The 116,331-nt window shown below is 36.6% G+C and overlaps 7 protein-coding genes across 18 annotated transcripts; 3 read left to right on the top strand and 4 right to left on the bottom strand.

Moving 5' to 3' along the window:
• The first annotated feature begins 1,176 nt into the window (after positions 1-1,176).
• On the top strand, positions 1,177-13,769 carry LOC129276558 (PCNA-associated factor-like). Its single transcript, XM_054912940.2, has 4 exons — positions 1,177-1,336; positions 10,538-10,609; positions 11,011-11,188; positions 11,880-13,769. The coding sequence occupies exons 1-4, from the start codon at positions 1,300-1,302 to the stop codon at positions 12,052-12,054; spliced, it is 462 nt and encodes a 153-aa protein (XP_054768915.2). The 5' UTR covers positions 1,177-1,299; the 3' UTR covers positions 12,055-13,769.
• A 9,370-nt stretch (positions 13,770-23,139) lies between these two features.
• On the bottom strand, positions 23,140-40,813 carry LOC129276559 (myosin heavy chain, embryonic smooth muscle isoform-like). The gene is made up of 14 exons (XM_064109881.1): positions 40,735-40,813; positions 38,254-38,490; positions 37,482-37,615; positions 36,077-36,196; positions 34,887-35,062; positions 32,969-33,154; positions 32,205-32,286; positions 31,544-31,828; positions 30,736-30,829; positions 29,658-29,744; positions 27,877-27,954; positions 27,320-27,485; positions 26,800-26,933; positions 23,140-25,548 (listed from the first exon to the last, which is right to left on the bottom strand). Exons 2-14 carry the CDS (start codon positions 38,401-38,403, stop codon positions 25,168-25,170), a joined length of 2,073 nt encoding a protein of 690 aa, XP_063965951.1. The 5' UTR covers positions 38,404-38,490; positions 40,735-40,813; the 3' UTR covers positions 23,140-25,167.
• Positions 40,814-45,896: 5,083 nt separating this feature from the next.
• Positions 45,897-51,220, bottom strand: LOC135156574 (uncharacterized membrane protein DDB_G0293934-like). The gene is made up of 3 exons (XM_064109044.1): positions 50,942-51,220; positions 48,565-48,932; positions 45,897-46,335 (listed from the first exon to the last, which is right to left on the bottom strand). The coding sequence occupies exons 2-3, from the start codon at positions 48,930-48,932 to the stop codon at positions 46,074-46,076; spliced, it is 630 nt and encodes a 209-aa protein (XP_063965114.1). The 5' UTR covers positions 50,942-51,220; the 3' UTR covers positions 45,897-46,073.
• Positions 51,221-51,333: 113 nt separating this feature from the next.
• Positions 51,334-55,533, top strand: LOC129276176 (uncharacterized). Its single transcript, XM_054912601.2, has 2 exons — positions 51,334-51,652; positions 54,007-55,533. Exon 2 carries the CDS (start codon positions 54,076-54,078, stop codon positions 54,709-54,711), a length of 636 nt encoding a protein of 211 aa, XP_054768576.1. The 5' UTR covers positions 51,334-51,652; positions 54,007-54,075; the 3' UTR covers positions 54,712-55,533.
• LOC129276560 (uncharacterized) lies at positions 54,863-66,614 on the bottom strand. Of its 8 annotated transcripts, none has more exons than XR_010295616.1 (7): positions 66,387-66,614; positions 63,023-63,644; positions 62,402-62,502; positions 61,418-61,527; positions 59,933-60,071; positions 57,766-58,790; positions 56,418-57,004 (listed from the first exon to the last, which is right to left on the bottom strand). XR_010295616.1 is itself a non-coding variant. In XM_064109041.1 (6 exons), exons 2-6 carry the CDS (start codon positions 63,489-63,491, stop codon positions 58,479-58,481), a joined length of 1,131 nt encoding a protein of 376 aa, XP_063965111.1. In that variant the 5' UTR covers positions 63,492-63,644; positions 66,505-66,580; the 3' UTR covers positions 54,863-58,478. The 8 variants fall into 8 exon arrangements, 6 of the variants coding, with proteins under 6 accessions (XP_063965111.1, XP_063965113.1, XP_063965110.1 ...); XR_010295617.1 differs by having other exon boundaries at positions 57,766-58,787; positions 66,387-66,553; XM_064109041.1 differs by having other exon boundaries at positions 54,863-58,790; positions 66,505-66,580.
• A 1,720-nt stretch (positions 66,615-68,334) lies between these two features.
• Positions 68,335-82,774, bottom strand: LOC129276177 (tumor necrosis factor receptor superfamily member 22-like). Of its 3 annotated transcripts, none has more exons than XM_064109121.1 (9): positions 82,585-82,774; positions 80,729-80,839; positions 78,263-78,310; positions 76,401-76,519; positions 75,480-75,573; positions 74,457-74,520; positions 72,594-72,728; positions 71,508-71,633; positions 68,335-70,170 (listed from the first exon to the last, which is right to left on the bottom strand). In XM_064109121.1, the coding sequence occupies exons 2-9, from the start codon at positions 80,804-80,806 to the stop codon at positions 70,037-70,039; spliced, it is 798 nt and encodes a 265-aa protein (XP_063965191.1). In that variant the 5' UTR covers positions 80,807-80,839; positions 82,585-82,774; the 3' UTR covers positions 68,335-70,036. The 3 variants fall into 3 exon arrangements, with proteins under 3 accessions (XP_063965191.1, XP_063965192.1, XP_063965193.1); XM_064109123.1 differs by having other exon boundaries at positions 68,354-70,170; positions 71,508-71,530; positions 82,585-82,770; XM_064109122.1 differs by lacking the exon at positions 71,508-71,633 and having other exon boundaries at positions 68,342-70,170; positions 82,585-82,770.
• A 279-nt stretch (positions 82,775-83,053) lies between these two features.
• On the top strand, positions 83,054-107,278 carry LOC129275783 (mucin-2-like). 3 transcript variants are annotated; one of them, XM_064109120.1, is made up of 9 exons: positions 83,054-83,086; positions 88,189-88,222; positions 93,818-93,960; positions 94,616-95,007; positions 95,841-95,945; positions 98,534-98,788; positions 100,481-100,663; positions 102,083-102,778; positions 103,743-107,278. In XM_064109120.1, exons 2-9 carry the CDS (start codon positions 88,199-88,201, stop codon positions 104,042-104,044), a joined length of 2,100 nt encoding a protein of 699 aa, XP_063965190.1. In that variant the 5' UTR covers positions 83,054-83,086; positions 88,189-88,198; the 3' UTR covers positions 104,045-107,278. The 3 variants fall into 3 exon arrangements, with proteins under 3 accessions (XP_063965190.1, XP_063965189.1, XP_063965188.1); XM_064109119.1 differs by lacking the exon at positions 83,054-83,086 and adding an exon at positions 83,091-83,557; XM_064109118.1 differs by lacking the exons at positions 83,054-83,086; positions 88,189-88,222 and adding an exon at positions 83,093-83,557.
• Positions 107,279-116,331: the final 9,053 nt, after the last annotated feature.

The following is a 116,331-nucleotide window of genomic DNA, read 5'->3' as shown; positions in this document are numbered from 1 at the left end:
GGGTTCAATTTTTGAACCCCAATTAGGGGTTCGATTTTTGAACCCATAGGGTGCTGATTTTGCATCAACCTTTCGGGGTTCAATTTTGAACCTTTATTTCTTAGTGTGTTTGGCTGCCTATATAATGTTATGCTATGATATTTTTGTGCTATGTACATTGTCATAAGCTAATTCCCTGCTTTTAAAATGGATAAATAAGTAACTAAATAAATGAATAGATATATAAATAAATAAATGAAATAAAATCCATGCCTATCATTTCCGTTTGTTTGTTTAGTTTTGATATCTGCTGCTCTTGGTACATCAATGATCTGTAATAAATCTATTAATTTATCTTATCAATTGAGGCTACGAAGTATGAATGTGTGGCATTGCGTTGGGATAAGCAAGGGGCGCGCATCCCTCATAACTTTAGCCTATAATATCGGGGGCTGAAAAAAGGAAGAAGAAACCTCAAGTTAGGCCATCTATACCCCCCCCCCCCCTCCTCCCCAATTACCGTCCTGAGCTACATAAGTCCCGGATCGAAGTGCTGAAGTGCATGCCTGATCTATAACTTTGTTGTAAACCCTCCGTAAGCAGAGCTAGAGGGAGGGGATGTACCATATGTCACAGGGTTGGTCAGCGTACCACCACTATACCAGCGATATTTTTTATAGGCGGGATCCTTGCACGTACCTTACAGGGCGGATTTTTGTTTTCCAAATAAAAGAAAAAGTGAGATTTTATTCAGCTGATTCTAAATAAAAGAAAATATGAAATTTTGTACAGGACCTCACAAACAAAGCACTGAAAATTTCATCGAATCGGGCGATATCAAGGACCCGGATCAAGGAGTAATTATTAATATGACATTTTAAAGTTTATTGACTATATAGTACGTCGCGTTGGCCCCTCCTTCTTCGGCACGTACACCCTCATCAAAGTTCGCAGGTAGGCATAACAGTTAGATCTATACCGTAAAGCAAAATCCAATAATATTTAGTACCCGCTGTTGCTCCCGATGATATTTCATTGATTTGATGATTTTAATGAATCAAATTTCTTATGCAACAACACATTTATTATCATAGGCCTATTATATTACGCCTTGTGTCAAGCCGAGGGCTCCTTGCCACCCCTATTGTGAAAAATGAATTAGCCGACCGATGACCTTTGACCCAAAACGCGGGAAATTTTCAATACGTACATTCTGTACACACATTTACGTACGTAGCTAGCGCGGGTAATTTTGCTCGAAGACTTGTGTTGTTCGTCTTATTTCCCTATTGCTACTTAGTCTTAGTTGAATTTTTCATCATGGTCAGGACAAAGGCAGACAACTCATGCAGGAAAGGTGAGAATACATATCATTTTCTTAATTATCGAAGCCCAGAGCTGAATACAATTGTTAAAATTGTCATGACGACGATTATGACGTGACTGTCTGTGTCTGTGTCTGTGTGAGTGCAGTGCATGCCAGTGCGAGTCACGTACGTGCATAGCGCCAACTTAATGTGTTCCGCCATCTTGCTTGTTGGTTGCCGATAAAATGCGCATTTTCAGATTTTTTAACGCTCAGTTATTATCCATGACTGAAACATTGACCAATCAAAAACTAAGATTCTACAAGAAATATGAATATTCATATACGAAAGTATAAACATAAATAATTCAGTTTTATGTGAAATTTAAACCCAATACTTCAAAATATGGTTAGTTTTATGTCTCTAAAATGACCCTTAAAACCAGAATTTTATTAGTAAAAAATAAAGGTTTTCCCAAGTTGCCATGGTAACGCGGTCTGAGATATAAAAGCTTAGCAAACACTTCATTTCAGTGATCGAGGATGTATTTGTTTACGGTATACGTCTACATAAATTATAACATTTTTTTCCAGACCATGGATGAACTTTCAAAAAGAGACATTTTAGGCAAGTTTTTACGATTTCCGGCAATTTTCTGACACAGGCACTTTGAAGAGGTAATTTTTACAGAATTAGAAGAAGACATCATGGATTTTCCTAATTATCACGACGGATATGCAACTTACTTGTAAACAAATCAAACAAAGTCTATGATACATTTTCGATAATGCAAAAAGAGACATTCAAGTCTCTGATTGAGAGCCGCAGATTGAACATTCGCACGGCGCAATGGTCGCGTTTTCGCCGAATTCGTCGGGGCGAAAACTCCAAGAGAGCCGTACCACTCACCAGTCCCGAACGCTGCGCTGTATGTTTGATGATTTATCTGGTGCCATTTCGTGCTTATAAATTTGTTTTTTCTACAATGCCACTATCTCATTAAAATTGTTTGTCATGATAACATTGGAAATATTATCGTTTAATGGCCCAAAGGATCGACTGTAATAAAAGATACTTTGAAATATTGTCAGAGAGTGATTAGTTAGGTGATGTTTATGGTCAGAATTTAGTCATGGCTTCGGGTGAACTTACGCGAACGCGGTCACTTGCTCACGGGGCGAGTCGGCCTGGCCCTTTGGTGGAAGGCCGTTAGGCAACGTGCAGTGCAGCTAGAGCAGAGTTGGGGAGTTATAGGTATAAAAATACTTTGAAATAAGTAATCTGCAAATATTTTTGTCTTATCCCTTTGGATTACTTAGATAAGAAATTCAAATTCTCAAAGTTTAAATCAAATTTTAGACAGTGACAACAAAGAGTGGTGCTGTATGGGGGGGGGGGGGGGTGGGGTCTTGCATGCCCCCAATTCACGAACAAGAAAAAAAAGGAAAAGGTAAGAGAATCTTGCGAAATTGTTCAATTGGATTTTTGTAACCAAAAGTCAAAATTATGCTTATGTCGCTTGCTTGCAACTATATATTTTATCAATTTTGCCTGATACGCCATATCGTAGTACCCTCAATTATTTTCACTTGTTACGCCACTGACATGACTGATATAACATCTACTAGTTTATGATAACATTATTTGGTTGCGGGATCAAAGCATCAGCTATATAGCTAAACATTTATACTTTATGCCTGTTCAACTTCCAATACAGGTTTAGGCCTGTATTTATGAGATGTTAAGATCTATGGGTGCCTTTATTATTTTCATTTTCAATTAAAACAATTATTAATTATGTATTAATTTAGTATTAACCTCGATGATACATTTTATTGTATTAAATCGTACAATTTCTGTTGTATTAAGCCCCTTATTAAGCCCTTTTAAAAACATGCTCAGTAGTAGACCCCCCCATATATAAAGACAATAGAAGTGTATATAGAATTAATTGAACCCCCCCCCCCTTATTGAGGACAAAATGAAAAAAAAATACTCAAAATAATCGACCGCCCCCCCCCCCCTTTGACGAGGCAGCTGTCGGTGGCCTGATGTCTTCATTGACTTCTTTTTGCTTGTAAAAATAATATTGAAATAGGGGCTACTCTAAGTCCCCTGTGAAAATTGATTTGGATCTGCAAGTGCATGAGGCTGCGCCCCCTCCAACGTCATAGCTACCCCATATCTTTAGGTTCTAGCTCTCATATTTTTCAGCTCCCTGGTTTTTTGGAAGAAAAAAAAACGAGGCGAAAGAAAAGAGTGAAATAAATGAAATACGATTAATCAAAATTTGAGTTGTTTGAAAGAATTATACTTATCAGAGAAACTAAATTAAATTCTACAACCATGAAGAATAACAGCAATCTTGATAAATTCTGTTTTTTTTTCAAAATCAGAACCAATCAACCTTTTTCTGATTATTCTGTCACTTTCCATATTTTGGAGAAAAAATAAAAGTGTTCATCGACGCCCTGGGGGGCGTTTCATGAAAGGACTTGTCGGACGTTTTATCCGACAAGTCCCATTTTATCCGACAGTTAATTACCATAGGAACAGTGCCTCTCAGCCAATCAAAATCATGGAAAGATGTCAGATCTGACAACTTGTCGGATGAAAATATTGATGAAACGCTCCCCTGTACTGCATGATGAAACTGTATCCCCACTCGGCCCTCGTAACCCCCCCCCTCTCTCCCTCCCCCCCCCACCACAATGCCCCTTGCTCATTTCTCTTATCTCACCTTGACCTTAATTAATTAATCTTAACTATTTGGCGGTACAGTCAAACGTGACTGGTCGCCATCATAGTTTCATCCCCAACAAACAAGGAACAAACAATAACAATTCTGTTTTTCGACCCAACATCATTCCTTTCAATACGCGTAAGGCTATACGTGGGCATGCACAAACAACGTGGGTTAACAAAAACTGACCCGCGTTTGGACTAAAATTGTGATTAAAATAAAAATGTTATAAATATGAAAAAAATATGTGTATAATGACGGATATCTGATAAACGGAAAAACATCAATCGCTAATTCATAAAAATGCTGGAAAAGATTTGACAGAGGTTTTTAACAACGGTAATCAAGGGGAATTAGTGTATGGGTGAATGGCGTTCGAGCTTTAGCCGAGCGTTAGCCGGAGAGGGCGCGGGCCAAATCTGCCTGAATCTGGCAATATGGCGTCGTCCATTAAGCTGACGTTAGCCAGCGGCGACTGCACGTACGTGGAGTGCAGTCTAGACTCTAGTCAGGAGTAGTCGAAGTAGCGATGCGAGCCCGGCCCGGGCCCCCGCCGCCTCCCGAGTCGTACGTCGTTTGCTTAGCTTAGGCTTAGATAGCTGGCATCCGTCTGTTTCGAGGAGTTTTTTAACATTTTAATTTTTTTTAATTTCTCCCTGTACACAGACGTCGCGCTATCGTGCAGCCACCAGGCATATTTAGGGGGTTAATGCCAGGCAATATGGCATGCAAAATGAAAATCCCCCCGACGCGACAGCTGGGGCTCATTCATTGATTTTCATCTTTATTTAATAACAATGGCAAAAAGAAGCTGCTGAAAACTGCTTATCTAATAAAAGAGAGCCAATGGAGTAAATTAGAAAGTCAAAAAGGGGCCTAAGCTTTCGATCCTAGCAGAATCTTCGTCGGAGGCAAAATGACAAACATATAGAGTGGAACAACCATAATTATAGACCACAAACAAGCTACAGCAACACTAGAAACAAGGAGACAAAAGGGGCATTAGTGAGTAGAGAAGACCAATCAGGTTAGTGAAGGGGATGAAAGAAAGGAGTAGGCAGACACAAAGGGAAGTTAGTGTAAGTAAGGCCAAGAGGGATTAAGATAATGAGGCAGGCAACATCAAACAGGATCTGGAACAAAACAGTGATAGAGGGATGATTGAATAACTAGAGAATTAGTGAGAGGTGGGTCAAACAGGTTACAAAGAAAGGCATAATAAACTGGTGCTATTAATAAAATAGAAAAAGAACTGGACCAAAATATTGTTTTTCTGTTTTGGCTTGAAATGCACCAAAAACGGGGAAAAAATAAATTTAAAAGGTAAAAACAGTGACTTTGGCTGTCGCGTAACTTCCACTTCGAGGTGCACGGCCAATATAGGAGACTCTTCTTCTTCCGGAGACAGTACAGTCCAACGTCTGGTGTATTGACTCTCTCCAATACGGGAGACAATCTCCCATATTGGAAACTTACTTTGCAAAAGAACAAAAGAAACAACACCAACAAAAGCGTAAGTTTTTCCACCCTAATTTGGTCTCACTGAGGTCAGAAGCCCATTCATTTGTTTTGTGTGTGGATGACAACAAAAATCCTTATCAAAACAAAAGTAGACGGTGAATTTTTAAAGTAGATGGTGAAAAGGGGTAATTTCTCATGAGGAATCTGCCTATCACATTTTTATTTGCCGCCAAGGTAATCCTTTTGCAGCAAATGTAAACAAAAGAAATTGGTCTCCCAAACTGGAGACTGTCTCTGAAATTGGATACCCAAATTCTTTACAAAAGTCTCTGATATTGGAGAGAATCTCTCTCATGGGAGACAGTCTCCCATATTAGCCGTGCGCCTCTACTGTTCATACCCTTAGACTTGCAACAACAAAAAATTTGAGAAATGAGGTGTTTGCTTCATAGTATCATTTAGAGCTCATCAAGACCTTTCATTTAATAGTACCTCATTCATTTCAATAGCCCCAGTAACAAAAAAGTAATATGGTAGTTTTAAGTTCGCACAAATCGCCTCTTCAATTCTTATGTATTCCTTTGTCTTTAAAGGAGAATGAAACCCTTGAAACTAGCTGAATCCATATCAAAGAGAAAAATCAAAGAAACATATTGTTGAAAGTTTGAGGAAGATTGAATGAATAATAAGAAAGTTATGAGCATTTGAATATTGAGATCACTAGTGCCATGTAGATCCTCTCATCGGCAATGCGACCAAGATCTGTGATATCACACACGTACAACTCCCTCATTACTTTAGTCAAGGCTCGACATTAGCGGTGGCCCGGTGGCCCGGGGCCACCAGAAATTCATCTCGGGCAACCATTATTGAAAAAATGTTAAGTTTTGGTGGCCCGAATCGGGCAACCAATAATTTTCAAAGTAGCGCAATTTTTCTCCCGATTTTGCACGCATTTATCAACTTTCTACAGTTCAAATTGCAAGTCAATTCGTCATGCGCCCTTTTTGTTAATCTACACACAAATACACACACACACAAAGATTGCATAGTCATGACAGTATGTAGGCCTACCGCTATAGCATACAGTAACTATTATGCAGCCGGCCGTCTGGCGTGAGCTTTGCATGCATGAAACCACTGCATGCAGCTAGCTAGCTGTGCGCTAACAGACTGTTCAGACTCAGGTAGCTGCGATACGAAATGTTGCTGCTAAGAAATCTTCCACAGAACTTTGAAAATATACATCAAAGTCACATTTTACACCAATGAAATGCCCTTCTACACCAATGAAATGCCCTTCTACAGTCCATAATACTAAAATCTGGTGTAACCTGATTATTTGCAAGCATTAAAAAGAGGAATAATGACCTCTCTTTTGACTCAAAAAGACCGATTTCCAAATGCATTAATGCACATAAAACACATAGGTGAGTACATCACAGTCCCACGTGTGCATTTGAATGTATGTTGATACTCTGTTTCTTTCGAAGCTGTGTCTTTTCTAGCCAAAAATAAGCAGACAGTTTCTTTCTTTCTTATTTAAAAATGACTTCTTAAACCACTCTTGAGGAAGTGAATACTTTGGGAAGGCATATCATTGATATGAAATGTGAATTTTTCCAGCATTTGGCAAATAGAGGGAAGGACTTTTCTCACACTGTTTTTTCCAGATATAACTTACGCCATTTTCTTATTTTTTTCTTTCATTTTTTTTTATAGTGGTTAAACCATTTATACCCCTTCCCATTGAATATGCCTGATTAAAAAATGTTTCTACTGAAAAATAATAAATTTTCCACATTTTTTACAAATTTTGTTTTATTCATTTTTCTTTAATTTTCTTTCGTTTTTTTTCCTCTAATTTTTTTCTTTTCTTTTTTTTCCTGTTCTTTGTTTTTTCTCTCTTCATTTTCTTTCTTTTGTTTTATATCACTTATTTATTTTATTATTTTTGTTTTCTTTTTTTAATAAACTATTCTAAAAATTATTGTTTGTTTCCCCCTTTTTATGCATTGTTCTAATTTTGCAGCATATTTCTGTGATTTTCTCCTGCTATAATATGCTGGAAGAGAAAATAAACTAGATGTGGGCCTGAATAATCTAGGTTTTAGGATTCAAAAAGGAAGAAAGGAAAAATCATAAGTCCACACAACCTTTGGAACAATACAATTCTTTTATTCTCTTAAGTTTCAATCATTTCATATTTACAATGATAGAACAATTTATATATTACCACAAATCAATTACTGAATTAGCAAAGTAAAATAACAGCAAACAAGATTTACATACAAGATGTACAAAGTGAAATTAATGTTTTTCTTTATATTTTTCGGGCCACCAGACTTTAATATCGGGCCACCAAAAAAAATTATTTGAAGGTTTTGGTGGCCCGAACGGGCCACTACCAAAAAAAGTTAATGTGGAGCCTTGCTTTAGTACTTATTTCACTTTTATTCTCACTTTTATAGAGTCTATCACAAGGTTAGGTGTTTTCTTTATGAGATGACAAGTACAGAGGTTTCACAACATTATATCATTGATGAATCGTTTGTCATATGATTAGAATGAGCAAAAAGAGATGTTTTGGGGTATATTTTCAGTGTCCGAATGGGAGAGTTGTACGTGTGTGACATCACAGATCTTGGTCGCATTGCCGATGGGAGGATCTACATGGCACTAGTGATCTCAATATTCAAATGCTCATAACTCTTTTATTGCTAGTCCTATTTTACTCAAAGTTTTGTTGATCTTATTCTTTGATTTTTCTGCTTTCACAAAAGCTAACTTGCTCCAAGAGTTTCATTCTCCTTTAAAGGACAAGTCCATCCCAACAAAAAGCTGATTTGAATAGAAAGAGAAAATTCAAACAAGCATAATACTGAAAATTTCATCAAAATCGGATGTAAAATAAGAAAGTTATAATATTTTTTAAGTTTCACAAAACAGTTAATTATATGCACATCCTGGTTGGTATGCAAATGAGGAGACTGATGACGTCATCCACTCCCTATTTCTTTTGTATTTTATTATATGAAATAGGGAATATTATATTTTTCTCCTCATTGTCAATTGAAAGAACGATTAATTCCTCCCTGTAAAAACAATGATGTCATTGGGAATAACCTTTCCTTGCACATGTTAACACAATACAAAGCAATGCCCCCACAGTCAACCTGTGATTATAGGCAGCACACTCAATGCCTCATTCAGAATGCACCTAGAGGGCGCTTTTGCAACATACCTACTAGGTTTATCCTCTTAAGGATCATAGAGTTTCATGAAAAAAGTAGTTTATTTGATTTGACATAATTTTGATATTAACATGATATAAATATTGAGGTAATTTTATTCTATATTATGTACTTTTTTGGGGAAAATATTATAGAGTTTTCATATAAAAAAAAATATATATATATATATTTTCGGGTTAAAACTTTACATAGAGTTTCATGAAAAAAGTAGTTTATTTGATTTGACATAATTTTGATATTAACATGATATAAATATTGAGGTAATTTTATTCTATATTATGTACTTTTTTGGGGAAAATATTATAGAGTTTTCATATAAAAAAAATATATATATATATATTTTTGGGTTAAAACTTTACGTTTTGAAGAAATTGTACAGTTATATTGATTTGAGATAATTTTGATATGAATTTATATGCTCTTATTGTATTTTTTTAATATGAGATACTTAGTTTGTGAATAACTTGTTTTGCGATATTTGGAATTTTGTTGATTTTTCCCTCTGCTTTCACATTGTTATAGAAGAGAAATTTGGCAGTTTAATTTCATTTGTAATCATTTAAAAAATATTTGTAATCTCATTGATATTGATATATTTATTTGTTTGATTGTTTATTGATTGTATACATGCAAAGAATCTTTATTTATATGAATTGTGATTGTAAACTTATTGATTTGAAAGAGGAAGAAAATAAAATATTATTCAAAAAAAAAAAAATATCAGAATTTTATACATAAACATATCGCCATTGAGTCCCTGTAGGCTGTACAGATTGAGTTAGAACTTTGGTATTTGGTGAGTGGAGCCAACCATGCGCAGCCAACGGAGTTCAGCGGAACAACCAATATCACAGGGACGGAAGCTTTTGGTCTACCTTAGCTTAGCTAGTCTACAGACTACACTGTACACATGAACAATATCTCGTGATCGTGAGGCTAGCCAGGAGGCTTCTAGAGAGTAAAATCATTTACTAACGTACCGTACGCTTACTCTCTACGAAGCCAGGGAGTCCATTGCATTGATCTAGGGCTAGGCCTACATGATGTACCGCCAAAAAACCTCAAACTTTCGCCCCCCAGATTTCTACTTCCCTTCTAAAAATAAAAGATCTAGCCCTAAATCATGTAAATGGGATACAACTTCATTTCCTACATTTCTATAAATCGATTTCATTTTTAAACAAGAATTCATTAAAAAAATTAGAAAAATATTATGAAAAGACGGGGGAGACTTGCCCGAATGTTTATGCCGCCATCTTTTTCTCATTGTTCCCGCCGTGGGGAACCCCTGTGGCGACCATTGCAGATTTTCTTGTGATAGATCGAACATGTACGATCTCGGCAGCGATATTTCCGGGTGAAATCACTTCCCCCTTCCAAGATTTTTTAAAAATCCTCAATCTTTTGGAGTCCATAATTAGCGAGGGTTATAAGAATCTTTGGAAGTCAAAACCATGGATTTTACCGCTGGAGTATTTTTTTTGAGCAGCAACCTGGATCTACTGTGTGTGCAGTTCAATAGCAGATATGTTCATGTATCTCATGCATGCAAGTCCCCCGCCAGTGCGGGTCGCTGTAGTTGTGGGGAGGGAGTTGAAGTCATTTTCGTCCGATGTTTGGGGGTCTTACTCTAGATGAGGACAATGAAGTACTGTATTTTGAACCAATTTGCAATAATCACCAATTGTGTTAGGAGGTGCTTTTTCCTGCACCTTTCGAACATGACATGGACATTGTTTCTTCAGTTAAAGTAAACGTGCTTGTAAAATTTCATTCTATTTTCCTTCACGCAGCTGTTGCGGCCAAGGCACCAAGGAAAGCTCTGGCACCCACACGGGCAGGGACTGTAATGTCTCCCTCATCAGGTATGACATATTACTGTTTATGTTGTAATGTTCATGAATAAATGTTTACTGTTTTTGAGAGTTTCTACCTTGGTAATATTTCAGAATTCAGAGGCTTGTTCGTGTTAACTATGACATAATGGCAACTACCATGGTAACAGCCAGGTCTCGGCAGCCAATCAGTCACGGCTTCCATGGTAGCTACAATAATTGAAAAGTTAGCATTGTTTTAAGTCTTTATGATATGGATATGGACCCCAAATCTTCCAAGACAAGTTTCTAGGGCCCTGTATGGTCGTAAAAACAAAGTTTAGCGGAATAATTTTTTGTGATTAATCGCATTTACCAGAGTACAATACAACAATCATGAAGACCAAGCCTACAATCTGTCGCTAAACCTCCTCTCTGTTATTTTAAATCAGGAGGAAAGAAGGATAAGTACGGAGGCGGGAATCCAGTTAACCCACAACCGACTCCAGAATGGCAGAAGTCTATCAATACATTCTTCACAATGACACCGTCGTCGTCCTCCTCGTCGTCGTCAGGAAAGGAGAACACAGACCCCGAAGATGCTCCATGCAGTAGCAAAGATGTAGACAGGTTTGTACCAATTCTTTGAGTTATGAAAAATGCAAAATATATGAGTCACTGGTGGGAAAAAATACGTAGGTAGTTTTTTAATTTTTGTTGCATGTGTACAGGATCATTGACATTTGCTACGCTGTAAAATCCACACACTAATCGAATGACTGACTTTAACCCTGGAATTGACACTATATGCTACCCTAAACCTAACATAAATCTCTATGCAACCCTAAACCTAACCCTGTATCTTAGACGAAATAAGGCCTTGAGCAATGTCCTGTCACCATACAGACATCCAGGTGGGCCTATTCAAATTCAGAATTATTATTTTGTCCATACACAACCTTATAGTGGATTCTTTGTTGTGGGCTTATAAGTGGGTGATGTATCGAAACCGAGTTTTACATACTCTATCTCATTGAAGCAGCTCCGACAGTGCCAATAGATTTTCCAGACTAGATTACCTATCGACTGACAGCAAAATCATCTCTATAGCCTTATATAAAAAGTTATGTCTTTTTCTTCTTTTTTTTTGTCGGACAATAATTGCATTTTTCACCATGTATCTAAAATAAAATGGTCAGTAATGTCATATTGTGCACCTGCTTTCCTTCAATATTTTGTCATTTTGATCAGGCAACAAGCTGCTTCAAATAAAATACATGAAACACAATTCATGATTTTTTCTTGTTCACTTTTTTTTCAGGACGGAAGAGGAAGCTGGAGGAAGTTCATCTTCTCAAGAACAAACCCCAGAGAAGATGGAACAGGAGGAGGAAGAGGATGAAGAGAGCGAAGAAGAGGAGGAGGAGAAACCAGCACCATCAAGGAGTTTCAAGAAGAACAGATGCATTAGCGACAGCGAGGATGACGACGAGTAGAGATCCGCTTGGACGGACAAAATGACTATACTCGAGTCCGAAGACTTTATAAAGTGCCTTATATTATGGAGAGATGCTCAGTCCGACTTATTGAGACAATCTATTGTCACTCTGCATGGCTTCTACAGGCAAGCGGACAATCTCTGTTCCAAAGACCTGATACACTATACCTCAGCAATCCAGTCCATTCACAACAGTCGATCTGGTTTAGGAGAACATTGAAAGTCACTTTGCAAGGCATTTGCGGCAAGCGGACAATCACTGTTTTAGGGACCTGATGCATACCGTAGAGATGGTCAAACAATCCATCTTCCAAGCCGAATGAACAAGACAATCTAAGTTCATGCTGCAAGCCTCCAAGTGCCTCTGACCTTGATACATACCTCAGTGAATATAAATTCATAATTTCTTCATCTGGCTTGCCAGCTAGGATATCTAGCGATGGTCAAGGATATGTGTTAAAAGAAAAGATTTGCCAGATGGGCATGGGCGTTCATATATGTCATTGTTGATTGCAGGATTGATATACAAATAGGAATGTAACTTTACTGACAAAGATATGTTTTGTTTCTTTTTCTTAGGAATTCGGAAACATGTACCCATTCTAGATGAATTTTCTTTTTTCCCCCTATTCTAATCAGAATTCTGGATTTATGAGAAAGTTGCAAAATTTGCAGGGTCATGTCATCCACGATATCTTCATAATTGGAAAAATAAGAAGTTTGATTTTACTGGTCTTGTTGGGTTTTATTTCTTGCACTATTTTAAGGCTCAGCTGTGGTAGCCACTTCAAGTTTTAATTGTCAGACGTCATCTTGAGTTGTGCACAATGTTAGCATGCATTTGGGGTGACATGTTACTTTGTGCACTATTTTTCTACTAAAAAATATACGTTTCACACTATACATGTACTTATGTAAGGAATATCTTTGAACAATTCTTGGATAGGCGGGTTTACAGATTAAGTGAATATAGATGTTGATTTGAATATTTATTGAGATTGAGTTGGCAATCCACATTAAATGAAAAAGTTACCTATTCAGAACTATTCTTAGTATCCAATAGAAAAAGTGACCAATCTTTATGAGGGGGAGGGGTTATTGAAAGCTAGATATGATTGATATGGTATCAGTGAAGGATTATGTTGAATATTTTTTTACCATATCATTGAAAAGTTTCTTTAGAGTAAAATCATAATATTGAATATTTATCAACACCGGATCCCCCATTAAAAAAAGACTTTTTGCATAATAGGAAACAAGAAATCAACAATAACTAATATATATATATTTATTAGTACAATAAATGAAGAAAAAAATGTCCCCAATCTCTTAGCCCCTTTGTAATTGCATATTTTTGTATTACTAAGAATTTTAGATGTCCAGTAATATATGTTTGAATGTAAGAAAAGTGTGAGTTCATAGAAACCTCTTGACTTCTACTCATTTTTCTTCAGTTATCTTAACAGTAAGGCTATAACATTTTCATAATATACTTTCAGGTATGTATTTGTCTAGATTTTGGTATAAGGAGTGTAGAATACCAAGATTCTAAACTAGGCTAGGAATTAGTGTTAGACTAGATAATTAATCATTTTATATTTGAATTTATTGTCATGTAAATAGTTTGTGCTCATGTTTTCAATTTAGAGCGGTTTTGCAAGGAAATGTCTGTGTAAATGTGTCAAATACAATGAGAGTCAACTGAAAATTTCATTTCTTGTTCTTACATTTTTCTTCAATGCAATATCCCTTTGAATAAGGTGATAACAAGTTTCACGTAGGTTTCATAAGAGTATATGAGCAGTTCCTCCCAAATTTATGGACCCCTGGTACATGGCTAAATGGGATTTTATGAATTTTTATTCATGTATAAGTATTTTTTATCAAAACCATCACCACATGCTGAAAAAGCCAATTTACAAACTGTTGGGGTCTATGTAAAATGCATGTTATAGCGTATAATCAGCCAGTCTCCCGTCAGTTAAACATTTGTAAAAACGAAGAACATTTAGTGCAGAGAATCTGATCGTATCAAAGTAAATCATGTGAAAGTTACTCAAACTTGTTAGATGAGAGGGAAAACTCTAAGCTCTCAGAAAGGTTCCATGGCATTTGCTCCGGCGACAATTGCTCCGCTCTAAATTCCACGCACTAATCGAATGACTGAATTCAATACTGGATTTAACACTATACCCTATCCTAAACCTAACATAAAACCCAATTGCAATCCTAACCCTACATCTTAGATGAAATAAAGCCCGGAGCAATTATCGCAGGAGCAACTGTCGTGTCACCCTCAGAAAATAGCCCTCAATTTGGCACATACAAACAATCATTTGTAAAGTTGTTCGTAACTTTATAAACAGCTTTATGAAACTACACCCCCAGGGGGTGTTTCACAAAGATTTACAATATGGGAAGCCTAAAATAATGTTTTCTATTTTTACTTGGTTCTTCCCTCCGTTTTAAACACAATGAAGAGAACTATTTCAGTAATTTTTCACATCTGTTATGGTTGATTCAATTGTCAAATGAGCTAACAAATTCAACTTGTACTGTGAGAGATACCTGTCACAATTCGCTATCCATAGTTAAAATCACAACTTTAGACCAGAGTTAAATTGAGCCAGAGTTTAGAATATAGGCCAAATAAGTCTGTCACATTGAGAACTGTGTTTGTTTAAATCAGAAGTGTACTGGGTTAGGCTTAAAGAGAGCCTATGGCCTGTATTCAGAAGTCGGGTTTTATTTAAATTCTGGTCCAAAGTTTTGGTTTAAATATGGATAGCCAATTGTGACATAAATCTCTAAACAGTAGAAGTTCATAGTTTCAGCTCATTTGACTCTCAAATCGTTCTGAACTGTCTGGGAAGGATAAATAAGATAATTGTCTTCACCATTACAGAATTATAAAAGAGAAGAGCACAGTCAACATATGTGAACAAATTTTGACGTTTGGCTTCCCATAAGTTTAGCAGAGTTCGACCAAGGTCCAAGTTAAACCAGATTTCAGAATACGGGCCTATGAGTTGAAACTTTTAAAGAAGAATTTTAGATCCAGGATGAGAGTAAATAAGAATGAAAGGATAGATGCAGAGTGAAAGAGGGAAAGAAATGGAGGGAAAATAGTGATAATTGGTTCCATGACATTTGCTCCGATAGAATATCTGCGCATTACAATCCTAACTCTAACCCTATGCCCTCTGAGATATCAAAACAGGAGCATATGTCGTGTCACCGGTAAATTAGGGTTTAGATTAACCCATTACCTACTGGCACCAGGTAATCCATGTACAATGCCTATGGAAATCAAAGAAGTCGGTCGTCAATGGGTTAATAGAAGTATGTAATTCCATGGATGTGTTTGCAGACCTGCCAACCTCTGGGAATGAAAAACTGTATTCTGTGATAAAAAAAACCTGTATTTTTCCCCAAAAAAGTGTATTTCATAATAAAATGCTTGGCGCACTCGCTCATCGTGGCGCTCAAGCTGCATGCAAGCTAACATGCGCACTGCTCTTGCAGATGAAAAAAAAAACATTAAAACATGTGTATATCTTCACCCTGGTTTGAACAAAATGATTGAAAAAAAAAACAAGTTACCTGAAATTACATTGATCTAATAACCATATTTGTGCACGTTTTATGAAATAGAGACATATAGAGATTATTTTTCTCAATAAATTACGATTTAGTAAAAAAAATAAAATATATATATATATATATATATATATATATATTTTTTTTTTTTTAAATACAAAAAACGTATTTTTCAAAGAAAAAACGTACTGCCGTATTTTGGTTGCAAAAACGTACTAAATACGGCTAAAACGTACTGGTTGGCAGGTCTGTGTTTGCGCCGACATGATGAAGTTGTAACAATGAAAGGGCCAAGGGAATAGAAAATGAAGATTAGTTGCACACCTGAAAGACTGTTTGCCCCCTGGGTGGTAAGCTGGGTCTGTAGGACACAAATCATATGAACAGATGAATTTGGGATCCTTTAGTTTTTCAAAACAATGGGGGTTCAATAAACACAAGTTTGTTCTACATTTAGATTTTACAATAATGTACTCAAGGGAAAAGGAGATTTGTTAGGATGAAATTGGGGTTGACTAATGCCACAAATTGAAAACAAATATTTGATTGAAATAAAGTGACATGAATAGAAATATAAATATGTCTTCATTAATATCTATGATTTATTTTATACACATAAGACATTCATAAATTCCTTTTTACACAATTTATACAACATCCAGAAAACACAAATACCAACTCTTCACATGAATTATATTCTGTTATATATATTCAAATCCACTGTGAATTAATACAAAATATAATATTTACTCCATGCTTGTTGATCACACACAATTGTTCATCTGTTTAGAAGCTTCAATACAACATGGTTTTCATCCACTTAGTCTTTAATCGCAGATGGACTTCTCAGATTGTCCAACACCATTGGCCCGAGTTCTTGAAAGTTAGCTAGCTAACTTTGACCCATGGGCTAACTACTTAGTAACTATCCCCTGTGGGCTAATTTAGACCATGGGCTAACTTGGCCCACCTTCCAGAATTGCAAAATTTAGCCTCCATGTGCCAATGACACCAAATGACGCGTTTTAGCCCATGGGCCAAGTTAGTCCACCTTCGAGCATTTGGGCTGTTATGGCTAAATCCAGCTGGACCACTATCAATTTGGTTATAACTACTGCCCGGTCCAACCATCACTTGATCTCAACTTCATATAGTCTAATTGCCCAGATGGTCTATGTATTATTCTGCAATTTGTCAAATGAAAATTTTGTTGACTAACAGTTCATCTAATTACATAGACTTAGTGCTGTTAGACCAAGTGGATATTAGACAAAGTGTGTATAGCCTAAATAGTCCGGGTTATAATTGAGCAAGGTGCCACAAGAAAAAGGAGAAATTTTCATATAGTGCTTCTAGACCAGTTTTTTACGCTGAATATGAATATATGAGGTAACCAGGCTGTATCCTGAAAATTAACCCGTGAGGGCGCTTTTTTCAAAATGGCCGCCAAATTTTCAGAACATTTGAATTTTCGTACATAGATTTTGACATAAATATTCCATTGCCACAAAATTAGTGTCATATGAAAGACAAATAAATTTTCTACAATTTGGTACTATTTATAGGGGATAAGTAGGTCATTTGGCTGAGATTTTAAGTAGAAAACTGCATTTTTTGTCATTTTTTCCCAAAAATTGAAAATTTTGCAAATACATGATTTTACATAATTCTGAGAAAAATGAGTGAATTACCTTGAAATGTTCCAGAAAACTTTAGTGATATACTATTATCATGTGGATGAAATTTCAACTCTGTTTCATTCTTCTTAGCAAAGTTATAAGGTATCAAACTTGAATACTTCAATTTCAGAAATGTCGATTTTTGTATGCACTTCCATAGACTAATACGTATAACATTTTTAACAATTATCTCCGCTTTTTAACCACTTGGAGAGTTAAGAGTAGGCTTTTCTCTATCAGCTACATAAAACAAAATGTTGGCACATCGAGGCCTAACACTCTCATGGGGTGGGGGTGTCGAAGCCCCCCCCCCCATCCCCTTTGGCTATATCATGTTGTTGTATATTGCCTATTTATTGGAAAATCACTATTTTTTGAAGCACCCATTGAGGCAAAGGCATTTCTGCTATACAGTACAGCCACTTTAATTACTTTGAAACCACTTGGAGAGGAAAAGAGTAAGCTTTGTCATGTTTGTTCTACCAGCTATATCAAAAGAAGTTGCACGTACATCGAAGCCAACCCCTCTCGGGGGAAGGGGGGGGGGGCGCTGGGGAGGTCACTCCTCCCCCTTTTGCTTATTGCCAATGTATTTGGAAATTCACCATTTTGGACCCAACATTGAGGCAAAAAAGCGTTTGTGCTTTATAGTATTTTATTAATTTGAGAGAGTAGAGTTTGTTCTACCAGCTACATAAATAAGCGCTAGCACATCGAACCCTAGCCCTCTCAGGGGCTGTCTAGGTCACCCCCTCCTCTATATAATGTATATTGCCTATTTATTGGAAATTTCACCATTTTGGATCACCCATTGAGGCATAAGGGCGTTTCTATATCATACAGCCAATTTTATTTTCTTGCAATTACTTTGAGAGAAAAGCGTAGGCTTTGCTCTATCAGCTACAAATTATTAAGAAGCGCTGGCACATCGAAAAATATCCCTCTCAGGGGCTGTCTAAGTCAACCCCTCCCCCTCTATATCATGTATGTTGCCTATTTATTGGAAATTACACCATTTTGAATCACCCATTGAGGCAAAAGTGCGTTTCTACTATATAGCCAATTTCATTTTCTTGCAATGACTTGGAGAGGAAAGAGTAGGCTTTGCTCTATCAGCTGCATATAAACAAGTGCTGGCAAAGAAAAGCCTACCCCTTCCGGGATGCTGTTGAAATCATCCCATCCCTTTTGCATTATAGCATATTTATTGAAAAATTCACCATTTTGGAGCCCCCATTTAGGCAAAAAGGCGTTTCTGATATAGTTCTGCCACTATTACTGCCTTGAAACCACTTAGAGAGTAAAGAATAGGTTTTGCTTTGTCAGCTATATACATAAAAAGATGTGCTGGCAAATAAAAGCCTACTCCCTTTAGGGGACTGTCGAAATTACCCCCCCCCCCCCTTGAAATTCACCATTTTGGAGCCTCCGTTGAGGAAAAAAGGCGTTTCTGATATATAGTTCTGCCACTTTTAATGCCTTGAAACCACTTAGGGAGGAAAAAATAGGTTTTGCTTCATCAGCCACATATAAAGAAGTGCAGGCAAACAGCAGGAGGCTGTCGAAATCACCCATCCCTTTTGCATTATTGCTTATTTATTGGAAAATTCACCATTTTGGAGCCCCCATTGAGGCAAAAAGGCGTTTCTGATATAGTTCTGCCACTATTACTGCCTTGAAACCACTTAGAGAGTAAAGAATAGGTTTTGCTTTGTCAGCTATATACATAAAAAGATGTGCTGGCAAATAAAAGCCTACTCCCTTTAGGGGACTGTCGAAATTACCCCCCCCCCCTTGAAATTCACCATTTTGGAGCCTCCGTTGAGGAAAAAAGGCGTTTCTGATATATAGTTCTGCCACTTTTAATGCCTTGAAACCACTTAGGGAGGAAAAAATAGGTTTTGCTTCATCAGCCACATATAAAGAAGTGCAGGCAAACAGCAGGAGGCTGTCGAAATCACCCATCCCTTTTGCATTATTGCTTATTTATTGGAAAATTCACCATTTTGGAGCCCCCATTGAGGCAAAAAGGCTGTTCTGATATATAGTTCTACCACTATTACCGCCTCGAAACTACTTGGAGAGGAAAGAGTAGGCTTTCCTCTAACAGCTACATATAAAGCAGTGGCTCTACTATATACCAGAAACACTTTTTTGCCTCAATGGGGCTCCAAAATGGCGAGTTTTCCAATGAATTGGCAAAAAATCGTAAAAAAGGTGGGGTGATATCTATATAGTCCCCTGAGGTGGGTCAGGCCTCGATATGGCAGCAATTCGTTATATATAGCTGAAAGATGGGAACCTACTCTTTCCTCTCCAAGTGGTTTCAAGAAAATGAAACTGGGTGTTTTATACAGCAGAAGTGCATATCGCCTCAATGGGGGCTCAAAAATTGTGAATTTTCAAATAATTAGGCAATAATGCAAAAGGGGTGGGGTGATTTGACAGCCGCCAAGATAGGTAAGCTTCAATGTGCCAGCACTTATTTGTAGAGAAAAGCATGTTCTTTCCTCCTTAATTGGTTTCAAGGCAGTAAAAGTGGCAGAACTTTATATCAGAGATGCCTTTTTACCTCAATGGGGGCTCAAAAATGGTGAATTTCCAATAAATAGGCAATAACGCAAAGGGGTGAGGGGGTAATTTCGACAGCCCCCAGAAGGGGGTAGGCTTTTATTTGCAAGCACAAAATTATGTAGCTGATAGAGCAAAGCCTATTCTTTCCTCTCTAAGTGGTTTCAAGGCAATAAAAGTGGCATAACTATATATCAGAGACGCCTTTTTGCTTCAATGGGGGCTCCAAAATGGTGACTTTTTAACAAATAGCCAAATACCGAAAATTAGTGGGGTAACTTCTACAGCCGCCTGAAGGAGATAGGCTTTGATTTGCCAACACTTCTTTATATGTAGCTGATAGAGCAAAGCCTACTCTTTTCTCTCCAAGTCATTGCTAGAAAAAAAATTTGCTTTACTATATAGTAGAAACGCCCTTTGCCTCAATGGGTGATGCAAATTGTGACTGTCCAATAGATAGTCAATTACCGAAAATTGGTGGGGTAAATTCTACAGCCCCCTGAACATTCTGAAGGGGATAGGCTTTGATTTGCCAACACTTCTTGATATGTAGCTGATAGAGCAAATCCTAATCTTTCCTCTCCAAGTCATTGCAAGAAAATAAAATTGGCTGTACTATATAGTAGGAACGCGCTTTTGCCTGAATGGGTGATCCAAAATGGTGAAATATCCAATAAATCGGCAATATACATGATATAGAGGGGGGGGGGTGACTTAGACAGCCCATGAGAGGGATAGGGTTCAATGTGCCAGTGCTTATTTATATGTAGCTGGTAGAACAAACTCTTTCCTCTCTAAGTGGTTTCAAATCAATAAAATGGGGTGTACAACAAAGCACAAACGAGTTTTGGCCTCAATGTTGGGTCCAAAATTGTGAATTTTCAAATAAATTGGCAATATTAAGCAACCCCCCCCCCCCCGAGAGGGGTAGGCTTCGATGTGCCACTTTGGATGTAGCTGGTAGAACAAAGCCTATATACTCTTTCCTCTCCAAGTGGTTTCAAAGCAATCAAAGTGACTGTACTGTATAGCAGAAATGCCTGTTTTTGCTTCAATGGGTGCTCCAAAAAACAGTGATTTTTCCAACAAATAGGCAATATACAACAACATGATATAGCCAAGGGCAAGGGGGGGGGGGTGACTTCGACACCCCCACCCCATGAGAGGGTCAGGCCTTGATGTGCCAACATTTTGTTTTATGTAGCTGATAGAGAAAAGCCTACTCTTAACTCTCCAAGTGGTTAAAAAGCGGAGATAATTGCATTTAAATTTTATTAAACTATACATTATACATATTATACATGTACATGTTATACGTATTAGTCTATGGAAATGCATACAAAAAGCGACATTTCTGAAATTGAAGTATTCAAGTTTGATACCTTATAAATTTGCTAAGAAGAATGATACAGAGTTGGAATTTCATCCACATGATAATAGTATATCACTAAAGTTTTCTGGAACATTTCAAGGTAATTCATTCATTTTTCTCAGAATTATGTAAAATCATGTATTTGCAAAATTTTCAATTTTTGGGAAAAAATGACAAAAAATGCAGATTTCTACTTAAAATCTCAGCCAAATGACCTACTTATCCCCTATAAATAGTACCAAATTGTAGGAAATGTATTTGTCTTTCATATGACACTAATTTTGTGGCAATGGAATATTTATGTCAAAATCTATGTACGAAAATTCAAATGTTCTGAAAATTTGGCGGCCATTTTGAAAAAAGCGCCCTCACGGGTTAATTTTCAGGATACAGCCTGGTTACCTCATATATTCATATTCAGCGTAAAAAACTGGTCTAGAAGCACTATATGAAAATTTCTCCTTTTTCTTGTGGCACCTTGCTCAATTATAACCCGGACTAAAATGGTAATTAGACTAAGAGGTAAATAGGGCAAGAAGCAATTATACGAAATACAACTAGTGAGTAGACGAATTAGTAGATGAACTAGGATTAGACCATGTGGGAAGAGACCAAATGGAAAGTAGACAGAGTAGGTGTGTACCAAGTGGCAATTAACCTACAAAAGAACATCAGTTTACACCAAGTGTAACACCTACTAATCTAATTACCTGATATCACTATATACATGTATATCAAAACAATTCAGAGGATGACAATATCACTTTGGTTACAATAAATTGGGAATGTTGTACTAAGACAAATTATTGGAGGGACATGCAAGGCATGGCTCATCCCTCCAAACCTTTGTCAATATACAAATAATGAATGTTTTTCATTCGTGCAATGGACAGAATACTTCATGAGGTGAAATATGAAATGATCCATTTAACGAGGCGTAGCCGAGTAGAATGGATCATTCTTTCATCGAATGAAGTTTTCTGTCCATTGCACGAATGAAAAACATTCATTATTTGGTTTATGACACCTAGAAATTTTTTTTTTCCATATGAAATTCATGAATTTCGATGCAAAACATGCCCATGCAGTGCGAGTTCGGTCTGTTGATTGTTACGTCATTACACTGCAGTCTCGGTGAGCGAGTGCAATGGACAAAATCGTATGGATCCAAAATTGCACGATGAATGGATCCAAAATTGCACGGTTGATGATGTCATTGCAAAATGGGCTGAATGAACAATATCAAACAACCAATCAAATCACAAGGATCTATTTAGGTGTCATATAAATGAGAATGTCTGGCTTCAATGAATGGTGGGCGGTTTAATACAAAATTGGACGGATTTTGGCACCACTTGTAGCAAACACATTTCAATAAACAACTTGTTTTCTTTGTTGCTTTTTTTTGGGCTAGAATATCAATAAATATTTTGCACCAAAAATTAGCAAATAAAAAACTGAACCACCTCTGTAAATTCAACTGTCAACGATTCTTCAAGTGACTTTCGAGTCAATATCATTTGGTGAATTTATTGTGAAGCACTTTGCATTTTTGGTATCAAGCTTTTTAACAGTTGTATGACATTGCTCCTCTAATTTAAGCATAAATTACAACATCCAATACATGCACACATTCAAAGTTTCTAGCACTGGTACAAGTGACAACGTTTCAATTGATTTTTGGTGAAAATGCTTTGTGGTAATTTACGACCATGAAATCTGTAGCAAAATAACTAGATTTACCCTGTCAAATCCGGGAAAGTATGAATATAAGCATAAAAATGGAGGTTGCCCCTATCAAGAATTAATATCATGACAGCCATGTCTATTGATATCTCTCATGATTTTTAAATTTTTTTTTAAGGAACTGAAGATGAATGGTAACATCTTTCCAACCAATGTAAGGCATACAAGGGACAAATTTATAGCTACTCACGTAATTACTTGTAAAACAATAGCACCTCTTTGATCAATGTAAAATGATAATTTGGTTGATGTGATAACACAAAAAAAATCCACGATAACAAAATTTTACCTGAAAATGGCTCAAAGTTAGTGATTTTTAAAATTTTCTTATGAATGGAAAAGCACCCAGCATGAGGAAGAAATAGGGAGTATATCAGGGGCCGCGGAACCGGGGGGGGGGGGGGGGCTTCAGCCCCCCTACTTTTTTCCAAAACCGTGTACAAAAACGTAAAAATGACCATATGATTGTGATTTTTAGCATGGTCAGCCCCCCCCACTTTTGGCTCAGCCCCCCCACTTTGAAAACCGTTCCGCGGCCCCTGTATTTTACTACACACTTGTCACATTTTTGCTACCTACAATTAAACTACAACAGCTATTTGGCTAGTATGTCAGTACTACATCTGTTGATGTTTAGACAATTTGATCCTTTAGAATTTGTCGCTATGGCAAAATTTCTTGTGTGATGGAAAGATGTTCAAAAACTCATGATTCTTTACCAAAACATGAGTTCTTTATTGAGATAATCCCTGAATCATTTTAATCAAATCAGCTGAAGTACAAATATGCAAATGATGATATCACTATTATAACTGTTACACCAAATGTTTAGTGCAATGTCTGCATTTTCCACAATTTGAATATAACAAAGTGAAAGCTTCATTTCAACCACTGAAAACCTAGCTCAATGCCCAATCTAGATCTTTCTTTCTTTCCAAACACCATGGCTTTCCTATTCCTAACGTCGTTCAGGGCTAAAGAATTTCATGACACCAGGCTACACCAACACCCTACCTCACTTGTCCAGGATTAATCTTAATCTTAAGTTCTTTCTTTCCAAGCACCATGGCTTTGCTACTCCTACCATTGTTCAGGGGTTGAGAATTTTATAGCTTTGGGCTATACCAACATCCTCATTAACAGTCCAGAATTAACCTGAATCTAAAGTTCTTTCTTCCCTAGCACCGTAGCTATCCTACTCCTAACGCTGTAACCAGGCTACACCAACATCCTCACTCGCAGTCAAGGATTAACCTGAATTTAAGTTCATTCTTTCATCATGACTATCCTACTACCATCATTTAGGGTTTAAGAATTTCTTTACACCAGGCTACAACATCTTTAATCACTTGTCCAGGATTAACCTTCAGTTCTTTCTTCCCTAGCACCAAGGATTAACCTTAAGTTCTTTCTTCCCTAGCACCATGGACATCCTACTTCTACTGACGATCCAAGGATTGAGAATTTCATGACATCAGGCTACGCCAACATCGGCACTTGCAGTCAAGGATTAACCTGAAACTAAGTTCTTTCTTTCCAAGCACCATGGCTCACCTATTCCAAATGACGTTCAAGGATTAAGAATTTCAAGGCCCTGGCTACATCAACATCCTAGATGACATGATATTTTACATTTTACCCTGGAACCCTCTTGAGTTTGATGGGAGTAATGGAATGTCTGTGTTTTATAAAATTTAAAGGCAGATTTCTTGTCTGAAATATAGAGAAGAGTTATATGTCAACTTGGTGAGATACACAAGTCGACTTATAAAAAGTTGTATGGCGACATGGAAAGATAAAATATCTTACCAACTCAACTTATAAAAAGTTGTGCGTTGACGTGGCAAGATACACTCTCTTGCCAAGTCGACTAATTAACAGCTGTATGTCAACTTGGCAAGATGTCTATTTTGCCTTGTTGACATAATCACACTATTAAATTGACTTGGTAAGATAAAATATCATTCCATTTCGTCAAGTCAATGGCACTTTAAAGCTTCTCAATTGTTTATTACGACATTGTGATAGACAATATGTCATTGACTCAATATAGTCTATTCATTTATGTTTCAAAGTCACAAAAATTTGATACTGTCATCATATCATGCAGTCCTATCCCAGGCTAGTACACTAATCTCTCACGTCACTGCCCAGGATTAATCTGAATCTTAAGTTCTTTCTTCCCTAGGACCGTAGCTATCCTATTCCTACTGTCATTCAAGCTCCCACTCCCACTCGACCCTACTTGCCTTACCCCCTTACTCCCCCCTGACTGCCCCCCTCCTCCACCACTGCCCCTCCTCACCCCACTAGGGGGATTCCCCATGGGGCTGGTCGGCTGGTGGGGCGAGGAGCCGCTACCGCCCAGGCTGAGTTGGGAGTGTGATCGTCCGCTGCTGGTGCTGTTTGCGATGGACGTCCCCCTTTGATGGACAAGAAGCTGCTCCCTGGCTTTGCTCAGAGCTTCCGTCAACTCCAACCGCTCCTCGCACTCTCTATGGACGGTCTCCTGTAGGAAGGCAACCTGTATAACAAATATGAATAAGATTCCTAGAGCTGCATCAGTCATTGATAATGAAGTGCTGCAATCGACCTTGAGATTAAATATGTTTTAACTAGTTGAAAATGTTTTCCATTGTATGTTGTATTGTCAATATTTGATTGGCCCGTATTCTGAACTCAGGTTTAAATTAAACCCTGATTTAAAGTTGTGGTTTAACTATGGAGAGCCAATTGGGGCACAAAGGTCTATTAGTACATGTTCAGCTTATTAACTGATATGACACTCAAATCATTTACAACTGTCTCAGAATGATAAACGAAATATTTTCTTCATTATGAAAGCGAAGGAAAACAACAGATTAAATATAAGAAATATACAGTATGAGCAGAATTTTTGAGTTTGTGGCTCCCCATAATTTAGCAGAGAGTTAGACCATGGTCTAAGTTAAACCTGACTTCAGAATATGGGACATAGATAATTGGGGAATTGCTATATTATCTCTTTAAAGACAAATGTAGATAGAGATGCAAAACTTATATATGTTAAATCTTGTCTGTTTATTTGATCAAAAGGAAAATAAATGAACATTGGAATAAGAATGAAAAAGGTGGGATTGGAGAAGCTTGGCCCCTGTCCTTGTTCCTTTCTTGGTAAGGTAAGACAAGCCTAAAAAAATAGTCCCTGGGCAAGCTATAAATCGAAGTTGATAACCATAAACCAAGCGCCATACAACCACTCTCTAATAATAATAATAGCTGGATTTATAAAGCGCTTTTTGCCTGAGGATACAAAGCGCTGCTATTATTACCCCGCCTTTAGCTCGAGCTGCCATCACCGCGCTCAGTGCATTCAAGGAAATAATCCTGCCGGGTACCCAGTCACCTCACCTGGGTCGAGTGCAGCATAATGTGGATAAATTTCTTGCTGAAGGAAAACACGCCATGGCTAGGATTCGAACCTACGACCCTGTGTTTGAAAGGCGAGAGTCAGAACCACTAGACCACGTCGCGCCCACAACTATCTATCTATTCTTAATATAAGGAGAGAATGAGGTATTCTGCCCAATGGGGACTGGTGCAGTGGGGTCTTTTCTTTACAAAGGATTAAAACTGTTTGCAAGTCATACTTCGTAATTCCAAATAATTCAAAAACCAAAAGACATAACTATAATGAGACCTGTTGATGTTCATAATGAAAATAAAAAAGCTCTTCTGCCATGTTTGTTTTCTACATCATCCTTCATCCAACAGACAAAGAATATTTGGAACATACCTCTTCTTTGCTCTGATCTAATTTCTTCTGAAGTTCATGTTTATCTCTCTGTGCTGACGCCAGGTCTTGTTCTGCTTCCTGAAGCTCGGCTCTCATTGCCTGAACTTCACCCGTATTACGACTATCTCCTTCAGCTGTAAGAAATATGACATCAATACTTCATGTAGAGCCAAGGCAGTATCTCTAGATGTTCCACAGCTTTATACACTGAGGTTGTCAGTTCATTCATTCATTCATTATTTATTTATTTATATGCATTTTGTTTTGCAACTACTCGATTGATAGATAGAAAGAGAAAAAAAGATGGAAAGAGTAAAGAATGAAAGATTTTTATTCTATATTAGCATGTATTTTTAAAAAGTCAATTACAAGTATTTTTCTTTAATTAGGCTTGATAAAAATACCAAGATGTAATCTGAATATGAGTTTAAGCATATCACCGAACCAAGTAAAATGCCAAGTAAAATATTTACACAATCAATACTTTCAATCAAATTTCCAGCCCTGAAACCTTACTCACCAAGTTGTTTCCTAAGTTCCGTTGTAATCCTCTGTAAACTGTCAATCTCTTCTCTCAGTCCCTTTTCCTGATCATTGGATAACCTCTTAGAATCAGATAGCTCCCTCTCTAGGCTGTCTAGTCTAGCTTTCAACGAGTCTCTTTCACGCTGGATGTTGTTTTTCATCTACAAAGACAGTAACAAATAGACCGTCCACACTTAAAATTCTTGCCAAGCAAAAATGATCTTGAATGGCCAGTGTCATTTATGATTATTCTTTTATTAATCAATTAATTAAAAACACAAATAAAATTTGTTATCTACAGTTCAAATTTCAACATCGCAGAGGAAAAATTAAATCACTTTGATCAATTGATAATATAAACAATGACAAAATTCTAACTACAGCTGAATCTTATTATGTTGTCACTGGCATCAATCTAAGTTTAATCTGGAGTGCACATGCATGCACTTGTCACAGTCATTGTATTCAGGAATGCTTCTTTTCTTTAGTACATCTATTATGCTAATAAAAAGTTCTGCAAATTTGTGTTAAAACAAATAATTATGGTCTTACCTTATTTTCAGCACTACTGAGTTCCTGCTTGTATTTCAAAATCAGTTCATCGTTTCTCTGTTTCTGGATCTCCAAGTCCTGAGGTATAGAAATCATCAAACAATGATAATTTCAATTATAGAAAAACTACACTAAGTAGCAATGAGAATGAACAATAACAGTAATGATGATATACATAATTTTATGTAGACCATAATGTATAACTAAAAAGTTCTTTCATTGCACCTATGCACATTAACAGATTTGCGGCTGTGTCAGTGAAAATAAATTATTTGATTGAAAAACACACTATCTCTCATCTGAATACCTTTGAGTTTTAACCATGTGATCCCAAATCAAATACGTTCATTGCATAAAAGCTGATGTGTTGCATGGTTTTTACATAGGTAAATATGAGAATTTTGTGGATGTACTGACTGATGACCCCCAAAAAAATTACAAGAGGCATTAAAGACATTCTGTCAGCTAGAATAAAGGAAACTGACACCCTTTTCTCACAAGTCAATTTTCCTTAATCCCATACTATAGGTGGGGCTTAATGGAAAGTTAGCTCTACCTATCGTACCAGGTTAAAGTTTGATAGCGCACTTTCTCTTTACACAGTGTTTTTGCAAAGTGAGCTAACCCCATCTACAGTATACAAATAATGCACGTAAGCGCGTGCATGCAGGGCCAAATAATGAACGATGTGTGAGAAGAGCCAATTGATATACCGCACCCCAGGACTGAGTGCGGTATATCCATTTGGCAAGTCGAGCACAGAGTTCATTATTTAGGTCCTCTATGCACAAGAATGCGTGCATTGTTTGTTTTATACAACCCCCCCCCTCCCATGTAACTGAGTTGCCCCGAATGTTATATTTGATCTAAATTCTAGATAATTCTAGACAATTCCAGACCTCGCACTATCCTGCACTCTGACGTCAGAGTGCAGGATAGTACTTTTGGTATGACGTCAGAGTGCAGGATAGTGCATTTTGGATGCAATAGTGCCAATTCGCTGAATATCATGTGATCCGATTTGGACCAATCAGATACAGAACATTCTTGTGAGTTTTATAATACAGGATTACTTGGCCCTGCAAAATAACAGGGTTTACCGTGAAAATCAGGGTAGAGTAGTCATTATGAAAGCAGAAACCCGGCCAAGCCACGGACTGTACTCCAAGAATGCACTCATGGCAACGGAGCCAGCACTGTTGTCCAATCAGAGATAAGCACTAATGAATGATTTTTTAGGTGGGATTTGTCAGAAAATTTGGCCCTTGTGAACAGGAAAATACATAGTATGGGATTAACAAGAGTGTTCAGGTGTTAAGAAACTATCCTCAGATATAATTTAAACAAAAAAGTTTTTAAATGTATGAGGTCATTGGAAGATCCAGTAGTCATTGGATTTCATTTTAAAAATAGTAAGACTGAAAAACAATTAAAACATCTGCATAAAAGACACCTGCTATTTACTTTTCCAGATTGATTCAGAATTCACATACCAAATGTTTCCTTTCTATCTTCTTTCTTTGTTCTTTCCATCCTTTATTTTATATTATACATTGTTGTCATTTGTGTTATTTTATCTTTGTTTACTTGTACTGTAAGGGGTCATTTTTAATAAGCCATCATTTGTGCTGTTTATGATCCCCCACTATACTAATATTGAGATGTATTGTACATTGTATTGATTTGTATATATTGTTGCTTTTTCAAGTGGAAATAAATTGAATTGAATTGAATTGAGCTAACAGCATATTCTTGAATACGTCCATTGGACAATAACTCACCACTTGAAATGATTTTTGGAGTTTTTCTTCTAGACTGGCCATCTCCTGAGCATGTTTCTCCCTTTCCTTTGATAAACTTTCATTTAACTGCAAAAAAGGCAACAACAACAAAATTTTAATAAAGATTTGACAAGACATGAAAAAGTCCAATGGTGCTAGGTTTGATTATGATCACAAAATGAATTTTAACAATCCAATGACCACCCAAGTGTATGTAACACGAACTTTATCATTAATCGCAAATTTGAAAGATAAACTCTAATTGGTTGTATGCAGGTGCATCGCGGTCTAGTGGTCCTGACTCTCATCTTTCAAACAGAGGGCAATGGGTTTGAAACCTTGCCAGGTCATGTTTTTACATTCAGCTAGAAATAATCCACACTGTTGAGTACCCAGGTACCAAGTTGAATGGGTAGCAGGCAGAATTAATTTGTCATGAGCACTGCTGAAAAAAAACAAAGCTTCAGCTAAAGCCAGGGAAATAATAGTTGCATTTTGTATCCACAGGCAAAAAGTGCTATATAAATCCATCTTTTATTATTATCGTTGTCATATTTATCTTTATTATTCTTAATGTTATTATCATCATCATCATCAAGATCATCATCATCATAATTACTATTACAACTACTACTAATAATAATGATAGGTATATATCTAGAAATAATCTATTCCGAGGCACGCTGTTATTATTATAATACCCCAGCTTTAGCTCAAGCAGCCTTCCAGTGCTCAGTACATATAAAGGAATTAATCACCAGGGTTGAGTGCACCACAATGTAGGTAAATTTCTTGTTGGAGCAAAACACGCCATGGCTGGGAATCGAACCCAAGTTCCTCTGATTGAGAGACAAAACCACTAGACCATGATGCCCCCATCATTATCATCATCATCATTATTATTTTGATTATTATCATTATATCAATTGGTTTGTTGGGAAACGTATTCCTACCCTTCAACAATCTTGATCTGGTCAATGCTACGTTACAATTATTAACTATTAATTAATCAATTCAATTATGAAATTATATAGTTGAATCTTAACATCTTAGATGGACAAGGTGGCTGATATCTCACCCTTTCAGGCCATCCATCAGCTTCTTGTATCCTCTGAGCAAAGCTCTGTTTGAGTTGTTCAATCCGATGTTGATGGGACGCCACCATCGATTCTCTGTGTAATGATGTCAAGACGAACAATGAATAAGACAATATCAGATGAACATAACCTTGTTATCACATTCAATCAGTCATCTCAATGTGCTAATAATAGCTGGTCCTTTTGTACTTAGAATAGCTGGCCCCCTGTATTTTACTGAACTTACTACATCACATGTTTATGTATAATTTGATTATCAGTCTTTGTCAGTATCATTTATCTCTTGAACTGTCACATTTAAAATGTATTCATTTATATCTTTTTTATTATGTGAACATGTATTGATTCATGAATAAAATGCAGAAACTCCTGCAAAAAAAAAGTCTCTAAGCACTGAACATTTTAGGTGGGGGGGGGGGGGGGGACTACGGCCTACCTCCAGGCTTAAAAGAACCCCTCCTAAAACAGCAATGATTATTACTATACCTTTCATCTCTCAGCGCAGAGCAGTCCCTCCTGGGGTTATCAATAAAACCTCTTGTAGCTGTCTCATTTTTCTCACAAATGCCTCCAACTTTAATATACCACTTATTTTGGATGGGGTTTTATTACTATTCCTTTCATCTCTAAGTCCTGAGCAATCCCTCCTGACATTATCGAAAGCCTTTTATAGCTGCCTTAATTATCCAACTGATACCCTTACACTCAAACTCCTTTACACCCTGTAGCCAGTCCCCCCCAAAAAAAAACCACAACAACCTCCGAACACAGCAATGGTTATTACTATACCTTTCATCTCTCAATGCAGAGCAATCCCTCCTGGCACTATCCAAAGCCTCTTGTAGCTGTCTCAATTCTCTGGCTGATGCCTCTATCTTCGTGTTTAGACTGCTCTCCATCTTCCTCTTCCGCTCCGCCTCACGCTCCTTCAGCTCCCCGAGCTCCCTCTGGTAATCTTGGGCTTCCTCCGCCCGGCAACGCAGCTCCTCCTGAAGTTTGTTGATGCTGTTGCTAAGGAACTGTTCATGTTTGGCCCTCTGCCGCTGACTGTCCTCCACTTCTTGGGTCTTATTTCTTTGAACAAAAACAAAATGTAATTATTACTGAATATTTAGGAATAAGAAAACCTAAAAACGCTTAATATCTTAACACACTTGTGCAGGAAATAATACTGATCACATTGAGGCAGCTGTTCTCATCCCAAAAAGTTTGATGGCTATTCTCTTTCCTTTTTGTAGATTCTCATTCCTTTCTGTAAATATTTCAATCTTTCAAAGTACATTAACGTCTATCAAGCTTTATACTTATAACTGGCTCCATCAAAGAAGGTTCTTATAACTTTGGATTATCAATGGCATTCATGAGTTGTTGATTTTTCTGTGAAACATGTCACATTGCAGTCAATATTTCATTCCATGAATTTTACATCAAACAAATAAATAATATCTACCTTAAAACCTCTTTGAACTGAACAATATCTGACTTGGCTGATCTCAACTCGGCTGTGGCTCTCTGAAGCTCGTCTTGTGATTCTGTGGGGTTCAACAAGGTCATATTCCAGTTAAAACCAAACAATTGTTCCCATTAAACACAGTCCACAACCTTACAAGGACAACCTGCCATAAATCGTCTCTCCTGCTCTGCAACTCTACTCGCCGACTCAAGCCAGTCTCGCAATTTCTCAAACTACTCAAGCCTCTCAACTTTTCTGGTTTACAGTTCATTTTATAAAAGAATACTATCCCCTCCGACCTCGGATTTCTTGCCTCTCCACTTCACTTTCTATCTCTATCCACTGTTATTAGTCCTTCTAGAACTCACATGGTGTATCATTAACAACTTCTGCGAAGATCAATGTTGTTAGCTAAAACAATATCTTATTTCACCAATTCCCTGAATGTTTTTTTTTTTTGGGGGGGGGGGATAACATAAATATTGTAAATTTAAAGTAATAAATCTTAAGAAATCTCTGAGGATTATATTTTGTCTTTCATTCATATTGAAATGAAATCATGAAGTTGTATGCAAAAGCTATAGCATAACTGTTCCATAGGAATTATTATCAATAGAAAAATACTTTGTTATAAGTTACTGAAATGGTACAATTTGATTGGTCAGGAGTAGATTTGGCATAGAAATTCTAGCATTTATCAAAATATCTAAAGTTTTGAAACAGGACCAAGTTTAGTCAACTCAATCAGAACTAAATCTCACTCTGATCTCTAGCCTCGAGCTCAGCACAGCGATTTGTCATCTGCCTGATTCTGTCTTCAGCTTCTTGTAACCTTTGACCCTGATTGCTGTTTGCTGCCATCTGTTGGCGGGCTTCAGTGAGTTGAGACTGGAGAGAGGAAGAGAGTTTCTCTGCTTCAGTGGCTCTTGATAGGATGCCATCAACCACTGCAAAAGGAAGAAAATATATGCGATTTTCAAGCTAAGTTGGACTTCTGGTATTGAAATCTAATTTTGAGACGAAAGGTTGGAAGTAATCCTAGAGTTTTATCATACACATGAATGCTTTATTGAAAACAACAACAAAATTTAATCATAATAATTCAGGCTTGCTTGAAATTATATTCATTTCATTACCACATATTTTTCTTGGAGTAGCTAACATAGGAAACAACATGTGTGACTACACTATAAACGGGCGAGTATTTTTCAGTATTTATTTTTTCTGTTCTTCATTTGCTCGTTATTCTGTATTTATACATTTTCCTGAAAAATTGTTTGGCACATATTTTTATTCTCAATAATTCTGTGCAGCTTTTGTCAATTTTGTGAACAATTTATTTTCAGTAGTTACAAGTACCAGTGTTTGTCTTAAGCCCATTCATAATGATGGTAGATACTGTCTTTTACCTGAATGTTAGGAAAACATGGAAGCTTGTACGCAAGCAACCAGAGGACTGACAGTTAAAATTTAAATTCCTAGCAAAAAAGGGAAATTTTGTAAATGTCAGTGCTTTTGTACCTCCATTAAGCTTTATTAAAGAACTATCAAGTCTGCATAACCAACAAGTAAATGCAGTTCAGTATTTCTTTATGGCCGATATACACAACGTTCAATAAAAACAAAATACAAGATGTTTTGTGTGTGTGTGTGATGCAATCAATGAAAGAGATACGACTAGTAAAAAGGATATGTATATTTAAGGCCCAGTCCACCTCAGAAAAACATTGTTTTGAATAAGTAGAGAAAAATGAAACAAGCGTAACACAGAAAATTTCATAAAAATCGGGTGTAAAATAAGAAAGATATGACATTTTAAAGTTTCGCTTATTTTTCACTAAACAGTGCTATGCCCACTCAGTGATATGCAAATGAGAGAGTCGATGGTGTCCCTCACTCACTATTTCTTTTGTTTTTTTGTTGTTTGAATTATACTATATTTTGTTTTCTACAGATTTTACAATAAGGACCAACTTGACTGAACCATATAGTATTACACAATGCCAATTCCACATGCTCAAGGAGGGATTTATCATTGTTCACTTGTTAATGAGGAGAAAATTTCATATTTCATATAATAAAATACATAAGAAATCGCGAGTGGATGACATCATCAGTTTCCTCATTTGCATAATGACCAGGATGTGTATATAACTGTTTTAAGAAATTAAGCGAAAATTTAAAATGTCATAACTTTCTTATTTTAAATCCGATTTTGGTGAAATTTTCAGAGTTATGCTTGTTGGATTTTTCTCTTCTTATTCAAATCAACTTTTTGTTGGGGTGGACTTGACATTTAACTCTTCGCATCCTGTATTAATTTTGAGGGGATCATAATGATTATTTTTCTGTAGATATTTTCTAGGAGTCTTGCTTTTCCTTTTACACCACATATAATTTTCATTATTCATTTATCAGATGTGAAATTAAAAGATTATAGCAATATAACTTCTCTTGTACAAAGATGACAAAGAAAAATTATTACAACGATTAAATCTAATTCTACAAATGTGATAATTGTAACGTCTGTGTTCACAAGGTTAAAGAAAAATGAAGAAACAATGCTCAAAAGACTACTATTTCAAGGGTTAGAGAGAGAGAGAGAGAGAGAGAGACAAAGAGAGAAATAATTCTAATTACACCAAAAAATAACAAGCACAATTGAAAACAAAAGCCCACCTTGCTTCTCTTTCTTGCATACTTTCTGTATGACGCCAGTGATTTTCTTATTGATGGTGGCCATCTTGTGTTGATAGTCACTGAATTCAGACTTCACATTCCCTAGAGTCTGCTTCTCTTCTGAGAGTTTAGCTTTGATCATAGGCAGTCTCTGCAGAATGTCCTTTCTCCATGCTCTGAAATAAAACATAAGAATATCAATCATTTTTCACTTATCTCATAGATTTTTTTTTTAAGCTTTATTTTCTCACTACATTCTTGAAAAATCTTTGTTTATTCTTATTTATATTTTCCTACTATTCCATGTATATAGTTAATTTCCAATTATATAATTCATGAAGTACAATATGTTTAAAGGCATGAAAATCTGTTTGCACTGTTATTTAAATCATGCTTAAAGCTTTCAGGAATACAAAAGAGTATGCCCAACATTCAACATACAACATGAATGCCATTGACCCTTATTCTGAAGTCGGTTTAATTTAAACTCTGGTATAAAGTTGTGGTTTAACTATGAATAGCCAACTGTGACATACATCTCTAATGGTAGAGGGTTAAATGTATCAGCTAATTTTACTCTCAAATCATTCTTAACTGTCTTGGAAAGATTAATAGGATTATTATGTTCACCATTAAGGAAGAGCACAGTAAACATGAGAACGATGCAATGTACACAAATTTTGACATTTTTGGCTTCCCAGGATTTTAGCACACTGTTAGACCACATGTGGTCAAAGTTAAACCCGACTTCAGAATATGGGCCATTGACATTGCAACATTCATATAAAAACAAAATAAATTGTCCGGATTCCCTCAAAACTGTCAAGGTTTGAATTCAAATATCATGTAGACGAATGTCCACACTTGACTATGTAGTCGAACCAGAATGCAAGTGTGTATATCATTCATATACACTGTGTTGCAAATATTTAGGATATGAATCAGTTAAGTAGTGAGCCAAAAATTTCGAGGGGACCAGAAATGCCATTTAGGGATATGTCCACCCCCCAAATTTTTTTTTTTTTTCACCTTCTCAAAAGGAAAATCTAATTTGTGACAGAGTTTGACATTAAATTCAGATAATAATAGCATATTTCGTCCTCTTTCCTTTATTTTTGTTTTTTGGTCGTCCAACAAGCACCCCCCCCCCCATCTGTGCACCAGTGACATGAATATTACGAGTATTTTACCTGAGTTTGTTGCTTGCAGCTTTCTCACTTTCTAGTTGTCTCTGAGCTGCCTCAGCTTGTTGTATGGCTTTCCATAGTTCATCTTCCTTGACTTTGATATTGGATTTCAGATGCTCAATGCTGAAATAAAAACATTATAAATAATAAATCTTTTAGGTGTGAAGTTGTTTGTTTTATTTTTTTCCATTCTAATCCTAAAATGAAATGGTGAGCCTATGCGAATGTCTAATATCAAGACCAAATCATCGATTATTAAAGTAAATGAATATTTAGTTTCACTTTATACAGTTTTTAAAAAGCAGATCATATATTCATAAGCTTTAGAATATCTTGGTAAGTTGGTAAAACTATTAACTATGTATCCCCTTGGTTTTATGAATGATAAATCCATGGTCAGAATCAGAGAGAAAAGAGTGAAAACAGGATTTGATTGATTGTTGGGGTTATATTAAGTTCATTTCATTTTTATCATATTTCAACATTAGAACTGCAAAATCAGAAAAAAACAGACATACTGAAGCATTTCAACAGCTATTTACAGTTTTTTTCTGGCGTTCTGTTCATTCATGCAGTTTACTCTAATGAGTGCATGTTGAACCCCAGTTTTTAACATGATAGTGCGCTTCAGCCAATGGCTGTTTTTAAGGAGGTCATCATTTGTAAAATATAATAATCAAAGCTAAGGATGAGTTTTGGTATAGAAATCTAATTTTGATAGGAAATGGCTGGAAGCCATTCTATAAACGGATAGGGATTTTGGAGTTATCTTTCTTGATCTTCATTTGCTCAGTACTCTGTAAAACATTTTTCCGGAAAAATTGTTTGGTGTTATATTGATCAAGAAAACAATAAGACACTTAATTATAAATATAAAAAACCCTCTGAAGAGTGCTCAATGCGCATAGAGAATTTAGAATTAAAAGATCTGCATTGGCTTCCAGTTCGCCAACGAATATTATTTAAGATTTTGTTATTGGTATACAAGGCACTAAGTCGCCAAGCCCCTAGCTATATTTCTGAGCTTTTACCAAGAAAAGTTCACAGACACACTCACAACCTGCGCAGTTCTTGAGATAATTTGCTCCTTCACATCCCCACTCGTAATACAAAGATAACTTTGGGAGATCGTGCTTTCGCCTGCACAGCCCCAAAATTATGGAATGGATTGCGATAGAAACATTCAAACTTAGACTGAAAACCTATCTTTTCAACTAATCCCCTTACTTTCTTTTTTCTCTTTTCTAAATATGTTTTCAAGCATTTCATAAGCTTTTAATCACAGCGTGGTAGAATATATGCACATAGTTTCTGCGCTATACAAATAAGTATATCATTATTATTTATTATTATAGAATTAAGAAGTACCCGGTAAATAAAAAAGGAAACACGATTCAATCTACCGTACCTTGCATCCCTGTCATGTAGGATCTTATCTTTTTCCGACAAACTTGTTTTGAGTTTCTCTACTTCTATCTTTAGCGCCCTTTCCCTCTCTTCACATCCCTTGTATTTCTGCAGCTCTGCTTCCACCCGCTCTAGCTGAAAATAGAAATAAAAATGCAAAGTCAATGGCAAGAGAATAAAATGCAATGCTACCAACGATTGCTTTTGCTTTAATCTAAGAACATAAATGTGACAGTTTACATACATGTATGTGCCATTTAGCATGGAAAAACAATTATTTTTGTAATACCTTGGGTGTAGGCATTTAAAGTTAAAACTTATTTGCCTCATTATTTCAACTTTTCAATGCAATGCCAATCATAGAATTTCAGAGATTATTTTCCTTCAAATATCTGGACCTGAATGAAAAACGGAACAGGACCATCCAACATAATGCACAATTTTGGGATCGAATGAGGAAAGTGATACAATAAATTATTCAGGCACAGAATGTGTTAAGTTTTTGTGTTGAGTACGGTACTCATAACAGAAGACTTAAGTCGGATGGATTATAACTGCGAGCGGTTTATTAGTATTTATCAATTTCGTGATGATAAGGATAAACAATGACACAAGGCCAAAGATGTTAATAGTCTTGTCTTTCAGACCTGATATTGATACAGTTTTCTACTCTCTCTCTCTGCTCACTATTTTGTGCGATTTGCTGGATTCTGAAGAATGGGCAAAACATTGGAATGTGATCACTGTATAATGCTTATGGAAAAAAAACCTACCTCTTTTTCTAGTCTCTTGACTTCATGATGGATAAGGTAACTAACTCCACAGAACTTACAGACCGTATTATCTCGAGTCATCTCCTGAATCTCATCAGGTAGAGGATGCTCGAGTGGAAGACGCTCAATGTTGGACGGAGTCTCTGACATCTTTGATGGACTGGAGGGTCTCACGTCACTTTACTTTTACTCACATCATCAGGAAGCGGAAGACTTAGATCTAATCTACATTGTAGCCTGTAGGAAACAAATCACAGATGAATAGGATGTTAAAATAAATGGAGGCCCCTTGTAGAGGAGAGTTAACACCTTTGCACGTTAAGAACCCACTGCACTATTCGTATAAGAGTAGGGGGAAATCCCAGTGTAGTTCACTTTTCGCCTCACAAGCACAGGTGACGCCAAACAAATAATAATAATAATAATATTATTCTCATTTAGGCCTATAGAAGATTTCACCAACATTCATTTTGCAAAGCAGCACTTTATTCAGTCACATAGTAATTATACTACTGACATCGATCTATCATAACATTTACATTAGACCATGCACTGCCTCAGATTCTGTTTTGACCCATTTTTTAATTTTTATCTGTTACTGTGTTAGACTCTTCTGCATTTTAAGTTAACTCGCCAAGCCATCAAATTTCTATCCAGACCAAAAGCTTCGGTCTCTGTTATATTGGTTGTTCTGATGAACTCTGTTGGCTCCACTGACCAATTACAGAGACCGAAGTTCTAACTCGATCTGTACAGGGACTCAATGGCAAAAATAGACAAGTTTTAAAAAACCTGATAAAACTATTTTCTAAATATTACCCTAACGTACATAACCTAGTATAATGAGTGCCGTAATGATATTTAGACTAATTTCTCACTCTAAATTCCCGCCTTGAAACTGGTTATAATTAATATCTTCACGAGATTCCCATTGTTCATTGGACTATGTAAGCTGCCATCTTGGTTCTGAAAGTGACGACAGACTCCACCCCTTGACCCTTACGTCATTTACAGTGCCCCGGATGTTTCTATGAGTTGAACATTTGTCGCTTGCGTACGATCGACAAGCCATCCAACCCGATATAGAAGCGATGATCTGATTGGCCAAGCAATGGTTTTGACCCGGAAGTTCTTCCAACAGCCATATGTTTGTGTATTATATCAACTTCGGATAGATGAAAGAAGTGGGAGCTACACGACAGCCGAGGTAAGTCACTGCTTTTTTCCTTTTGATTTTTTTCCCGTTATGGTGCATTTAATGCTAAAACGGAATAACAATCTATTTTTGGTCCAGTTCTTTTTATAAATTGTTTAGAAATAAAGACAAAAAAGAACCCCGTCGGGGGGGGGGGGGGGGGGGGATGTATTGTTAACCGGCCTAATGGGAGCTGCATGATTGCAAACCGTCTGTGTATGAGGAGAAATACAAAATTAAAAACTCGAAACAGATGACTGCCCGCTGTCTAATTTCTATCACAATATGCCAGAGGCTTTTTATTGAAAAATATAAGTAAAATTTTACCCAACGTTAGATTTAAATGTTTAGTCAAATTAAACTAGTTCGCCTAAGGGCCGAATATTAAAGGACAAGTCCACCCCAATAGAGAGTTGATTTGAATTAAAAGAGAAAAATCCAACAAGCATAACACTGAAATATTGAACAAAATCGGATGTAAAATAAGAAAGATATGACAGTTTAAAGTTTCACTTAATTTCACAAAACAGTTATATGTATATCCTGGTCGGTATGCAAATGAGGAGACCGATGACATCATCCACTCACTATTTCTTTTGTATATTATTACATGAAATATGAAATATTCTAATTTTATCCTCAGGCTCAGACATTGTCAAGACTCCAGTGAATCAATCAATGATTAATTCCTCCCTGAATTTGTGGAATTAGCATTACTTAATATGGTTCAGTCAATTCGGTCCTTATCAAATCTGTAAGAAATGAAATATTGTATAATTCAAACAATAAAAAACAAAACAATCGACTCTGTCATTTGCATGTCACCGAGTTGTGCACATCTGTCACAGTTTACTGTGAAAAACGCGTCACTAATTTAGTTTAAATGCCACCATAACTTTAAAGTCTTTATTTTGCATCCAATTTCGATGAAATGTTTAGTGTAGTGGTATTTTGACCTTTCTCTATTTATTCAAATCAACATTTTTTCTGGGGTGGACTTGACCTTTAACTTAAGTTAGGTGGAAGAGTTACCGCCCCCCCCCCCCCCTTCCCCATTCATACGCACAATCACTAACATGTTTTTCAATAGGTGGGATTGCCTAGCCGGCGCCGGCCTGGCAAACGGAAATTTATCTTTACATTTTCAAATTCCATGGCAATGACAATTTCCTACAAAGAGTGGAATATTGTATTTGTAGTTCTCATCCACGGCTTTAAATTCAGTTGATTTCAAATATCAGCCTAATTGTTAGAAAACAACAAAGATAAAAAGTAATTTTACTTACAACAGCAAAGCCATGGAAACCGGCATCAACAATTTCACGGTCGCGGCCGGCGCGGCGCGGCCGTGCTGTGGATGTCGCGACGTCCCAACACTTTTGCCCCCCCCCCCGGGGGGGGGGGGCCTAGGGGGGCACGTGCCCCCCCCCCTGAGATTTGGTGTGCCCCCCTCCCCCCAGGTGCCCCCCCCCCCTGAAAAAATTGGCGGAGCAAAAAAAAGAGAAAGAAGAAAAGAAAAAAAAAAAGAAAAAATTAAGAAGGGGAAAGACAGAAGGAAAAAAGAAAAGGAAAATAAGAGCTAGGAGGAAGACGAGTGAATGAAATAATGTTGTGGGAAGACTTGCAAAACAAAAAATCTTTCATGTTACTAAATAAAATTTTTGCTCGCGCTTTGCGCTCGAATTTCCTGTTCGATGAGATTCATATCTTTTGCTCAATATAGCCGGCTGATATGGAGCTTAAAATATCAAGTTTTGAAGTCAATATACAAACCATTTTTTTTTCTCTTTCACCTATAACAGGGGCATTTATTTTCAACAAAATTCACTTCATATACACATCGTTTTCAAACAAAACTCATAGATACATTTCCATATAGCAACATGCAGGCAAATTATACATTTCTTTCTTTCTTCTTATCTTTAGAATCTTATTGATATCTAATCTTAATTTCAATTCTTTGACAAAATTATACCATAATTTATTTTCTCTTTCTTCTTTTCTGTGTAAGTTTCAAAATATCAACATCTTATAAATACTCCAAAGTGCTATATTGTTATAATATCATCAATCTTCTTTTCTTTGTAATTTTTCAACAACATATGAAAACAACGGTCTACGTCATACAAATTTTTAATCATTATGAAAATATTATAAAAGAAATGCCTATTCAAACTATAATACAAAAAAGCATGTATTAAATCTTCTTTGATATTACAAACTTCACATTTATCATCATTGTCCAATATAGCCATAAAAACAATTAACATCCTCTTCGTAGGAATTAAGTTATACAACAATTTTAAATTGAATTGTTTCAATTTGTTTTCCCTTATATTTTTCAAATTTCTCTGAAAGACATTTTTCCAATTTATAGGATTATCGGCAATGTGATCAGCCCATTATGTAGGAGCGTCGTTTGTTTTGTCAAGTGTTAATAAAATGTGGTAAAATAGCTAGCTGGAACAGAACTTAAGTTGTTTTTAGTTTCCCTTCAGTGGTATTTTTGGAATGTCCAACGTAATACCATCTGTTAAATCATTCAACCACATTTTCGGTATCGCCCTTTGTAGTTTAGAATAATCAAACAGGGCTCTTGCTTTTGTTTTCTCGGATTCAAAATATTCTTTCAGTTTCGTAAGAGATACAAATTTTCCTCCGATACAAATATCTTTCAGAAAAATTATTTTGCTAGCGTACCAAGCTCTATAGAAAAATGGTTGATTATGATATACAACATATATTATACCATAGAATCTGTGTGTTCGATTACAAATCATCTTTTTTGTGGCTGTGTGACCATGATTTTATGAAATCTCAACATAAAATTTTTGCAATTTGTTAACAAACAATTTTTCTATCATGTGATTATCCATAGTACAGTTAAGAACTAGTCTGACACCGATACTGATTCCAAATTCAACTTAAAGCAAAATCTTTCCAATAATTTAACCACTTGTATCGTCAACTATTATCGCCAACCATTTCAATCTGAAACTCTGTATTAATTTCTGAATGTCGATCATTCTAATACCACCATCCTCATATTCCTTTACAATTGTCATTCTCTTAACTTTGTCAACTTTCGCGTTCCATAAAAAATGGTAAATTATCTTTTCCAGTTTCTTCACTATCTGGTGAGGAACTGGACAAAACATAATTAAATAAATTATTCGACTTACAAGTAGAGTCTATACAAAACATATTTCATCTCGGACATCAAGCTTTCATTATTTTTTCAATTTACAAATGTAATGCACTCTGTAAAATGTTCGTAAATATGGTCTACATATCAAAATTTTAAGCTCACGCTGCGTGGTCGCATTATTTGATTTGCCAAGTTCCTATTGTCTTCGTGTATCATATAAAATTCTAAAAATATCCTTTTTCAGATGTGACTGTCTAAACGTAGGCCGATAAGTTAGCACTGCGCGCTCGCATTTGATTGGTGAGTACTCTATTAATTCTATAAGCAAACAAAAACCCCAAATAGCCTTTTCATTACATTAATTATTTAAAAATATTCAGCTCGCGATTTGCGCTCGCATTAGTTGTTAAAAATGTATTAAATACTGTAATGCGTATGCATAATTACAAAATGCTTAACATTTCTAGTTTTCAAGCCTTAAAACACAACAACTTCCACGCTGTCATTACGCATATTAGATATAAACAATTAGGAACATAAAATTTTTATGATCGAATTCCTGATAACTAAATCGGGTCTTTTCAGAATGGAATATCGACAACTTGAATAGTAGGAAGATAGTCAACATTTTCATATGATGACAAAATATCGTTAGAATAAATGTCCCGGTTCTTTGTTAAAATAATAACAAAAAATATCAGATCGCGCTTCGCGCTCGCATCATAGTGTGATCCACATCCACTTCACAATTTTCCTACACAGTACTTGAAATAACTAATTTTTTTAAATTGACCCTTTCCAGATCGTAATATCAATGTTTTCAGCTCGATCGCGCTTGCATTATTGATCTTCATGATTATAAAAATGAATTCAGAATGCCAATTAAGACTCTAGGTCTAAATCTAAAATATGTGCACGCATGTTTATTGAGATAGCCTGCATGTTCTTTATTTGAAATATGCTTATCCAGTTTCAGATCAGAATATCAATAATCACAATGTATCTGCTCGCGCTTCACACTCGCATTATCAATTATACCTAAGCCTATTCATAATTTACAAAATATGAATAGAGTGTCCCGCTTTTAGGTCTAAAATCTCAAGTTTCTTCCGCTCGCGCTTCGCGCTTGCATCAATTGTTTATTTACATACCTACCCCATTTATGATTACAAAAAATGCTTAGAACGTCAATTTTTTAGGTCGAAATGTCAAAAAGTTTTAGCTCGCGCTTCGCGCTCCCATTATTGAAATATGTACCGTATTCGTGGGTAGCTGTAAACAGTCCTAAACAGGTCTGTTTCAGATCATGCTAGAACATTTATTAGAAAATGTCTGCTTGCGCTTCGCGTTTGCAGTAATTATCTAGTTACATACGCATCTTGTTCAGGATAACAAACAGTGCCCACAATGTTCAATTTTCAGGACAAAATAAATGAAAGAAAAAATAAAATTCGCTCGCGCTTCGCGCTCGCACTTTTTATATAGGGCTTATGAGATTATTTCATATTCATGTTGTTTTAAAAGCATAAAGCTAAGAAGTGACTGATGGGGGGAAATATAGGTGAAGATAATTTCGGGCCCCACCCCCAGTCGGATCTGCCATTGTGACATAGTATACACACACACAGAGGAAATTAGAATAATTAAACTTATAAGAAAAAGGAAGGGATGGGAAGGAAAAGGAGAAAAGGAAAAGGCGGAATGTGATTAAGGATCGAAACACTAATATGTCGACAAATAATTATAGGGCGCCTATATCGCCTGACTGATAGATTCATTGCTTTAATTTATTTTGTAAAAAATGTAGTACCCCATAGAAGCTAGATATTGAAAAATTGAAATAAAATCGTCCATTCAAGCGAAAAAGTACCAAAACTAACAACAATAATTATATGCAATATATGATCGCCATTCAATGTCAGTCAATATGTTTCACCACCAAATCCTTTCGTGCATGGATGAAAATAAGATCGGTGACATGACAAATATTTGATATTTGATATAAAATATAGGGTTAGGGTTGCAATATGGTTCAGGTTTATAGGGTATAGTACTAAATCCAGGGTTGAATTTGGTCATTCCATGGCAATTGCCGCCTAAACAAAACACATGCACACACAAAAAAAAGAACAGAAACCCGAAATACCCGCCCCGCCCCCACTGTTGTTCGAACTAGATCCACCCCTCAATAAGGGGAATGAAGGAAAAGGGTATAATTAAGAAAATCAACATATAATTTCACTATTCTATCTTAGGGTAATGCTTGAAATAATATGTGACCCCCGAACGGGCGAGGGTCGGGGGGGGGGGGCACTGTCACTACAAGGTGGACACATAAGGGGCTTTCAAAATAGGCTTTGATTAAACAACATCCTTCATGTAGCAGAGCTAGTACCCGAGATAAATATTGTCACTCAGTGCAATTATATATACTTCAAATATTAAGTTGATTTTCTGATATAGGATGGATGAATTTTTGGCATGTTCTATAATGATCGATTTTGTCGATTCTGCACCTTACCCTAAACGCGTGTAGATCACCCGGTCGTGAAAAAAATAGAAACAGCCCATTTTGCTTTTGCATACGAGCAATCGAGCATAATATTCACCTTCAGCAGTGGGCATGCCCCCCCCCCCCCCCTATGTAATTTACCTGATTATAATTATCGGGGATGGAAATAATTTTATGGGCAAAATCCAATATTAGTATTCTGCAGTTTGTAAGATGATGATAATTATGATGATCATCATCCGGGGTAATAAGCAGGGCCCGCTGGGAGAACATTTTTCAGAACTGAAGTGGCTCCCCTGGGTAAATATACCTATATTGTTATTATTATTATTATTATTAAGATCATGATGTTAAGATCGAGCTCGCAGGATCAGGGGCCCGTTTCATAAAACATTTGCCGCAGCGGCAACTCCCATTTTCTGCGGCAAATCTGTGTTTCTGCGGCAAATCTTAAAACAGCGTCAAGTTTCCGTTTCATAAAACTTTGCCGCAGATACTTTCTGCGGCAAATGACAATTTCAGCGGCAATATTTGACGCAGCTCAAGGAGCTGCGGCAAATGACAATTTCTGCGGCAAATTTGACGCAGCTATTTGAGCTGTGTCAAATATTGCCGCAGAAACAGCTTTTTCATCAAAATACCAACAATTTTGAGGGCCTAAGAGCCATATTGGTCAATTTTTTGATGATTTTGATTTGATAAATTGCTTTTTGTCATTCTAAATAGAAAATACATGTATTTTTACTCATTGACAAATAAAAAGTAGATATTTATTGAATCATCATTCATTCTTTTTAAAGTCAAATTTATTTCAATAAATAGATACAGAGGGAACATACATTGTGTTCCTGCAAATTTACACTTTCAAAAAAGCTTTCCTTTATCCTGTAAAAGAATGAACAAATGATGTCTCATTTTGTAAAAGATGTTTCCTCATTGGCTTTTGAGTTTCAATTAAATTCATTTCATAAGTGCTGTTGTTGCTGCTGCTGTTGGTTTTTGTTGATGTGTTTGTTGAAACTCTTGCTGAAGTTGTGGTTGCTGTTAATGTTCCCGGAGTGGTTGTTGGACATCTTGATGTTGTTGAGGTTGCCGGTGTGGTTTTTGCACCTCCTGCAGAAATTGTTTATGCTGCTGTTGTTGTTGCTGTTGGTCAATGCTGTCGTTACATCTCCTGTGTGGTTGCTGCTGTTTTTGCTCCTGCTGCTGTTCATGTGATTGAAGTACCTGAAATAGAAATTAATTTATAATGCATATAAGCAAGATACCAAAGTTATTCCTAATTTCATTTTCATTGTTAACCCTTAATAGACTGGGGGGGGGGTGGAGGCACCTTTCGATACTTTGCAAGATTTCTCTAAATGGACAAGATCCTCAGGCGCCCCCCGGGATGATCTACCAGAATAGCCTCACCTAGTAAGGTTTATTAACAGGATTTTGTACTCATTACATTCAGTTGATTTTGCATCAACTCAATTCATCAAATGAATGTAAAGGGTCTACCAGTAAAAAAAAATTATGTGAGCTACTCGGGTAATCTACCTGAGTCCTATTACTCCTTTACTGACAAATTAATAATTAAAAATATGATGAAGTGAATAACTAGCATCTATGTCTTTGCAGTAATTTGACATGTTGCATCTTAGGTGGTAGTGGTGGGGGTCAATAATTATAGAAATGCAGAATATTCATGTACCACTTTGGCAAGAGAAAGCAAGTCACATTATCTACCAATGATTGATATTGGTTTGTTGTTTTTGCAGCTGCAAAAGAAATATCATATATCAATTTAACACCTTGAACTTAGAGTTTAATTCTAAAATATGGACTGGATTCTTGACGAAGAGCAAATCAAGAAGACAAAAATCATTCAAATTGTTATCATGTGACATACTTCCTATGCCAAAGTGAATCAGAATTATAATCAAGAGTGTTTAACTTACAGGTGAAATCACAGTTCTAGGCTCAGTCGTTGATTTTGGCATGGCTTTCTGATACTATCTTGTGTCTTTATGGAAATGTGGACAAAGCCTCACCTGAAGGAATAAATTAAATTGAAATTTTCAAAAAATGTTTGGCACTTTTTTTTCTCACATGTATACATTGCATGTATATCAAAAGAAAATAAGAGGAAACGTCATTTGACTACTAAGTTTTTATCATGGGGGGGGGGGGGGGTAAAGGGATCAAGATGGGTTAATATGATGAACAAAAATGCAAACATGCAACAATAGATAATATATAAGGAATCTCTGGTTGAGAAACATCACTTCATATGCTATGCAATTGTTCCTCATAATTTATCTTGCACACACATGTACACGTAGTGAGGATGGGTGAGGGAGAGAGAGCGAGCGTTGTCATCGTACATGCAAAAAGTATTAAATCGATCACTGGTGTATAGATGAGGGGGCAATGCCCCCCCCCCCCAATGTTTCATGACCAAGAAAAAAAAGGGAATGGGAAAGGGTGAAATAGTCTATTATTTTCTGATTACGTCAAAATCTTTCTAAAAATTTGATTTCTGTATTTAAAAAAGTTCAACAATTTTGCTCACTCCCTTCGCTCTCTTGCATCTTTGGAGAACTTTTGTTCCATCCGCCATATTTAGCCCTCTCAAAATATTTGGCTCATTACGCCACTGAAATCCATTGTAAGAATTTTATATTTTAATGTAAACCTAATCTAACCCTAATAAGACTACCAGGGTATTTTGGAGGCAGGAAAGATAGGGGGGTGGGGGCCCTCAAGATCTTGACCGTTAATTGCGCAATTGTGAAAAAATGCAACATGCCTGTCACAGATGAAAAAATTGTATATTTGATCGTTCTAAAATTATTTAAATTTATTTGTAATTAATAAATTTTACTTATTCATGCATGAAATTAGAATTTGGCTGGAAATCTATAAACAAAGCCCTTGAAGTGTTTTTTTTTTTGTTCAGACACATAAACGTTAAATGATATCAAATTCCATTCATCTGTATTTTTTTTTTCTGAAGTATTTCTTTGTTTTTTTTTAAATACTTTTTTTTGATATTGTTGACAAAATTTTCTGATCATAAGCAACTTGAAAGTAATTGATTTTAATCAGTAAAAATAAAAATTACCGGTATGATACAATTATGAATTTTGGCTAGAAACAGAATTTGCATTGGATTTGTTCATGAAATCACATTTTAAAGCAATTCTGACATGTACTTACACAACGTTGCGTAATTACAGAACCGGGTACCCATGTGTCACAAAGTTTGTCTGAAAACTCATGAATCTTTAAAAAAAAGGCATATAATGACGCGGCACCATCTTTCACGTTGTGGATTTATCGCGAAAATTTTTGAGCCCCCACCGCCTTTTTAGGGTTAAATCAGATTGCACATCATGATGGGTTTTACTGATATTCATTCTGCAACCCATATTTCAAAGACTATCCATCATATCTGACATTGATTTTTACCTGTGGCTGCATGTTAGTCTCTGCTTTTCTACAACTGTGGCCAAATATTCTGCAACAAGTTCATTAGATGGGCCCTTGGCATTTTTCTTATTGTAGGAGACCGGCAAGCCCTGGCTTTGAAGTTCCTGGTCTATCCTTCTCCAGTTGCAATATCTGGTCAGTTGAGGACTTGGGGGCTTTGTGTCAGGAGTGGTCTTGGTAGTGGCGGTGGCAATGGTGATGGCAGTGGCAGAAGCAGACTTGGTGGTGGTGGCATTAGTAGCACTGATGGTGGTGGCAGCAGTGGTGGTGGTGACTGCAATTGCAGCATTGTTGATGGTGGTATACATGTACGCCTCATCACGACCAACATTTGCTCCTGCTGCCATCTATTGTGTTTTAAGTAGAATAAACATTAAAACATTTGATTATTAACACATCAACTTCAGAACACTAGTATATTGATAATAAAACTTGTAGATATAGCAGTCAAAGCATAAAATGAACTTCCACAGAAGAGTACATGTACCTTCTTCTATTAGAATTTCAGACCACCTAGAGGATGTTATGCTCAAAGCAAGGTTTTTATTTGACAACATTGGTCAAAGAGAAACATGGATTTAAATCTCAGAATACAACTCGTATCATTGGTTGATCAATAGTACTGTACAATACCCCATTCAGATATACGTTGACCAATTATTTCTTGTTGAAACACATATGTCTTTGTTATCAATCTTGTAGGGTATAGAGAGCATGCTGATTCTATAGCTATCAGTGTTGTGTACCGAGGACGGCCTCGGGACCAGAATTTGCGTCCTCGGCCTCGAAGCCTGATGTCTCGGCCTCGGTCGCTCTGTCTTGATGTCTCGGCTCCGAGGCCTGACAAATGCAGTCATTTCCAGCACATAAATTGTGTCCATCATCAACGCAATGTGAATTTCTAATGCACACACTATTATTAGATCTTGATTCCACCCCCCCCCCCCCTCCTCTCTATAGATTATATATACCGGTAATATATATATATTTTGCCTGTTTTTTTAATTTATTCTATTTATTTATTTTCAATTTTTTACATTCATTTATTCATTTATTTTTTTTTCTTGAGGGGGGGGGGGTCAATGGTCAATTGAATTCAACAAAAAACATGCAAATTTTTTTAGCGGTCTCTGTCTCGGCTGACCCAGCCTAGGATACAACACTAATAGTTATGCATTTAGATATGATTCACACATAGAAGTGTTGTATTGTCTAAATTTAAAAAAAAAATGGTCTATTGAGAGACACATTCCTAACGTCGATGCATAAACTGTAAGCTCAAAAAAGCAAAAGTAGCCCCGGTATCGATCTGCCATTTTGTTTTCAATTTTGAAAGCAGGAGAACGAAAGCGACATAACTTTCGCCTTTTTTGAGCTTACACTTTATGCATCGACGATAGTATTGTGTCTCGATAGATCTTCATCCATGCAATAGAGGCAAGTGCATAATTTTCCCCCTTTAATTTGGGGTGATATGGTGACCACAATTCTACCCCATTTGTCTGCCAACTAGCCCAGGAGCTGTCCGTGTAATACACGGACAGCTCCTGGGCTGCAGCCCGTACAGCGGGCCGCAGTTGCCTGGGTTACTCGAAATCTATCACAAAATCAGATTTTGTATAGAGTCTAGATCTATTCTAGAAGTACTTAGATCCTCTAAAAAAGGCCCAAATTTTTGCTAACTGACTCACAGCTTTCAAAAAAAAAAAAATTTTGCCTTTTTTTTGTATTACTGTCTGGCCACCAAACTGTTTATACTCGCAAGCCACCCACCCACCCCCCCCCCCCTGAAAACTATAAGAAAAACAATCCCTCACAGTTACAGAGTACAATATTTGTGACAGTCACCCCCCCCCCCCCCCCAAAAAAAAAAAAAAAAAAAAAAAAAAAAAAACCATGCCAAAGCCGAGGCCAAACATGAGCGTGAACACCAATCAACACCCATCAATGCTCCTCGAGACTTGACTGTATTTTTGTCGCCCACAACAACCCAAGCCACAAAAAAATAAAGGCTCACTCTCACACAGCTGTTCACATATCGCACTGAATTAGGTAATTAAAGACTTAACTCAGAAAGAAAGACAGATGCAACTCAAGTCGCAACGCCGCTCATTCGAGCTCCACCCCACACACGCCAACACTACTGCCGTGTACTACGCCGAAGCTCCGGGATAGCGACCACTCGGCATCTCGATGATGCCTCCACGATATCCCCGGTCAAAATGCATGTTTACCTCGTAGAAAACGATGGAAATATGATATGTATTATCAATGTCATTCTTTCGGAAGTGATTTATTTATTACTTTATCAAATGATGTAATAATTGAATAAATACAATAATTAGAAAGTACTTACATCTCCGATTCAAATTTTACTTCAATTCTGTCACCATCAAAATTTTATCGCAGACGACGTGTGTGAAGAAAAAAACCGGCTGTTAGCTGCAAATCAGGCTCGTTCACGAACTATTTTTCATTTATTTATTTTTATTTACGATAACAATTTGTTATTGCTTTTATGAAACGGATATTTGCAACTATGACAAGTTGCCATTGCAATAACAAGATTTGTCATAGATATGGGAGATGTTACAGTTGCAAGTCAAAAGTTTTATGAAACGGGCCCCTGAATATTGTTTTCACACAAAGGTCATAAGCCCAACCCACTTCTTACTTATCTTTGCTTCTTGTGTGCATCAACGCGTTTGACTCTAGCTCTCTTTCTATTGTTTCGCGTATGCTCCTTTTGTTGACGTCACAATAAGCTAAGCCTGTAAACGTTGTAACCATTATTGATTATAATGCTCTCCGTCGTGACATTATATCAATTATTCAAACAAAATTATTGACAGAACATCAATTTACTACGTGGGCTTGTTGATCCCACGGTAATTTCTATACGTTACACATCACTTCTGTCAGTGAAAATAAAAAACAAAATAATGTGATGCGTGACTTCAGAATCTCGTTCGATCGAAATCAATCTCATATTATATTCCACTTTCGGATCAAGTAATACGATAATATTGCATGCTTCCGGTAGTTAAGCACCGTGAAGAATCTAGAGGTATGTATTTTCATTGTTATTCAGCTTGCTCTACATTGGTATTGTCCCCATCGTCCACGTACAGGTTTTAATTAAGTTTTGTAAAAGAAATCAAAGACAAAATTGGCACCCTTCTTCATATAATAAGACATTTCTGTGTAATTGAAATTTGAAAATATAGTTGACACATGAGACTGTAATATACTTACAAATACAAGGCGTCAGAAATAAGACTCGGATCATAAATGGATTATGATGAAATGTTAACAATAAAATTCAAACTTTATTTTGGTCAATTGAAAGTTGATCAGGGCTGCTTCATAAAAGTTTATGTTATGGTGACTTTGCCATGCAATGGTAACTACCATGGTAACGCTGATTGAGAGCCAATCAGAGTCAAGGATTCAGTGAAAGTTACCACTGGATGGCAAAGTTATCATAGTGGTAACTTTTAATGCAATGGCCGGGACCCTGGGCACATTTCATGAAATGATTTATCGGACTTTTAATCTGACAGCGGCATGTTTAATCCTAGAATTTCGGCAGTACAGGGCCATTAAGGCCATTATGGCGATACCATCAGGAATTTAAATTGGGGGGGGGGGGGTGGGCTATAGTGGGGGCAAAGCTTTTTTGGGGGGCAGAGTTACATTTACCGTTTTTTTTTTCAACATTTCTGGGAGGCAACGGGGGGGGGGGGGTGCCGCCAGTGCAATTACTGTGCTTCTCAATCAACATCGAGGAATAAAGTTGCCAAACCTGACCTGAGTGTCGGACACAAAAAATGTTGATGAAACGTTCCCCAGAAATCCTGAGATCGATCATTAGACACTTTATTCTATGTCAAGTTGAGAAGGACTATTGGAAGAAGCAGGGCAGCGTCGGAAATGAAAAAGGAGGAGGAGGAGGAGGAGGTGGAGAAGAAGAAGAAAAAGGAGAAGGAGGTGGAGAAGAAGAAGAAAACGGAGGAGGTGGAGAAGAAGAAGAAAAGGAGGAGAAGAAGAAGGAGGCAGAGAAGAAGAAATAGAAGAAAAGGAGAAAAAAAAAGAAGACAAAGAAGGAGGACAAGAAGGAAGAGGTGGAGAAGAAGAAAAAGAAGAAGAAAAAGGAGGTGGAGAAGAAGAAAAGGAGGTGGAGGAGAAGGAGGAGGATGCAGAGAAGAAGAAATAGGAGAAGTAAAAGGAGAAGAAAAGGGAGAAGAAGGAAGAGGAAAAGGTGGAGAAGAAGAAAAAGAAAAAAAAAGGAGGAGGTGGAGAAGAAGAAGAAAAAGGAGGTGGAGAAGAAGAAGAAAAAGGAGAAGAAGAAAAAGGAGGAGAAGGAGGAGGAGGCAGAGGAGAAGAAATAGGAGAAGAAAAAGGAAAAGGAAGAGGAATGAAAAGTGGAGATGAAGAAAAGAAGAAAGAAAGAGAGAAAACAATATAAAAAAAGGAAGAAACACAATATCATCATCATACTCTGCACATCAGCATCAGTACCACTTCCTCGTGATCCTTAGTCAAATAATCAGTTTCATTGTCATCACCATCGTCATCATCAGTCAAGACATTCCCATTATCATTAGTCACATAATCATTCTCATCATCTTTATCATCATCACCACCACCATCATCATCATCACCATCATTATCATCATCATCATCACCATCAGTCAAATAATCATCACTATCATCAGTCAAATAATCATTCTCATCATTCTTACCACCACTGGCGGATCCAGGATCCAGGGGGGGGGGGCACAGCCAGCCCGTGCCCCCCCCCCTTTTGAGAGGCAAAATTAAAATTTGTAATGTAAAAATGCTGTCAAAACACAAGTGTGCCCCCCACCCTTTTAAAAGTGAAGACCTTTCTTTTGTTTGCTTGTCAAATTTTTTCATGGACGAAATTCCCTTAATTTATGATTGAAACCCTTTTTTTTTTGCTTGCCAAATTTTTCCTCGGGGAAAATGTGCCCCCCTCCCCTTCGAAAAATCCCGGATCCGCCCCTGCTTACCACCTCCACTATGGGTAACATATCTTTACCACCATCAGCACCATTGTCCTCTTCATATTAATTGCAATCATCACCCACACCTTGTAACCATCATCATATACTAGTACTCAGAATATTGATCATCATTATCATGATAATCATTAACTTTAAAGGCAGGAAAGATCATTACCAAATTAATTAGTAGGCATATATCATGACGTACCCATTTTCCCTTCTTTACTACATCAGCCAAGGACACCTCTGGTTAAAGGTTAGCCCATTAGAGATAACAGGCTAAATAAGGGGGAAAATTTCATGAAATTGTACACCATGTTCATCTAGGGACAGTCATTCAGTATCAAATAGAGATACATTAAGCAACCTTTCATGTATTTTATTCTTGCAGATCAAGGCTTGCATCCCATGCAAGCCTGAGCTCGATTCCCGCAGCAAAACCTCTGGGGATTACCGCACCATGCAGTCTAAACCGAAGCATATGGGCCTCACCCACTGGAAGACACCAGGACAAGACACGGACCAAACCAGCAAGCGGGTATCCAGTGGCAAGCTCCTTGCTGTCCGGCTCGATCCGCTTCCGATCCATCCCCGCATCCCGAAGGGAGACGCGTCAACCCACACTGCCCGGAGTACCCATACGAAATGGAACCAGAGGTCATCAACCGTCGCAGGGTCAGGGTCGCTACCGATACAAGATCGGCATCTTCGGTTCAACGTCACGCAGCGATGCCGCATGAAGGAATTTGGAAACTACAACGCAGAGACTGTCCTGAAGAATCTGACGCTACCGCTGATCTTCCGGAAACCAGTCTACGAAGATCTGCCATCACCAAATGGAAAGAAGAACTCTAAGAAAGGACCCAAGGATCTGTTCTTTCCACTCATCACTCAAGGTGGTAATGATGGGTTGGTGTGTCAGAGGCCCTTGTGGAGGGCATCATTGGACAGAGCGGAGAAGGTGGCCAGTATTCCACCGGTTGAGAGACGTCTGGAGAAGAAACATCATCGGAACAGACCAAACTTAGAGGCCAAGGGGACCAAAGCTCCCACGCAAACTAAGACAAGTGCAAATACAACTGTCAAAACAAAATGAAGGAACAAGGAGTACAAATGCAAAAGAAACTTGGATACTTCCACTCGGTGTAATAACAACTCTTTTTACTCATCAAAAGCCTTAAGATTATTGGACTTCAGCTAAAGAAATAGCTAACGATGACAAGAGTTTTTTTCTTTAATAAAAAGTATTTCATATTTTTATTGATCTTTAAGAAAATATCTATAAAAGTAATAGAAAAATGTGCAATACAACATGTAGATCAACTTGCATGCAATAATTTAGAATTGCAAAAGAGGTTTGTCTCAACCACATAAAGGCCAAGCCAAATAATCAAACTGAATTAAATAGGAAGAAACTTCGAAATAAAATTGATAAGAAAATTAGCCATCTAAATTGGGCATTGAAGCTGTAATATCAAGATGTGCAATTCTGATTACTCTTCTTAATAAAGCATATTTTTCAAAATTCATAAAATCTTATTTAGGAGAGACAGTTTACTGCAAAAATGCAGACTTTAAGAATTTCAAGTTTTTACCCTCATCTCTCATAGCATCTGTGATGCATGTTGATTTTACTCATATTACAATATGCTCTTTGGAAATTATATATTCATCAGATTTTTGTACTTTTCCAAAGATTATGAATAATATTGAGAGAGCAATAATAAGCAAAGTGTGAGACAATATTAAAAGAGGACTATACAATTTTATTGTATCATTGCACTCCTCAGTATACTAGAATTGCATCAAAATCTCAAATGCAACATTGTGCCATAAAGGCATGTTTTGAAGTGCAACTCAAATCATTTCCAAAGATATTTGTTGTATTAAACCATATTTCAATTATTAATTACTATCAGACCATTTAATAGAAATGTTATTGAAATCATTTCTAGAGAAGATATTTGTTGTATAAAACCATATAAAATTATAAATATCAGAGACCTTGAAGTAATACAAATCATATCCAAATAAAATAAATGTACTATGAAATGATATTCCATCAAACAAACATAAAATAAACACTAGTACATAAAATAGAACGATAATTCAAATGATCCCCAACAAGACATTGTATCTACAATTTGTTAAACAGTTTAGCTTGGCTGAAAGTTTTAAAATAAAACAGGAAAGGCTTTGAATAATGGAAAAGTACATTTCCTCCACATCTATTCCATCAAAATGTGCCCAACTTCTTGCCTTTTATAGTATACTGCATAAAACTTTAACACCCTGGTCTAGGCGCATTCAGATATATGGACACTCTGACATTGCAACATTGAGCCGGAAACAAGAAACTCATTGAATTATGATAGTAACCCTTGCTGGAATGTCAACTACCATGACAACAGTGAAAATTCTGTTTCCTGATTAGCTCTTCCCATGAAAGTTGACATTATTATACAAATAGCAAATAGGCATGAGTGCGATGGTGCGAGATTTCGCATGAGGTGAAAGAAAGAAACACTCTATTCAACTCGGCTAATGCCTCGTTGAATAGTGTTTCTTTCTTTCACCGAATGCAAAATCTGGCACCGTTGCATGAATAAGAATATTCGCTATTTGTGTTGTACAACGCCTCTGAGTTTAGCAATACTATTTAAAAAAACAAGAGTTTTCCCCTGCAGTTATCTATGAAAAGGGAGCAAAAATACTGCAAGCAAAAGCAAATCCCACAAGCGCACATGACCTCGGGCAGCATTGCGCATGTAGCTACATGTAGCAAGCTTATGCAAAATAATGATATCTAATGAAGGAAAAGTGATTTTTAATTGGACCTTGAATAAAATATAATGGATAATGTTTGAGAGAAATTATAATTAAAAAAATCATGTGTGGACATAACAGTTGCAAGTACAGTTGTAACAGTTGCAAGTACTTAGCAAGATATGAGTCTGTTTCATAAAGGACTTATGCTTACGATAATTACCATAGTAACATGGCTCAACAGCCAATCAAAATCAAGGAATCCATGGTAGTTACTATAATCATAGATCTTTATGAAACGGGCCCCAGATGACCCACAGGAAGTAGAAGTAAATGTAGAAGTGTTCAACCAGATAATGAAAAAAAAAATAACCAACCAAACATGACAATCGATTAACAAATAAATAAAAATATTCATATTTTGAATGAATTCCGATAACTTTAAATATGAAAGATCTAGTTATAGACATTGCTTAGAAAACCTAGGAAGCCTTCCATTCAACCATCTAAGGATAAAGCTTTAAATCCCAAAGATTTGAATCTAAATTATTTTCAATTTGGAAATATATCTTCAGGATTTAAATCTAAATACAGAGTTTAACAAGTCATTATCCACAGCCAATCTGGGGTGGTATTCTGAAAATTGTCTTAACTTTTCTTGTAAGTCAGCAAGATAACAGCTCGCTGAAATTCTCTTAAATTAGTATTCTGAAAATTGTCTTATCTCAGTAAGGACGTCCTCTATTCTATCTCTGACATGCCCAATATTTCATCATCAACCAATCATTAAGCTTGTTATATGCTTAGGTCAACCAATAGATGCGTCTCTTCTGAAAAATAATGAAGCGCATTGTTGATAGGAGGCGTAATTTCCTTGTGCCCCCAACGCTTATGCTTGTGCCCTTTTCGTAAAGATATATTTTCTCTGAAAAGATTCATCGTCTCGAACACCAATTGTTAATTGCTGAAAAGTCTACCAATCTGTTGTTATAATGTCTTTGGAATGTCTCCTTTTGTAAAACACGATGTTCTTGCGGGATGCAGCAAGAAATAATTATTGCAGATGGACAAATATTGCATGCAACAATAAGTTACAATAGCCCCCTACCTCTTGTAAATTTTCTTGTATTTTGCAAGGAAGTTAACAGAACGCAAAGATAAGGGAATTTTCAGAATACCTTTTATCTCGAGATTTTATCTTGCGCAAAGGGATATTTATGCGCTGTTTTTTATAATTCTAGCTCTGACATCAACACGCTCAGCGAAAGATACAAGAACTTTCGGAATACGAAATTTATTGTAACTCTAAAGATACAAGAATATTTCTCTTAAGACAATTTTCAGAATACGGCCCCTGGATTTATTTCAAACCTTGTACATGTACATGAAAGTTTGATAATGAACTTCAATCCTACTGCCATATACCACAGTCCTGATCTTTCATCTAGATTATGACTTTGCTGAACCCAGACTTTGTGAACAGCAGTTGAAAGACCTGTTATATATCTGTATCCCCAGGGTTCAGCCAAATGAAATGTCAAGGCACAGATATTGCCTGGCCTGCCTCGGGCATTATCAGGCCAGGGTAAGTAAAATAAAAGTAAAATATCCTCGTTTTATAAATCAACAATCAATACAGATGAAAGAGTCATCTCTAAGCACTTTACAAACTACTACTCTGGTCGTTGAACCCTGGCTTGCCTGCCTACAATGCATAGACTTTATCCACTCCCTGGGGAGCATTCTAACAAGAGTTCATGATGTGAAATAACCACATGACGTGATGGCAATCATACAGAGTACTGCATACCGTCTATTGGTCATAATACAAACTGGTCATCAAATCCTGGCATTCCTGTGTATGCACTTTCTCCACTCCTTCGGGAACCATCCAACAAGAGATGATGATGTTATATTACTACATGAGGCAAAGGTTGGAACATACACAGCACTACATACCATCTATTGCTCATACAAACTTGATTCTTTACTAGATAACTGGCAGTACATGTCACATGGTATAAACCCTAATAACTCACCGTAGAGACCAATGTTTGACAGTCTTTGCTATACACAGAGATCAGCCGTTCAATTCTTCTAAAAGTCCAGTAACCCTAGTTTCCTAATGAGCTTGAACTGTTCTGGAATTTCCATGAGAGCGTTTAACGCAAACGCCGCCTCCGGGTTCTCGCGTCCGGCTATGACCCGGAAGAAATCCACAAACTGGAAATTATCAAACTTCCTCCTCGGCAACCTGTCGTCGAATTCCTTCATCATGTCCCACGGTCCGTCCCCAACGCCGACCATGATGATAGAGAGAGGGTAGTTAGATGCTTCCACGATAGCTTCTTTCGTTTGTCTCTCGCTGTTCACCTGGCCGTCTGCTACGATTATAAGAATGTGGTACTGCTAAACAAGGAAACGATAAAGGGATGAGAGAGGAATAGATCTTAAGATATAGAGTCCATATTATATGACTGAAGCCTCTGTAGGCCTCTTGACATCCATGATCTACATAACAAGCCATTAAGGTCATGAACTACAATTTATGGCTGAAAAGTGTTGAGTTACTCACGAGTTACTCACGAGTGATAGATATACTTGCTAAATTGCAATAAGGATATTAATATAAATTCTTCACCTTTATTCATTTGCACTGTTAATAGCTTTGTAATTTCAAATATCAGAATAAATCTACTTAAGGAAGAAACTGCACAATTTTTTCAAATTTCTAGCACCACTTAAAATTAGTTTTCCAAATCAAAAGCAGTGAATTATTTGACAAAACCTCTAATGGGACCTGTTGTCAAATTTGAAAATATGCATTATATCCATGAATCATACTACAAGTTATCCCAAAACTTTAAAAACAAAATTCCCCACCAAACTGAATTTGGATAAGTAATTGAAATAAATGTTGGTTACTGTTCGTGACATTCTTCTGAATATGATTTGCCTCATAACCAAATAACGCCTGATCAACAATTTTCTCACCGTGTTCCCATTTATCAATGACTGATATAGTATGCATGTACAAATAATGAATGTTTGCGAATGTGATAGACAGAATACTGATCATGAGGTACAAGTAAAAGACGAAATGATCCATATGGAACTCGGCTACGCCAATATTGAACGGATCAGTCATGTCATCTTTCACTAAAATGAAGTATTCTCTCCATTGCAGGAACAAAAATGCAATCATTATTTGTTTTATATGACAACTACACTATAATAAGAATAGATCCTTGTCATTTGTCATTTATGAATTTGGGTACAAAAAAACATGCAGTGCAAGCATGGACTATTGATTGTTGCATACATACTGTAACATGCTGCAAACACAAGCATTTTATGTGTAGCGCCAGTGGTCTTGGCGAGCGTGAAATGGACAAAATCGTATGGATCCATGATTGCACAATGCATGGATAAAAAAATTGCACAAATAATGACGTCATTGTAAAATGGGCTGAATGATTGATATCAAACAGTCAATCAAATGACAAGGATTCATCTTGGTGTCATGTAACAAAGAGTAGGATCTGACTTACAGCTTGTGTTTTCTTGACGATGTTAATAGCCTGTCTGATGACGGGTGCAAAGTTGGTTGGTCCGCTCATCTGGATGTTGGCTGCGATCCGGGTGTAACAATCTAGCACGTCTTGGAATCCATGACAGACACCATCTTGCCTGTTACATCATACATTTAATTATTTTTTAGACAATTGAAAATAATGATGATGAATGAAATTTATGAGAAGATCTGGGACCCGTCTTACAAAGAGTTGGGATTGATCCAATCCGTCGCAACTATGGAAAGCCAGCTAAGTCAACATATCATAAATTCATCAATTTCTTGACAGTTTGGTGCGTTTTCCTTTGTTTTCAAAGGACATTTTGCAAATGTCCTTTTGAACTGAATTGACACTGATGGATTTCCACAGATATCAATTGCTAAGATCGATTGTAACTCTTTGTAAGAGTTACAGTGATTTTGCTTACAGAATGACAATATTAATGAGAGTGACAATAGTAATCAGAATCATAACAATATGGATGATTATGATGATAAAAGTGATATTGATCATAATTTCAATTCATGTTTTAAAGGAGACCTTGTTTACTTAAAAAAAGCTTTCATTGTTTATAGGTGACTCTCCCAACCCTAAAAAGGTTCTCAGCTATTTGTATTTTTGGTTTGTTTTTGTAATCTTTTGCAAAATATCTAATGAATTGAAGCTCAATCAACAAATCCTGTTTCTCTTCGTTCTCTTTTTTTCTTCATTATATCAAGGAGCCTGGAGGTATATCAATTTCACAAAATCATATAAAAATCTTTAAAAGCTTATGATCTACTTAAAGGACAAGTCCACCCCAACAAAAAAAAAAATTTGAATAAAAAGAGAAAAATCCAACACGCATAACACAGAAAATTTCATCAAAATCGGATGTAAAATAATAAAGTTATGACATTTTAAAGTTTCGCTTAATTTCACAAAACAGTTATATGCACATCCTGGTCAGTATGCAAATGAGGAGACTGATGACGTCATCCACTCACTATTTCTTTGTATATTATTATATGAAATACATGTATCATAATTTTCTCCTCATTGTCAAGTGAAACAGTGATTAATTCCTCCCTATACATGTGGAATTAGCATTGTTTAATACTATAAGGTTGAGTCAAGTCGGTCCCTAAATCAAATCTGTAAAAAATGAAATATTGTATAATTCAAACAATAAAAAACAAAAGAAATAGTGAGTGATGGACATCATCGACTGACTAATTTGCATGTCACTGAGTTGTGCATATCACAATTTTGTGAAAAATAAGCGAAACTTAACAAAATGCCATAACTTTCTTATTTTACATCCGATTTTGATGAAATTTTCAATGTTGTGCTAGTTTGATTTTTATCTACTTATTCAAAGAAATAATTTAGCTGCCATATTGAGAATTAGTGCCGGGCAATCAAAGTACATTTCTAGTTTAGGATTAGAATGAAACAAGAATAAAACAAGTAACCACTCACCTAAATGGAAATACACTCTTATCTTGGGTTGATATATCTCCAAAACCAAAAACTGGAATAAGACCATCATCGTCAAATGGAGCTAATGTGCGACCCATAATGGATATCACCTGGCAAAAGAAGAGATAGTAAAACGTAATCAGTCAAAATGATGTTCATACCATGTTTCTTAACACTTGTTAAAAAATGAGATACATGTACAATGTAGTAAAAATATTTAGTCAAATGATATGTTATGTTTGCTTACACCAGGTAAAAAAGACGATAGTCAAAACTATTTAGTCAAAATTATATTCATTTATTTATTTCAAATATTTAACAGAAGGGTAGCCCAATCAGCAACAAGCTGGTTTTTGTTGGGGCCCTTCGTAAACAAACACAAATACAAAACATGGTGACACATTCGAATATAAACAAAGAATAGTACATAAATACTTATATTGAAAAATTGAAAAAATTAAATAATGAAATAATCATAATTAACTATGGAAAATAACAAAATAGATAAAATATGATACTGTACAAACGTTACCTAAAAGTAAACGAAAATTATACACATGAAAAAGATAAGATATGTACAAAATGAGGAGAAAGAATAGAATAGATTCCACCATTAGTCCCTATTACATATCAAATGTTTTTTCCCATTTTGCCATTTCCCGTTTAAACTGTTTAATGTCTTCCATGAATCGGAGGTGTTCGAGTAATTCATTCCAATGCAGTGGGCCTGTGACAAAAAATGATTTCTGGTAAAAGGTTGTACGAGCATATGTCACCCTGATTATCATCTTATTTGTGCTCCTAGTTGTTCCTTATAAACACATGGTAAAATAAATTAAACTATATAATTAAAATACATCTTCCTTCACCATGAAATCTTGATGAAAGAGGAATGTAAACATTTATAAGATAAAAGTAAACAAAATATTGACATTTTGGCTTCTCATAATTTAGCGCAGCATTTGTCCGCTGACTCCAACATACCTGTTGATAAGGGTTCATCTCTCCTGGTTGTATTCTGTGTAGACTCCGCCCACCATAGGTCTGCATCCCAGTATGAAGGTTACTCTTGGTGAAATCAATACCTGATGAGAAGGATAAAGAGATAATTATTGGTCATTACTATTTGGCAGTCATTGATAGATTGCTCCTGAAATTGAGAGGGAGCGAGAGAGAGAGACAGCACTCTTTTCCTTAATCCTTGCTCATCCATCTCTTTATTCCGCCCTCTTTATTTCTCCCTCTCTCTCAAATCCATCTCTCCTTGAATATCCATTCTTCTGTTTCTTTCTACGGCCTGCCCCCCTCTCTGCCTTTATCTAGATTCTGAAGAGACCTACATATTGCAAACTAATGTTTGATATCCTTGCTACGAATCATTTGAAAATGTACATGTACAAGAAATTCTACAGGAAACGTCAAATAATCTTTATTTCCAATGAAAAGATGTATTACAATCTAACTATGTGACTGCAAATCATTATTTTTTGTTTTCATTTCATGTCATCTTGCTGTCATCTACATGAGCCTTTATGAACATGTTATTTCTAGCATTATCATAGTTTTCTTAGCCATTGTACAGTACATATTAGTTTGGGGACTTACCAAATAACAGATTACTTGATTCTAGGCCACACTGTCGGATTGCATTACTGACTTCATCAACTGAATAGAACTGATCTGCGATCCGCCTGAAGACCAAGTCCCGCGCCCCATCACCTCCAGCTCCAAACAACCATGAAAACAAACCTCCTCCGCTTCCATTCTTAGCTGCATTCAGTTCCTTGCTCAGATCCGGGTAAATGCTTTCATACGTTGGTGGATCGCTGTTTGGGGGTCCCGAGGCTTGCTGCGAAGAGGAAGTACTTGAAGATTGTTTGGGCGTGGCACTTGATGCACCCCTTGACGAAGAGGGTGCGGTTCTATTGGACTTCTTCCCCTTGGTACACCAGGTGTAGATATTGTGTGTGACGGTGATGACAAAGACAACAAATATAATTTTCATAACAAAGAGTGTGATGTCGTCCATTCCGGTGATGAAATTTTCAAGTTCGCCTCCTTTGCTGCGACCCATGACGTCTCTATTCCTTGACTCAAATCTATGAATATCTGCACTTTTCCAGTTGTTGAAGTTTGCATTAGTGGTCACAGTCTTTGTGTTGATGATTAGTTGAGTATTGCAAGTTAAGTTTCATCAATTGTGTCTAGTACTTCTAAAACAAGCCACCTTTGAAATACAAAAAAGGGGAAACAATAAAGATAAGGGTCTCTGGATGATGATATTTTATGCATGCACATTAGACTGCCAAACAAACAAAAAGAAAGGTCATCTTATCCAAGAGGCTGGCCAAAGATCGATCAGAATTCATTAGATCTAAATCTTCAGATCTCAGACTTCTGTTTTAATTTAAAAAATATTCACAATTTTAGGGAAATGAAATCAGTTTGAGCCTTTGAGGCAAGGTATTATAAACAATATAGTAGAAACTGACTGTGCCACAAACCAAGCTGCCATTCTTATTTTTACATGCTTCTCTGACCTTTTTTTTCTGTAATTCTCATACATGATGAACCTGTCATTTTCATAACATCTTTCATACATCTATTCTTTTATGCAGCTCATCAACTTTGTGACAAACCCACTGAGGTCTGCGTCAAGGACACTAATAGGAGATCATTTGGGAGTGGAAATGCCACTACGAACGAGATCTACAACGAATTGAACTAGAGAAGAAGAAAGAAAAATGAAGAAGTGGCCCTACTATAATAGAATGGATCATAAAGACAAAGAAAATAAATTTACGCCACGGTTGGACCATCTGCAACTGCCTATTCAGCACTCACTCCACAGCTACCTCGGGCGAAGTTCGTGCAGGCTCCACTCCACTTCACTACCGCTACACTACACTCCACCTACCCGAACTTCGGGACGGTAAACTCGATCGAGTGACAAAGGTGGGATCAAAAACTGGTTAATTGTAAAAATCAAAGAAAAAAAATATAACAAGAAAGAAAAATAGCTTAATTTCTTACTCTTCACGCTTATTTCACTCCGTGTCCATCCTCCGGTTATCCTCAAAATTTGTGAATTTGGGCCAATATCAAATTCCTCACATGTACTATTATTCACGGCGATTTCAAAACATTGCATGCAACGAACGTAGAGGGCAGCAACACACATCAGTGTTGCTATTAGGAAGGTCCACTCGATACGCCATACAATGTTTTGAAATCGGCCGTGAATAATACGTGTGAGGAATTTGATACTGGCCCAAAATCACAAATTTTGAGGATAACTGGATGGACACGGAATGAATTAAGGGTGAAGAGTAAGAAATTAAGCTATTTCTCTTTCTCGTTATATTTTTTTTCTTTAATTTTTACAATTAACCAGTTTTTGATCCCACCTTTGTCACTCGATCGAGTTTACCGTCCCGAAGTTCGGGTAGGTGGAGCGTAGTGTAGCGGTAGTGAAGTGGAGTGGAGCCTGCACCATATACTAACCTCGTACTAGTGTGAGTGAGCCTGCACGAACTTCGTCCGAGGTACTCCACAGACCACAGCACTCCCAACTACAGCCAGCCCCACGCCACAGATTCCAAGACAAGAGAGCCCGAAACTTAGCCTAGGCTAGCACCAAACCCAATGGCAATGTCAATGAAACCGATCATTTTGCTCAATTCCCGAATTCATACGTATACCATACGGGAGCAAACCAGTGCCAGTGGGAGCAAGCACGGCCACGCCAGGGCTGGTGTAGCCAGGCGGCTTCTAGAGAGTAAAAATCATTTACTAACGTAAGGTTACTCTCATACGAAGCCAGGCCTTCTATCTCATAGACCCACACAAAGGAAGCCAAAACCTGAAACTTTCACCCCCGAGATTTCTACTTTCCTTCTAAAAGATCTAGCTCTAAATCATGTACATCGGATAAAACTTCATTTCCGACATTTCTACGCTCTCGTTGTTATTTTTAAAACAAGAATTCATCAAAAAAATGAAAAAATATTGTGAAAAGACGGAAGAGACTTGCCCGATGTTTACGCCGCCATCTTGTTTCTTATTGTACTTCCCCAACGTTACGCGACGCTCGCGTATTTTTTTTTGTTGCAATTAATTTAAAAAGATGACTAATATAATTTTTTTTTTTTAAATACACATGCCTGGAACGAAACCAGCAGTACAAGCAGTATCAACGAACGTCACGGTATACCAAAGTCTATACAATGAAAAGATTGGACACTTCACGGACTTCGCGTAATGCCTTGCGTCGATTTGCGTGTAAAATAGTGTAGACTGTCAGACTGTAGGTTCCTAATCTTTCCCTTGTCGTGTCTTTGATATGAATATAAATCGCGCGCCCTCTTTAGGCGAAAATTGATATCTACGCTGACCAAATTTTATCTCCGTGAAATCTTCACTAAAGATCAAGAAAATATACATATTTTTAAGAAAAAACTTCAAGGAGAAGTCACGGAAGGATCTAAATGATTCGGTAAGTGTCATAGCAGAATATGAAATACCAGATTATTGGTGATATTTTATGTGGGCAAGCCAAAGCCCACTATCTTTTTGACTTGTCGTGTGTGTCGCGTGCATATTATGACTGATATTCCTTCGCACGCGAGATGATATGAACCCATGGCATGGGTGGTTAAAACAAATAAAAGGAACAAAAACAGTGACTTACCTCGGCTGTCGCGCAACTTCACTGCCCTGTTTTATCCGAACTTAATACACATAAACATATGGCCATTGAGTCCCCTGTACAGATCGCGCTAGAACTTCGGTCTCTGTATTTGGTGAGTGAAGCCAACGGAGTTCAGCTGAACAACCAACATAACAGAGACCGACGCTTTTGGTCTAGGTTGGTGCGGGCATCATCCCCGGATCCCGGGCTGCAACTTGCAAGCGTCAAGCCGCGGCGACAAGAACCACTTGCCCGTCTCGAAATGTTGATCAAATTTACCAAAATAGCCAACATAAAATGCTGAGCACTGCAGTCAAATCAGTCTTGATGTATCAAGCTTCCAAATTATTCTAACTGAAAAATGTAAACGCTCCGAACTTTTAGAGAGAAAACAAACCTGATGCTGATGCAATTCGGATGACGTCCGTATAAACAAAGGCTACCCCATAGCTGTACAGTCTATTTTTAGAAACATCTACGTCATTTTGAAATAAATCCACGTGTGCTTACAATAGTCTGAATTCCAGACCCAAGTAAATGACCTAAAATGCTTACTTTGTGAACTCAATCAAGGGAGAGCACTGAATATTTTCAATATCATACCATATATAATGAAACTGCATGTCACCAAGCTTCCTAAAATACAATTTAAAATCTACTCAGTTACTCTGCAGAAGGTATTTTCCATTAAAAAAATAATGATAATGATCACATTATTTATTCTTATCACTCAGAATGACAAGAATTTTTGTCATTTTTATAAGTATTTTTTAAAAGCAGAATCTGTTATGTTTATCAGAAATAATTAAGTGAATTTCTTTAGGGGGAACATTTTACGTAGTGAGTCCTCCCCGCGGGGTCGGGACCCTTCCGCCCCCATCGGATCCACGCCTTTTGAAATTCATTCATTTTTTATACATGGACGTATACCCACTGCTCTAAACATTTTTTTCTATCAAAATAATTTAGGCCTACAAATTATGTATCAATCAATGGCAATCAATCAATCAACCAAAAAGGCAATCAATCAATAAATCAATCAACCAATCAATTAAACCAGGGATCCAAGGGCAGCGATCCTGGGGGGGGGGGGTACATGTGCCCCCACTTTTTGAAGCACTGAAAAAGTACCTTTTTTACGCCAGAGAAATGCCCCCTCAAGAACGTGTACAGTGCCCCTTTCATCGTTAGAGGCCGTTTTAGGTGTTTCCAAGTGCCCTTTCTCGTTTAAGTGCCCTTTTTTTTTACTTCAAAACAAAAATGCCCCCTCATGGACGTGTTCTGTGCACGCTCCACCTGAGAAGGATCCGTTTGTGTTAGCATGTGCCATTTTACCATATTATAGGTGCCCTTAATAAGTGCCCCTTTTTACCTAAGAAAAGTGCACCCACGAATTGTTCTCTGCCCCTTTCACCTAAGAAGGTAGACCTGTTTTATGTGTTTACGAGTGCCCCTTTGCCTTCTCATTAATGGTGCCTGTTCTTCATATCAAGTTGTATATACTGAAAACCCCACTCTTTTCGTGCCCGATGAGCGCCCAGTTTCTTTATTTAGCGCCGTTCTCGCTGCTTAATTCTGCAAGTGCATAATGAATGAAAAAACTGGCAAAAATAATCCTACGTGCCTTAAGTTTCATGAGTCATGTGAATGGGGTGGCATTGTTTTAAGATCATGGCCGTACGCAGCAGGGGGGGGGGTGGGGGCAGTTGCCCCCCCCCCCCGAAATTTGATGACTCACATTTTTTTACTGCAGATTTTCAGATAATTCACCAAAAATATGGACAAAATCCAACAATTTCACATAACAAAATGCAAAGCGCCTCCGATAATAAGCTCAGTTGCTTTGCTCCCTCGCTTTCAATTTTTTCAAAAAATTTTACGCGTGCTACCCCCCCCCCCAGCGAAGCATTTCTGCAGAAGGCCATATTTAAGATAGTGCCCTTTTTTCCGTGTCTCCCCACTTTCAATTTCACTCCGCCGCCCCTGAATCAATCAATCATTCATTCATTAAATCAAGTAATCAATCAATCAATCAATTAATCAACCAACCAATCAATCAATCAACCAAATAATCAATCAATCATTCATTCAATCAATCAATTAATCAACCAATCAATTATTCAATCAACTAATCAATCAATTTATTAATCAACCAATCAATCAATCATTCAATCAACCATTCAACCAACCAATCCATCAATCAATTAGTCATTATGCTACATCATGCCCCTTTTCCTCATTCAAATCATGAAAAACAACATTTATTTGCTTAAATTTTAACAAAATATAATCTTTGCAATCTAAATTATACAAAATAATTTGTCATAAAAAATATACACAACAGATTTGTTAACAGGAGGCGTATAAGCGATAGCTTCCAGACGGAATATACGCCCGCATACAGTGCAACTATATATAAGCACAGTATATATACCTTATAAGTTGACATACGAATGGCTCTAAATCTAGCTCGTCACTTATTTTTTTATACACAAAGAAACGTCTTCTCTTCAACAATTAAATATCTTACATAAATTTGTTTTACCCTAATTTTAAAAAATACATGTGTCTATCAATACATACAGGCTATTCCTTCAAAATAAAATCTGCAATAAAAGTAGACAACTAATACTGTTACAATGGGTTGTCCATAATATCTAAATTTTACAAGTCAAAGCACCATTGATTTTTATTGGGTTGTTCGTGAAAAAATATAGCTCTATATGTTCAACAAGTCATTTCATATCCGACACAAGTCAGATAAACGGTTCCACATCAAATTGTAACGTTTCGTTTTTTCAAGATTAAGAGGACATATTAAAATATGTAAATGAAATTGAAAAATAATTTTAAAATGTCCAAACTGATATCTGTAATAACTTACTGCTATGCGCGATTTACAACGTAACGAAACATATCACTAAACCTGAAACAACATTGCATAAACGATTTATTGTCCACTGCATGCTTGTGCATCTTCATGATCTGGTTTGGTAGTACTGTTATTTTTTAATATGTTCATACATAATCGAAATTTCATGTTATAATTTCTTTAAAAGGTTTAAATATTTATAAACATGAATGATAGATGTGCCAGTTGAATCTAGGAATTAGAAAGTATAAGCACCTATATTGACTTCATAATTAACTACACCTCCATAACAGAAACTGCTAGCAATACAAAAGTTCAACGATTTTTTTCTATACTTTGCAAAAACTACGTAGATAAATTTCTTCTCTTCCAATATTTGCAAATACAATTATGTAATTGTTTGCAAATTAACGTTTTGTGTGTAATACTTTAGTGGATGATGTATTTTTTTTTATTTATTAGTTGTAAACACACCTGTCTCGGACTTGTTTTGTTGAACTTAATTGAATTCGAATTTGATCAAATCAGTTCAATCAATTGCTATTTGTCCATGCACCTCCCCAGATTGGGGTGCCCTGGGAAAAATTACAAAGGGCGGTAAACACGGTAAAGAGCTAAATAAAAAGCACAAGGAAAACAGTTTTAAGTTGAATAAAAATGAGTCAATTGACTCATTTTTACTCAACTTCAAACTGTTTTCCTGTATGGGAAGTTGTTATCCATTTCAGCACTTGCCCATGGCCCCAGAATGAGGAGGGCGAATTTTCAGCGCTTGCCTCAGCGATCAAAATCGCGGGGGGGGGGCACAAATTTCAGCATTTTGCCCCGGGCCCGCTGCGGAAGATTGACGCCACTGTCTCCTGGGAAGGGATCGAGGTGCACATAAATGTCAATATTGAGGTGCAACCTTATACGAGCATTTCACGAGGAGTTTTGTCAGTGTTTTCCATGCTAACTTGCTCTTAGCCAATCAAAAACAAGTATTTCCAGTAGCTTGTAACATATTTCTTTTGAAATCACTAACAAAAATCTTCATATAACACTCCCTGTACGCACATTACCCAGCTTGCATTTCATCTTCTTTGTCATGTACGGTATTGTCATCGGACCGTAGGGGTATCTCTTCATTATGGGCGACAGCTTCGTGCGTGTCTTCTTCTTGTCGCAGTCTGCAATTAGCTGTGGATTTAACTTTTCAGGAGTAAAAAGCACAAGGGAAAATCATTTTAGTTTATTTACATCTTTTATTTCCTGAAGTCTTAAAGGGGAAGTTCACAGTGAAAAAGTTTTTTTTTCTTATAATTAAAAGCATAAAAATTGGAGAAAAATATCGGTGAAGGTGATGTGATGAAATCCGTCAAGGAAAAACGGAGTTATGGAGTTTTTAAAAAAAAATTGTGACGTCACGGACGAGCATGAAACTTCTCCTCAATGTCGTCTACATAAATTGCAATTTTCTCGAAAACAAATTAAGGTAATTTTTGTGAGAGTGGATAAGCTTATATCATCATACACGTCATTTCACACCCCGTTCAATAATAAATAATATTTGCATTCATTATGTTGTCCAAGAAGTCTACATGAAAAGGCCGTCAGCTTGTACACAATGAAAATACAGATAGATGAAATAACATCCAGACATAGCCAAAAATGATATTAGTTAAGATAGAATTATGAAGCTTCAAGAAAATATTAAAGAGGTTGGCATTAACTTATCATGGGTGTCGATCACGTGTGTGGGGACATATCCCCCACTTGGGGACGCCTGTCACCCCCAATAATTACTGTGAAATATTACTTATGATGAATCATTATGAAAAGTATGATGACTTGCCAACTGAATTTAGAACTTTTCCATCTCTAGAAACTTTCACACGTAGACTAAAGACCTATCTTTTTCGTTAATTTCAAAACATTTCCTTTTTTTTTTTTAATTTTTCCCCAAACAGATCAGGAGGTCTTACAGCGCAGAATATATGGACATAGGTTTGCTCTATATAAATCAGTATATCATTATTATCATTATTGTTATCATTACTGTTGTTATATCATTATTATTATAATTCTTCTTCTTCTTATTATTATTATTATTATCACTATTCATTATAATCTTCCTGGCAATTTCTTATGTGTATTGTTAATAAATAAATCAATTTCTTTCATATCATTAGAAGCAGATGGTAAGAGAAAGAAAAAGTTAGAATGATGAAAAATTGGGACAAAACTATATATATATATATATATATACACTGTAAAAACTGTGGTGTTAAAACTGACACCAATTGGTGTTAATAGAGGACCACACCCTGAGGTGTTAAAATTACACCTTAGAGATTGAACATAACTTAACACCAAAGAGTGTAAATGTAACAACCAAAGGTGTTGTAATAACACCTATGGGTGTAAAACTAACACCACCAATTTAACACCGGTGTAAACTAATTGGTGTGTTCCTCCATGTACACCGGTTAACACCACAGTTTTTGCTGTGTATATATATATACATATCTATATATATATATATTTACCTTTTCGTCTTCTCATTCGATCCCTGATATATAACACATTCCCGGGTAAGAGAACAAGGACAATCAGAATTAAGACAATATAAGCAGGAACGTGGGCTACATCAAACTGAATTCCACAATTGCACCCTAAAAAGACATGCGCAATCAGACGGGAAACAAAAGGGAGAGAGTGAAGATAGAGAGAGAGAGAGGGGGGGGGGGTAGAGCAAAAACAAGACATGCATGGAGATTATGAAGAAAAATACAAAAAAATCAAGTCCAACAAAAAGTATATCATGCAATATTGAAATTAAGAAATATGTAATCGTTATTGTGGGAAGAAAATCAAGAAGCATAATTTGATAATATATTGACATGCGTGGAATTATGAACAGAAATACAAACAAAACAAGTACAACAAAGTAATACCATGCAATATTATTGAATAGTCGTAATTCTGGGAAGAAATCAAGAAGCATAATTTGAAAAAAAGTTAACAAAATTGTTATCATCTTTGAAATAAGCAGTGAAAGTGTAAATGGAAATGGTGGTGTTTAGTCAACTAGTGTTGATGGCAATTATGCCTATGAGTAATTGCTTATAATCATCATTATCGCTAGTGTCATCATCATCATCATCAAAATCATCATCGAATTCATCATAATCGTTACCACTGTAATAAAAAAAAAATCTCAAATGATTGGGATTTTATTTCAAACAGTTTTAAGCGGTCTAGATCTGCTTCTTCTGGGTCCAAACCAGACAGGTTTTGTAAAATGATTGACATCCTTCGTAATTGATTGGTTGTTTAAACAATAATATGTATTTTATTAGTATGTATGTATTATGTTTTATGTATGCTTATGAATGTTACTTTGGGCCATCCAAACAAGCCTGCATGATGAGCTTTCATTAATTTTGGTCCACCACTATTTTAAAATAGTGTATTTGTATATTGCTTTGTATATATTTCAATTTTGTGGAAATAAATGAAATGAAATGAAATAAACTCCATTGATGATTATGAAAAATATACTATATTCAACAAAAATACAAGAATGAAAGGACATTACTTGGAAATTCGCGATGAATAACAATTAGACCTACCTGATGCAAATTCTGCTCCATCTGGGGTAGTAACATTCTTAAGAGATATTGATTTCATCGGGTCTTGACTTTCAAAAAAATCTGTTTCAGACGAGTTTGATCCAATACGTAGTGAAGGTCTGGTAGATGTACCTTCTGAAAATATATCCCAAGATATGAACCCCAAGTTTAAACAACGTCATACATGCATTGATTGAAATAAATTATTTTTTTACAGTTGAAGCAAGAAAACTAAGTAACATTAAAGATAAAAACTTAGAAATCGACATGCATGTTCATATTTCAGAATTGTTAAATTTCATTTTCAATAGAACAAAATAACATGGTCGTAAATAATTACAGTGCAATTTGCAAATAAAAATCTTATACCAAACAAGTGGAATGCCTCTGGCCGTCTCACCTGCATCACGCGATTCAATATAGCAGCAGTGCTGATTTTGAAAACTACTATAACTCGCACAAGATGTTCAGTGATACTTGGTTACTCTTATTTCCACGTTTTATGAACTAGACCAATACACTTATAGAGATATGATGGCAATTCAACAAATACCCCCAACGTGGCCAAAGTTCTTTGACCTTACATGACCTTTGACCTTGATCATGTGACCTGAAACTCGCACAGGATGTTCAGTGATACTTGATTACTATTATGTCCAAGTTTTATGAACTAGACCAACACACTTTCAAATGTATGGCTGTAATTCAACAAATACCCCAATTTGGCCAAAGTTCATTGACCCTAAATGACCTTTGACCTTGATCATGTGACCTGAAACTTGCACAGGATGTTCAGTAATACTTGATTACTATTATGTCCAAGTTTCATGAATCAGATCCATAAACTTTCAAAGTTATGATGGTAATTCAACAGATACCCCCAATTCGGCCAAAGTTCATTGACCCTAAATTACCTTTGACCTTGGTCATGTGATGTGAAACTCATGCAGGATGTTCAGTGATACTTGATTAACCTTATGTATAAGTTTCATGAACTAGGTCCATATATTTTCTAAGTTATGATGACATTTCAAAAACTTAACCTTAGGTTAAGATTTTGATGTTGATTCCCCCAACATGGTCTAAGTTCATTGACCCTAAATGACCTTTGACCTTGGTCATGTGACATGAAACTCAGGCAGGATGTTCAGTAATACTTGATTAACCTTATGGCCAAGTTTCATGAACTAGGTCCATATACTTTCTAAGTTATGCTGTCATTTCAAAAACTTAACCTCAGGTTAAGATTTGGTGTTGACGCCGCCGTCGCCGTCGCCGCCGCCGCCGCCGTCCGAAAAGCGGCGCCTATAGTCTCACTCTGCTATGCAGGTGAGACAAAAATTGAGGTAGGTACAATTTATGGTATTTTCCATAAGTGAAACAAATTATCATATACACTTTATAAAGATCTGAGAAAATGGAGGGATCCACTAATACAGCAAATGCTTGTAGTGTGTGGACCCCTCCAGGGGCTGAAGCCCCCAGCCCCGCTTCCGTGGCTCCTGTCCTCTAAATAACTATTGCAGGGTTCGCGGAAGCGGGGGGACTCACTCCCCCAACTTTTTCCCAAAACCGTGTACAAAAACGTAAAAATTACCATATATGATTGTTATTTTTTGTATGGTCAGCCCCCCACTTTTTGGCTCAGAGCCCCCCCCCCCCCCCCCACTTTGAAAACCGTTCCGCGGCCCCTGAATGGCACTATATTGAATGTAATGGCATTGTAGAATGGTTATTATACTATAAATATTCGTGTTTTTTTTAAAGAAAATCATTAAATAGCATTTGAAATATATATTTTTCATCAATTTTGTTTATCTGATTTTTTTTTTACAAATCTATCGAGCAAATATTCGGACTTACGTATTTTCTCTGGCGCATTAGGAACAAGTTTACATCGAGTGTCTCGGTCAGCAGAACAATCTTCCTGTGATGATCACAAGAATGATATTCCTTTGATATATGACCCGTATTATAAAGAATTTCAAAAGCTTAAAATCAAACTAAAAAAAAAGATTGAAGGATTGTGAGGGGAGCGAGAGAGGGAGGACGAATGACAAAAAAAAAAAAAAAAAAAAAAATCTTTCTCCATGCATCACAAAATAATTTAATCATCAATCACGATACATTCCATAAATTGGGTAAAATAAAATTTGATTCTTCTATCAGGGTAAAAAAAAGTCATAGTTGTTTTTAACATGCATCATGATTATCCACTCTTCCTTTGATTTATTGGGGAAAATACAAATCATGCAATGAATGATCCATTTTCAATACAATATTCATTGAGTAATGACGGCGATTACCCGGGGGGGCCACTTCCATTCACGAGTGGATACCATGCGCGACCATGGGGTCTCGAAAAGCACCCTAAACACGTAATTTCCATATTCTGAAAATGCACCCCTTAACAAGTATTGGCGTGTGAAACCCTACCCTTAACAAGTATTGGAAACAAAACGATACTCTTTGCAAATATTCCCTGAAATGAACCCCTAAACAAGTACAGGAATGTTTTATTGTTACGGGTCCTTCGGTCGTCGGCTTTACCTTATTTGGTTTAGTACGACCCCACCTCGCGCAAATCGGACTCTAAACACGAAGTGTTGGGGCAAAAAGGACATCCTTTATAAAACATTTTAATTTTGTTTTATCATCCCCGCAAATTCGACCCTAAACACGTAATTTTCCTAGCGAAATAGATACCCTTTTTTCATTATTTTTGTGTTTTTGACACCCTTATCACGTTACGTACGTAACGTGCCCTATCGTGAAAAAGACATCCTTTTTACGTGTTTTTTTGGTCGCGCATGGTATCCACTCGTCAATGTAAATGCCCCCCCCCCGGGGGGCGATTAATATAATGAAGAATCTATTAAGTCTTACTTCTATTCCAAATTCACATGTGGAACATTGAAAGCAAATTGAACAATTATTCCAGCCTGGTGTGAACGACCCCCTTGAACAAGACTTGCACGATCTGAAATAAATCAAAATATGAAAGGAGATTGTTGTCTGAATTTGGTGATGTAAAGTGCTATTGCAATGCTTAATATGAATTTGAAAATGACCTTTACATTTAAATTCAATTTTGAATTAAATGTTGATTGGATTTGAATTCAATTCAATCAAATTTCCATTCTGAATTGGATTTAATAAATAAGAATTTGAATTTGCACTTGAATATTCCTGTAATCTGAAGACCTTTATGAATAAAACATATGTGGGTTGATCTGTTTCCGTCTAAATTCTTGGAATCCCCAAGGCATTTGTACAGCCAAAACCGCTATCAACCAGCAACAGAATAACATTGTTGATATTATGTAAAATGAAAAGGAATATCGATTTCTGAAAATCTTATCACACTAAAATAAAATAAAACATATATTTTAATGATTTTTCAACCAAGTCAATCAACTCAATTTTCATTTAATTTCAGCATCCATCCAACCAATCAATAAATCATTATTCAATCCGATCAGTTATCAAACAATTAATCAATCAATCTATAAATCAGAATCAAATATCAATCAATAAAAAATCAACCAATAAATCGACCAACCAATTATCATATATAACCGTCCCACCAATCAATCAACCAACCAACAAACCACCCTATTAATCAATCAATCAATCAATCAACCTATCAACCAACCTATCAACCAACCTATCAACCAAATCAATCAATCAATCAATCAATCAATCAATCAATCAATCAATCAATCAATCAATCAATCAATCAATCAATTCACCAACCAACCAACCACCAACCAACCCACCAACAAACCTAATCAATGTAATACATACGCTTGAGTAACGGAGCAATTATCCGATTGATACATGCCGGGTTGACATGCATCGATCATCTGTTTGGTGCAAAGACTCCATACTTTGACCCCACCCTCAGATGGCAGGACGCATTGCTCCTGAACAAATAATTAAATGCATGCAAACAATAATAACCAACATAAGCCTCTGCACCAAGTTTTATCTGTTTCTTTTTACTTCCAGTAGGTCTTGGCCCTTGATGTTAGTTTTTTGCACTAAAAAATATTTCCGATTCACACTCTATTGTAAGATACATTTTTTTAATAATAGAAGATAACGAAGTAAGACGATGCAATGGCAGAACCACTAATAAAAAAATTAGGGCACCGTAACACAAAGGTTGGCGATTACTCGCTAAATAAACGTGATAAAACGACCTATCAGGGCTCGGTAGATTGAAGAGGAACCAATCAGAATTGTTCTTTCAAATTAGCGATTAATCGCTAACCTTTGTGTTACAGGGACCTGATCTTACGAATATTATCACGACTATAACCATTATAAAAATCCTTCGCGACAAGACCGAATAATTAAATCTTTCCCTACCTTCAACACCCACCCCCATCTCTCTCTTACTCCCCCTCCCCACTCTCTTCACTCCATTTCCATCTCTTACTCCCCCTATCTCACCATCTCTCTGTTTCTCCCGTAGGAACTCGGCCAGTGGCGTACCGTGGGTCACGGCATGGGGGGGGGGGGGGGCACCAGCAAAAAAATTGAGTCACTTAGAAAGCGAGCTCAGTTGCAAGGTATACTGACCTATAAGAGGCATTTTAAGGACAGTGCTATTAAACGGATATATATCTCACTGATCAAATAATGCAAGCGCGAAGCGCGAGCTGAACATTTTTGATATTCAGACCTAAAAAGGAACATTATAAGCAATTTTTTTTGTAACCATGATACGTACCATGTCTCGCAAACAAACAATACAAACGCGAGTTGAAATTTTTGCATATATTGACCCCAAACAGGGACATTTTAAGGACTATATTTTCAGAATCCATTAAGAGTATACATATCTCACCATAGTCATCCAATTCGAGTGCCAAGCGCTTGCTAATTTTGTTAGAATTACTTTTAAACACATGAAGCACTTGTAGTCATTATGATCATGTAGTATTTTTCACGGTACACCATGTATTCTTTCTTGGGCATATGTTGGTCCTGAAAAGGACCACCCAATCTCTTCTTCGCCATGGAAACCTTCAGAAATTACATTATGATCATGATTAACATACGCATATCAGTAATCAAATATTGCGAGCGCGAAGCGCAAGCTGAAAATTTAGGAAATTCAGACCTGAAGAGGGGCATTCTAAGGCATGTTTGTAGGAATTCACTAAGATCATACGTATTTCACTAGCCACATGATGCGAGCGCGAAGAGCAAGCTGAAGAGTTTTGATATTCAGATAAAAAGGGACTGATTTTAGGAATTCATGAAGAGCAGACATATCTCACCAACCCACTAATGCGAACGTAAGTACGGACAGGAAATGTTTTATATTGAGACCTTAAAATGGGGCAATCACTTTAAGTAGTCATGAAAAAAAAAAGAAGCAAATGTCACTCGAACTCGTCATGACATAACGCAAAGCTGGTATAGCATTGTCAGAGATATAGCTAGGGTTGTCAATTAGGGGGTTCGATTCCTTTTCTTCCTCGCCCAGTGAACAAGATTTGACAAGCAAAAAATAAAAGTCTCCAGTAAAATTCGCAATCTTTCAATCATGAATCCAATGCTCTAAACCACTAAACAACAATCCCCCCTCCCTCTCTCTCTCCCTCCCTCTCTCATCTATCCCCATCTTCCTTTCTCAATAAACTTTCCATACGTACCATTCTTGTCTCCATTGCTGCATTAACAAATCTACAATACAGTAGAATCTGTGAAAGGAAACAAGACAGTCCAAATAAAATATACCAAAATGTCTTTGATCAATATTTTCCATATCCCAATAAATCCTCGATCCGCTTATTGTTTTACTAGTATTTCATATATGATTAAACTTTAAAAACATAAAAGCAAACAAGAGAGCACCGGGTCCTATTGCTATGAATTCCGATGAGTATTGCAGAAATCTATATACTAGCAAAAGATAACGTTGATAACTTTTGCATGAAGTATAATCCCAAGGTTTCAAAGTATACTTTTATTTGTTTAGATTGTAGCTTACTTGTTTATATACAAGAGAATTACTGTTGCCGAGCAAGCGCTATCATCGTCTTTGGATGTATATGCGCTCTACACTATTATTAGTATATTTCCCGGGGGGGGGGGGGCACTTCCAGAGGCGTCGATCCTGGGGGGGGGGGGCAGGGGGGGGGGCAATCGCCCCACCAATGAAAATAATGGGGGGCAAACATATTGTTTTGCCCCCCCCCCCCATAATTCCACATGTGCAACTAAAAAATAAAATAAGATTGTAATGTTAAACTGAAATAAGCAAGCGAGATTGAGATACCAACTCGTTCTTTATTTAAATTCGTGCTCAAAATGTCCGCTTTTCAGATTGGAATATAAAAAATTTCAGCTCGCGCTTCGCGCTCGCATCGTTTCTGTAGCAAAAACTCATACTTTTCATGATTAATTTTTTTTTAAATGATGATCCTTAAATGTCAGGATTTTATATCAATAAACTTTTGAATTTGAATTGATTAAATAGGTGAATAGAATGTCCCGTTTTCAGTTCTAAACCTCAAAAGAACTCCCGCTTCGATTTGCAATAATCTTTTGTTGGATATTTATCTTGTTCTTTATTAAAAAAATCCATTAAACTAATTTTTTTTCAGATCGAAATATCAAAATTTTCAGCTCGCGCTTCGCGCTCGCATCCATTGTTCTTCTAGATACCCATCTTAATCATTGGTACCAAAAATGCTTAGAATATCAAGCTTTCAGGTCAGAATATAAAGAAATTTCATCTCGCTCTCGGCACTCGCATTATTTCTTTGTAGTGAGATACATGTATCTATCCTCCTCATGAGTTACTACAAACAAACCTAAACAGGTACATTTTTCTTGTTTTCATGTCAGTATACTAAAAAAAGTTTCAGCTCGCTCTTCGCGCTCGCATTAATATGTTGGTGAGCCTGAGATATGTTTCTTTCTCATGAGTCATATATATATATATATATATATATATATATATGGATATATATAATATAGGCCTATGTGTGTGTGTGGGTGAGTTTGTTCGTTTTGTGTGATCGAGCGCCTTTGGAACATTATTTCATGATTTTGCCCCCCCCCCCCAATCTGAAAAATGGATCGACGCCCCTGGGCACTTCCATTGACGAGTGGATACCATGCGCGACCTTGGGGTCTCGAAAAGCACCCTAAACACGTAATTTTCATATTCTGAAAATGCACCCCTTAATAAGTATTGGCGTGTGAAACCCTACCCTTAACAAGTATTGGAAACAAAACGATACTCGATGAAGTGGTTTACGGTACACCATGTGGAGTGTTGTAGAAACAGTGGATAGAAGAAGAGAAGAAATGGATATGCGAGAAAGTGGAGATTTGAGAGTAGAGTATTCTTTCTTGAAAGTAGTCCTGAAAAGGACTGTAAACCAGGAAAGATTGAAGAGTTGAGAACAGCTTGAGTAGTAGAGCTAATGAGGAGATGCTGGCTTGAGTCGACACTCCTGAAGACGGACAGTCAACCTGTCCGAAACGTCGAGTCTCTCTACTACTCATCATCTCTACTCGCCGACTCAAGCCAGCATCTCCCCGTTAGCTCTACTACTCAAGCTGTTCTCAACTCTTCAATCTTTCATGGTTTACAGTCCTTTTCAGGACTACTTTCAAGAAAGAATACTCTACTCTCAAATCTCCACTTTCTCGCCTATCCATTTCTTCTCTTCTTCTATCCACTGTTTCTACAACACTCCACATGGTGTACCGTAAACCACTTCATCGATTGTACATGCCACCATGCAAACCTTCAAACAACACAAAACGATACTCTTGGCAAATATTCCCTGAAATGAACCCCTAAACAAGTATAAAACATTTTAATTTTGTTTTATCATCCCCGCAAATTTGACCCTAAACACGTAACTTTCCTAGTGAAATAGATACCCTTTTTTCATTATTTTTGTGTTTTTGACACCCTTATCACGTTACGTACGTAACGTGCCCTATCTTGAAGAAGACGTCCTTTTTACGTGTTTTTTGGTCGCGCATGGTATCCACTCGTCAATGTAAGTGGCCCCCCGGGGGCTAAAGACTCTTTCTCTTCAGCAGTGAAGGTGAATCTTTTTTTTTCAAAGAACAAATATACTTAATATGATACTTACTTGTAAAATGACAGCCAAGTATATTAACTTTGTATGACGAGAATAAAACGTTGCATGAATCATCATGATTATATCCATTATTGTCACAGTTTTCCCACGGGAGGTGAATTCCTGTGCAAATGAATCCACAAAATAATATGCAATACGGGGTAGTTAGTACCTTACACATTATACGCAAATCTAGAGACATAGTTTCGGATTTAAAATGCCAAGATAAGTTTGAGTTCAATCATGATGGTTTACTAAACAGAGTAAAATGAAGTAGAAAAGAGGGAGCGGATCCAGCTTTCGCCAATAAGGGGTGGGGGGGGGGGGGGGTCGACGGAAAAATATTTTCATACATATATAGTCCTTACCAAAGAATAACGGGTTTATTAACATCTTAATTTTATTCTTAAACAAGTGGAGCGCCCATCAGGGAGCGTCTCTGGCAATCTCGCCTGCATTATACGCGATTCAATAGAGCAGCAGCGCTGAGTTTAAAAACGACTATAAGATAATCATTCACACACACAAAAAAAAACACCATTTATAATAAAATACTATGTTCACTGACCCTAAATGAAATTTGATCTTGATCGTGTGACCACAGACTTGTGCAAGACGATCAGTGATACTGGCTTGATGTCCACATTTCATGAACTAGACATAACAAACAGTTACCATGGTTACATGCACATCGTGGTCGGTATGCAAATGAGGAGACTGATGACGCCATCCACTCACTGTTTCTTTTGTATTTCTTTATATGAAGATGCTAATTTTCTCCTCATTGTCAAGCAAAACAACAATTAATTCATAGATGATCATGTGGAATTGGCATTGTTAGAAACTATATGGTTCAGTTAAATAATTTCAAACAATAGAGAACAAAAGAAAAAGTGAGTGAGGAATATCATCGACTGACCATGCTGACTGTCGCATTTGCATGTCACAGTGTGCATATCATGTTATGTGAAAAATAAGCGAAACTTTAAATTATCATAACTTTCTTATTTTACATCCGATTTTGATGAAATATTCAGCCTTATGCTAGTTTGATTTCTCTCTATTTATTCACATCAACATTTTTCTGGGGTGGACTTGACTGTCTTGACCTTTAATGTCTTATGGTCTGACGATCGAGGCCGGGGATTGAACTCCCTACCAACTGAGCCAATTAACACACCGGTGTTATAATTTGAATATACAAGCCATTACCAACGAAACCATTGACATTGTCTTACAAATTAAATGGAAACTCCATTTATATCTCAAATCCGATTGCAACAAGGTTGCAACTCCCGCGTTTGCAGAACAGCATCTGGACAAACATTTAGAATGAATTTCCTTTCATTTGTTTTATTACATGAAAGTAAACAGACTCCATAGTATTTAAATATCTGTTTAAGGTCGGATATCATTAGTGACCCTCTTCGTCTCACATATTTAACTCGTACATCAGCCGGTGATATGATAAAACAGTCCATCAATAAACATTTTCAAAGAGGCATTCGAAACCCATTTCTTTCGTAGTTTGTAATGAAATAGCACGAGTAAGAAAATCTATACCTTGATCTTAAAAATTATGCTTTTTACATTTTACTATGTTTTCTGAGAATGGAATGATGTGCATGGTACACCCCCCCCAAAAAAAAAAAACCCACAGATGGGCATTTATAATTAACAAAGTCATTAACATGATGATTGATTCAACCATTGATTCAGACAAAATACATCCGGTGAAATCATGTGAATAAATCAGTTATATTCTGTACAAATATATAGAAAAGGAATATGGAATATCCACTGATTTTGTATAATACATTCTTAAATGAAATTATTCATCGTACAAACTTAAAAAAATGTATACTTACTTTATGTTCGTATTTTTCTTATATGACGCGTACACCAATCGGAAGAAATTGATAATCATTTACAGTCAGACATTAAAAAAAAATGGATATGAAATAAGTCGGAGAATCTGCAAAAAGCGTTAATGTATTGTGTATGACGGGCATCCTCTGGTTCGAGTGACTCGAGCGAGAACAAATTTCCAAGACGAAATGAAGACCAAAGATCTCGGGTATTCCCCTGTTCTGGATTTGCAATCGTAAATGACGTATTTGTATTAGTCTTAATTTACAAACATTTTTCGTCGATTTCAATCGGCAAGGTTGGATCCAGGGGAGATTTAAATTGTATGATCACTCGAAAGGTCTATCAAATAATTATACTTTCATTTAAGTGTAATATTGTATTAATTTTTATCAACGTTGAAATTGTGTGAAGGTCTTAATTTGGAATATATATATTTTTTTTATTATTGTTTTTACTGAATGCACTCTATGACGTCGCGACAGGGGAATCCCCGATTGTGTAAGTACGTTTCAAAATGGAATTGTGTTAACACCCCACCACCCCACCGGCCACCACCCCTTCCCTTCCCTCCCTCAAAAGAAGAAGAAAAAAATAGTTTTGAAATAATTGATCATCGGTTCTTAAACCAAATATTACTATTAAGAGCGATTTCTATAGTTTCATGACTCTAACTAGGAGCTTCATAATGGAATATCTGGGGTAAAATCTAGCGACAGTTCGCGGTGAATTCAGCGCGGTGGCGATGAGGCGACATCCATATCGCCACGATTTGCGAAGAGGGTTTTATACCAGCGCGCCGCAATAAATACACTACATGACACGCACCCAGATCAGCAAGGGACAGACTGTTCGGACTTCGAATATCTTCTTAGTTAAATTAACAAAATGGTGCATTCGGTGATAATGATTATGAGTTTGGCGTCATTGATGTCATCTGTTGTGGTACACACTGCCTTTGCCACTACCAGAGTAAGCATTTTCTTATTCATTACTATAATTAAGTTAGATGATATCGATCTAGGATTTGGAAAACCCAGTCAAAACGGAAAAGGCTAGAGCCGTGTCGCGCTGGCGCCGCGCCCGCGCTGTGTGGTAAATAAGATTTAAGAATAAATTTTCCAACAAGGTTTGGTATAATTTTTGTATGAGATTATATTCATAAGAATGTGAAATTGAATTGTACCGAATTTGAAAGTGGTATTTATACAACATTTGTATATGCAAAATTGCTATGTCTATCCATCAACATTCAGCACTTCGACACTCCTTAGTTTCAGTGGCTCACTTTATTCATCATCCCAGCTAGACAGCTGGCAGCCGTCTGTTTCGAGGAGTTTTTAAACATTTTTTATTTTTTAAATTTCTCCTCATACACAGACGGCTCGCTATCGTGCAGCCACCATTAGGGGACTTACAATGCAAAATCCCCCCGTCGGGGCTCTTCAATTTTTGTCTTTACTGAATCAAACTTTCGAAAATTAACCCGACCGAAATGCAAATTAATATTCCATCTTGGCATTAATTGCCAAAAAACGGGGATAATCAAGTTAAAAGGAACAAAAACAGTGACTTACCTCGGCTGTCGCGCAACTTCACTGCCCTGTTTTATCCGAACTTAATACACATAAACATATGGCCATTGAGTCCCCTGTACAGATCGCGCTAGAAGTCTAGAACTTCGGTCTCTGTATTTGGTGAGTGAAGCCAACGGAGTTCAGCTGAACAACCAACATAACAGAGACTGAAGCTTTTGGTCTACATCCCAGCTAGCCAGTATAGCTTCTGTATGAGCTGCCAAAGCCAAAGGTACATGACTTTAGACTTGTTGATTATGATGTCCCCAGTGGTGGCACTTCTGTTATCGATGTGTATGCATGATCCTTCCCTTTTTTGATTTTTGAGCTAAGTTGTAAGTAAATTTGCGAACATAAATAAATGTACCGTGTCCGTATGCAATTTTGAAAAAAAGGGTCCATTTTTGTTGATGATGTACTTCTTCTACTTCTACGACGATACTAAGTTGTAAGTAAATTGCGAACATAAATGTTAGACCAAAAGCTTCGGTCTCTGTTATGTTGGTTGTTCAGCTGAACTCCGTTGGCTTCACTCACCAAATACAGAGACCAAAGTTCTAGCGCGATCTGTACAGGGGACTCAATGGCTATATGTTTATGTATATATAAGTGAATTTGCGCGACAGCCGAGGTAAGTCACTGTTTTTGTTCCTTTTAACTTGATTTTTCTCAATTTTTTGGCAATTAATGCCAAGAGCAGAGGGAATATTAATTTGCATTTTGGTCGCGTTAATTTTCAAAATGTTTATTCATTAAAGACAAAAATTGAAGAGCCCCTACGGGGGGATTTTGCATTGCAAGTCCCCTAATGGTGGCTGCACGATAGCGAGCCGTCTGTGTACGAGGAGAAATAAAAACATAAAATGTAAAAAAAAACTCCTCGAAACAGACGGCTGCCAGCTGTCTAACATAAATGTATGCAATTTTGAAAAAAAATGGTTCATTTTTTTCGATGATGTACTTCTTCGACGATACTCGGATCCATAAGTCAGGATGTAGTGCTAAGGAAATATCTTGGGTGCTCATCAGCAGTGCATACTTGTTGGTGCTTATAAATATAAAACATTGTGCTGTTTGTGCAAGTACATGTAAAGTAAAGTTTGTGCAAGTAAAAATATATGGTGGTGTGTGACCTTAATTCGCGTGATACCTAATTTTGCGCACGGTCGAATATCTCAATAACAAATCAATATCTAGACCAAAAGCTTCGGTCTCTGTTATGTTGGTTGTTCAGCTGAACTCCGTTGGTTTCACACAGCCGTCTGTGTATGAGGAGAAATTTAAAAAATAAGAAAATGTTAAAAAACTCCTCGAAACAGACGGCTGCCAGCTGTCTAATCAATATCTTGAAAAAATAATATCACCAACAGAAAAAGCGACCTAAATTTACTCAGTATTTAATACGTGATTATGAATAATTATTATTTATAATCACATATTAAATTTTAGTATTTGTTGAATATATTTAATCTATAAATTGTTCTTCAAAACGGCATTTTGTAACTTCGCTAATCGAAGGTACGTCATAATGAAGCGGTTCAAGGGTCAGACCTATTGAATTTGCTTTGTTGACAAACGGATCGAGGGATCTACACGTGATTGGTCTGGTAAGAAACCTTCAATTTTTTGCCGTTTCATTAACCAATTTTGGAAACCTTCATACGCATTAGGCGTATGAAGGTGTAAAAATAAATAAAATCAGAAACATTTATGTGATTTTTATCTTAAAAGAATAATTTTCTAGGGAAATCCATCTTTGTTTTGATGTGTCTCTTATACATATATTGCAGGCGGTTCAAGGCTCCATGATGAAGAAGTATATGTCAAAATATTTTAAAATATCATCATGGAGTCCTCATGGCTAGATGTGATCAGCATGTGTTTGAGATTTCGCTGACCATGGCATCTCTATTGAAGACCAAGATGCTAAGTAAGATGAAGGGCAGTTCCATGGTTATGGAGTGACATTCAGAAATCAGTTTTAAGCATTCAAACAAAGATATCACTCCTATTTAAATAGTTATTTGCCAAGAAACGCTACCTGACAGTAGTTGCTGAAACCCACTCTTCAAAATAATAACATGTGTTATTTTGATCCACTGAATCAATGAGATATGAATATTTATGATCAGGGGCGGATCCAGCTTTCGCCAATAGGAGGGGCCGAAAAATATTTTCATCAACATTTTTCTCGATTGGCCGCTATATAATCAGATTTTTTGTTGGTTTTTCAGGGGGTAGTCCTAACTAAAGACTCAAGTTTTAAGTATATGTTAGTTTTTATTGTTATAAACAAGTTAAGGTATCTCATGTGGTCTTAATATATAATGCGAGCGCGAAGCGCGAGCTCAAATTCTTTGATATTTTATGTCCTTAGACCTGAAGATTCTGAGGAGATTTTATAATCATGAAAAAAGATAAGTATCCAACTAAACAATGCGAACGCGAAGCGCGAGTCGAAATTTTATTATAGTAACGTGAAAAGAGGATTCAATTAGGACTGTTTTTTAGTGAAAATGAAGAGGATTACAAGTATCACCAATTAAATAATGAGAGTGCGAAGCGCGAGCTCAAAATTTTTGATATTCCGACCTGAAAACTGGACAGTCTAAGCGCGTTTTTATTTTAATAAAGAACAAAGCTGTGTGTCTCAAACAACTAAATGCGAGCGCAAAGCACGAGCTTAATTTTTTGATATACTGACATGATAAAGGAGCATTTTGACAAATTTTGGTAAGAATTTCCAAAGAGGATAGGTAACTCACAAATCAAACAATGCGAGCGCGCAGCGCGAGCTGAAAATTGTGATATATACTAACAATTTGTGTAAATCAAACAAAATAATGAAAGCTTGATGTGCGAGCTAAAATATTGTGTGCAAATTGATTTCAGAACTGGATATATAAGTGCCATTTAATCCTATTGAATGGGATTCATTACACAGGCAATGCGAGCGCGAAGCGCGAGCGAAATTTTTTATATAAAGTCTATTTTCCAATTCTTCCCTCACCTTTTTCTTGTTTCCTTTCGGGGTCGGGCCGGCCGTTACGAGGCTGTAAATTACACATCATGAGTATGCTACCTCTTTCTTACTTTTCTTTCTGTTTTTCATAATTTCTATCAAGTTAAAGAGTACACTTTTTTTTGCAGGTTGTCAAAAAATAGGGGGGCCGGGGCCGGCTCGGCCCCCTCCTGGATCCGCGCCTGATGATCCTGGTTACGGAGTGACATAAAATGGACATGCATATTTGAGGGGAAAACATATAGCTCAAACTCTTTGAACTTTAAATGGCTATCATAATGTTGAGTTATTGATTAGATTCTACATGTAGTTGTTCTAGCTTTAATATGCTGCATAAGATTTAAAAATGTGTTTTTTTTTTCATTAATTACAACTAAAAACATAAACCCATACCCGGTTACGGAGTGACATCTGAAATATTCACACACAGGCAACGTAAAATAAACTTATATTTTAAAATTTTCTTTTGATATGATGTAAAATGATGGCCTTCAGATTATCCAAAGAAAATTTTACAAAACAAGCAATAGTTTTCTGCTAAATTGAACTTACGTAAAAACAATATATGTAGCCCCATGTATAGAATTTTTTGTATGGTTTGGATTCTCCTATAAGGAGATGCGTAAGAAAAAAATTGTGGCTAATTATGTTCCACTTTTGTATTTATGAAATCCCATATGAGTTTTGATAGAAAAATTTGATCCAGATTTAAAATAGAGCCAATATAAATTTTTTGGAAAACTTCCACTTTTGCTTGGAATTTCCCTGAAGAAGAGATGGTACTTGGAGGACGAATGGTAAGATGTCTTTCCTGACTGTCTGAAGAAGGACGAGAACTGTAAATAACAATTAAAAGAAACCAAATGTCAAAATAACAGTCCTACAATAGGCTACATGCACACTCCTACAGGAAATAATTTCAATCTGATTTTAAAAAAAAAGGTATTGGAATCATATTTTATTCCCTATATGAATATTCTCTCTATTCTTGCTATTCTGAATAGTTTCAGGTAGATGCAGGAGATGTACTCCACACAGGTAAAGACAAAAGTTGATTGTTCACACTGCATGTGTCATGTTTTTTTATTTTAGATACAAGTTCAGTGTTTTTAACCATATTGTAGTTTATATGCATGCACACATGTAGTGTACATTCCTCTTTGCACATTTGATGATTTTATATTTTTGTTCTCTCACATTAATTATCTTTTAGTTTGTCTTGGGTTTGGTGGCATTTTGTTGTTGTTTTTTTTTACTCACATCCACTCACACCCCTGAATGATTGAAAATTCGTAATTGAACTCATTAATGATGCTGTTTATAAAGGTGCTTTTATTTTGTTCACTTTGTGTCTTCACATCATGTGGTAATAGTGGTCTTTGTACACTGTTGTTTACATTGCATGAAGTTGGTATGTACTGTCATGGAAGCATGGTTTTTGTCTCACCTGCATAGCAGAGTGAGACTATAGGCGCCGCTTTTCCGACGGCGACGGCGGCGGCGGCGGCGGCGTCAACACCAAATCTTAACCTGAGGTTAAGTTTTTGAAATGACAGCATAACTTAGAAAGTATATGGACCTAGTTCATGAAACTTGGCCATAAGGTTAATCAAGTATTACTGAACATCCTGCCTGAGTTTCATGTCACATGACCAAGGTCAAAGGTCATTTAGGGTCAATGAACTTAGACCATGTTGGGGGAATCAACATCAAAATCTTAACCTAAGGTTAAGTTTTTGAAATGTCATCATAACTTAGAAAATATATGGACCTAGTTCATGAAACTTATACATAAGGTTAATCAAGTATCACTGAACATCCTGCATGAGTTTCACGTCACATGACCAAGGTCAAAGGTCATTTAGGGTCAATGAACTTTGGCCGAATTGGGGGTATCTGTTGAATTACCATCATAACTTTGAAAGTTTATGGATCTGATTCATGAAACTTGGACATAATAGTAATCAAGTATTACTGAACATCCTGTTCAAGTTTCAGGTCACATGATCAAGGTCAAAGGTCATTTAGGGTCAATGAACTTTGGCCAAATTGGGGTATTTGTTGAATTACAGCCATAAATTTGAAAGTGTGTTGGTCTAGTTCATAAAACTTGGACATAATAGTAATCAAGTATCACTGAACATCCTGTGCGAGTTTCAGGTCACATGATCAAGGTCAAAGGTCATGTAAGGTCAAAGAACTTTGGCCACGTTGGGGGTATTTGTTGAATTGCCATCATATCTCTATAAGTGTATTGGTCTAGTTCATAAAACGTGGAAATAAGAGTAACCAAGTATCACTGAACATCTTGTGCGAGTTATAGTAGTTTTCAAAATCAGCACTGCTGCTATATTGAATCGCGTGATGCAGGTGAGACGGCCAGAGGCATTCCACTTGTTACTTTAAGAACTTTTGTCAATCACAACAATGTTTTATATATACAAACATTCTTATTTCAAATAGATTTCTATAAGCTATTCCTGTTCATTTTTATACTTATCATTCCTCAAACAATCACCTTTATGATTCTTTCATTCTGTAGTTTTCATTCAATATTATTTATGGTGCAGTGCAGGAGATATCTTTGATGTATTTGCCTGGTCTTGCAAGTAGATTTTGATAAAGCTGAATAACACTTGCCGAAGTGAATTCCCCCCCCCCCCCCACTAAAAAAATGATAAGTTGTGACACACAGACCATAAAAAGCCACAGTCTGTAGAATATAGGCCTACTGTAAGGATTGAATTTTGCCATGTTTATCTAATTGCTTATAATGTGACACTTTGCTTTCCATACTTCTATTCAATTCCTATTTCTATGCCATTGTCACACACCTGTTTCTCTTTCCTTTTTAGTTTCTATGTCACAGACATTCCATGACCATTCCAATTCAATGCAGCTCTGGAAGGGTGAAAGGTGAACCAATGAGGATGAGATACATGAAGGATGATATGAATGAAGAAGAATGTTCTGAATATAAATGAGAAAAGGACAATGTGGAGCTGCATGAAGTTGGAATGGTAATGGAATGATGTGACGTAGAAACTAAGGAATGAGAGAAATAGGTGTGTGAAGAGAAGTAGTTGTATGGAAAGCAAAGTGTAAAATAAACAACATGGCAAATTAACCCTCACAATACCATTGTCTGCACTTTTTTTGACAGTTTTGAATTTTAAATGTCTTTGACAAGAAAAAAAACACACTGGGTATTCGATCTGTGCATGGGATGGCGATGACCTTTTTCCTAGTGTGGAGAGGTGAGCCTCAACTGAGAATGTTATAGCTCATCAAAAATTATGTTTGACTTTGTTTAGTAAATATGTCTTTGATCGAAAACACTTGACTGTCAGTATCACATGGCCTGCATGCACTTGCATTGCAATATTTTTACATACATGTAGGGTGATTGGCAACACTCCAAGTTCTATAAAGTAGATTAGAGATTGCATGCTCTTGATGCCATTTTAAAAGCATTTTTTTTTTTTTTTTTTATTTAATTGATTTGATTTTTAATGTGCTCATGCTTATCATTTTATGTAAGTCTAAATTTTAGGTGTAGGAGTTCATTTTCACATTCAAATGATGCACACATGATTTTGCACAGCATACTAAAATTTACAACTGACTAGGCCTACATCCCGGGGGGGGGGGGGGCAGTCAAATGTACATGTATTGCTGTACACACGCATGGCCAAATTATTTCCAAACACCCCCTAAACGAGTTTTTCTCTGTGTGCAGAATAACCCCCTAAACAAGTTTTTCGCTGGCTTTACACATTTTGGCCCCTAAACAAGTTGTCGCCAGATAATGACCCTGGGAAAAAGCGTGGGGGAAAAAAAACATACCCTTAACACGTTTGGCTACTCTTAAAAAAAAAGCTTTAAAAAAAAAATACCCTAAATACGTTTGACCCTGCGATTGACCATTGACCAGTCTTTCAAAACTACCCCTTTTTTTTTAAAATCAGTGTTTTTGATACCCTTAACGAGTACACGTGCGGCCCGCGTCCAAAACTGAAAAAACATGTTTTTTTGGTCACGCGTGTGTACAGCAATATATTTGATTGGCCCCCCCCCCCCCAGGCCTACACGTCGACCTACACTGAATTATTTGGTTTAGAAAATTCCCAGACTTGACTTAATCCTGTGTAGACGTACAACTTTGCAGTAATTTTCAACTAAAATCGTCTTTAACCCAATTGATTTGTTTATTTATCTATTGTTGGGAGGACCTGAGGAATATAGAAAAACTGAAGAAGAGACATACATGATGGCTACAAGTGCATGGCTAAAATTTAGATCTGGATGTCACCAATACCATCAGTCCTCTCTCTTTTCACCTTCTCCTGGGCGATTCCATACGTGTCGTACGTGACATTTTGTCAACAATTTCTAGTCTCTTAGCCGATTGCTTGAGCAATGAACAATTATATTTAGTCAATAATAAAGTTATAGTGGGTAGTCATGTGAAAAACTGATTACCAACAAAAAATATTTGATTATGGCTGAATTAAGGGCGAAAATGTTGTGCGTCGTACGGGATAAAAAAATGTCCCGTACGACACGCAACATTTTCACCTCTAATTTACCAATGGACAGCATTTTTTTGTTGGTTGTCATTTTTTCATATGTCTACCCAGTAGTACTCTATTATTACCACAAAACAAATTGAAGTTCTTCGTTTGTTTGGACAATAGGTTGAAAAATGTTGCTAAAATGGCTGATTTTTCAGGCATGGAATCGCCCTTCTATGGACCTAAAATCTAATGAATGGTAATGAACGTTAGTGAAAAGAGAGAAGACTGATGTAGGGTTTTCCAAATAAATAACTACTAACGTCCAGATCGAGACTAGGTTAAATGGGAATCCCCTCTTACCTTTTTACATTGTAACTCAATGAATAGCGGGCATCCATGTAGAATGACTTTGCATTTCTGAGAATTAGTTAAAGGACAGTCCACCCTAGCAAAAAGTTGATCTGAATAGAAAGAGGAAAATCCAACAAGCACAACACTGAAAATTTCATCAAAATCGGATGTAAAATATTAAAGAAAGTTATTACATTTTAAAGCTTTGCTTAATTTTGCAATACAGTTGCACATCCTGGTCGGTATGCAAATGAGGAGATTGATGATGTCATCCACTCACTATTTTTTTTAAATTTCATTATATGAAACATGAAATATTCTAATTCTCTCCTAATTGTCAGGTGAAACAAGAATTGATTCCTCCCTGAACAGTGGAAATAGCGTCTTATCATTATGATTTCAGTGCAGTGCATGTGCGTAGAAAACAGACTTTAACCCACATGATAACTATCGCTTTATTTGAGAATCCTGTTCATAAAGTTAAAAAAGGAGTGTGTTGTGAGTCCTCCTTAAGGCAGGACTCAAATAATGCTGATTATTCTGTTCCTCAACTTTTCATGAATTGAAACATGGATCCTAAAAGATCCATGATTGACACAAAGCTGCATCTTATCCGCATCCATGAATCCATGAAAGCAGTATAACTTGCACCTGGGCTCCGTAACACAAAGATTAGCGATCAATCGCTAAATGGACTGGCCAATCAAGATCAATGTTACACGCGCATTTGGTTTAAGATACTGACCAGGAACCAATCAGTGTGGTTCTTTCATATTTGCAATTCATCGCAAACCTTTGTGTTACGGAGCCCTGGTGACACCTATTGAATTCCTGTTGTGTCCCGGGCCTAAATTCTATTTTGTGATTTTCATTGGTTATTTAAAAGTAATGATCACTTATAACCTTGAAGCACTCTAGTTTCTAGTTTAGTTTTCTAGTTTCAAGTTTATTTCATTTCTCAACTCAATACAACATAAGAAATAATTACACAGATATAAAATGATAACCATACAAATCAATACAAATGAATATACATTGCAAGCAATATGACTATACATGAAAAGTAAAATGTTTATGGAAAACACTAAATAACGTTATAATCATATTAACCAATAACAATATATGCAATGGAAATAGAACAAAATGTATACCATTCTCAATAAAACAATTTGCAAGGCTACATTTATAACTCCCTTTTTTCAATAAATAAAGTTGAGTAAATGGAGGGGTCCATGAAGGGACTGATCAGGAAAATTTTCCTACAAAGTATGTATCTGACAGTTACCATAGTAACAGCTTCTTAGCCAATCAAAATCAAGGAAATTAAAAGACAAAAATGTTAATGAAAAAACTACAGATGAAAAGATGAAATATGTATTGGCTTGTAATTTGCATCATTATAGTGGGGATGGGACTTTGAACTTTCCAAATTTGCTGACTCATAATAGATTTATGTACTGCACTGATACATTTACTATTACACACCCAAGGGGCGAGGGTGGGGGGGGGGGCTCTATAAACAAGCCTGAATTGCCAGACCATGTTAGGGGAATCCCCTTGGAATATATCCAATTTATACTATAGAATTTAACCCATTAACTTTGAAAAAAAAAAACTAAAGGGACAATTTGGGGATCATTATATGCCTCTAATATGGGTGTTTATGGGATGGGCCACTCATTATATTTGTTCATTTTATTAATTTCATTCATTTATCTGGTTTATTATTTTCATTCATACATACTAATTGATTCTCTATTTTCAGCCGCTACGTGATTGTGAGTCAGAAAGCCCTGGAACCTTTAAAACAAACTGTGATTGGGAAGAGTACTTAGATTCACTACCCCTCTGCGGTAAAGGTCACAAGTTGAACATCACCTGTGTGACCCCAAGTCAGAGTTCAAAGGTGTAAGTATATCCCGGCCCCGTCTCACAAAGAGTTGCGATTGATTCGATCAATCGCAACTATGGACAGCCAGCAGCGTCAACATCTTTTATGCATGTTTGTTAAAAAATATTTCTATATATGATGTATTTTCATAAGTTCATTGATTTCTTGACAATTTGGTGTGTTTGCCTTTGTTACAAAGGACATTTTGCAAATTTTGAAAAATTATGAAACTGATGGATTTCCATAGATTTACGATTGATTGGATCAATCGTGACTCTTTGTAAGACAGGGCCCAGGTATTCTGTTTTTCCATTCATGGGAAATGGGCACTTTTCTGTGGTTCAATGTTCAATCAAATCTACCTTTTCGCGGAACCAAAAAATGTAATATACATTATGGTCGGGATTCACAAAGTTGTTTTTTTTTTGCATCTATGGTTTGAAACCATGTCTATGCTTATTTCATACATTAATTACCTTAATAGAAATATTTTGTGAAAGAAATTGGAATAGAGAATAATGGCAGGCATAGCTAAATCAAGATTCGTCAGAGCTTTTTCAGGACATTTCGGTTTAGGATTATGCAATTAATTTTAAATTCAATTATATCATGTTTTAATTCATCTTGAAGCCATTTGTCAAAATATGACTTTTAAAATCCATTTCTATACAGTTGTGTTAGTTGTGAGCCTGGCCACTTCCAGGCGTACGACAACCATTGTGGAAACTGCCACAGTTGTAGTGACTGTGGAAGTTTGAGAACAGTGCAACCTTGCAATGCGGAGCAGGATACGGTATGTGAGGATCCAAAGGATGTTACAGATTCCGACTCCCGACTGTCGACTGGTCTGTCCACTACCGAAGAATCTTCTAGTGTCTCTCCTGGTCTCAATCCTGAAGCCACCACTCCTGGACTTACTCATGGACCCACTCCTGAAGCTGCCATTCCAGAGGCCACTCATGAAGTCTCTTCTGGGGTCTCTAGGTCAACTTCCTCTACAATACCAGAAGTTCTTCCTGCTGTGACAACCATTGGACCTAACAGAGACTTATCTACTCAAAATGGTAACTGATTCAATTTCTAATAATGTTTTATATTGTGAAGAGTAAATCTACATACCCGGTAGCATGCTTGCACTTCCTTTTAATTCTGTCTGTAAATAGGGATGGAAAAACTTGTTGGTGAGCATTTAATTGTATCATTGTAGTTGAACCCCAAAATGTCAACAACAAAAATATTTTTTTTACTCTTAGTGTGCCAAGTGTTTTACTTATTATCGATTTAATTATCATTATTCATTTTCTCTTTAATACTAGCAGTTCAGTCTTTGTGAAAGAATAATACTCATTGCATTGTGTTTGTAGATTATTTTTCAATCATTCATATAAAGTGAGGCTTTTTCATATACCTACCTTCAAGTTTAAAAAAAGAATTGCTCTATTTTTCAATACAAATTAATGTTGATTCATGTTTTAAAAACTGATTTTCCTAAATCAAATTTTCATCAAGTTTAAATTAGAGTACTATATGATTCAATTAACTAGGATGTGAAATTAGCAGTCACCAAACGTGATATTTTACATAAAACACACAAATTCTGGAAATACATTTTTGGCAGATATTATGTGATCCTGATATTGTAATCCCTTATCTGATTTTCATAAATTTTGTTTCAAAAGATTTCCAAATTGGAAAGATAAAATGTCTTGACCAGTGTTGCAGCCTAATTTCTTATTCGAGCAGCCACTGAATTCAAATTCAGCCCCCACCTCCCCCATTGATCAAGGACTTTTAAGTGATAACTCTATTGCTATCGGTATCTCCTTTTGTGGAGTTTTGTTTTTCGAAACCAATAGTTCTCTTTGAGTCATCATGTATGTCTTTCACAAACATGCAGGAAATCACAAGGAAATGATAGCTCTTGTTGTGTTGGTGGTTATACTCACTATCTCTCTTGTGATGGCACTGATTGGGTGTGTGTACTATCGACAAAAATACATTGGTAAGTTATAAAGATTACGATGACTCTGGGGCCTGTTACAGAGTTACAGTCAATCATAACGCCAAAATCAAGCGCAACTTCGTTTTCGGTGACACAACATTTGCTCCAGCGACACTTGCTCCGGTCGTCATATCTCAGAGGGCATAGGATTAGGATTGTAAAAGAGGTTTTAGTTCAGAATAATGCAGAGATGAGGATTAGGGCTTAATTGATCCTGGAGGTTAGGTTTTTATTTGGCTTAACATGCAGATTTGCCATCGGAGCAAATGTCATGGATCTTTATTTTCAACCAATCATAATTGCAAATGTAGGACTTTTTTGGGGGTTGTATTTGATTGGAACCCTTTCTGGAACAGGCCCATAAGCTCTGAGACAAACAACCAATCAGAAGTGTGTATTTTAGACTTGTTTATGATTGTCTGAGTTGTATTAAAACGCAATATATGACAGATGACATAATCATTACACATACACTTCTCAAAGCAACCGGATTGAATTATGTTATAAAATCTTTATCAAATTCATTAAAAAAATTTTGTTACCAATATTCATTGAATCTAGATCAGAGTTTATTTTTTTATGTCTTATATCAATGTTCTTAAATGTTATAAACTATTGTATCAACCATTGTAAATTATTGTATCAACCATTGTAAATTCAGCCTTAAGGCTGCCATGTGGAATGTTTTTTATACTGAAAGAAATAAATAGATAAATAAATAAAACTCTTTCTGTGACGCGCTGCTGCTCTTCCGTATCATGTTTAACATGATTGCTCCTGTTCTATGCTAAAGAGGGATGGGTTTTTGAAAAAAGCTTTTTGAAAATACAAATGTTATCTCAGGGGAGCAATTATTGACTAGATTTATCATGGAAACCTTTGTTTCTTTTTATGGCCAAACCATGCTGCTTAGTCCCTTTGTCTTATAAACTGGGTTCCAAAAGAAACTTATCAAACTTTACAAGGGCACTGCAAAAATTCCACTCAGTCAAAATTAACAATATTTTTACACAGGCTAACTAGGAGATTGCTTCAATCGTCAAGAATCATCATGAGGGCGAGGCTAAAGCCCCTCACATCAATTGGTTTCAGAATCCAAAGTCACAAAATGGCAAAAGAAAGGCCAATGAAAATGAGATGTGATTTAAAACAAACTCCCAAATTTATCACAAATGTTCTTCTCAATGATTGGCTTGATCACAAAAAAGCTACAGGAAGTTGAAATCAAAATTCTAAATGACTGCATGGAACAATTACACAGCATCACACAGATCCCCGGGGGATGTCTTGGTAAACGGGGGGGGGGGGGGGGGGGGGGTAATCTGAACACAGTGTTATGCGTGTTTGTTTTGGGTTGAGTGAGATACACACAAACACACACCGTGTTCAGACTATCCCCCGTTTACCAGGACATCCCCAGGAAGGTTTGTGTGTGGCTGTGTAAGTTGTCCAGTCATTTAAAATTTCAATGTTAATTTCCTGTAGCTTCTTTGTTATTGGGCCAATCGTTAAACATGCCTGTGAAGGACATGTGTAATAAACTGGGAAATTTGTTTAAACCCATCTCATTTTCATTGGTCTTTCTTTTGCCATTTTGTGACTTTGGATTCTGAAACCAATTGATGAGCGGGGCTATAGCCTCTCTGTGTGATTGTACCAATCTCTTAATTATTGACATGTGCTTAGTAAAAATTATTGTGTAAATAAATATATTGTTCATTTTGACTGAGTGGAATTTGTGCAGTGCCCTTGTAAAGTTTGACAAGTTTCTTTTGGAACCCAGTTGATATACATGTATGTCAGAACTGTCCTAGACCCCATTATAAATGGTGTTATATAAATGATGTTAATTATTATTATTATTATTATCATCCACTTTCTTGAAGTGGTTTTCCTTTGCTAGCATTCCAATCATCATCTTCTGATTTTGTTTTGGAAACCACTTCACTTAAAAGTGTCTCGTTGCTATGGGAATGCTCTTATCGGGATCACATGTTTTGCATTAAATTTGAAACAGCAGTGTAGGCATTCTAACCAGCATGAGTACTGAGTAACGTGCCCTACATGCATTGCACACATTCTTTTTATTTCCAGGCAAAGATTGCTTCCCTAAAACGGTTGTGTCTTCATCTACACTTGAACCAGTCTAACGAGGCAAAGCACTCCTGAAAACCACATTGTGAAGTGGATTTCCAAACTGGTTTGGAAGAACACTTGAGATTGCTTTCAAGAGCGTTTCTTGCGTTCCCATTACACTGGTTTCCACTAGACTCATTTCCACTTCACTGGTTTAACAGTTTTTGTGCTAATGATGCAATTTTGCACGACCGTAGAATGAAATTCAACAATCGTAATTAGTTTTCTCCCTTACCGTTCTGCAGAGAAGCTGATGGTTATAGGGACTTATTGGGTACCAAGTGTATAGTAATTGTGCAATGTGAATTCATATATTAAAAAAAAGTATAAAAACAACTGACATTGTTATCCCCATAAGAATTATTCAGCATGCAAAGAGTCAAGAAAGTAGATAAGAATGGGGGTCCCAGTCACATCAAAATCAATGATTTGATTTTCTTCTGTATTCACAGAGATCAAGAGGGGGACCAGACACAATGGTCCAGACAGAGACGTTGAACTCCAGGCCTGCAATGGCGTTGACTTTATTCCAGGTCCTTTGGAAAGAGCTCCACCTCCTGCTACTCCCATTGATAGACCAGATGGTAGATATCATCAATTCAACTACCCAGGTGGAGGCGCTGGTGGAGCCGCAGGTGGAGAACATAATGGCCAGTGCCCTCCATCTCCTCATCAGGAGCCAGTGTATGCTACTGTCAACAAACAGGGTGAGTGATAAGGGTCTCTGTTTGTTTTCTGAAAGTGCATTACCCGGGGGGGGCACTCGACCAAAAAAGTGGTAGGGGTGTGCCGCGGGCGAGGCAAAAAACGGGGGCCTTGGAGCGGGCTTATTGTAAAAAGGAGGGTCCTCGGAACGGGCTTCGGAACTACAAATGTTTGTGAAAACGGGGGTCCTCGGAACGGATCTCCGTATCTCTGTGAGTGCGTATACATCCCTATGGAACGGGCAATCGTGCATGACGCAGCTAGCGCGGCCTCCGCCGGGTGCGCTCGCGCTTAGGCGATGGGCGAAAAGCGCTCTACGGCCGCTTTTCACCAAAATTGCAGCTCCTTATAGCAGATCAATGCGACCGGAACGGCGTAACGAAAAATATGCGAAGCTTTGGAACGGATTCCTTTCTTCTTTTTTCTCGATAAGAAGGAAATGCTATGCCTTGGAGCGGCTTTCTTTGTTCTTATTTTCAAAAAGACAAAAATGCTATGCCTTGGAACGGAAATTTGAGTGTAAAAATGGGGGTCCCCTCCGCGGCACATACCCACTATGCATTATATACTGAGTGCCCCCCCCGGGGTGCATTATCCCTTAGGTTTACTTATCACAGGGGTTTAGAAGTCTTGAGAGTTGGAGAAGAAAATGGAGAAGAGGGAAAAGAAAAATAAAATAAGAAAATAAAGAAGGAGGAGGACACATTTTCCCCTTCTTCCTCTGGAGGCCAAGAAGGAGGATGGGGAGGAGGAGGAGGAGGGGGGGGGGGAGGAAGGGAAGAGGAGGAGAAGAAGAAATAAGAAGCAGAACAAGAATAAAAAAAGGATTGGACAAGGGGGAGGAGAAGTGAGAATTTTGAAGAAAAAAAAACAATAGTAAGTACATGAATTCTTGATTTAGGCTTTCTGAATATCAGCCATAATTTTACTCCAGTTATTATTATTATGTTCACAATCACACAATGAGTCAGATGCCTAAAAAGTAGCAATTGATTTTTGCTTGGCTTTTGAAATAAAAGAATTGAATTGAAAGAATTGCTTGATTCTGTATGCATAAAAATGGCAAGCAAAAGCTTTTGTTGGTAACTCAAATAATTGCTGACTGCCTGCTAGCATTTGCTTGATGATTAAGCTATTGCTAAAAATTGTATCCATAAAGTGAATCTTTTGCTTGCCAGTTTAAGCATTTGCTTGTGTTTTATCAAGCTCCGTCAGAGCAGCTTGAGCGTTCGCTTGATCGCGTTTTATAATCATGTTTATGCACCTAAGAGAGAACCACAAGAAGTACAGTAGCCTACATGCTCTCTTTCTAGTAAGTGCAAACCGAACGCAAAACATTCAAATTGATTAATTAGAAACAAGTTAAAGGAATAGTTTGACACCACACGTCTAAGGAAAAGATGTTACATGAGGGATGTGGTGTTTTGCACTGCCAAACCTTTGCATTCGAGTCCCGCCTTTGTTCTGTGAGTCATGTTCGCACCAGCGTGAGGTTGCTATTGTTCAAACCGCTAGCAATTGCTTTCTGAAGGCAAGAAAAGGGTTCAAGCACAAGCAAAAAGTTATGCATACAAAATAAAAAGCAGTTGCTATTAAGGCATGATCTTTTGCTTTGCTAGCAATTTCTTGTGGTTGAAGCAATTGCTACTTTTTATGCATCTGACCCTATGTCTATTTTCATTTGAATCAAATAGGGAAGTCATCAAAGGCCACAATGACTGATAACCTACAAAGACCTTCTACCTCATCAGGCAACACTGGCAAGAAGAATGTGGTCTGCAAGACTATTAGGAAGGTCTGTAAAGGTAACAGTAAGGGTGCTCGGAAGAAGACTGGACCCGGCTCTGAAGTTGAGAAGGGACAGCTACTTAAATCTAGTAAGTCTTATTCCTTTATTTGTGGTTTGTCCACGACATTAATCTAGCTGCACTTGCCAGTTGGAGTTCAGGGCCGGTATTCAATTTGAATATTAATTACTAAGTATTCTGCTTGAGTGAAATACTTAACCATCTTTGATATTCAATTTCAGTTTTTGGCTAAGTATTTTATTTAAGTATAAGTCAGTCGCATACCAGACTTACGTCTGGCTTGTGTGCAGTTTACAAACGCGATACGCACCTGCAGTCATACATTGTGTGAATGGATTGATACATGCATTGCGCGTTATTTGGATCAAACTTTATGAGAACAAAATGGTTATTAGTATTTTGCTTAAATTTGGCTTGATTAAGTAAAATACTTAGATGTCAGCTGAATATGAGTTTAAGCATTTTGTTTAGCCAAGTAAAATGCGAAGTAAAATACTTTTGAAATCAATATTTTCAATTGAATACCGGCCCTGGTCAGCTCGGCACTTTGGACAACCTGGCCTTGCGGAAAATTAGGTGCCGAGTTAGGTGACTATTTTGTTGACAAATGTTTGCATTATTTTTTCTGGCTTTAACTTCCTTAACAGTTCCCCCCAATTCATGAAACAAAATTTTACCAATATAGTCTACATAGGTCATACATTTATTTCAACTTTTAGTGGATGCAATTATAATTGCTTTAGAATGAATGCTGACTTGCCATGTTGCAGTTGCTTATGAATTCTTACATAGCATATAACAAACACAGCCTTTATGTAGTTTTAAATAATAGGGTTATTTATCTTTGTACAGCGCACACTATGCGATGCGATTGATCTAAGATTGCAACAAAATCGCAGAGCGTGTGCAACCTACAATGCCCTGCAACTGCAATCGAATTTGTTGCATAAAAATCGCAGACAAGCAATTTTGATCATTTCAGCCAATCAGATTTGTCCTAGACAATGACATCATTACCAATTTCCCGCCACACTAATAAATGCATCTAGACAAACCACCAGCCAAAATCATGGTCATTCTTCTGGCCTGGCCATGCCGAGTCTGACCAGGTCAAGTGGTTAGGTGTTGCTGAAGTTGAACAACGATAATTGGTCAAGGTTAGAAGAATCTTAATAGATCTCAAATTTTGAATTTCATTTGACAATTGAGTCTAAAAATCCAAAATGAGCATGTTGTAACCCCGAAATTGAAACTCACCACAAAAAAAAAAGCATCGAAATGGCCCTGCATCAGTGCATGAAGATGCAGCGTGTTTCAGAGCTGTTGCAGTGCGTGCGCTGGCCTACGATGCGAATGGCAACTCGTCCCAGTCGGATCTTAATGCAATCGCATCTCCTTGTGTGTACTGGGCTGCAGTATACAGTTTGCTTGATTTGAATTTCTTGAGTATTGTCTGAGTAAACTATTTCTTTTTGAAATTCATTTCAGAAAATCCGGATTCACCGCCTTCAGTGATTCGTAAGACACCGTCTCTCCCAACTACATTATATCCTCATCACAAACAAGCAGTAACTTCACAAACCCAACCAGCTCTATCATCCCAACCGCAATCATCTCAACCATCAACAACGGTGTCACTGCCACAGCAACTGCCTCAATCGTCATCACAACCACTTCCATCATCACCATCCTCCTTCCTACCTTTAGCACCCTCACAATCATGGTCACCACTACCATCCTCATCAAAACCATCATCATCATCACCCTCATCACTGCCACCACCAATACCACAAACATCAACATCATCACCAACAATTTCAACATCACCACCGTCATCATCATCACTACCACCATCCTCGCCACCACCACAGCCATCACCACTACCACAACAACCACCATCATCATCATTGCCACCTTTGTCATCACTTCCACCATCAACGTCACTACCCTCATCACAAGTGCCATCACCAGCAATGCCACCATCATTATCATTATCACCAGCAAGTCCATCAACATCATCAAAACCAACACCATCATCATCATCATCACCACCACCACCATCATCATCACCACCACCATCATCAGGACCGACACCATCATCTGACACACCTTCATCAATGCCATCAAGAGATGAGGTTGAACAGAAGAACAAGGAAAAATCAAAGAGCCCATTCATCAATCCAGGTTAGTATTTAAGGTACATTCTCATCATTCAGAGATTTCATTATTTTAAGGTTCGTTATTAATTTCAAAATATGCTATTTACATGTATCAAGATGTCACTACTATGAAAATGGGTTTGTTAATCAGATTATTTGTGGCATTATTCCGAATGTTTGTTAATTAACCAGAAGGTTAGTGGTAAAAAAATGTAATAGTATGAGAACTAAGGAACTATATGAATCTTGCTTCTTATTTGGACTCTCGAACCTTCATATTAACAAACATTTGTTTTTCATTTTACAAACCTTGGCATTAACAAAGCCTATTCAATTTTCAGAATGAAGAACTTTCTGCTTAACGAACCTTCGGACTAATGAACCTTTGAAATATTAATATCACAATAAGTTAATTATAAATCTGACAGATGTATTAGGGTTAGACTTGGTTCATGAATTCATACGAGGTTTCAGCAATCTGAAAATATGAAAGGTTTTTGGAAAATGTAGAAGTTGATTGTGCAATATTTATCAGATTTTATCACTGACAGAGCTATAAATCTGACTTCACATGGTTAAAAATCCATCTAGGTCATATTTCATACTAGTTACTCAATTTGTTACAAGGGGGTGAGAGTGTTCTTTATACCACGGTCACATTTGTTCTACGGCGAGTTGAAAACAGCCGTTTTATTATTTTTTGTCCAACTACATGTAGGTGGTTTGAATCAAAATTAATAGAACGGCTGTTTCCTACTCGCCGTACGGCCGCCGTAGAGCAAATGTGACCAAGGTATAAGTAAAGATCAATCAATATCGTGAAGCACCATACCCTTCACTATTAAAAAAAAAAAATTTACACACATTTCCCTAAATATTTCAGCACATAATTCATCATTTTCTGGGGATGGATGGGGGGGGGGAGGGCTAAGCTTCTATCACACCTTTCCGGAATACGAGTTGTTTTCTACGTCTTTTTTATATTTTAGATGAAGTCGTGTCTGAGACGTTTTTGGACAGGGTCACAGATGTTATAAGTCTGACCACGGTGGAACGGGTCGCCCGGACCTGTGGCCTGCCGCAGGTAGAAATAGACAACCTGAAAGTCTCGTCACGTTCATGTCCAAAGGATAATGGATTCCACATCCTATGTGCCGTCCTCAAACTCCTGGGATGCAGCCTGACCTATGAAAGGCTGCTGAAAGCGATAAAGACGTGTAAAAACAAGGATGCTGCCGATACTCTCATCAGAGAGTACAGCATCAATATGACCTTTGATGAGACAAGGTGATGGCGTGTTGTCTAATTTGTATGTCAGGTCTCCCGGTTCATTGAAGCACTGGAGATTGCAAAAGAAATTTTGGGATTTCTATATCGTAGGTCCTTTAAACTGTTGACATGGCAAGTTTGTAAAAACTTTTACTTGGGTATTCTCGAGACACTCTTGTTGGCAGTGATCCCTTTTCATCCTTTCCTTTTGTTTCCAGTCAGAAGGTGATTTAAGGTACTTTGGTGGATATATGCAATATGAATATCCAATATTTTTTATTGTTATTGTAATCAAAATCATCTTTATCTGAATTATTACTATTATCGTCATTATTTCTATTGTTTTATTATTTTTATTATTGTTAACATAACTTTAATAATTATAATTGAATTAATACTGGTATGTTGTTATTACTTCTAAAGTATGAACAGTAACTTTTTGAAAGATATACATGTAATTGATGAATAATATGTAAATCTTAAAAATATTCTAACTGAAATTTGAAAACTGGAAAATAAGTCAAATGTGATATGATTAGTAAAATCATGTGGTCTTCCATTCAGTTTTCAAAATGCTCTTCACTATGGTTGCCTTCATTAATACCTTTTAAGTTCAAAATTTGCATGTGTTGTTTCAAAGTTACATTGTACTATATTTTGGTATAATGTTTCATGAGTACTCTTTTGTGTTATTTCATACAGTGTGTGTATACTTGTTTGTGTGTGTATTCGTCTGTATTGTATTCATTTCTTTTATATTTATTCAATGATCATGCCTCAAGAAATATATTGAAAAAAAAATATTGAAGCTCTTTATTAGTCATTTGATAAGTTTGTTTACGCAGGTATTAAATCATTTATAAGTGAAATGTGATGCTAACATTTTAGCATTTGCAGAAAGGAAAGGTAAAAAAAAAAAAAAAAAAAAAAAAAAAAAAACATGTTGTATTTCATATTGCTAAATAAAAGTAAACACATGCATTGATAAATGAATATGGGTAGGTTTTTTTTTTTCAAAGATAATGTATTTCCCCAAAATCAGAGGGAGTTTCAAACCCCCTCAGGTATTTATTCTGATCTGTTTATATTAAGCTGCATTTTTTACTCAAGGTTGAATTAAAATGTGTCTGTACAGACAGTAATCTGCAGTCTTAATCTTGATGACAGTACAAAATACTTTGTATTTATAACAATATGAAATAGTAATTACTGTGTAGCTTTTATTACTTTCTTTTCACATTCAGATATTTTGTAGAAATATGGCACACGGAAAACATGGTCCATGTATAGATATTAACAGAAATACACAAACTGCCTGTTTCGGAATTCCTATATCCTTAACACCTTGTATATTCCGTAGTGTATTACGTATATATATAGCCTATTAGCCTCCATCAATTATTTTCTGTTTGTATGAAGCTAGTGGAGAAGTGGGCAAGTCTATGAGGTAAAACCTTGTAACATTGACAGTAAATATTTATTGTTCTTTGTAATGGGCTCAGTGCACACGTCTGTGTTTTACAGTACTACTTGCAGGCAACTTGCCAAAGAAAGCATATAAATATAGTGTGAGAAATTATACATGTACAATAGCTTTGGCAACTCTTTGTGTTCAAAATAATGTTGTGAAATATGTGAGAGAACAATGGTAGGCATAGATGAAATCAAAGTTCCCCAGAGCTGTCCTCCCTTGCTGAAAAAATGCCTCTGCTGGGAACTGAATCCATGCCCCCAGCTAAGAATGCCAGTGCCTTAACCACTAGACCACAGAGATGGGTTAGTGGCTAGGGCAAACCCGACCCAATTGACCGTCAGATAAATTTACAACCTCACCGATTGTTGATGAGTTTTGAAAAATGATGAGCCGCCAGCTTGATCAAATCGAATGCTTACAGACAAATTATACATTTGTGAGAAATTGTATTTTGTACAACAGTATGGCAACTCTTTTTATTTAAATGTTGTGAAATTAATGAGGTAAGAGCATAAGTTCAGTTTCAGTTCAGTTTTTATTTGTTCTCTTTTCCAACAAGCATATACCATTCATACATATATCAATAAATTCAACAATTAAAGTAATACAATACAGGCAATACAAAATTCAATAATAAATTTGAAACCAAAATTAAAAGTACTCATTGCAATCCAAAAAGCTATATTGATGAATTAGTAATGTTTGTAATGAAATGGAGAGGTCCATTGAGAAGCTGGTCTTCGAATAATGGTAGGTGAAGCTTAAAATCAAAGTTCCTCAGAGCTAACCTCCCTTTCAAAAATTTTGGTGAGGCCGAAAAAATGCATTTTCTACACTTACTAACTGGTTCCCGTAGCTCATGGTCAGTGATGATAAAATATGCATTTTACTTTTCAAAATAATTGTTGAATCTAATATATAATCTTTATATTACAACTCGATATGTAATATGAATGGTATTGAGTGATGTTTTGGTAGAATAGTATAGAAATTCTGAAATATTTTTGCTGTCAGTATGGATTGTACAGAGTGAATATGATCTCTGTTTTAGAGAAGAATGGTGCATTATCTTGCTGCGTTATCTTCCAATTCAACTGGAAACGTTTGAAAGGAGGTTCAAATTCTTGAGATAAGATTTCACTCAAAGATCAGAAATGTAAAGATTAAAAAAAGAAGTATATGTAAATATAAAGATTATAATTAAGGTCTGAAGATGTAAGATATATTTTAAGATATATACAATATATTTAAGATTGTACAATATTGCCATGGAAATTTGTATATTTGCATGAATATGCATATGCTTTATTGATAATACTATACATGTATTATTGTTGTAGAAATATTGGATAACTGTATATAAAGTGTGTAGAGCAGATGATATTAGTATCAGTTTTATTATTATTGATAGTAGTAGTAGTGTAGTAGTAGTAGTAGTAGTAGTAGTAGTAGTAGTAGTAGTAGTAGTAGTAGTAGTAGTAGTAGTAGTAGTAGTAGTAGTAGTAGTAGTAGTAGTAGTAGTAGTAGTAGTAGCAGTAGCAGTGGCAGTGGCAGTAGTAGTAGTAGTCGTAAAAGATTGGAAAAGTTGTCAGCCCCCACCCTTTGCCTGAATTGGTCATAAAGGGCATTTTTTGTTAATTTGGACAAAATATACATTTTCAATAAGTGAGATGAATGTGGACAGATATGATGACAGATCCAGGGGTGATATTGATATTGAAGTGTAATGATTGTAATAAAGAAAAAGATGCTACCACATCCCTTCTTGGTAACCCCCCCCCCCCCTGAAAAAAACTAGAAGACCAATCATATTTCTTAGTAAAACAAGCTGAACAAAATCTCCTGCACTGATTGATTAACTCCTTAAACCTCCGAGGTGTCAATGACTTCTTTAATTGCATTGTGAAATTCTCTCAAAATGATTGGATATATGTATTGTACATTTTATAGAAAAATTGTATAAGTGAAGCTCACTCTAGCCAGTAATGAAGAGTTAGCCTGATTATAACCCTGACATTGTGTGCTCTATGCAAGTTTTTTTTAAGCAACCATTTTGTAGAAAAATGTTGAATATAATCTACCTGGAAAACTATTTTTGAAAAGTTCATGAAAATCATAGCACACATAGAAATATAATTTTCCTTGTATATAACTTTATCAAATCATTTATCTTAAAGAAAAAGAAGAAAATAAATATTGAAATACATGTATGGTATAAAAGAAAAAATAAAATGCATACCCTTTTCTCCAAGAATTTAGTACAAATCTTGAATTATATAATTAATCCTGAATCTAATAAATTGCCAAAAAATGAGGATGTGGGTTGGCTTCCCATAGCTAAAGATGTGTGTAAGTTTAATATTCTCCCCAACCCCCCTCCCCTAAAAAAAAATAATTCTACCCCTCCCCAGAGAGTCCTTCAGATGTAAGTTATTTGGGCAGTTCCACTCGATCAAAGGGAGGTGTGTTACTTTGAACGTTCCCTTCTGTGAGAGAAGTGTGCAATATGCTTATTTTATTTCGAATTTCATTTTTTATTATTTTACATGAAATGAATTTCCATTGAACAATAAGATCATAGGAAATGATGATTACGTTTTTTTTTTGCTATAATTTTTTTTCATGAATTGAACTTACAGTAAAAATGCTGTTTAAAATTTAAACAACGCTGTGTACCCTCCACTGAACAGGACTTGTGTAGTTACCCAAGAAGAAGAAGACTGTACAAACATAACAATGCATGCTTAATTTATTAAGAATTGAATATTAAAAAAAATAAAATATGTTGTTTAAGATGTTAAACACTTGTTTAAACCATTTAAACAACTACTTTCATCAGTAAACATCATCGTAAAAAAATTTAAACAGCATTTTTATTGTGTATGTGATGTATTGTCCTGTTTTCATCTCTAACTACTATCTATCTATTATTTTATTTTTATTGGCACGCAAGTCAATTTGACTATTTGTGCTAGCTAATAACTTGAATTTTTATTTGGCTTTAATGCCTGAAAAATAAAATTTGATTGGCTTTTGTGCCAGCTTTGATATTTATGCACCATTTATCAAACCATGGTGTTATATTGATTTTGATGCACCATTTATGTTTTCATGGTGTTATTTTCATGCACCATTTATTATCATGGTGTTATTTATGGGTCTTAATAGGGTAATATTATTTTTCAATTCAATTTTCATTATCTTGTTGCGACAAGTCAATCCAGGTGAAAAAAACAGAGATTGTGACCAAAATTACTCTGGAAAAAATGTGAGAGACTTTTGCAAACCACCCACTGAATATGTCTAGCAAAGTGTGATATAACATGAAATTTGGGGTAATGTTTATTTCACATTTTAACATCTGCCGTCACGTCGTGACGCTAGTAAGCAAAATTTTGTTTGGAGCGTAACTGCCCAGGAAGATCAATAATGATTATGAATTTTGCCCGAAGAGTTCGCGTAGCATAGATTTAAATACTTTTATTGTAAGAAATCAGTTTCCCTTTTTAATGATAGTTAATTCTTGGAGATTATCTGAAATAAACTGCTGAGAATCGAAGAATCAAAGAATTATTCAGAGTTTTATCTTTAAGACAAAAGTATAAGTTTTTATAATGCAAAGTTTGGTGGAAATGATATGGAATTCACTTTAAATCTGGAACATCCTGAAGCTTGCATGGGAAGAATAATTTTATTTAAAATTATGAATGTCTGATATAGGAATGGGGTGTATGTGTAATTAAAGCCCTTCATGTTATGGCGCAGTCACATTTCGCCTACGGTGTCCGTACGAGTTAATTTTTGTACCAGCTTCCTGTATGTGGTTCGTGTGGTTTTTCAACTCACCGTCCGGACCACGGACTTTTATTTCCGTGGTCCGGACATGCATCATAGGGGAAACGTGACTGCAGCAAAAAGCTCACGTCCGATCAAGCCGAAAAGAAGAGGAAGAAGATTTACAAATATAAAAGAAAAATCCTCATGATTTTCATTATTAGATATATGAGAAAATTGAAACAGTATGTATGATTTACTCACACTTTGAAACACAAACACTCTGGTTTGTGGTTTGACCCAAAATGATCTGGTTATTTTTTATGCAAGAATATAGTAGCAAAAGGTTTGAAAGATGGTCCTTTTTGGTTTATTGTTTTTTTAACGAATATATAAGGGGTTGATTTGAACAAAAAAGGTACACAAAAATTCCAGTTTTGTTTTTAATGCAAAGTGTGTTCTCCATTATATCTTTCATCAAAACATTTTTCTATTCGAGCGAAATAACAGATTTGCCTATAAGGAGATGGGAGGCGGGCAAATTTTCTTCTAAAATTGTTGACATGCTAAAAAGGTCACCACCACTGCTCAGAAAGTTCTTTTATGACAAGCAAAAAAAAAAGGGGGGGGGGTCTTCAAAAATCAGTGGGGCGTAAATCTCTCCCCAAAAGTAGGTGGGACAAGGGGCTCGAAAATTTAACTAGCCCAAAAAAAAAGGTTATCACCCGAAATTTAAGGTCATTTCGACGAAAATAAATTTGGCAAGCAAAAAAAAAAAAAAGTTTATCCCGAAAGTAAGGTCATCTCCTAAAATACATGTTTTTTTCGATTTTGAATGATGTATTTCTTACCATCATAAAAAACCACAAATAGTAGAGGGGACATTTGATATTGTGTCCCCCCTACTATTTTGAGTAGGGGGGACACGTCCCCCTGGGATTTCCGCCCATGTGTGTGTGTGTGTGTCCCTTGGATCGATCCGCACTGCTCCAAACATGATTAGCTCTGCAGGAAAATGATAAATAACGCAACCTCTATGATTTAAATAAAAATTGTGTTGCTTCTGTCTTGTCCCGCCCCCCTAGCTCTCCCACACCCCAATCAAAATACCAGCACCGCATTCCTCTCGGTATCTCCATTTATCAAAATGTTGTATTAACTACCCCCACGAACCTAATTTATCACATCATAGTGATATTGCTCTCTACTGGGGGGGGGGGGGCGGTACGTGTCCCTCTAAATTGACTTACCCCCGTCTCTATAGGAACCTAGGCCTATATGATATCCTGGATGGTTCATAAAACTCAAATGTTCGTAAGATAAGACCTACTAATAATTTACGAACGACTGGTGATCTTTTCTTGGAATCCAAATCAACACGATTTAGAGTTTGCAGTATTTCATTTACCGTGCAACAAAGGATCACCGGCCGATCGTGGAGTCGCTCGTAACTTACGAACTCGTGCAATATTCACTTGCATATCTGTCTCTCGATCATCGACAGGGGCGTAGCTATACTGGGAGGTGAGGAAAGAAAAAAGGAGGAGAAAAATAAAAGCAAGAAAAGAGGAACATTAAAGGAGGAAGACGAGTGAATAAAATAAGGTGAGGGGAAGACTTGCAAAAAAACTTTCATGTTACTATACAGTATATAAAGTGTAACAACTACTGTATTACATTTGGACTGACCGCGCATATATTGATATGCGAGGGAGCTAAGCGAGCTAGCAAGTTTTAGGTGATTTGAAGACAATGTCCAAAACCGTGTTTAAACCGAAACGAGAAAATGGAGAGTAAATATTTGAAATGTTTTGAATGAAAACTCATTTGGTAATTGATGCAGGTGAGATGAAAATGGAAGAAGTTGTCAATTATCAGGATCAAAGGTCCCTTAAGAATAATTAATGAATTATATGCCATCACAGAACAACATAAACTTCCCAAACCGTGTAATGGAAAATATTTGCTGAATGGAATAATTTTGAACGGTTCTTAAATCTATACATTCAGAGATTTGGAAACAAAAGTTCAATCACAATTAAAATTACTTAGTACATTGTTTTACTATTAAAGGTTATTTCTAAGTGTCTTGTAAAATTTTTAAGTGTCTTGTAAAATTGTAAAGATAAGAGAAATACTGTTTTTTTGGGGGGGTTAGTAACGGATTTAATTTCATCAATGTCAACATTCAATGGCGTAATAAGTCAAACATTTTCAGGGGCAGACATGGTGTATGGGGTAACATTCAGTGGCGTAACAGGCGGGGGGGGGCAGGGGGTAGTCTGCAGGCACAGACCCTGATTGGAACTTTGATCAACAAGTGTGCCTCCACGCAGACTAGCACATACAAAACTTGCTGTTCCAGAGAGCCTTCAGTACACAAGGCATGAGTAGGCTGCACATTCAGACCCTTAACTCGAGTGAAGGGTTTGCCCAGCAGACTAGGCAGGGGGGCAAGCTGCCCCCCCCCCTGGCGGAGTTCACCGGGAAAATAAAAAAAACCGGGAAAAAGAGAAAAGGGAGAGAGAAAGAAAGGGAAAGGGGAAGTAAAGGGGAAAAGGAAGGAAAGCGGTAAAAGGAACGAAAGAGAGCATTTGAGAAAAAAAAAATCATTCCGAAATAGGCCTATGTAATGCAATAGCATGATGGGAAATAAATTAAAAGATGACAAAGTGGCAAACAATAGCGGGAAACGAAGGTAGAATGGAATTAGTCAAAAGCTAAATTGAAAAACAGAAAAGAGACAAGAAAAAAATACTTAACTGCCGAGGATTGAAAATAAGAGAGCGAGAAGAAAGATGGACAGCATACAACATTGTGCTATAAGCTTGCTAAATTTTATGCAAATAAGCTACCGGGGCTTTGCCCCAGACCCCACGCAGCAGGCGCTCTTCATCTAACCTTCAAATTGCTCTATAACGCCCTCCAGGGACCCTTCATACATTAAGCTTTACGTTCAATCACTGGCGTACAGGCGCGGGGGGGGGGGGTCTTGGTTCCACACCTTAGAGGAAATAAAAGAAATTATAGGAGACAACGTATAATGAAATGAATGGAAACAATTAAATCTGTTATTTGCTGAATATAATGGGAAATCTATCACTTAATCAGAATTTAATTTTAATAGGCAATTTTTTCCAGCTCGCTTTGCTCGCTGGCGATTTTTTTTTTACAAAATTTCCCACATTGCTATATTTTGCCCCCTCAATATATTTGGTTCATTATGCAACTGGGTTGAATAAATGTGTTGTGTAAAAGCTGTATTCTGTATATACCCGCGATTTGATTAATAATAGCGGCAATCTGCGAGAATTTAAATGGCTTTGATATAAAAAAAAAGTTCCGGGGGCTCCGCCCGGACGCCAACCGCATAGCACTGCCGTGGAAGGGTTGGGCCATGGCCCCAAAAGTTCTACAACCACAAGAACAAAAAAAAAGAAAAGTGTAGAGTATGATTTTATTTACTGAATATAATGTCAATAAATATCTCAAAATTAGATTTTAATGAAAAGGTTATTTTTTTCACGCTCGCTTCGCTCTCTTGGAACTTATATTAAGTAGCATTTTTAGCACATGCGCCATACTGCGCTCCTCGTTTTTTTGTACTCTTCACGCTACTGCCGCAAAGAATCCTGTTCACAGTGGCGTACAGACCTCAAAAAAAGGAATGGAAAGAGAAAAGAGTGAAATATATTATTCTCTGGATATCATGTCAAAACCTATCACAAAATTTGATTTTTGTATTAAAAATGTCAAAAATTTTGCTCGCTCGCTTTGCTCGCTCGCAACCTTTTCTTTAAAGATAAATTCTGCCCGAGATACGCAATATCTGGCCCTCTCAAAATCGTCGCCTCATTACTCCTGTTCATACCATGATATGACCGGGAAATTTTTGGCTCTTGCCCCCCCCCCCCCCCCCCTGGCCACCGACCCCTGTTTCGCCGCTGGCAACATTAAGAAAGCTACAACCGAGCGAAGCGAGCCAGCAAAATTGTGGACCTTTTTCAAATTAAAATCTAATTGTAATAGGTTTTAACAGCTATATTCAGATGATATCATATTTCTTCCTTTTCACTTTACTTTTCTTTCGTTTACTTCTCGTCTCCACAGAACTTGATGCGTCACTTTTCCGAAGGTGACGGCGGCGTTGGCGACGGCAGCGGCGTATATATAGTCAACAATATCTTAACCGAGGGTTAACTTTTTGAAATGTCATCATGACTTTGGAAGTATTATGAACCTATTTCATGAAATTATGTAAGAGTAAACAAGAATCACTGAAGATCCTGCCTGAGAGTTAGTTAACATGATCAAGGTCATAGGCCATTTAGGGTCAATGAACTCTGGGGAATCAACATCGAAATATTAACTTGTAGGTTAAATTTTTGAAATGCCATCATAACTTCCAAAGTATAAAGAGGACATAAGGGAAATCAAATATTACTGATTACGAATTTCAGGTCACACGATCAAGGTCAAAGTTGAAATTGGTTGAATGAAGTTAGTTTTATTATCATATGAATGGTGCTATTTGTGAATAATTATTCATCTTCTCAAAGACAGCACTACCAGTGAATGGAGTAATACAGACAAGACTGCCAGAGGCGTACCTATTGTCTCCTTATTTTCTTAGTCATGACTTTTTGGAATTATGTACTCCATTGTCATCTGTAGGCCCTATCTCATGGTAATAATTTCACTTGAAGTATGGGATAAGCCCTTGTACAAACTCCCCCCCCCCCTCATGCAAAAGTACCGGTTGCAACGAAACTAGAAACATATGTGAAGGTGATTATAATATCGCCGCCCTTTACCGGTAATGCAGTTTCCAAAACTTTAAAAAAATGAATCTTGCATGTCTTTACCCCAAGATAACTATGTGTGCCAACTTCCACGAGTACTGGCTAAAATCTGGGGAAGTACTTGATCTGCAATGAATTTCTGATAAATTTGAGAAGTGTGCGCTTTGTGTGCGCTCTCTACAGTGCGTATCACAAAAAAGTTTACACTTTGAAAAATCCCTGGGAATTAAAAAATATACAAGATGTGGGTAATTTTTTCACATATTATGTTGGGTTTGGGTCTCATCTATCCAATAAAAGTAAAAGTTTTGACAGAATGTTACACTTGAGTGAGCACTGTTCAATTTTGTAAAACTCGCAGAAATCTGTTTGCGCAGAAATGCTCGTTTTCACGCTGTGTCAAGGGAAAAGGGCGAAATCAAACTTACCTTGCGACTAACATTTCTCATACATTTCCCTTGCAATTTTAGTCAATAGAAATAAAATGGATACATTAAAGCATTTTGTAACAATTTTGCCACCCAAATTTAAATTTCAACACTTAGTAAGCACAACCTTAACCCTTTTTGTGCCAGCTGGATCTGAGGACATAACTAAATCTGAAAAAAGGTTTAGATCAGACATCTCCAGCATTGTTTCACTAAGTTTTTATCATTTAGAGTGGGTTTACATTTCATTTTCCTTTAATACTTGTTTCTCCACACTTTTTCCAAGCTTGACAACGATTAACAAAATGAAAATCAAGCCTAAGCAATTTCATGTAAATGACAGCTCAGTGTAAAGCAAATATCGTCAAGATAGCCTCGATATGTGGGGGAGTGGGGTGGGGCGCAATACACTATTCGAAGTGTTTTGGGCAAGGAAACAAGTTAAAAAGGGTAAAAGATATCTTCAAAATCAATTTTATTAGTTAAATTCCACGTGTCCTTCATTATTAAGGTCTACTTTTATTCGCATAACTATTTCAAAGTTCTGCGCAAATCATTTTTCATGAACTTTTCAAAAGTGGTGCTCACTCAAGCGGAAATATTTTTTGACAGTTATATCGTCATTTGCTTAATTGGATCTGTACCAATGTTAAAATGTGGAAAAATATTCAGGATATTACAAATGTATAATTTTACAGGATTTTTTCAAAGTCTAAACTTTTTTTTGATACGCACTGTATAGCTCTAGCTAGACCTATACCAAATTTCCCGGGCAAATTTCACAAGCATTAGGTAATAAAAAAAGTACAGTTCAATCCGCAAGATGTTTACATATTAATTGTTGTAATATGCTGTTACCATGTCAACGCAGTTTCAAAAATAATTTTTATTCGAGATTTGAAATTTTAAATGCTACATTGCATCATAATGAACTATTGGTCTATATCCAACATATGTACTTGTTGCTAATAAAAATAGGTTTCCTATTAACCGTTGCTATACTAATTAGAGTTCATTTTGGCACCACCCCTGAAAATGTTTAGAATGTTAATTGATCATGTGTGCCAATTAAGTTGCATGCTTTCATCACAATCTGAACTTTTTTTCATTATAATACTATAGACCATTTCGGAGTTACATCATGGGCATTTTTGGTCAAATAACTTTTCATTTCTTTCATCATGATAAACAAATTTCAAAGCAAGATATCATTTAAGCATGCCTTACATAGCAGGATGCAGAAATTGCATAGCCCAGGTAACTATAATAGCACAACAATGGACACAGTAGGCCTAATTGTTGCATTTCTATTTTGAATGCATTGAATGCATGTTTTTATTACAAATGAACTTGGCCAACTGTGATACTGGTCAGTCGCTATATTTGACGCATCGTTGTGTTTTGTGGGTCTCATGAAAAGCCTAATTCAAAAGAATACATGAATAATCAAGACATCAAAGTTGGTGCTTATATTAAATATTAAACCGCCACTGTCGCTTGACTGCTGGCTAGCGACCGACGGGTTTCCATTCTCAGCCGTTCTCTGATTGGTCAGTTAAGACAGTGCGGTGTCTGTGTGTTCCGTGTGTGTATGTGTGATGCGAAGCGTGCTGTACATGTGTTCACTGGACATGTGGGCATAGAGTAGATACCCAGTCGTTTTATTGATTTTAACCTTACAATAACAAAGATCAGGGATGGGTTTATTTAGTTGTTGTGTGTGCATGTGAAGGATAGAAGTTTCTTACAGCTCTTAATAAACTGACTCTCTTTCCAAGCTTAAAATTATAATGATAATTGCTACATTCCAATTGCGTGATTTGTTTGTTTT

Source organism: Lytechinus pictus, chromosome 14 (genome assembly GCF_037042905.1).
Source record: "Lytechinus pictus isolate F3 Inbred chromosome 14, Lp3.0, whole genome shotgun sequence".
NCBI lineage: Eukaryota > Metazoa > Echinodermata > Echinoidea > Temnopleuroida > Toxopneustidae > Lytechinus > Lytechinus pictus.
This window is presented reverse-complemented; position numbering and strand designations above follow the sequence as displayed.

Excerpts from the sequence above, each read along its gene's own strand:
- LOC135156574 (XM_064109044.1), bottom strand. The coding sequence starts at position 48,932 with ATGGCAGCAGGAGCAAATGTTGGTCGTGATGAGGCGTACATGTATACC. Across the intron at positions 46,336-48,564 it reads AGACTAACATGCAGCCACAG|GTACTTCAATCACATGAACA; the intron begins GTAAAAATCAAT and ends TTTCTATTTCAG.
- LOC129276559 (XM_064109881.1), bottom strand. The coding sequence starts at position 38,403 with ATGTCAGAGACTCCGTCCAACATTGAGCGTCTTCCACTCGAGCATCCT. Across the intron at positions 32,287-32,968 it reads GCTCGAGGCTAGAGATCAGA|AATCACAAGACGAGCTTCAG; the intron begins GTGAGATTTAGT and ends TGAACCCCACAG. Across the intron at positions 25,549-26,799 it reads TAGATCAGAGCAAAGAAGAG|GTTGCCTTCCTACAGGAGAC; the intron begins GTATGTTCCAAA and ends TTTGTTATACAG.
- LOC129275783 (XM_064109118.1), top strand. The coding sequence starts at position 83,474 with ATGGTGCATTCGGTGATAATGATTATGAGTTTGGCGTCATTGATGTCA. Across the intron at positions 95,946-98,533 it reads CTATCGACAAAAATACATTG|AGATCAAGAGGGGGACCAGA; the intron begins GTAAGTTATAAA and ends CTGTATTCACAG. Across the intron at positions 98,789-100,480 it reads TGCTACTGTCAACAAACAGG|GGAAGTCATCAAAGGCCACA; the intron begins GTGAGTGATAAG and ends TGAATCAAATAG.
- LOC129276560 (XM_064109041.1), bottom strand. The coding sequence starts at position 63,491 with ATGGGTCGCAGCAAAGGAGGCGAACTTGAAAATTTCATCACCGGAATG. Across the intron at positions 62,503-63,022 it reads ATCAAGTAATCTGTTATTTG|GTATTGATTTCACCAAGAGT; the intron begins GTAAGTCCCCAA and ends CCTTCTCATCAG. Across the intron at positions 58,791-59,932 it reads TCGTCAAGAAAACACAAGCT|CAGTACCACATTCTTATAAT; the intron begins GTAAGTCAGATC and ends TTCCTTGTTTAG.
- LOC129276177 (XM_064109121.1), bottom strand. The coding sequence starts at position 80,806 with ATGGATATAATCATGATGATTCATGCAACGTTTTATTCTCGTCATACA. Across the intron at positions 71,634-72,593 it reads TGGAGCAGAATTTGCATCAG|GGTGCAATTGTGGAATTCAG; the intron begins GTAGGTCTAATT and ends ATGTCTTTTTAG. Across the intron at positions 70,171-71,507 it reads TCGAATGAGAAGACGAAAAG|TTAAATCCACAGCTAATTGC; the intron begins GTAAATATATAT and ends ACTCCTGAAAAG.
- LOC129276558 (XM_054912940.2), top strand. The coding sequence starts at position 1,300 with ATGGTCAGGACAAAGGCAGACAACTCATGCAGGAAAG. Across the intron at positions 10,610-11,010 it reads TGTAATGTCTCCCTCATCAG|GAGGAAAGAAGGATAAGTAC; the intron begins GTATGACATATT and ends ATTTTAAATCAG. Across the intron at positions 11,189-11,879 it reads AGTAGCAAAGATGTAGACAG|GACGGAAGAGGAAGCTGGAG; the intron begins GTTTGTACCAAT and ends CTTTTTTTTCAG.
- LOC129276176 (XM_054912601.2), top strand. The coding sequence starts at position 54,076 with ATGCAGTCTAAACCGAAGCATATGGGCCTCACCCACTGGAAGACACCA.